The 144,179-nt window shown below is 44.4% G+C and overlaps 2 protein-coding genes across 2 annotated transcripts; both read right to left on the minus strand.

Moving 5' to 3' along the window:
* Window positions 1-35,303: 35,303 nt before the first annotated feature.
* On the minus strand, window positions 35,304-52,432 carry MPL (MPL proto-oncogene, thrombopoietin receptor). Its single transcript, XM_075832070.1, has 12 exons — window positions 52,348-52,432; window positions 45,868-46,021; window positions 43,738-43,922; window positions 42,279-42,424; window positions 42,051-42,195; window positions 41,218-41,332; window positions 40,556-40,713; window positions 39,517-39,659; window positions 38,913-39,072; window positions 38,025-38,112; window positions 36,469-36,556; window positions 35,304-35,697 (listed from the first exon to the last, which is right to left on the minus strand). The coding sequence occupies exons 1-12, from the start codon at window positions 52,430-52,432 to the stop codon at window positions 35,431-35,433; spliced, it is 1,734 nt and encodes a 577-aa protein (XP_075688185.1). The 3' UTR covers window positions 35,304-35,430.
* Window positions 52,433-55,437: 3,005 nt separating this feature from the next.
* TIE1 (tyrosine kinase with immunoglobulin like and EGF like domains 1) lies at window positions 55,438-104,984 on the minus strand. The gene is made up of 23 exons (XM_075832668.1): window positions 104,552-104,984; window positions 101,563-101,853; window positions 92,846-92,956; window positions 92,380-92,535; window positions 92,156-92,287; window positions 90,714-90,854; window positions 90,049-90,177; window positions 89,017-89,162; window positions 88,179-88,323; window positions 86,734-86,892; window positions 86,103-86,240; window positions 85,171-85,461; window positions 77,197-77,490; window positions 73,301-73,494; window positions 64,475-64,685; window positions 62,528-62,638; window positions 61,511-61,701; window positions 60,207-60,320; window positions 58,609-58,679; window positions 57,996-58,036; window positions 56,971-57,067; window positions 56,769-56,868; window positions 55,438-55,853 (listed from the first exon to the last, which is right to left on the minus strand). Exons 1-23 carry the CDS (start codon window positions 104,610-104,612, stop codon window positions 55,782-55,784), a joined length of 3,396 nt encoding a protein of 1,131 aa, XP_075688783.1. The 5' UTR covers window positions 104,613-104,984; the 3' UTR covers window positions 55,438-55,781.
* Between the last annotated feature and the right edge of the window lie 39,195 nt (window positions 104,985-144,179).

The raw sequence follows: 144,179 nt of genomic DNA on the forward strand, positions 1-144,179 counted from the left end.
GGGTAACAAGTGTCAAGTGTGCGGGTGACAAGTGTCAAGAGTGCGGGTAACAAGTGTCAAGTGTGCGGGTAACAAGTGTCAAGTGTGCGGGTAACAAGTGTCAAGTGTGCAGGTAACAAGTGTCAAGTGTGCGGGTAACAAGTGTCAAGTGTGCGGGTAACAAGTGTCAAGTGTGCGGGTGAAAGGGGCAAGTGTGTGGGTAACAAGTGTCAAGTGTGCGGGTAAAAAGTGTCAAGTGTGCGGGTAACAAGTGTCAAGTGTGCGGGTGACAAGTGTCAAGTGTGCGGGTAACAAGTGTTAAGTGTGCGGGTGACAAGTGTCAAGTGTGCGGGTAAAAAGTGTCAAGTGTGCGGTTAACAAGTGTCAAGTGTGCGGGTAACAAGTGTCAAGTGTGCGGGTAACAAGTGTCAAGTGTGCGGGTAACAAGTGTCAAGTGTGCAGGTAACAAGTGTCAAGTGTGCGGGTAACAAGTGTCAAGTGTGTGGGTAACAAGTGTCAAGTGTGCGGGTAACAAGTGTCAAGTGTGCGGTTAACAAGTGTCAAGTGTGTGGGTAAAAAGTGTCAAGTGTGCGGGTAACAAGTGTCAAGTGTGCGGGTAACAAGTGTCAAGTGTGAGGGTAACAAGTGTCAAGTGTGCAGGTAACAGGTGTCAATTGTGCGGGTAACAAGTGTCAAGTGTGAGGGTAACAAGTATCAAGTGTGCGGGTAACAGGTGTAAAGTGTGCAGGTAAGAGGTGTCAAGTGTGTGGGTAACAAGTGTCAAGTGTGCGGGTAACTAGTGTCAAGTGTGCGGTTAACAAGTGTAAAGTGCGCAGATAATAAGTGTAAAGTATGTGGGTAACAAGTGTCAAGTGTGCAGGTAACAAGTGTCAAGTGTGCGGGTAACAAGTGTCAAGTGTGTGGGTAACAAGTGTCAAGTGTGCGGGTAACAAGTGTAAAGTGCGCAGATAATAAGTGTAAAGTATGTGGGTAACAAGTGTCAAGTGTGCAGGTAACAAGTGTCAAGTGTGCGGTTAACAAGTGTCAAGTGTGCGGTTAACAAGTGTCAAGTGTGCGGTTAACAAGTGTCAAGTGTGCGGTTAACAAGTGTCAAGTGTGTGGGTAACAAGTGTCAAGTCTGCGGGTAACTAGTGTCAATTGTGCGGGTAACATGTGTCAAGCATGCGGGTAAGAAGGGGTTCAGGACGGTGCAGGCACCAGACTCTGAGATATGTTCTGGCGGATCTCTGCTCTCATATTTACGTGTCGCCTGGAGAAACCTAGTGATGTTACACATAGTGCGTGGCACGACGAATGAGGCAAACCGTTCTGCTGTTACAGCTAGAGACACGAGGGGCGTCTGGTTTTACAAATCTGGGTTGGATGGATGAGGTGGGAGTCCTGCTGCCGGGAGCCCCCAAGCTCTGCAGATGCTGGTTGTGTCTTAGTATAGGATGTTTGTGGTGGACATGACTAATGTGGGAACTCAAAATTTCATTGATCTGTTTGACTTAAAGGAGACATCTTATCATATTAAAAAAATTATATTAATAAAGGGGTCCCCCTTTCAGGTCTCTCATCTATTAGCCAGAATGGAGACCTGCTACAAAGTCACTCTGGAGGACTCAGCACTTCCATGCAATACACAGACAGCCCATTGATTATAATAAAAACTTTGTAATTCTTCATTTTTCCTCTGGTGGCGCTGCAGAGGAATTGTACACTTGCTTTTGGCTTCCACCACAGATTACAGCTGATAGCTGCGGGGCTCAGCAACGGTTAACCCTGTGGTCAGCCAGTCATTGGGGGACCCTTCAAAAAAAAAAAAAAAAAAAAGAAGTGACCAAAGCAGACATCCCGTTTAAAGGGGATGGCCACTTTGTAAATATTAATACTATCAAAGAAAGTTACATGACTTACTCATAGGATGTCTGCAGAAATAGTGTGTCCCAGCCTGATCTGTGGGACAAGAACCACATACGCAGGACTCAGCGGTCACGTAGCCACTGCGTCCTTAGCATCACCTGCCTGCCCATATACAATATATTACTTATACGGGCTTACACTATTTCTGTAGATATCCTATGGGTAAGTTATGTAACTTTTCATGTTGGGGCATATAAAATCTAGATTTAGAAAGTGGCTAACTACTTTAAAGTATAATTATGGAGATTTGAAAAAACTTTTAAAAAAATGGGGGTGAAAACTCTGTTGTGTATGACACGCCGTGGATCAACAGTTAAACATTTGGTCATTGATATCAGATCAGCATCACACTTTAAAGTGAATGTGTATCAGAAAATGTCCTTTTGTTTTTAACAATTTTTTATAATGTTGAACATATTTCTTAAGAATTTTTGGTAATTTTTTTCTATTTTAATATGTCATTATCTATATCAAAAGATAAACCTAAAATTCTGCAGTTTTCACTCTGGACACTGAGACATACAATAATCTGACCCTTCCTGTTCTGTAGAGATCACTTCTCAGAATTATCTCATTATAATCACAGGCAGGATTACACTGACAGGTATTACCTATATACATATTTATATAGACAGCATAGGATCCACCATTCATAATAGACTGACCCTTCCTGTTCTGTAGAGATCACTTCTCAATAGTAATCTCATTATTATCACAGGCAGGATTACACTGACAGGTAACACCTATATATAGATAACACGGGATCCACCATTGACAATAGGTGTTGTACACTGCTCCCCTCCTCCCCCTTCCTGCACAATGACCTCCGCACAGGTCACAGAGAATATCTAGAAAACTCTCCTATTGAAGTCAATGGGTGAGCTCCATACTATTATTTCCTATGGTCCATGTGTCTACTGTAAAGCATATCTCTAAGGCCTCATTTACACGAGCGTGTGCGTTTTGCGCGCGCAAAAAAACGCTGCGTTTTGCATGCGCAAAAGGCAATTGACAGCTCCGTGTGTCATCCGTGTATGATGCGCGGCTGCGTGATTTTCGCGCAGCCGCCATCATAGAGATGAGGTAGTCGACGCCCGTCACTGTCCAAGGTGCTGAAAGAGCTAACTGATCGGCAGTAACTCTTTCAGCACCCTCGACAGTGAATGCCGATCACAATATACACCAACCTGTGAATAAAAAAAGACGTTCACACTTACCATGAACTGCCTGCTTCCTCCAGTCCGGTCTCCCGGCCGTTGCCTTGGTGACGCGTCCCTCTCTTGTCATCCGGCCCCACCTCCCAGGATGACGCGGCAGTCCATGAGACCGCTGCAGCCTGTGATTGGCTGCAGCCTGTGCTTGGCCTGTGATTGGCTGCAGCTGTCACTTGGCCTGAATTGTCATCCCGGGAGGTCGGACTGGAGGAAGGAGCCGGGACTTATCGGTAAGTCCTAACTTCTGTTTTTTTTTACACGTATATGTATATTGTGATCGAAAGTCACTGTCCATGGTGCTGAAACAGTTTAAGTCTTTGAGCACCGTGGGCAGTGACTGTCTCCTGACGTCGCGTACCCGAACATTTTTTGCCGGGTTCGGTGAAAACGAGTTCGGCCGAACCCGGTGAAGTTCGGTGCGCTCATCTCTAATTTGACACTCCGTTTGGATGTTTGTAACCAGAAAAGCACGTGGTGCTTTTCTGTTTACATTCATCCTTTTGACAGCTCTTGCGTGATTTTCGCGCATGCAACGCAGGACCGTCAGTGTGGCATGCGTTGTTTTCACGCACCCATTGAAGTCAATGGGTGCGTGTTGCGTGAAAAACGCAAGAATATAGAACATGTCGTGAGTTTTACGCAACGCACTCACGCAGCGCAAAATTCACGCATCGTCTAAACAGCCCCATAGACTATTATAGGTGCGTACGACACGCGTGAAAAGCACGCGCGTCGCACGTGCGTATAATACGCTCGTGTAAATGAGGCCTAAATGTTGTTTACAGCAGATAACTGCCCCATAATAATGTACAAAAAATAAAATAAAAATCTACAATAAAAAAAAGATTAGAAAAAAAAATGTTACCCAAACTGATTTTAAGTATTAGAAACGTCGGTAGAATTATCTTTAAGCAAGGATTTCTCTACATAATGAATGGGTGGGAGGGGGAGGGTTCTTTTACTGTAAATGCCTGCCAAGCAGAGCTGAGAGAGGGAGGGGAGGAGAATCTGGGTGACCAGGTGACAGATAAAAAAGCTTTATAGGAGCTAATATGGCTGACAATCATAAATGTCAGACAGCTACTCCCTATCCCAACAAACAACTAAAGGCAGGAGAAGTCTGGAGCATAAACAATTGATCTTACAGGAGGAAGAGACTGCACACACAGTGACTGCACAGGGGGAAGAGACGGCACAGAAACAAGAGACAGCACACAGTGACTGCACAGGGGGAAGAGACGGCACAGAAACAAGAGAGGGCACACAGTGACTGCACAGGAGGAAGAGACTGCACACAGTGACTGCACAGGAGGAAGAGACGGCACACAGTGACTGCATAGGAGGAAGAGACTGCACACACAGTGACTGCCCAGGAGGAAGACACTGCACACAGTGACTGCATAGGAGGAAGAGACTGCACACACAGTGACTGCCCAGGAGGAAGAGACTGCACACAGTGACTGCATAGGAGGAAGAGACTGCACACACAGTGACTGCCCAGGAGGAAGAGACGGCACACACAGTGACTGCATAGGAGGAAGAGACGGCACACACAGTGACTGCATAGTGTAGTGTCCCACAGGAGCACTACTATGAAAACTATGTTTGTCTTCATGTGTTGTGTTATGCTGCCATCTACAGGTTCAGAAATGTTATGACATTGTGTTTCAGCCTATGCGGAGTGTTTTTCTATAATGTAACAGAAGCTGGGAGGAGTTAATTAGGGAGTGGTTAGAGTGGTGAGCTAGGAGTGGATGCAGCAGGAAGCACAGTGAAGGTGCTCCTGAGTTCAGCCATTTGCGGATTACAGAGAAAGACAGGCCTAAAGAGATTCATTGGAATAACAGCTCAAGGAGCCAGAAGAGTCCAGAAAGAGAGACTGTGAGTAGAGAGATAATAGCACTCCTGCATCTAGCATTGGGCTACACTGATTGAGCTGAATTTGGATGACATATTTGTATTGTACTATCTCCATCCTGAAAAGTAAAAGTGTGCTGCAAGCTCTCCTGATTAACTGCCACCACCGTCTCCTGTCTTCTGTTTGCACTCTACACCAAGGGCACCCCAAATAACACCAGACAGGAGTCAGCCACCAAGGGAGTGCCCCGGGGGAAACAACAGTCATCATCATCATCTTGTGCAACCCCCTCATCACTGTGTGTGTGTGTCCCTGGGAGGTGGGAAGGCCTGCAAGGCAAAATACCACCGTGACACAAGACAGAGAGCCCAGTATCCACCATTTTGGGTTCCTGCATTCCCCGCCACCCACGGGCCACCACATATAATTTTGGCGTCACGAACAGGATATCTATGGCCTCTGTGCCTTATGAACTAAGTCAGCGCTGATGCGCCACAGCCGAAGCCAGATTATCGCAGCCGGAGCAGAGTTACAGACATTTCGCTACAGCCGGAATAAAAGTTTCCCGCCAAGTCGCCGCCATATTGGAAGTGGCAAGGAGCTGCGCAAGAGAACCCGCGAAAACAGCGGAGCAGCTAAGAGAAAGCTGGTGAGTGCCTGAATAGGCCAGTAAATGAGATTTAAAGTAAAAAGTGGCAGTTAACAGTGTAGAGACACCGGAAAAGATATCCGGAAAAGAGGCTTAGTGCATAGCCTGAAATTGAACACCCGTTGCTAGGGGTTACTGTAGGACTTATTGCAGAAAATGTCTGACGACGGAGATAACGGCTCTCCAAGCCCCAGTGGGTCACCTCCAACAGCGCAAGTGATGCCACTCACTATGCCCTATTACTTTGGAGCACCATGGCTTCCTCGCTACAAAGGCGAAGTTCATTCCCTGAGGGAATTCAAAGAGAAGATGCTGTCCATGTTCCGTTTGTATCCTGTCTCAACAGACCAGAGGGTTGAGATATTGATAGGACAACTAGAGGGCGCAGCATTAAGAGAAGTGAAATCCTGGCCCAGAACAGAGAAAAAACAGTGGAACAGATACTGGACCGATTGCGTGCCACATTTGAAGTAAGGACTGTGGCAGAGCTCAAGATGAGATTCTTTGGAAAGAAGCAGCAGCCCGGTGAGTCATTGAGAGACTTTGCTTTATCCCTGCAGGAGGCCCAGCGGGCAATTTTGCAAGTAGAACCCTTAGAGGCTGCAGAGGCTGACAAGGCCTTAAGGTAGCAGTTTGTTGAAGGAGCTGCATCTGAAGCTCTTAAAAGTCAGCTCAGAATGTTGGCCTCCCAGAACCCAAGCTGTATCTTCTTGGACTTTAAAGAGCTCGCAATTAGAATCCTGGGGACTGAAGCCGCAGCGGTTCAAGCCAAAGTTTTCCCCTATTCCATAGAGACTCCTACGGAGTCGCAAGTAGATCATCCTACAGCAGCGGGAAGTCAAGTTGCACTAGCTCAGTGTGCTCACATGCAAGCTCAAGATCCAGTTGGTGAACTGAGGGACCAAATTGCTGTCCTCACCAAGAGCCTCAGTAAAATGTGCCAGAAAATGGAAGATATGGAGCAACGCCAGAAAGAAAGCCGCCGCTACTCCAGTAACAGGTTCAGTAACCGATCAGAAGGGGGAAGTTACCGGAATTGGGGTAGACGCTCTTCTGACAGATTTGATACCACCGGAAGACCCATTTGTCATAGGTGTCAAAGAGCTGGCCATATTGAAAGAGAATGTCGTCAGTTAAACGACAATCCCCCGAGGCAGAGGACCGCCCCTCGGGAGGAAGACCAATAGGTCCCACAACACCAGAATGGATTCCCCGGTACATTGGGCAGTGTCCAGTGATTACGATCCACCTAAATGGGATCCCACTGTCGGCCTTACTGGACACTGGCTCTCAAGTCACCACTCTGCAGAGAAGTTGGTTTGAGAAGTACTGGGACCTCGACCAGCTGATACAACCCCCAGACACGTGGCTTAACATTGTAGCCAGTAATGGACAATCGATACCCCATCGGGGCTACTGGGAACCCACGATCCAGATGGGAGAAACTGAACTGCCCCAGCAAGGCGTAATTGTAGTGAACGTCTGGGATGATGACTTTCCACCAGTGGTGCTGGGCATGAATGTTCTTAGGAATTGCTATGAAGAGATGCTAGATGCCCTACACCGAGCACTTTCTACAGTCCCTGTCTCCAATCAAAATGCAATTCAGCATGCTATCCGTCTCTTGAATGCCCAACAGAGGTTCACGAATGAAAAGGGTGAGATCTGCCGTGCCCGCATCATGGACTCACAACCAGTGACTCTGGAACCAGAGACGGAAACCATTCTGTGGTGTCGAGCTCGTCCAGGTTTGCAAGGTCAAGATTACCAGGCCCTTGTGGAACCTCTTCTTCTGGAAGATCATCCGACCGTGCTAGCAGCCAGAAGTCTAGTGACTGTTTCTAATGGGAGGGTACCTATTCACCTCCTGAACATTGGTGATACGGGTGTGGTACTGAGTAAATACCGTCCAGTTGCTAAGCTCTCACAGGTCTTCTTCCAAGATGTCTGGAGCCCTGAGACTACAGTGTTCCAGCAAGCTACCCAGAATCAAGTTACCCCTGAGATGACAACAAAACCCTGGTGGACCGAGATCCATGTTGGCGATGCTAATACTACCGAAGAGGAGATCGAAGGAGCCCTGATGGTGGCCAAAGACAATCAACAAGCCTTCAGTAAACATCCTATGGATTTTGGGAAGGCTACTATCATTGAGCACACCATCCCTACAGGCGTCCATCCACCCATCAAAGAAAGGTACCGTCCCCTTCCACCAGCCATGTACCAGCCAGTGAAGAAAATGATTCGGGAGATGAAGGACGCAGATGTGATTCGGGAGAGCTACAGTCCATGGGCTGCACCCCTAGTCCTGGTGAAAAAGAAGGATGGCAACATTAGATTCTGCGTGGACTACCGCAAAATCAATAATATCACTCACAAGGATGCGTATCCCCTGCCACGCATTGAAGAATCCCTGACTGCTTTGGGGTCTGCTGCCTACTTCTCAACTCTGGATTTGACCAGCGGGTATTGGCAGGTACCTATGGCTCCCGAAGATAGGGAAAAGACTGCTTTCACTACTCCCATGGGGTTGTTCGAGTTTAATTGTATGCCCTTTGGGCTATGCAATGCCCCGGGAACCTTCCAGAGGCTGATGGAACGCTGCCTGGGTCACCAAAACTTCGAGACCGTCCTCTTGTACCTGGACGACGTAATCATCTACTCAAAGACTTATGAGGAACACCTACAGCACCTGGCAGAAGTCCTCAAAACCCTCATCAAATATGGCCTGAAAGTGAAACCCTCCAAGTGTCATCTCCTGAAGCCGGAAGTCCATTACTTAGGCCATGTCGTGAGTGCAGAAGGAGTGGTTCCTGATCCAGGCAAAGTAGCAGCAGTAAAGAGCTGGCCAGCCCCTACCACAGTCAAGGAGGTGAGAAGTTTCTTGGGATTTGCAGGGTATTATAGACGGTTCATCCCACACTTTGCCCAGATTGCAGAACCCCTCCAGGGATTGTTAAGAGGTCACTCCAAGGAAGCTATGAAGAGAAGGATCCCGATTGGGCTGAAGCCCATGAAGCCGCTTTCCAGAAGCTGAAGCAGCTGTTAACCGAACCACCTATCCTGGGATATCCTGACTACAACCAACCCTTTAGGCTGTATACTGATGCCAGCCAGAAGGGATTGGGGGCCGTCCTGTCGCAGGTACAGGACCAGAAAGAGAGAGTCATCGCTTATGCCAGCAGAGGTCTTCGAGGCGCTGAACGCAACGACCAGAATTATAGTTCCTTTAAGCTGGAATTCCTGGCCCTTGTGTGGGCAGTGACCGAAAAATTTAAAGATTACCTGGCTGCAACACCCTTCATCGTCTTCACGGATAATAATCCGCTGGCCCACTTGGATACAGCGCGACTGGGAGCTCTTGAACAGCGATGGGCATCCAGACTGGCGAATTATCAGTTTGTGATCAAGTACCGGACTGGTGCGTCCAACGTGAATGCCGATGCCTTATCCCGTTTGCCTGTGGGTGAAGAACTGGTCCGATGTAATGATGAATGGGAAGAGGTAGAGATGCCTACATTCTATGCTCAGTTTGCAACCCAGAATTCGGTGATCGCTCAGAGGAAGCGAAACGAACATCCGCAACCAAATGTTCCTGACTGCTCCCAAGATTCCAGACAGTGGGCTAGATTCCAACGGGAGAGTAGAAACCTACAGGAATTGCAGACTTCCCTTCTTCAGAAGAGGACTCCGGACCGAATACGTAGAGGTCAAGCTGATCAGGAATTAATTTGTCTATGGAGACTGAGGAATCGACTTTTCGTGTCCAGAGGTCTACTACAGAGGACTGCCCTGGATCCAGTAACGGGTGAGCGTCTACATCAAATTGTGGTACCCCGGTGAGATTCCAAATCCATCTTGGAAGCCTACCATGACAGATCGGGACACTTTGGGGTTCATAAAACGGAAGATACCATACGCCGACGATTTTACTGGATTGGCATGAGAGACGACATAGAGAAGTGGTGCCGAGAATGTCCCACCTGTGCTCAGAGCCGAGGAGAGCGTCATGACCAGAGAGCCCCACTTCACCCCATCATCAGTCATAGACCGCTGGAACTGGTAGCCATTGACCATGTCAAGTTTGAACCAAGCCGCACTGGGTATACTTATGCTATAACTATAATTGACCACTATACGAAGTTCGTGGTAGCTATGCCAGTGAAAGACCTGACTGCCAAGACCACCGCTGCCATCTTTTGGAAGAATTTCGTACTCCCCTATGGCTGTCCGGACAAGATCCTGACTGATCGTGGTTCCGCATTTGAGTCTCAACTGTTCCACGAGTTGTGTTCCCTCTATGGCTGTCAGAAGCTGAGAACTACCGCTTATCATCCACAAGGTAATGGCTTATGTGAAAAGATGAACCAGACTCTTATTGGGATGTTAAGAACTGTTCCGTCCCAGAAGAGGGCTGATTGGCCGACTCTCCTGCCAGAATTGGTGTACCTGTATAACAACACTGTGCACTGCTCCACAGGGTACACTCCTTACTATCTCCTGTTTGGCCGTCAGGGCAAAAATTGCCTTCGGACTTGGCCATGGATGTCGAAGTTCCAGATACTATCAACCCCCTGCCAAACACAGAGTGGGTGAGTGATCACCAGCGTCGCCTGGCTGAAGCCAACGAGATTGTGGAAAGACGGATGGAAGATGCTCGTCAAAGGCAACAAGCAGGTTTTGATCAAAAGGCCGAAGCAGAACCCTTCCAAATTGGAGACCGTGTGTGGCTGAAAAACAACCATCGTTCAAGTAAGTTGGACAGCAAGTGGCAGAAAGAACCATACACAATTAAGTCCATCCCGCACCCTGGGACTGATGTCTATGAGATTGTGCGCAAAGGCCGAGATTCCCAAGTCGTCCACCGTAATCGTCTCAAGCTCTGCCTAAAGGAAGAGGTACCAGCAGAACCACAGACAACTGAGAAATCTCCTGCAGCTGAACCGCTACCGCCAACAACTAGTATGTCCCCTCTTGATTGGCTGTTCCAACCTTGGCTGTCTATTTTTGTTCCAAGAACTGTTCTTGATCCCGGCGAAGACCAAGTGACCTCGTCATCCGAGTTCCGGCCTGGTCCAGAGGAATCCAGGGACCCTGAAATTGTTATAGAGGAGCCCCTGAGGAGATCTGATAGAGCTACCCGAGGTAAGATGCCAGCTCGATATCAAGATTGAACTGTTGAATCTGAGACTTCATTTTTGGATTATCCTTCACCAGAGACATTGTATTGTTTGCATCCCAATTGGGTAACAAGCCCTTCATTTTCCACAGTTCATATGACAAGGACTCTTGGACATTTTCCCTGTTCAGCATTATATCCTCATATTCCTCAGAGACTGTATGGACTCTTAGTTTATTATTGCAATTGTGATTAACCTTTGTTTTAGGTTAACCTGCCGCCTGGAGAGTCGGACGCCGAGGACGGCTTTATTTAAAGAGGGGGTGTATGTAGTGTCCCACAGGAGCACTACTATGAAAACTATGTTTGTCTTCATGTGTTGTGTTATGCTGCCATCTACAGGTTCAGAAATGTTATGACATTGTGTTTCAGCCTATGCGGAGTGTTTTTCTATAATGTAACAGAAGCTGGGAGGAGTTAATTAGGGAGTGGTTAGAGTGAGTGAGGGCTGTGGTGAGCTAGGAGTGGATGCAGCAGGAAGCACAGTGAAGGTGCTCCTGAGTTCAGCCATTTGCGGATTACAGAGAAAGACAGGCCTAAAGAGATTCATTGGAATAACAGCTCAAGGAGCCAGAAGAGTCCAGAAAGAGAGACTGTGAGTAGAGAGATAATAGCACTCCTGCATCTAGCATTGGGCTACACTGATTGAGCTGAATTTGGATGACATATTTGTATTGTACTATCTCCATCTTGAAAAGTAAAAGTGTGCTGCAAGCTCTCCTGATTAACTGCCACCACCGTCTCCTGTCTTCTATTTGCACTCTACACCAAGGGCACCCCAAATAACACCAGACAGGAGTCAGCCACCAAGGGAGTGCCCCGGGGGAAACAACAGTCATCATCATCATCTTGTGCAACCCCCTCATCACTGTGTGTGTGTGTCCCTGGGAGGTGGGAAGGCCTGCAAGGCAAAATACCACCGTGACACAAGACAGAGAGCCCAGTATCCACCATTTTGGGTTCCTGCATTCCCCGCCACCCACGGGCCACCACAATAGGAGGAAGAGACTGCACACTCAGTGACTGCCCAGGAGGAAGAGACTGCACACAGCGACTGCCCAGGAGGAAGAGACTACACACAGTGACTGCCCAGGATGAAGAGACTGCACACAGTGACTGCACAGGAGGAAAGAGACTGCACACAGTGACTGCCCAGGAAGAAGAGACTGCACACAGTGACTGCCCAGGAGGACGAGACTGCACACAGTGACTGCCCAGGAGGAAGAGACTGCACACAGTGACTCTTTATAGAGATCCAGCAACACAGAAAATACTTTCTTTTTAGCTTGTAATATATGTTAAATTAGATTGACATGTTTCAGCCTGTAGATAAATGTCTTATCCAGAGTTGGCAAATCATCAATCCATTTCTAAAAAAAAATAAAAATAAAACAAGCCTGTACTGTCATTAATACATATTTAGCACTAATCGTGAGCAGCAAGAAACTTGTTTCTTAATTACATGTTTCTTCTATCTGTTATAATCAACTCTTAGGGCACATTGAGACGAGGTGGACGGTCCGCAGTGGAATTCTGCAGCAGACGTTTTTTACATTTGTTTCTATACATTTTTAGGAAAGTTAGTTCAGAAGTTGCAGAAAATAACTGTGCGGAATTCAGGCTGCCGTGCAGAATTTTCCCTCCACAGCTCATGACGTTGCAGAGAAGAAGCGGAATTTCACTGCGGATTTCAGCCTTTGCAATGCAAAAACTGAAATCTATGGCAAGTCCGCTGTGATATCCGCAACGTCTGAATTACCTGTCAAATATGCAAATGTTGCTGCAGATTCGTTGCGTAATTGCCCCAAATCTGCACCAACATTTGCAGCGGAAAAATTCCGCCACGTCAGAACATGACCTCTCTGATCATCAGATTTGTTTAATATTCTGTTCAGATGTTACTTGCTGCAAATGTTGCTAGAACTGTAATTCAGAAAAATGTAACCAGTAAAAGAAATGTAACCAGTGATGGAAATGTTACCAGTGATGGAAATGTAACCAGTGATAGAAATGTAACCAGTGATAGAAATGTTACCAGTGATGGAAATGTAACCAGTGATAGAAATGTAACCAGTGATAGAAATGTAACTAGTAATAGAAATGTAACTAGTAATAGAAATGTAACCAGTAATAGAAATGTAACCAGTGATAGAAATGTAACCAGTAATAGAAATATAACTAGTAATAGAAATATAACCAGTAATAGAAATATAACCAGTAATAGAAATATAACCAGTAATAGAAATGTAACCAGTAATAGAAATATAACCAGTGATAGAAATATAACTAGTGATAGAAATATAACCAGTGATAGAAATATAACCAGTAATAGAAATATAACCAGTGATAGAAATGTAACCAGTGATAGAAATATAACCAGTGATAGAAATATAACCAGTAATAGAAATATAACCAGTAATAGAAATGTAACCAGTAATAGAAATATAACCAGTGATAGAAATATAACCAGTGATAGAAATGTAACTATGTAACTAGTAATAGAAATATAACCAGTGATAGAAATGTAACCAGTGATAGAAATATAACCAGTGATAGAAATGTAACCAGTGATAGAAATGTAACTAGTAATAGAAATGTAACCAGTGATAGAAATGTAACTAGTGATAGAAATATAACCAGTGATAGAAATATAACCAGTGATAGAAATGTAACCAGTGATAGAAATGTAACCAGTGATGGAAATGTAACCAGTGATAGAAATGTAACCAGTGATAGAAATGTAACCAGTAATAGAAATGTAACTAGTAATAGAAATATAACCAGTGATAGAAATATAACCAGTAATAGAAATATAACCAGTAATAGAAATATAACCAGTAATATAAATATAACCAGTGATAGAAATGTAACTAGTAATAGAAATATAACCAGTGATAGAAATATAACCAGTAATAGAAATATAACCAGTAATAGAAATATAACCAGTAATAGAAATATAACCAGTAATATAAATATAACCAGTGATAGAAATGTAACCAGTGATAGAAATATAACCAGTGATAGAAATATAACCAGTAATAGAAATATAAACAGTGATAGAAATGTAACCAGTGATAGAAATATAACCAGTGATAGAAATATAACCAGTAATAGAAATATAACCAGTGATAGAAATGTAACCAGTGATAGAAATATAACCAGTGATAGAAATATAACCAGTGATAGAAATGTAACCAGTGATAGAAATATAACCAGTGATAGAAATATAACCAGTAATAGAAATATAACCAGTAATAGAAATGTAACCAGTAATAGAAATATAACCAGTGATAGAAATATAACCAGTGATAGAAATGTAACTATGTAACTAGTAATAGAAATATAACCAGTGATAGAAATGTAACCAGTGATAGAAATATAACCAGTGATAGAAATGTAACCAGTGATAGAAATGTAACTAGTAATAGAAATGTAACCAGTGATAGAAATGTAACTAGTGATAGAAATATAACCAGTGATAGAAATATAACCAGTGATAGAAATATAACCAGTGATAGAAATGTAACCAGTGATAGAAATGTAACCAGTGATAGAAATGTAACCAGTAATAGAAATGTAACTAGTAATAGAAATATAACCAGTGATAGAAATATAACCAGTAATAGAAATGTAACCAGTAATAGAAATATAACCAGTAATATAAATATAACCAGTGATAGAAATGTAACTAGTAATAGAAATATAACCAGTGATAGAAATATAACCAGTAATAGAAATATAACCAGTAATAGAAATATAACCAGTAATATAAATATAACCAGTGATAGAAATGTAACCAGTGATAGAAATATAACCAGTGATAGAAATATAACCAGTAATAGAAATATAAACAGTGATAGAAATGTAACCAGTGATAGAAATATAACCAGTGATAGAAATATAACCAGTAATAGAAATATAACCAGTGATAGAAATGTAACCAGTGATAGAAATATAACCAGTGATAGAAATATAACCAGTGATAGAAATGTAACCAGTGATAGAAATATAACCAGTAATAGAAATATAACCAGTAATATAAATATAACCAGTGATAGAAATGTAACTAGTAATAGAAATATAACCAGTGATAGAAATATAACCAGTAATAGAAATATAACCAGTAATAGAAATATAACCAGTAATATAAATATAACCAGTGATAGAAATGTAACCAGTGATAGAAATATAACCAGTGATAGAAATATAACCAGTAATAGAAATATAAACAGTGATAGAAATGTAACCAGTGATAGAAATATAACCAGTGATAGAAATATAACCAGTAATAGAAATATAACCAGTGATAGAAATGTAACCAGTGATAGAAATATAACCAGTGATAGAAATATAACCAGTGATAGAAATGTAACCAGTGATAGAAATGTAACCAGTGGTAGAAATGTAACTAGTAATAGAAATATAACCAGTTATAGTAATCAGTGACAAAATTGTAACTAGTGATAGAAATATAACCAGCGATAGAAATGTCAGGGGCATAGCTAGGGGCGGCAGGCGGGTCATGTGTCTCAGGCGCAACTCTGAGGTAGAGAAGGAGGGGTCCGCATGGCAGCCATACAAAACAGCTGATCGGTGCCGGCTCGGGAGTGGACCAGTCCAGTCACCTGACCTGTGACCTGACCTCACGTCAGTGACATGAGGCCACGTGACTCAGGTCAGGTGACAGGACTTGTCCACTCCCAGGCCGGCAACGAATCCAGTCAGAGAGCCGCCGCAAGACCTCCTGCCTCCTCCTAACGGTGAGTCACGTCAGGCAGAGTGGAGAGTGGTAGCGGTAGCTTACCGCTTTCCGCTCTGGTGGTAGGGGAGGGTGGTTCAGTGGCACTAAGTATAAGGGAGGCACGGGGGTTGTCTAGTGCTAAGTACAACGGGGGAGCGGTTTGTATGGCACTAAGTACAAGAGGGAGGGGGGTTGTGTGGCACTAAGTAAAAGGGGGGTTTGTGTGGCACTAAGTACAAGAGGGGAGCGAGGTTGTGTGGCACTAAGTACAAGGTGGGTGGGGGGTTGTGTGGCACTAAGTACAAGGGGATGGTGGTCATGTGGCACTATGTACAAGGAGGATGGGGGTTGTGTGGCACTAAGTACAAAGGGGGCAGTATGGCACTAAGTACGGGGGGCAGTGAGACACTGAGTACAAGGGGAGTGTGGCACTAAGTACAATGGGGGGCTGTACACAATATCTACAAGAGGGGACTGTGTGTGGAGCTATCTACAGGGGGCTGTGTGTGGCACTATCTACAGGGGGCTGTGTGTGGAGCTATCTACAGGGGGCTGTGTGTGGCGCTATCTACAAGAGGGGGCTGTGTGTGGCACTATCTAGAGGGGGCTGTGTGTGGCACTATGTACGGGGGGGCTGTGTGTGGAGCTATTTACAGGGGGCTGTGTGTGGCGCTATCTACAGGGGGCTGTGTGTGACGCTATCTACAGGGGGCTGTGTGTGGAGCTATCTACAGGGGGGCTGTGTGTGGCACTATCTACAAGAGGGGGCTGTGTGTGGAGCTATCTACAGGGGGGCTGTGTGTGGCACTATCTACGGGGGGCTGTGTGTGGAGCCATCTACAGGGGGCTGTGTGTGGCGCTATCTACAAGAGGGGGCTGAGTGTGGCAGTACCTACAGGGGGGCTGTGTGTGGAGCTATCTACAGGGGCTGTGTGGCATTATATACAAGAGAGGTGCTGTGTGTGGAGCTATCTACAGGGGGGGGTGTGGTGCTATCTACAGGGGGGTGTGTGTGGCGCTATCTACAGGTGGCTGTGTGGCGCTATTTACAGTGGGTGTGTGTGGCGCTATTTACAGGGGGTGTGTGTGGCGCTATCTACAGGGGGCTGTGCGTGGCGCCATCTACAGGGAGCAGTGTGTGGCATTATCTACAGGGGGTGTGTGTGGCACTACCAACAGGGTGCAGTGTGTGGCGCTATCTACAGGGGGCTGTGTGTGGCGCTATCTACAAGAGGGGGCTGTGTGTGGAGCTATCTACAGGGGGCTGTGTGTGGCACTATCTACGGGGGGGCTGTGTGTGGAGCTATCTACAGGGGGCTGTGTTTGGCGCTATCTACAGGGGGCTGTGTGTGACGCTATCTACAGGGGGCTGTGTGTGGAGCTATCTACAGGGGGCTGTGTGTGGCGCTATCTACAAGAGGGGGCTGTGTGTGGCGCTATCTACAAGAGGGGGCTTAGTGTGGCGGTACCTACAGGGGGGCTGTGTGTGGAGCTATCTACAGGGGCTGTGTGGCATTTTATACAAGAGTGGGGCTGTGTGTGGAGCTATCTACAGGGGGGTGTGGCGCTATCTACAGGGGGGTGTGTGTAGCGCTATCTACAGGTGGCTGTGTGGCGCTATTTACAGTGGGTGTGTGTGGCGCTATTTACAGGGGGTGTGTGTGGCGCTATCTACAGGGGGCTGTGTGTGGCGCCATCTACAGGGAGCAGTGTGTGGCGTTATCTACAGGGGGTGTGTGTGGTGCTACCAACAGGGTGCAGTGTGTGGCGCTATCTACAGGGGGCTGTGTGTGGCGCTATCTACAAGAGGGGGCTGTGTGTGGAGCTATCTACAGGGGGCTGTGTGTGGCACTATCTACGGGGGGGCTGTGTGTGGAGCTATCTACAGGGGGCTGTGTGTGGCGCTATCTACAGGGGGCTGTGTGTGACGCTATCTACAGGGGGCTGTGTGTGGAGCTATCTACAGGGGGCTGTGTGTGGCACTATCTACAAGAGGGGGCTGTGTGTGGAACTATCTACAGGGGGGCTGTGTGTGGCACTATCTACGGGGGGCTGTGTGTGGAGCCATCTACAGGGGGCTGTGTGTGGCGCTATCTACAAGAGGGGGCTGAGTGTGGCGGTACCTACAGGGGGGCTGTGTGTGGAGATATCTACAGGGGCTGTGTGGCATTATATACAAGAGAGGAGTTGTGTGTGGAGCTATCTACAGGGGGTGTGTGGCGCTATCTACAGGGGTGTGTGTGTGGCGCTATCTACAGGTGGCTGTGTGGCGCTATTTACAGTGGGTGTGTGTGGCGCTATTTACAGGGGGTGTGTGTGGCGCTATCTACAGGGGGCTGTGTGTGGCGCCATCTACAGGGAGCAGTGTGTGGCGTTATCTACAGGGGGTGTGTGTGGCGCTACCAACAGGGTGCAGTGTGTGGCGCTATCTACAGTGGGTGTGTGTGGCGCTATATACAGGGGATATGTGGCGCTATCTACAGGGGTTGTGTGTGGCGCTATCTACAGTGGTTGTGTGTGGCGCTATCTACAGTGGTTGTGTGTGGCGCTATCTACAGGGGGTGTGTGGCGCTATCTACAGGGGTTGTGTGTGGCGCTATCTACAGGGGTTGTGTGTGGCACTATCTACAGGGGTTGTGTATGGCGCTATCTACAGAGGTTGTGTGTGGCGCTATCTACAGGGGTTGTGTGTGGCCTCTTTAATTTATTTTCTTTTAATTTATTGTTATGTTAAACTCCCTTATATAACTATGTCGCTTGTAAAATGTAGAAATGCTTTTATGCTCGAGTTACATAAAAAAAAATAGTGAAAAAACTTACACCTCATTGATTGGAAGTGAAAGCAATCATGTCTAGGGGGAAGGGGATGTTGGGAAATAAATTGGGGGGGGGGGGGCGCCAATCTGAATCTGTGCCCTGGGTGCTGGAGAACCTAGCTACGCCTTTGGAAATGTAACCAGTGATGGAAATGTTACCAGTGATAGAAATGTAATAGAAATATAACCAGTGATGAAAATGTAACCAGTGAACAAACTCACTAATCAAACTTATAATGCTAACCCAAACCCTAATGAAGACCACTAATCCTAATAAACCTCACTAATCTTAACCCTACTAACTCTATACCTAACCATAATACTAACCTTACTATAACCCTAATGTACTAACCCTCAGCCTAAACCAATAACCCTCTACCAACTTTAACCCCATTAACACTAACCTTTCTTCTACTAAACCTATACTAACCATAATCCATTAACCCTAACCCTCTGCTAACCCCAAAATCGTGTTTAACCCTACTAACCTTCTACTAACCCTTTACTAACCCTACTAACCATTCTACTAACCCTTTACTAACCCTACTAACCTTCTACTAACCCTATACTAACCCTTTACTAACCCTACTAACCTTCTACTAATCGTTACTAACCCTACTAACCTTCTACTAACCCTTTACTAACCCTACTAACCTTCTACTAATCCTTTACTAACCCTACTAACCTTCTACTAACCTTCTACTAACCCTTTACTAACCCTACTAACCTTCTACTAACCCTTTACTAACCCTACTAACCTTCTACTAACCTTCTACTAACCCTTTACTAACCCTACTAACCTTCTACTAACCTTCTACTAACCCTTTACTAACCCTACTAACCTTCTACTAACCCTTTACTAACCCTACTAACCCTTTACTAACCCTACTAACCTTCTACTAACCCTACTAACCTTCTACTAACCCTTTACTAACCTTCTACTAACCCTTTACTAACCCTACTAACCTTCTACTAACCCTTTACTAACCCTACTAACACTTTACTAACTCTACTAACCTTCTACTAACCCTTTACTAACCCTACTAACACTTTACTAACTCTACTAACCTTCTACTAACCCTTTACTAACGCTACTAACCTTCTACTAACCCTTTACTAACTCTACCTCTACTACGCACTATCCCTACCAGTCCTGCAATGCAGAGGAGGCCATGTCAGGTAATCTCCATTGAAAATACTGGGAGTTATGAGTTGCTGGACCCCCAGGGATCTGACCTGAGAAGTGATATAAGTCTATTCTATGTCGTGTCGTCTTTACTGCTTTTCATTAGTGCCAGCAGTGCCACCCTTCACAGCTAATTTATCAGAGTTGGCTTATTGAGATTTCTTTTAGCACCAGTAATGCCTTGTGCCCGCAGGGTATCGCCTTCATACAATTGTCGCACAGTGCGCTCTCCGTGTAATACCAGGGGTGTTACCTGTATACAGCAGTGTATGAGTGATACCGGGTACATGCCCTTCTTTATCCCGCTGGTTGGGTTCTTATGCCTCAGAATATGTTACTCTACCAGCTCCACATGACGGATTTCATTAATTACTTTGATTAAAATGATTCTTCGGATAATTACAAGGCGTTCCAGGTATATACATTGTATAATGTCATAAAGATCAAAGGCTCTGAATATGCAGATGTGTCGCAGTGCAGGGGAGTGGGGACCACCAGACGGCACAACGTCCCTTCCTGCAGCTATTTCACAACACTACAATGTAATGTCATGTGTGATTCAGCAAGCGCCCGCATTCCCAACATTTCTCCTATTTCATTGTGCTGCAAATCGCCTGAAAATGAGATCGAGTCAGGATCCAAAATGATCTCCGCACATCTTCTTTATTAAAGACATTGACCCAGGAATAGACTGACTCTTCGGGCAATCGGGCACTACTCAAGGGCTCAGGGCAGTAGGGTCTATGAGGCTATGTTCACACGGCTTAACAAAATACGGCTGTAATACGGAGCTGGTTTCAAGGAAAACAGCTCCTGATTTTCAGCCGTTTTTTAAGCCACTCGCGTTTTTCGCTGCGTTTTTTATGCCCGTTTTTGGAGCTGTTTTTCTATTGTGTCAATGAAAAACGGCTCCAACAACGGCTAAAGAAGTGTCCTGCACTACTTTTTACAGGGCGTCTTCTTACGCGCTGTTATTTGAACACCCACATTGAAATTAATGGGCAGATGTTTGTAGGCGTTCCGCTTCCGATTTTTCAGCCATTTTCCGGGACGGCTGAAAAACGGCTGAAAATAACCCGTGTGAACACACCCTTAAGCTTTAGAGGGGCTGGAGTGCCGGTGATTGGCCAAGTGGGGTTATTTTCTACTGGATCTCTGGAAACGATCCTCTCATCTAACCCTGGGCAGCGACAGCAGATGGATGAGTATAAACATGACTGCAGGATCAGACTACACAGGGTTTGCTTGTAGTCTGTAGCCATGGAGACACATAGTTCCGCAAAGGAGCTGTATACACAAAACAGTAGGAGAATTTTAACCAAGGCTATTGACCTAATTTTTTATATTTTATTTTGGAGCAAAAAAAAAAAAGTGGCGGCAAAGGTAGACAAACTTTTTAGGGAAATGGACAATTTTGGCTTCAGAGACTGGAAGGATTTTTAACCCCTTCCCTTCCTCATTTTGCGACAGCGGTAACTTTTTTTATTTCTACATTGACGATATAATTTTTATCATGAGGAACAAGCAGAAAAATAGGAATATTTGAAAGCGTAAAACCCGGATCCTCTTGAATGCTTTGTAGAAGAGGGAAGAAGAGACCAGGTTTTTCCGCTCGGTGTTGGGGGGGGGGGGATTCATTTCAGCCCTGATTTTGCAACCTCTGATGATGTCAGCCATGATGCTATAGTATCACCTGTGACTCCCGACACGTGAGATATTTCCCCAGACACTTCTTACCCTATATAGCAACCTAGTAACACAACACGGCGGAGTTCAGACTGCCCAGTGACTATGATCCACAAAAATGTCAGTAAATGCAACACAGGGAAGGCGTCTGCCACCTCCACGTCATGTGCTGCAGCCTCCCAGGTGTGGCTGACTGTGGTCGGGGCACAGATGTATTCATTTGGATACAAGGGATGAAAAATGGGGGAATTGGCATACAGATGTAGCCAAGTTTATCTTGACTCTGATAACTTGCTGGAGCGTGACATCACACAACAAAAGCCACTGAAAATGTCAAGTTATATTTTCTTGCCGCTGTGTATTTAATGCGTTAAAAGTCAAGATGAAGAGGGCTACATCTGTACATAGAGAAACATTAGCCCCATAGAAGACATCAATAAATGGGGTGGTAGTTCATGCCATCGTATCCCATCATACCGGGCTCGGTAAGGCTCGGCTGTTGCTGCACCTCCCCCCCCCCCCCTCTTTCCATCCTGTGTAGAGAGAAGGGGGACACGACCTTCAGGCTGTTTCCTTAGTTGCTGGTATTGTGGTCAGGGTGTCCCATAGGGTCTGACTGAGCCCCCCTTTGCCAAAGACCCCATGTACCCATGGGTATAGATTATTTCAACTCCTTCATCTCTTGGCAAGGCAGCTATGCCAACTGGGTGATTGAGTATTTGAAACGTTATGGTCATCCCATGTGTCCAGGAATAGAAAACATAGAGGATTTCTTCTAGAAACAGCGCCACACCTGTCCTTGGGCTGTGTCTGGTATTGCAGCTCAGCTCCAATGAAGTGAAAGAGGCTGAACTGCAAAACCACACACAACCTGTAGCAGGTGTGGCACTGTTTTTGGTAGAAAGCCGCCATGTTTCTCTAACCCTGTACAATCCCATGAGACCTTTCACCTCTCCTGACATGTCTAGTTTGAGTAAAAACGTGTCTTCTCCCTGGAATAATAATACTTAAACATATTTTACTAAATTAACTCTGTGTTGTGTCAGTCCTCTGTTATTCCTCCTAGAAATTTATGAAAAAATTTACAACTGGGTGTTACCAGTTGGGGGTGTGGCCATACACTGTCTGACAATGTCCAATCAGAGCTGACAGAGTGAGACTGTGTAGGGACACGCCCCTTTGACAAGAGGAATGGTAACACCCAGATGTCAATTTATTCATACATTTCTAGGAGGAATAACAGAGGAACGGCACAACATAGTTCTAAAAAAAAGATGTTCCAGAATTGTTATTTCATGGGGAATACAAGTGTTTAGTAACATAGACATGTCAGGAGAGGCGACCGGGTGCCAATTCCCTATGAATTCTCCAGTCTGCTCTGTTTTTCTTAGGGTATGTTCACACGGCTTATTTTCGTAAATGGCCGAAAAATGTCCGAAAAATTGGAATCAGAACACCTCCAAACATCTGCCTATTGATTTCAGTGGGAAAAACTGCGTCTTTTTCAAAATGGACGCGTAAAAAACGCCCACGAAAAAGTGCAGGTCACTACTTGTCACGTTTTTGGAGCCGTTTTTCATTGACTCCATCTAAAAACAGCTCCAAAAACGGCCGTAAAAAACGCAGTGAAAAACGCAAAAAAAGTCTGAAAATCAGGAGCTGTTTTCCCTTGAAAACAGCCCCGTACTTTCAGACGCTTTTTATTAAGCGTGTGAACATACCCTTAGGCTATGTTTGTCAGGTCCGTATATCAGGGAAGCTCCTTTCTCCCTGTCATTTCACACCGAATAACCACCTCTGTAAATTGAAAGCTGAAGGCATGCCTGGAAAGAAGTGAACGAGTCAGAAATGTTCGCTACACAACTTTCCCTTCATCAGAAAAGAGGAGAACTGAACATTATTCAGAACAAAGAAACAGACAGAGGAGACACATGCCCCTCCCTAGAGATGTGGGACTTGCTTAAGTCCCATTGGCTCCTCAGCTGTAAGTTCTCCTGTACATTCTTCTGCACACTCCTTTTTGCATTCCAGGGGGCGGTGTCTTCCAGAGGCGTGTTATGCAGGCTCTTTGTGCTCCATGAATCCAATCTATTTGTGTAATATACTGAATATATATATATGTAAGGATAATATTTTTCAAACAATATACATGGTAATGATCCCTGACATGTTTACACAGTTAACAAAATACGTCTGAAAATACTGAGCTGTTTTCAAGGGAAAACAGCTCCTGATTTTCAGACTTTTTTTAGCAACTCACGTTTTTCGTGGCGTTTTTTACGGCCGTTGAGTCAATGGAAAACGGCTCCAAAAATGGTTTAAGATGTGACATGCACTTCTTTTTATGCAGCGTTTTTTTACATGGCCGTTTTTTAAAACGGGCGTGTAAAAAACGCCCGTCGGAACAGAACACCGTATTTCCCATTGAAATCAATGGGCAGATGTTTGGAGGCGTTCTGCTTCCGATTTTTCAGCGGTTTTTCGGGCCGTTTACGGACAGAAAAACGTCCGAAAATAGGTTGTGTGAACATACCCTAGCTATCTGGGAGTCAGCCCTGTGTATTTTGTCTTTGTAGACAAGGGGAGGATAACTCCTATTTCTTGCCCCCGGCAGATGGGAGTAGCCTCCTAACCTGCTGCTGCATAGGGTTAAAGGTTTTCTCAGGTCTTTGAATAAATCTAAATCATTATATAATGAAAAGTTCTGCAACTTACTAATAGACGTTGCGTTTCAATTACTCACCTTTATGAAGATCTTTGCTTGCTGTCAGTGAATGGGTACATGATTATATCCTAAAGCTGAAAACCTGTCATAACCTTCATTGACAGTCCCAGCAGATTTGACAGGAAGAATAGCGCTGCATGTGGCACTAAAAGAAACCACGATGGAACCTGACAGTCCCCATTGTAGGACAGTGGGGTCCGTCAGGTGTTGATGACATCCGGCAGAGCGCTGGGGCTTCCGCTATAAATGGAAGCCACAAAATGAATTTTACACAGGTGCAGTGCTTGTTACAATGTATCAGATCTTAGTGTTCTGAGAAGCCCTCGGTTGTGTAAGCAGGACGTTTTCTGGGCAGGGTCTCAGCCTCCGGGTGACAATGAATAATTACATTCACTGACAGCAAGTCAAGATCTTGAAAATGTTGAGGAATTCAAACGCAAAGTATTTTTAGAAATTTGAACAGGTTTTGCAACAAAGATAAAACTTTATTTCCATACGACTGGACAAACCCTTTAATTCTTTACAGATGCTTTTAGAGTTCTCTGGGAAGGGGGACAAGTTATCTGACATTCAGAGTCAGTGGAAAGCTGGGTGACAACCCCTATAGCCATACATGTTAGTATAGAATACATGTAGAAGCAGCAGATAGTGGATCACACCTCATACATTGGTCCGTGGGCTCCTCATGTTCCTCCCATAATCACTGGTGACCCCATTATGATCAGCTCCGGGGGTCTCTTTGCTCTTGTTGGGGCATCCGAGACGCGTTGTCCTGTAATAACTGGTGGATAATATATTAGCACAATGGACGGCAGATATAATAATATTACAGGCACCGTAACATTATAAAGACGCTTCAGAACAAACGGTTTTCACTTTCCTCAAATGGTTTTACAACCAGCAATTACTTCAGCCCTACAATTATCTCATGGCCGTCATAAAACGTTATTGTGCATAATTAGGGCGCGGCGATGATTAGTGACTACTGCTCCGCTGCCGTTTGTACTTGAGTCTAAGGCGCGCAAAAGGCACTTGACAGCTGCGTGTGTCATCCCCGTATGATGCGTGGCTGTGTGCTTTTCGTGCAGCCGCCATCATTATGACACTCCGTTTGGATGTTTGTAGCACGTGGTGCTTTTCTGTTTACATTCATAGTTTGACAGCTGTTGCGCGAATCACGCGCGTCACACGTAAGTGCTTCCGTGTGGTGCGCGTGATTTTCACGCACCCGTTGACTTCAATTGTTGCGTGATGCGCGAAATACGCCCAAAGAACGGACATGTCGTGATTTTTTCGCAGCGGACTCACGCAGCGTAAAAATCACGCAACTGTCTGCACTGCTACATAGACTGATTTAGGTCCGTGCGACGCGCGTGAAAATCACGCGCGTTGCACGGACGTATATCCCGTTCGTCTGAATAAGCCCTAAGGCTTTGTTCACATCTGCGTCAGGGCTTGGGTCATGGGAACATCTGATCTTTCCGTTAGGGGAACCCATGAACGGCACCCTGACTGAAACTAACGGAAACCATAGGTTCGCATCACCATTGATTTAAATTGTGACGGATCCGCTGCCAATGGTTTCCGTTTGTCTCTGTTGTGCAAGGGTTCTGTTCCGACGGGCCATTTGGGTTTTTTTAATTTTTTTTTTAAACGGCCGCTTAAAAAAAAAACCGGCCTCGAAGAAGAAGTGCATGTCTTTTTTTAGGACGTTTTTTTCATTGACTCTATAGAAAAACAGCTCCAAAAACGGCTGTAAAAAACGCTGTAAAAATCGTGAGTGGCTTAAAAAACGTCTGAAAATCAGGAGCCGTTTTCCCTTGAAAGCAGCTCCGTATTTTCAGACGTTTTTGAGTTTGTGTGTGCACGTAGCCTTAGGGCTCCGTTCACGGGTTCCCCTGACGCAGATGTGAACAAAGCCTTAGGTAATCTGAAATCCACTGCTTGTCTGTTTAGAGGAACAGTGTAGCGCCCATGGCCGCGGACCGTCAGGATTACTCACCCCCCCCCCCCGGATGGCCGCTCCGTTCGGCTATGTCCCGTAGGTTGTGCCCGCACGCTTGTGCCTGGCCTTAAAGGGCCAGCGCGCACACATGAAAATTATTACCAATTAACCCATGACCACCCTGGACTATAAGTAGGGCCCTGCCCCTTCACTCATTGCCTGAGCGTTGTTGTGTTTATCCGTGCTAGTTTTGCAAATGGTCCCTCAGTGTTCCCGTACCTGCTACCTGTATCCTGTATCCCGTGCTACCGTTGTTCCTGTGCCTTAGAGGTTGGAGTCATGTTGTGCCTCTGGTCACGCCTGCTGTTTTACACCATGCCTGGTGTTATCTTCCACGCTTTGCATCATCTGCCGTCTGAAGTACCATCTGTGCCTCGCCACTGCGACTGTCTGGACTATTCAGGTCCCCTTGTGCTGGACTTTGTATTATTGGATGCTCTGTTGTTTGGCCATCTGCCATCTCGCTACGGCGGTGCGGCCTAGTGGGTCCACATACCCACAGATCGTGACACAGGCTGCTGCTCTGCCCCCATACTTTATACTGAAGCTCTGCTTTTTCAGATTGGCTGCTGTGTATAAACACAAGTTCAGAGATGATCACAATAAGAACAGAATGATTATAAACTACAAGAAACAAAATCATCAGTGAGAAAAACAAAGATTATTAGAGAACTGCTGCATATCGACTGAGGGGAGGAGCTTCAGTAACGGGGAGGGGCCTGTAGAGTAGCTTTAATGTATTTAAACTTGAGATTGATGGAGGGCAGACAGAGTATTGAAGTCCGATTCAGAGGTTGTACACTGGGCGCTCCATAGGGTAACCCGTTATGGGGTCAGAGTAGTTGCCCATCCTCCTCTAACTAAACATGATAATAAAGTTTCTTCTGAGTACTATTCACATCCAACATTTTATAATGACAGGAGTTGTAGTTTTGTGATGACAGGAGCTGTAGTTATGTGATGATAGGAGAAGTAGTGCTTTTAGGGCCACTACTACACTTGTAATGTCCAGGATTAAAAAAAAAAAGGTCTGTTATTTTTCCAGGAACAGCGCCACTCTTGGTTGTGTCTGGTATTGCAGCTCTGCCCCATTCTAGTGAATGCTAGACACATTTCATGGACGAGAGTGTTGCAGCTTCTGGAAAAATAACAGACCATTTTGTCTAATAACTTAACAGGATTAGAAAAAACATGGCAGCATTCTTCCAGAAACAGCACCACACCTGTCCACAGGTTATGCGTGGTATTGCAGCTCAGTTCCATTCCCTTCAATTGAGCTGAGCTGCAATACCAGATACAACCTGTGGACAGGGGTGGCACTGTTTATTGAAGAAAGTAGCCATGTTTTTCTAACACTGTACAATCCCTTTAATGCAAACATTTTCCGCTTTATGCGCGTCACAAGGTTGTCATGGAAACTGGTGACCACAAGCGTAAATTGAGATCCAAGCTTAGAAAGTGACGTGCGGTTATGAATTGCACCCATCGCTGTTTTACAACGCTCCATGGATGTTCATGATCTCTATGTAAGATATCAAATGTATCATTATTCCTACGAAGGTCAATGTTCTGAAATGCTGCAGGTTTCTTAAAGAGACAGTGCCATGTAAATCTAATAATAGCATTTTGTACTGTCATCCTGCCGCACATTGTTGATTTTTTTTTTTTATCAAATTAGGACCAAAATGCCTAAACAGGTTTGTCTGCCTTTGACAAACCATTTCCACATTCTGATTTAGGACGTATGGAGGTCATGAAAGGTGGCGCTCTAATCATTACCTCCTTTTTAACCAAAGCGGAAAACCATTACAAAGAGTGGCCCTTGCTCTGGAAATTTTAATGTCTGCAATGTAATTCTTCATTTTCCCATTACCGTTAATCAGGTAGACCGTGCGGGACGCGGCCGAAAAAAAGGGGTGGCCCAAACTAGACAACTCATTTATAGCCCCACCAAGCCTGCAATATAATTTATCTTATGTAGAAGAGATAAAAATGTGTCGAATTCATATGGATATTTCTTTAATCAATAGTAGAGAATCAATTTCAGGATTCAATAACCATGGTAAAAGTTTATAACAGTGTAGAGTCAAAGAGTATCTGATATCAAGCACACATGGATGTAAATGTCTCTGGAGGTTCACAGCCGTGGACATAGGTGAGATAAAGTAGCATGCTGGGGGAGGGGATGTTTCTGAACTTTCTCTAACTCATCCCATTGAAGAATACACCTTATATTCATCAATGAAGTTGATTGACCAACTAGCAAAGACATAAGAATATTAACTAATTCATCATTTTATTCCCTATTTATACTCCTGAAATTATACACTTGGTTGATATTTAAACAACTTATAATACAATTTTGTTGATGTCATTTTATTTTTATTGGAATCATTGACATAAAAAACCACAATGAATTATTTTCAACATGGTAGACACTTGCATGATAATCTTAAGGGCACCGCCATGGGTACTTACCGTGCCCCAAAAATGCCATTTTAAGCCAATTCTAGTAGAGAGACAATAATTTTGTCTCAAACTCCATGGATAACTTCATGCCAAATGTTTCCCAATGTACAAGATATATACACTAGATTATATATCGATTTTTTTGTACAGATGCTAGTGTTGGAATGTCACTTTCATGTACAAGAACAATACACATGCAGTGCATTCATCCCCCACATTGAACTCTTATAAAGGATGACATTTTCTCACTGTATTGTTATTTTCTGGGGAGATTGTAGTTCAATTAATTCATTTTAAATATAAAGAGTAACTTTATTATATATTAGCTATTACATATTCTGCATAGGTATACTTATAGTGTGTTTTATAACTATATATATAAATATGTATATATATATATATATGTGTGTGTGTGTGTGTGTGTGTGTGTGTGTGTGTGTGTGTGTGTGTGTGTGTGTGTGTGTGTGTGTGTGTGTGTGTGTCTGTGTATTGCCTCCATGGATTACATTTTTTTTAACAATTTCTCTTATCAATATATTTCATTAAGCCGGCAATGCTCGTAGAATGGATTTTAATATTCTGTCACGTAACTTTGACGTAGACATGCTTGCACACTGACACACAACGCTGGGCACAGTACATGAAGGGATGCCAGGATTCCAGAATAAACACAATCACCTCTATCCAGTTTATCTGCCGGTAGTTGCTTCAGTAGAAATAATCCATTTTACATTTATAGCATTTAGCTGAGGGCGTTTTACAACAATCAGCTTTACCTTTCTGGAAGAAAATGAGTAAACCTGAAAATATTTTAGGTTTTATTGGAAATTCTCTTTAATCTTTACATTTGTAACCTTTAGTTAATCACATCATTGACGTTTGTATATTCAGATATAAGATATAAAATAGAATGTTCTAGACAGAATTGGGAATTGAATTATTTGTAGGTAACTGAAACATTGTTGCAGCACTTTAAGGGTATGTGCACACACACTAATTACGTCCGTAATTTACGGACGTATTTCGGCCGCAAGTTCCGGACCGAACTCAGTGCAGGGAGCCGGGCTCCTAGCATCATACTTATGTACGACGCTAGGAGTCCCTGCCTCGCTGCCGGACAACTGTCCCGTACTGTAATCATGTTTTCAGTACGTGACAGTTGTCCTGCAGCGATGCAGGGACTCCTAGCGTCGTACATAAGTATGATGCTAGGAGCCCGGCTCCCTGCACTGTGTTCGGTCCGGTACTTGCGGCCGAAATACGTCCGTAAATTACGGACGTAATTAGTGTGTGTGCACATACCCTAACATGTTACATTATTCTCAGGGGCCAGCACTAATGAGGTGGGTTGAAAGAGCTTTTGTTATTTGTAATTAGTATTTTGAGCAATAAATAACATAAAGATAAAATACTAGTGTTGTAGCTGAATTCATATACATCAGATGGTTCAAGATATCTATAGCAAATGCTCATTTAATATTTTAAAGGCTATGTACATCTTTGATAGCAATTATATATATATATCAGTGTGATTGGTGCATCTTTCAAATTTATTTTATAAAAAATTATTTTTACATTTTGAGATACAGCTGCTTTGTATCCTGTATATAGAGCAGCTGTATCTCAGAAAGTTAAAATAATTTTTAATAAAAACTAATTATACAGTTGCACAAAACACAATGATTGACCTTTTTTTTAAAAAAAATAATGCTTTCGAAGGTTTACATGGCCTTTAAAGTAGCAAGTTAAATAATCATTGTGACCTGATCCTAACACTACCCCCTAAGCATACCACAAACCATAAATCTACCCGACTCTAATCCAAAATACTGCTTCTAAGCCTTCCCTTATCATAACCAAAATAATTCCTAACTCTACACCTCACCCTTCCCATCACACATCACACACCCCCTAACTATAATCACAATCCATCATTTTACCTCTATCCCTTCCCATCACACATCTCACAACCCCTAACTATAATCACAATCCATAATTCTAACCCCGTTTTATTCCATCACTCATTAATCAGACACTAACCCATATACCGAAACATTACCACAATCCATATCCCTACCCTTTATCCTATCCCGTCCCATCACACATTACTCTATCATACTCTTCAGATAGCTGGTGACCTAACACATTTATCTTTATGTATGAAATATGTTTAATCAATCCGGCAGTTTGGATAGTTGGCAAATTCCACCAAATTTGTTGTGTTCGGCTGATCAATGTGGCCAGTTTAACCCTTTCCCTTCTCATCACATATTTCTCTACTAGTCCTTCTCAATTAATTAGAATATCATCAAAAAGTTCATTTATTTCAGTAATTTAATTCAAAAAGCTCGTCAGCCGAGGGAAGCCTGAAGTGCTGGGAAATGTCCTGCTAGACGCTGCGCTGACCCTGGACCTGATATAACACAGTGGAACAACACTGCTGCTCAGTGTCCAAAGTCCTGATTCCAGATGAAAGTAAATTTTGCGTTTCATTGGGAAACCTCGGTCCCGGAGTCTGGAGGAAGAGTGGAGAGGCGTCAATCCAAGTGTCTGTGCTCCAGTGTGAAGTGTCCACAGTCAGTGATGGTTTGGGGGCCGTGTCATTTGCTGGTGTTTGGTCCACTGTGTTATATCAGGTCCAGAGTCAGCGCAGCGTCTAGCAGGACATCTCCCAGCACCTCATGCTTCCCAACGCTGACAGCTTTATGGAGACGCTGATTTCATTTTCCAGTAGGACTTGGCACCTGCCCACACTGCCAAAAGTGCCAATACCTGGTGTAATAACCTCAAGATTACTGTGCCTGATTGGCCAGCAAACTCACCCGACCTAAACCCCATAAAGAATCTATAGGGTATTGTCAAGAGGAAGATGAGACCCCAGACCCAACAATGCAGACGAGCTGAAGGCCGATATCAAAGCAACCTGGGCTTCCATAACACCTCAGCAGTGCCACAGGCTGATCGTCTCCATGCCGCGCCGCATTGATGCAGTAATTCATGCAGAGTTGGAGCCCTGGGCAAGTATTGAGGGCAGATACTGGACAGACTTCTCAGTAGGATGACATTTCGGTATTAAAAATAATTTTTGAAATTGGGTTTATATAATATTCCAATTTTCTAAGACACAAAATTTTGGGTTTTCATTAAGGGTATGTTCACACGCCCTATTTACGGACGTAATTCAGGCATTTTTCGCCTGGAATTACGGCCGAAAAAACGGCTCCAAACTGTCGGCAAACATCTGCCCATCCAATTCAATGGGTCTTACGATCTTCTGTAAGACGGGCTTTATTTTTTATGCTACACTGTCAAAAGACGGCGCGTAAAAAGACGCCCGCCTCAAAGAAGTGCATGTCACTTCTTGGGACGTAATTGGAGCCATTTTTCATTGACTCCATTGAAAAACAGCTCCAATTACATCCGTAATGGAGGCAGCGAAAAGCGCCTGCACATTCATGAGGGAGGGGTCACCGGGGAACGATTCCGGAGGGAGGGGTCACCGGGGAGCGATTCCGGAGGGAGGGGTCACCGGGGAACGATTCAGGTGGGAGGGGTCACCGGGGAACGATTCCGGAGGGAGGGGTCACCGGGGAGGGATTCCGGAGGGAGGGGTCACCGGGGAACGATTCAGGTGGGAGGGGTCACCGGGGAACGATTCAGGTGGGAGGGGTCACCGGGGAACGATTCAGGTGGGAGGGGTCATCGGGGAACGATTCAGGTGGGAGGGGTCACCGGGGAACGATTCAGGTGGGAGGGGTCACCGGGGAACGATTCAGGAGGGAGGGGTCACCGGGGAACGATTCCGGAGGGAGGGGTCACCGGGGAGCGATCACGGAGGGAGGCGTCACCGGGGAACGATTCAGGTGGGAGGGGTCACCGGGGTACGATTCAGGTGGGAGGGGTCACCGGGGAACGATTCAGGTGGGAGGGGTCACCGGGGAACGATTCAGGAGGGAGGGGTCACCGGGGAACGATTCAGGTGGGAGGGGTCACCGGGGAACGATTCAGGAGGGAGGGGTCACCGGGGAACGATTCAGGTGGGAGGGGTCACCGGGGAACGATTCAGGTGGGAGGGGTCACCGGGGAACGATTCAGGTGGGAGGGGTCACCGGGGAACGATTCAGGTGGGAGGGGTCACCGGGGAACAATTCAGGAGGGAGGGGTCACCGGGGAACGATTCCGGAGGGAGGGGTCACCGGGGAGCGATCTCGGAGGGAAGGGTCACCGGGGAACGATTCAGGTGGGAGGGGTCACCGGTGTACGATTCAGGTGGGAGGGGTCACCTGGGAACTATTCAGGTGGGAGGGGTCACCGGGGAACGATTCAGGAGGGAGGGGTCACCGGGGAACGATTTGCCTTTGTCCTAATTACCCGCTGATCGTCTTATCTCATGTTTAGAATTCCTGATTTTGACGAATTTCCTCACAGTTTTTGACTATTTGTCAGATGGTAAAAGTCCTCATTTTTATCATCGCTCATAAACGTCCCCACACTCCTCCCTGTCCTGCAGCGAGGAAGCGAAGATTTCACGATTCTCATTTTTTCTTTTATTGTTCATAAAAAGTTCTGAGTTTCAAAAATGAACTTTTTAACAACCAATAAAGAGTTTTATCTTTCAATTATTCAGGTTGTGAGATGGAGCAACAGACATGATGGAAGATCGACTGTAACTTGGTAACAAAACTTGGCTTAAAGGGGCACTCCATGTACAGCCGCTCCTCATATAGATACAGCCGTGCCTCCATTATAGGGTGACTTATAGTATGAGGGGAGGGGGCAGATCCCTTCAGCCTTCAACGCACTTTGCCACATGATGCCGTCTACTCCAAACTTCCTCTTATATCAAGGTGATGGTTGTGGTATTTTTGGGCACTGTGTGGCACTAGTATATGGGTATTATATGGCATATCCTGTGGGCCTTGTGTCTGTCGCACTTTTTCTGGCACTGAATGGTGGCCGTGTGAGATACAAAGTTTGGGGAAGTTTCCAAGTTTCCTGGCTCAACTAATTCAACATGAAAACCAGAGAGAACTGGAAAACAAAGCAGAATTTGATCTGCAAATTTTAAATTCTGGGGTGCAGTAAAGTCATTTTATGCTGCTTTTATATTGAGGAAGGCAAGTGCAAACAACCGAAAAAATAAAATAAAAAATATATATATATGTAGCAGAGCTGAATGCATAACTGAGATGTTTCTGCGCCTCACCACGATGACTCACTTACTGGAGAATTAATACTACAGGTTATACTATAATACTATGTAGAAGTTCAGAATATAATAAACAGTTCAAGGACAAACTCAGCTCTGCTATACGTGTGCATAAATATGAATGTCCTGTAATAACCTATGATGCAGGGTTGTTGCACATTTTAAAATTGAAGATAGGACATAAAATCTTAATGTAGGAAGAAATTTGGGGAAAGAATGTGATGAAACGAGATGATACATTCCAGTCTGTCTAGGATGACACTGCCATCTCCTGGACACAGATAGGTATTACACATTACTCCAACTTGCAACATTGTGTCCATCTAAATATGTATCTGCTACATTTGTCTCCATGTTTATTGTTTCCTCTGTTTATTTTCTTGCAATAAATATTTCATCGTCATCACAGGGGACCAGAGTTTTCTTCCAAAGAGGATCATTGGCATAAGATCGAAAGCAATTGTCAGAATGGCTGCGCCTTTTATGTCTTCCCTGCAGAAACTTCACAAACGTATTAGTCGTGTTTGTATTTCATGGTCAGTAGCCTGAGTTTCGATATTCCCTGGAAGATCCAACACCGTGTAAATATCACCCATGGTATCCACCTGGAGGTAATAGAGGGGGTCGCACTACCAAAAAGAGCTCTTAAATTTGATGAACCCAGAGGATCAGTGTCTTACATGAATCCCTATTGACTTCAATGTATAATACTTCATTTCTCCTGAAGTATCAAATTGCCAAAAGAACTGTACGTGCACCATTAAAGGGACTCTGCACCTTTTACAACCCCTGTCCGGCAGCTGCTTCGCCCGATATGGATCTGATTGAGGAGGGTCCTGTGGCTTAGGTCTCCAGCAGGCAGTGATGCCCCACACATAATCAGCTCATCATTGGAGGAATCAACCTTTGGATAGGGGTTGTCCAAAGCAGAAAGCCCCTTTAAGGAGTTATGTTCCTCTGCCAATCCCACCATAAAATGTAACACTTGATCTTCCATATACCAGGTATTAGTATAACCCAGCCTACAAATATCCCTGTCACTCTGGTATCCCCATTGAATAATTCCCCATATTGTCTTATAAGGATATCCACATAATGGGGCACACTTTTCTATATGTTCGAATGGGCAAATTTTAAGGGGCTGCGCTGGAAATTCACAAAGTGGTGAATGTAAAAGTAAATTTGGCAAATTCAAACCACAAAACTGAGAAAATGTATCTACAATTTCTGGTCTGAGCTGCTTTATGAGCGTGGCGATCATTTATAACAAACTGAGCCAAACCTCCAACCTGAGGACTGTGGGACCAGAGGTTGTATTAATGTCCTGCAGGCGCAGTCCCCATTCTCTACTCTAGTCGTCTCCAGCTGATACAAAACGACAAAGTGCAGCATGCTGGGAAGTGGAGTTTTGCACCGGTTGAGGAGCCGTAGGTTGGAGATGTGGAATACATTTATCTGGAGTGTCTCATGACGTTATCTCTATCCTGTCTTTGAGTCGCTGCTTTCATACAGAATTTCATCATTATTTCTACAATGTCAGATTTAACCAGTTTGTTATTGAATATACATATATTACTCTCACAGAGACCATTGCTCTACTTCACACCTCCTCAAAAAATACTGCACCCATGATATAAATGTGCCCCATTGTGTCCTGGGGATGGATACATAGTAATATACATTCATATACAGCGTTTCTGGGATTGCTACATTCTTCTCATACAATCATCGTGTCAATGTTCCTTATATTTACATAATAGTTTTCTTTCTTTTAGGCCAATAGCATTTTTACTGCAAACTCCACCCGGTGGGCAGATACGTCTGATTGGTGAGGCTACAGGGCAGTTGATTATTGGCACTGAGATGGTCCGGGTTCCGCTCCAGAGGTTCCAGATTTGGCCAGTAGTCCTCGTTCTGGTAGCTCGGTGGAGCAAGCTGAACATAATCCCGAGATACTTGTTGACCTTCGTTGGTTAGTGTCAGTTCACCGAGGATTTCTAAACATGAGGACTGCGGAGCTTCCTCCAGGGTCTTCTCATACAGGGTAGAATCAGGCTGATATGGAGAGACAACACATTGGTCACCAAGGGCATAATTAGAAAACGGTCGGCCCCATGCCAAACTTTTTAGCGCTTTGCACTCCTGTCTTCAGTTTCGGTCTGAGAGCCACCATTGTTACCTATATTAGCTACCATTTTTCTGTCACCCGGTCACCCAGTGGATCCTACCATCTCCTTGCTCTTCTAATCGATCAGTCACAGTGAGCAAACTCTACTCTTCTATCCCTTTCTCTGAGCAGATACATATCGGATTGATTCTCTGCCGGTAGATTGTGATACATGATCTGATATCAGTGACCAAATATTTATCAGGGATGTATGAGACAGAGCAGAGCCCTAACCCTAATCTCTAGCCAATAAGGTTACAAGGTTTCTTATTAGCTAGTTGAATTACTAGGAATTCTGGGAAATGTAGTGGAATAGTGACAAAGGGGAAGTAGCTAACTTCCCCTCCAGCTTGGATTTTAAATGAAATGAATAAAGCTGCAGCATGGGACATACAGTAACTGCAGGAATAATATGATATGTGGCATGTTCTATTGGAGCAGTAATGGCGGCCACATTGTTTGTCACCCAGTTTTTCCAGAAACAGCTAAATGATAATTCAAACAACCTTTCAGAAGACGACTCCAGGACTGAATTATTTATGTATTTTTACTGTGGGGGGGGGGGGGGTCTTGTAAGGAGCTTTAATTAGGAAAATATGGATTTTGTCTCTCTACTAATGACTTTGTATTTATTATAATGAAATCTTATTAGAAGTTACCTGATACTGTTTCTGGATCTCAACCAGAAATGTGTCCAGCACGCTGTGCAGGTTCGGTAACGGAGGCCACAACTTGTTCTTTAGCTTCCTAAAGCAAAAAAAATCATATACTATTATATACTATCATATACCATTATATACCATCATATACCATCATACACCATTATATACCATCATATATCATCATATACCATCATATACCATCATATACCTTACACCATTATATACCATCATATACCATCATATACCATCATATACCATCATACACCATCATATACCATCATACACCATCATATACCATCATATAACATCATATAACATCATATACCATACACCATGATATACCATCATATATCATCATATACCATCATATACCATCATATACCTTACACCATTATATACCATCATATACCATCATATACCATCATACACCATCATATACCATCATACACCATCATATACCATCATATAACATCATATAACATCATATACCATACACCATGATATACCATGATATACCATCATATACCATCATATACCATCATATACCATCATATACCATTATATACCATCATATACCATCATATACCATCATATACCATCATATACCATCATACACCATCATATACCATCATATAACATCATATAACATCATATACCATACACCATGATATACCATCATATACCATCATATACCATTATATACCATCATATACCATCATATACCATACACCATTATATACCGTGATATACCATCATATACCATTATATACCATCATATACCATACACCATCATATACCATCATATACCATCATACACCATTATACACCATCATATACCATTATACACCATTATATACCATCATATACCATTATATACCATCATATACCATTATACACCATTATATACCATCATATACCATTATGTACCATCATATACCATTATATACCATCATATACCATTATATACCATTACATACACCCTATACCATCATACCGCACCTATCCCTAGAACAGGGCCCCCTAAATTCAGTTTTAGCTTACTGAGGTCCCGCCGCCTCCCGGGCCATTTCCTGATTTGGATGGTCGAGAGTTACAAAAACAGCATAGCACAGCGAGATACGCTGTTTTCATAATTCCCGACCATATAATCAAGAAGTGGCCCAGGAGGCGGCAGGAGCTGAGAAAGCTAGAACGGAGTTTAGGGGGCCCCATTCTAGAGATAGGTGCGGGTCCCAGGGGTGGGACTCGCATCTATCTGACATTTATGGCATATACTGTGTATATGTCATAAATGTCCCTGATGGGAAAACCCCTTTTAAGATAAGGGAGAGAGAGAGAGAGAGGGGGAGAGAGAGAGGGGGAGAGAGAGAGCAGTCACAGAGAACACCCACTGAGCTCTGAACCTGCAGCTGCACAAGTAACAAGTCAGAGAAGACAGAAATCAGTCAACAGCATAAAGTCTCCTGAACCTCTCCAGTTACACTGATACATGTCTGGTGTCAGGAGGACTCACGGGGATATCACCAGGGTTTGGGCTGTTTTTTCGTTTTTACCTGTAATATGAGGGGAAGATACAAGGCAGACAAAGCCCACCAGCAAGAATCAGCAGAAAGAACACAATGCTCACCGGAGTCACCCAACCTGCGGAGAGGGAACACACAGGAATATTTCATTTATCACCTTCTTGTGTTACCCCATAAAATTAAACAGAAAATCCCAAGTTTTAGTTATATCTGTTTCGGGGAAAGCTGAGTCACAACCAAAATCACAGCATTCACAAGAAGTTGTCACCCAGCTTTCCTAGAGCACTAAATGGCAAACCTACCTAGTTATGTAGTCATAAATCATCTGCGTAACTATCAGTGCATAACTATTCCGATTTACCCTTCAGTACTCCGGATTATAACCCGCTGTAGTAGTGGCAATATTGGCTGACACTCTGCTTTCCCAGAAGCAGATAGTACTAAGAATAAAATTTTTATGAAGGGGTTGTCCAGGATTAGAAAAACATATCTGCTTTCTTCCAAAAACAGCGCCATACCTGTCCACAGGTTGTGTGTGGTATTGCAGCTCAGTCCCATTTACTTCAATGTATAGTGCAATACTAGACACAACCATGGACAGGTGTGGCGCTATTTTTGGAAGAATGCAGCCATGTTTTTCTAGACAAGCCCTTTAAGGGCTTATGTTGCCTGACAATTGTCTTGATTTCAGAGGCTCATTTGGCTGTCCCCTTATCTCCCAGTCACTGTTCACACCTGTTATGTGGATCAGTGGTGATCCCAGGGGCTGAACCGTCACTGATCAGACATTTAGGCCACATCCAATCAAAATACCACATGATGGGAGACCCTCTTTAGTAATCGACAAGGTGGGTGCACTCTTCATGTGGTGCCCCATATACCGGGAAGAACCTACAACCGTCCTGTAATGTTCCTCACCGGTGCTAGAAGGAGATTTGGTGGTGACTCTTGCAGACCAGTCGCTCCAGAACCCCTTGATTTCCTCAGAGTTGGGACTTGCCCGGATTTGCAGGACGTAGCTGGTATCAGAGACCATGGAGATCACCGTGCTGTGAACACCGGACGAGACCTGCAAAGTCTGAACAGAGGCGCAACTTGAAGCTCCTGGACCCCAAAGCAAAATCTTTAACATCCCCCAACTACCATGTGCCATTTATAATAGTGGTGTCTTCTTATGTGACAGAAGGACTGCACCCCCTATAGCTACACCCCAGAGTCATCCTATGAGGCCAGGTTCACACTGCGTCTGGATCCTTAATGGTGATGGCAAAGACTAACGTTGCACCCACCTATCCATAGATGGCCACTGTCCTCTATTGACCTTAACCCCCCATCCCCCCTCTGTACAACCCCCGTCTACATGACCTTCCCAGCTGCATTGCCCCCATAGAACAGGGATAACGTGACCTTATAATAAATCTTCCCCATAGTCTTGCCTGCCCTATAGATCCTCATCCCATTACATTTCCCGAGCTTGTCTTGCCCCCTCACCCTCTGCGCTGACGGGTTTTTTATACTTTACCGTCCATGACTTCTCATTGTCCGTTGAAAAGCGGATTTGATACATCAGATGTTTTTGGAGATTTGGGATTGGACTTGTCCAGTTAAGAGCCAGTTTGATGCCCGGCAGCTGCTGGACGTGTAGATCGGGGGCTGGTGGGAGCACTGCGTTCAGGGAGAACTGAGTTAGTGAGGGAGGAAGTAGCTAACTTACCCAAGCAACTTTTATTAGAATATAGACAGAACTTACAATTTTTGTTAAATTTGCCTTCACATCTTAAGGGCTCTTGCACACGACTAAGTGTCACTCGGGACGTTTTTCACGGCATCCAAGTGGCACCTGATAGTTTTCAACGACCCATTCACTTCAGTGGGTGAATCAGGTCCGTGAAAATGGACCCGATTCTCCGATCCGTGGAAAGATAGAACATGTCTGATCTTTCCATGGATCACGGACGGGACTCGGGCGGCGCACGCGATCGTATGCAAGAGCCAAAGGATGGAGTCAACCATCATTAATAGATGGAGCCCTGACCACCATCCAGAACCCAGCAGTAATACTTCGAGGTTAGAAAAGGGTCATATGGGACCTAAGCGGTAAATTCTGTTGGCCTGTCTCACCATCATCTGCTAATATTTTTCAATTTAGAAGGTTTAGGACCTCAACCCCAGTATTCCCTGACTCTTGGGTACGGCTGACAACATGGGTATGACGGCTCCCCATGGATAGTGGCATTTAGGGCAGCGGTTTAGTGTATTGGTCTGAAATCTATGTCATGGCTAGGTGAAAGGGTAGCAGAGTGGGCAGCTGCCTAGGGCGCTATTACCAGGCTTAAGGATAAGTATAACACCCTACCTCAGGTGCCCACCATAGGATATAATATGGAGGTTGATGGACATAATAGGCTGCCCTGGGACCGGCCGTTTGCATGCATGGAGCCCAGGTATTTCTGATGGCGGCCATGATTATGGAAGTCGGCTGCCACCACCCACCTCCATCCCAGAGTCGCATATTGCCCATTGTGTTGTAGTCTGGTAGCCATGTCCTGAGGAGCACTTACCTACGTAGCTGATCAAGAAGGGTTTATTATAGTACAAGCCCCACTCTCCATCCACAAAGGTTACGTTCAGTTTCACAGACATGGGGCCGTTGTTTTTTGCTGGGAACGCACAATGACATTCTTTCGCAGAATCCTCGCAGGGCCGCCATGTTGATTTCCTGCGTACGGGAAGAGAGTATCCTAAGATTAAACATTACATGGCGGCATCTGAGCAGGTCTTGGGGTGAATTGTGGGTCTTTTCCATGCTACATAACATGATACATCCGCAAAGCAGCCATCTACCATTATATCAGGTGAGAGAAGCCAATGCCCATATGTACAAGGCGCCATATATACAATGTAGATATCTGTATGGTATGCAAGACCACTGGCCTTGTAATTGGTTGGGATGGCACTAAAGATTGCCCCCCTAGTGTGACTACATCGCCCAACAGCTCCAATGGCATCATAGAGTTTCCAACCCTACTTCCCGGAGAAGCCATATGATACCATTGGATCTTTTCGGGATGCTGTGGTCTGTATTGGGCTCCTTGGTTCTGTATTGTCCTCTCTTGGGGCAGTACGTCTGGCTGCTCCAGGTCTCTATGGTCTCGCTGCCTCTAGCTGTGTTGGGTTATCGTCATTGTGGTGTGGGGGTCACTAGGGACCATCTTGTAATTACCTCTCTTGTCCATATCTATAGTACACCTGGAGGAATGACGCCTCCGAGATCTTTTCATCCCATTTGCAGCAGACCTGAGACAGGTCCGAGGTGAAGCACTGGAGCCCTATGGTATCTGGAAGCACAAGACATCTCAGAATGAGTTTCATTGGTCATTGCAAAACTTTTCTTAATTGCATTATAATCATTTTATATCTATGGCAACAAGCAGAGCTGCAGTGTAAAGCATGGTTGAATTGGCAGTTCCCAAACAAGCCATCACGATACAGCTTGGAGTCTTACTCTTACCTCCCCGATGGCTGGAGACCATAAGACGAGATGAATAGATAAACGACTGCTCTCAAAACCTACAAATTCAGGTGTCACTGCAATAAGTCCCAATATCCTACTCCCCTTATGTCCCCCTCACAGGGGTCCAAGAAGCTGAGATACGGGGTGCTGTTTGATGAGCTCCTCACAATGTTGAGCTGTTTTCATTTATTTGAAGGGTCAAGAAAGGATTTTGACTCCCTGACCCCACATACCCACCGACATTTAAATTCCCAATTATGGGACATTTTTGACCCTCTTCCGACCCACCAAGGAACGCCCACAGCTCATTTGCATAAGCCCCACCCCTTTCCATGTTTACTTTGCAGGGGCAGCTCTAGCGGCTCTACAGTGTGAGGACCCCCCAAACAGCTCCTCATATCTCAGCTTCTAGGATCCTTGTGAAGGTGTGAAATGGATGGAAAATGGGATACTGGGATTGGCTGCAGATTGGGAAACGCTAAACGCACTTTCTTGCACTTGCAAAATTCAGATTTCTGTTTGAGTGTCTTATATCCATCTACCTGCAGACCTCGGACTAGCGAATGTAAGAGCCTCGGACCAAGGACCCCAAATAACCTCCTTCCATGATGTGCGTATTCGGACATGGTAGAGAAGTCCGGGCTCCAGCTGGGGGAGCAGAGCTTCTTTTCCCTCCTTGATCAAAGGCTGTTGAGAAACACAACAGCGGATGTATAGCGGGTTATAGCAGTGGGGGAGGGGTCGCCGCAGGCGCAGGAGGTGTCACTCACCGTTCGCTGGTCCCCAATAGACCAAAACTGAACCTCATATTTGAATTCGAAATTGAAATCTATTTTCGGAGGTTCCCAGGTGACGCGGAACTGTTCGTAACTTTCCTCCCACAAGACCTTTATGTCACAGGGATGCGGCAATATCACTGAAAGCCAAAGGAAAAAATTATACAGAAGAGTTACTGGTCCCCCTGCTGCACCCTGTCCCCCGATACAATGTAAATATTAATTGTCCATATATTGCAGTATTACGATAGCTCCTGTTGGAACGTTCGTTACGGAATGCAGGCTGCCATAAATGGTGCCTGTATCCCGCCAGTGGCTCTAGCAGGAAAGCACTGGTAATGTAAAGAAGTAAAGGACATGACTGCAGGATCAGACTATACAGGGTTTGCTTGTAGTCTGTAATTATGGTGACACATAGATCTGCATAGGAGCTGTATACACAAAATGGTAGGACCTTTTTTGATGATCAATACTATGTATAAGGTTGCGGCATTTTTTATTTACAAAATTGCGAATGTGAACATTGACGATAATACAATTCCCTGACATAATAATTGAAGTGACTGGAGTTATGTCCCATGCTGCAGCTGTATTGATTTATGTTGAAATCAAAGGAGGAGAAGTTAGCTACTTCCTCCCTCACTAATGTCACCATAAGCCATGACTAAGGACCTAGAGAAGGTCTGAAACGCGTAGGCTACCGCCTTTCCTCTCTGTCCCTCTGTACTCTGGACTATACCTACCTGTCACTTATTTTTCTCGCAGCCCCTGGGCTTCGTTTTTAACCGAGACCAATTAAACTTGGAAATTTGATTTCCGTTTTACCTAACTAACTACACTCTCAGCGCTGGTTCCAACCCCCCTGGTTCTGTCACCATTCAACCACACATTTCCCAGCATTCCTTGTTTTGTAACCAGTTAAAAAATATACAATAACTTTGTAGGTGTTAGGGCTGGAAATGAGAGTGAAGGCTCTGCTCTGCCTGACATATCCCTAGTCTATATATAAACATTTGGGCGCTAAGAGCCGATCATATCCCACACTCTGAGAGAGGGGGGTTCAGGTTCACTCACTGTGATTGACTGCCCAGAAGAAAGGGAGGGGGAGGGGCTTGTGGGTGACCAGGGGACAGAAAAAGTAGTCCTATCAGAGCTAACATGGCTGACAATGGTAGGTGTCAGCCAGCTACTTCCTGTCCCAACTGTACAACTGAGCTTACCAGAGAAAGACGGCACACAGTGACTGCACATAGGGAGTCAGCAGCACACGCAAGGCTTCAGATTTGGCTGGCTGAAAACATTAATTCATTAGATCTTGTGAAATTCTATAATTCATTCATTGGCTGTTTTATGACAGTCTGTACCCTGCACCTGTTATGCACATTATAGACTGCTGTAGTAATAATACAAATCAAACTAAGCAATAAAAGATGTAAAAGTTCCGCGCTCTCACCATAACGCTCTAATTCGATTTTGCGGCTGCACAGGGTCCGGTTTGTCATTTTGTCCCTCACAAGTACATGAAGCTCATTGAACAAGATGATCTCATCATGCTCACAGACGTAGAGAGTGCGGCTGCCAGTCTGGACGGAGATGTCACATTCCAACTCTGGTCCCCTGTGGGGAATGAAAACCAATCTGATCCATTTAATGTCAGAGAACATTCAGCGATCTTTGAATTTCCTTTTTCGGGGTTAATATTATATGTTGATTAGGCAAAGACGTAACTTGAAAGTCCTGGACCCCAAAGCAAAGTCTGTAATAATCCCCCTCCCCACCTACCGTGTGTCATTTATAATACTTATGTGGCAAAGGGTCCTTTGAACGCCCTCAGTGCCCAGGTGTGACAGCTACCTCTGCACCCCTATAGCTACACCCCCTATAGATCAGATATATAGTCTGCTGTATTGTCAGGGTATAACGTAACGAAAAGTTCTGCAACATTCTAATATACTTTGTATTTAAAATCATCACATTGTCAAGATCTCTGCTTGTTGTTAGTAAATGGGAACATTCTTGTTTATATCCCTTAAGGGAGTGTGTCACAAATGAAAAAAATAATTTTAAGTAAGTTACTTATTTTTATTATATTTTTTGAGTTTTTATGCTGTATTTTTTTTTTCCACAAGGTGGGAAGTATTAAAAATTAAATAATAATTTGACATGTTTTTCTATGTTGGCCACCAGAGGGAGCACTTCCAAGAATTACAGAAAGGTAAATACGGGAAAGCACCCTGACTCACAGCTGCTGTAAATGTGGGAGGGAGACTTACGCCCCTTCCCTATATTTGGCTACAAGCCAGGAAAAGGTGTCTTCAGATTGCTAAGCATTGTCCGGCTCCCATTTTGGGAGTGATTTTACAATGGCAGCTGGTAGAAGCTCTAGGACACACCAAATGGCTAAGAACGATGAAAGTCAAGAGGGAAACCCCAGTGGTGAATAACTTTTCAGTTGACAGGTTCACACGGCGTATATTTGACGTGGTTTTTTGGCGCATTTTATGTGCCAAAAACCGCATAAAAAAATGCTCGATTACGCTTTTCATTTACATAATTGGTAAAGCGCACTGTTAGGACATGCAATACACTTTTTTACACACGCGTTTTTAAAAAAATGCGTTGTGTAAATAAAGAAGTGTCTATGCACGTAAAACACGCCAAATGTTCCCATAGTCCTAATTTTGCACCAAAAAATTAGCAAAAAGCGCACACAAAAATGCGAAAAAAGCATCAAACGCTTGATTAAGCTTCCCCTTTACATTAATGGGAAAGCGAGCTGTCCGTTTTTTACGCAAGCGTTTTTAAAAAACGTGTTGGGTAAAAAATAAGCGTTGGATCAAATCTTTGGTGCATAAAATTCGCCAAATACCCAGAGTAAGTGGGAGACCTAACTACATGCCCAAAAACTTGCAAAAAGCGCACACAAAAACTGCAAAAAAAGACCTGCAAATAAAAAGGAAATGTTCATGGCCCCATAGAAATGAATGGGTATGTGTGCTATCCGTTAAAAAACAACAGATCTAGTACTTCTCACAGCTGAGGGTTTGTTACTATTGTATCCAGTCTAGACAATCCTCTGTGAGCTAAATACATCTGCAGCACAAATCTCTCTCATGTCCTGATAGTTTGTTACAATGTATCAGTGCAGGTAAAATGTATCGGTCTGGAGTCCTGATTATACGGCTCCCAGAGGATTGTTTAGACTGGATACAATTGTAACACACTCTCAGCGGTGAGTATTATAAGTTTTATGATGGTTTTCAGCCTCTGGTGTAAACAAGAATGTTTACAATCACTGACAGCAAGCAGAGAACTGGAAAATGGATAGTATATTAGAAAGGCACAGAAGAGTGACTGTGAGAGTAACACACACATAATTGAGAAAGGTGAAGAGCATATAGGAGTTCAGGGATGAAACAACAGGGAAGAGTCTGTGTATCTTTGCAAACAACTTGGTGACTGGGTGACTAAAGTACTCCACATCTCCAAAATGGCGGTCAATGTCTCCAGTGTCAGTAAGAAGAATATGAAATGAAAACATCTTGGTGACTTCTCTATGATTCTATCATTACCAGGTACGTACTTATCAAAGAAGTAATAGAAGCCATAGGTGACGTCTTCCCCTCCTGCATCATCGCCGGTCAGCAGCTCCTCGGCCTCCCAGTAACATACAACCGTCTCCAGGCTCCTGGAGAAACAATGAGGGACGTCGTGGTCTTCAGATAAGAGGAGGAGGTCTGCAAAACATGAAATGCGTCCACAGCGTGAGCGAGAATTTCCTGCCCCAATAAATTATTGACGATATGTACAATGTGAGGACACAAAGGGCCAAAACAGTAAAATGTTCCTTTTTGTTTTAGATCTGCCATATGAAATTAGTCGGGGGCCCATTACTGACATGTTATGGAGTCTTATGAATTCAAGTCATACCCCTGATTTTAATCATAACGATAATGATTATTCAGTGTCTGCACAAATCTTACTCTGATTATTTGCATTTATAAAAGTGACATCTTTATATCAAGCTCTGTACAGTTATCTGATGTAGAAAAAGCAATGTGTAGAATAGTGAGTGCAGCTCTGGAGTATAATACAGGATGTAACTCAGGATCAGTACAGGATAAGTAATGTAATGTATGTACACAGTGACTCCACCAGCAGAATAGTGAGTGCAGCTCTGGGGTATAATATAGGATATAACTCAGGATCACTACAGGATAAGTAATGTAATGTATGTACACAGTGACTCCACCAGCAGAATAGTGAGTACAGCTCTGGAGTATAATACAGGATGTAACTCAGTGTCAGTACAGGATAAGTAATGTAATGTATGTACACAGTGACTCCACCAGCAGAATAGTGAATGCAGCTCTGGAGTATAACACAGGGTGTAACTCAGGATCAGTACAGGATAAGTAATGTAATGTATGTACACAGTGACTCCACCAGCAGAATAGTGAGTGCAGCTCTGGAGTATAATACAGGATGTAACTCAGGATCAGTACAGGATAAGTAATGTAATGTATGTACACAGTGACTCCACCAGCAGAATAGTGAGTGCAGCTCTGGAGTATAATACAGGATGTAACTCAGAATCAGTACAGGATAAGTAATGTAATGTATGTACACAGTGACTCCACCAGCAGAATAGTGAGTGCAGCTCTGGAGTATAATACAGGATGTAACTCAGAATCAGTACAGGATAAGTAATGTAATGTATGTACACAGTGACTCCACCAGCAGAATAGTGAGTGCAGCTCTGGAGTATAATATAGTCTGTGGAAACGCTGCAGAAAATCTGCTGCATTTTCGTCCTATGTGAATCCAGTTAGGGGTATGGAGACAGAAGATGAGCTGCAGGAGTTGGGGAACCTTTGTACAGTTACATCGTAGGGGCAATTAAATGAATGATTGTTTATTCGACTGCTATCATGCTGAACTTCATGGATGGGGGCTGCATTCTGAATCCCTCGTTCTGTCCCACCCATGCTTGTCCTGGTCACACAGATGTTGGGCGTTTTATTATATATTAGTTAAGGTAAGGTCCATTAACTTGGGGACCAGGGATGGGGGACTTTGTGCTGCTGCTGCTGTATTAAGCTGACAGAGGATTTCCTGGTCTGATACATTGTTACGAGCTCATCATCTGTGAGACTTATTGGGTGAAGACAGGACAATGTAAACAAAGAACATTGCAATTCACTGACGGGAAGTAGAGATCTTAGAAACGGAAGCACAAAGTATATTGTGAAGTTGCAGAACGTTACTTTATACAATGATTACATTGTCCCTCCTGTTGTACTTTCCAGACTGAACTGTTGTTGGGCGTATAGAGACGCTCCTGCCCGCTGGGCGGTACAATTGCCTTGGTAACCGTACGACGCACAAAGAGTATCGTGGATGGGTCAAATTCTAAGTAATAGGACCTGTGCAGTGGCGTAGCTATAGGGGTCGCAGCGGTTGCAGTTGCGACCGGGCCCCTAAGGCCCCATGCACACGAATGTAAAAACGGCCGTAATTACGGGCCCATAGACTTCTATTGGCCACGCGTACCTCCCTGTTTGCTTATGGGAACCTGCCCGTGCCATTGAAAAATATAGAACATGTCCTATTCCAGGCCGTAATAACGGCACGGGCAGGCCCATAGACGTTTATGGGGCTCCCGTAATCACGGGTGGCTACGTGTGTGCGCCCATCATTACGGGAGCATTGCTAGGCGACGTCAGGGGATAGTCACTGTCCAGGGTGCTGAAAGAGGCTTCCTTTTAACATTTGAACATTACCATCTTTATATACTCTGCTTTACTATCTATTACCCTTTCTCCTAGTCACTATTCCGCATTACCGGTACTTTATGGTATGGTCCTGAGGGGTATTTTGCCAATACCTCTCCTATAGGTTCTAATATGTATTTTTGACATTACCTCATGTATATCTACATTGTGCTCTTCATACCCTAATGAGTTTGCTATAGATTCCCAAATAGAAATTGTTCTAATATAAGAGTCATACACATGTTACTTGTTTGCATTTGTTACAAAATGTGCATATCATACACTATAGACTAGGTCTATGGTCCTTTATTTATAGTGTCAGGGATCATTACCATGTATATTGTTTGAAAAATATTATCCTTACATATATATATATATATATATATATATATATATATATATATATATTCAGTATATTACACAAAGAGATTGGATTCATGGAGCACAAAGAGCCTGCATAACACGCCTATGGAAGACACCGCCCCCTGGAATGCAAAGAGGAGTGTGCAGAAGAATGTACAGGAGAACTTACAGCTGAGGAGCCAATGGGACTTAAGCAAGTCCCACATCTCTAGGGAGGGGCATGTGTCTTTTCTCTGTGTGTTTCTTTGTTCTGAATAAAGGGCAGTCTTCCTCCTGCTGACTGAGGGAAAGATGTCTACCGACATTTGTCTGTGTGGTGTACTTCTTTCCAGGCATGCCTTCAGCTTTCAATTTACAGAGGTGGTTATTCGGTGTGAAATAACAGGGGACGGAAGCCACCCTGAAATACGGACCTGACAATAGTAGCTATGTTCATTTACTATTAAATTATATTGTGTTTTTCTTTTTTTCAGTATGTAATTGGTATATATATGTTTATTGTCTTTGAATCTCTAAACTTGATCTATGTACAGATTCTATAATCCAATTTTTATGTATTCTTCATTGTTTATTTTATTTTTTATTTTTTATTTCTTTTGAGATATATATTATATTCTTGTTTTTTCTTATTCTCCCACAGCGATTGTGAGAAAGGCCTTGGTTGGGCAGTAACTCTTTCAGCACCCGGGACAGTGACTACCGCTGGAGTTAATAGTATTACAAGTTAACTTACCCAGAACTCCCTGCTTCTTCCACCAGTCCGGCCTCCCAGGATGACGTTTCATCCTATGTGACCGCTGCAGCCAATCACAGGCCAATCACAGGCTGCAGCCAATCACAGGCCAATCACAGGCTGCAGCCAATCACAGGCCAATCACAGGCTGCAGCCAATCACAGGCCAATCACAGGCTGCAGTGGTCACATGGACTGCCACGTCATCCAGGGAGGTTGGACTGGATGTCAAAAGAGGGATGCGTCACCAAGACAACGGTACGTATGAACTTCTTTTACTTTCAATCGTTGCGGAAACTCTGCCCGAAAGGGCTGCCCCTTCTCTCTATCCAGCACTGATAGAGAGAAGGGGCTGCTGTTTAGTGCAGAGAAAACGGGTCCGTAATTACGGGTGGAATATGGGTCGAATACGTGTGACAAAGGACCCGTATTTACGCCAGTATTTACGGGAGGAAAAATATATGTTTGTGTGCATGGGGCCTAAGCCTGAAGGGGCCCACGGGGCCCTCGTTGCTATACAGCATGCTGATAAAATAAATTTTCTGTGCCATTAAGTCGGCACTTCCTGGTTACGGTCACATGGTACTTACTGTACCATGTGACCATGACGTCACGTGAGGGGCGTTCCAGCCATCGTGGAAGAGCCGGTGCGGAAGACTCCAGGTGAGCTGCAGAGTCTGTATTGTATTGTGTTGTCTGTGTTTGCGGTGGAGAGGGGGCCCGTTAAATTACAGCCCCCCCGTCCTCTCTCCACCGCAAACTGCAAAATACAACACAATACATTACACACTGTGGGTCGCGTCCCCCTGAGGCCATTATACTGAATGGGGGGCTAATATGGTGGGGGGGCATTACACTGTATGGGGGGCTGATATGGCGGGGGGACATTATACTGTATGGGGGGCTGATATGACGGGCGGGCATTATACTGTATGTGGGGCTGATATGGTGGGGGGGCATTATCCTCTATGGGGGGCTGATATGGCGGGGGGGCATTATACTGAATGGGGGCTGATATGGTGGGGGGCATTATACTGTATGGGGGGCTGATATGGCGGGGGCATTATACTGTATGGGGGGATGATATGGCGGGGGCATTATACTGAATGGGGGCTGATATGGTGGGGGGCATTATACTGAATTGGGGGCTGATATGGCGGGGGGGTATTACACTGTATGGGGGGCTGATATGGCGGGGGTAATTATACTGAATGGGGGCTGATATGGCGGGGGGTATTACACTGTATGGGGGGGCTGATATGGCGGGGGGCATTATGCTGTATGGGGGGCTGATATGGCGGGGGGCATTATACTGTATGGGGGGCTGATATGGCGTGGGGCATTATACTGTATGGGGGGCTGATATGGCGGGGGCATTATACTGTATGGGGGGCTGATATGGCGGGGGCATTATACTGAATGGGGGCTGATATGGTGGGGGGCATTATACTGAATTGGGGGCTGATATGGCGGGGGGGTATTACACTGTATGGGGGGCTGATATGGCGGGGGGAATTATACTGAATGGGGGCTGATATGGCGGGGGGTATTACACTGTATGGGGGGGCTGATATGGCGGGGGGCATTATGCTGTATGGGGGGCTGATATGGCGGGGGGCATTATACTGTATGGGGGCTGATATGGTGGGGGCATTATACTGAATGGGGGGCTGATATGGCGGGGGGTATTACACTCTATGGGGGCTGATATGGCGGGGGCATTATACTGTATGGGGGGCTGATATGGCGGGGGCATTATACTGAATGGGGGCTGATATGGTGGGGGGCATTATACTGAATTGGGGGCTGATATGGCGGGGGGGTATTACACTGTATGGGGGGCTGATATGGCGGGGGTAATTATACTGAATGGGGGCTGATATGGCGGGGGGTATTACACTGTATGGGGGGGCTGATATGGCGGGGGGCATTATGCTGTATGGGGGGCTGATATGGCGGGGGGCATTATACTGTATGGGGGGGCTGATATGGCGTGGGGCATTATACTGTATGGGGGGCTGATATGGCGGGGGCATTATACTGTATGGGGGGCTGATATGGCGGGGGCATTATACTGAATGGGGGCTGATATGGTGGGGGGCATTATACTGAATTGGGGGCTGATATGGCGGGGGGGTATTACACTGTATGGGGGGCTGATATGGCGGGGGGAATTATACTGAATGGGGGCTGATATGGCGGGGGGTATTACACTGTATGGGGGGGCTGATATGGCGGGGGGCATTATGCTGTATGGGGGGCTGATATGGCGGGGGGCATTATACTGTATGGGGGCTGATATGGTGGGGGCATTATACTGAATGGGGGGCTGATATGGCGGGGGGTATTACACTCTATGGGGGCTGATATGGCGGGGGCATTATACTGTATGGGGGGCTGATATGGCGAGGGGGCATTATACTGTATGGGGGCTGATATGGTGGGGGGCATTATACTGAATGGGGGGCTGATATGGCGGGGGGCTTTATACTGAATAGGGGGCTGATATGGTGGGGGGCATTATATTGAATGGGGGGTTGATATGGCGGGGGGGCATTACACTGTATGGGGGCTGATATGGCGAGGGGGCATTATACTGTATGGGGGCTGATATGGCAGGGGGGCATTATACTGTATGGGGGCTGATATGGGGGGCATTATACTGTATGGGGGCTCATATGGCAGGGGGGCATTATACTGTATGGGGGCTGATATGGGGGACATTATACTGTATGGGGGCTGATATGGGGGCATTATACTGTATGGGGAGCTGATATCGGGGGCATTATACTGTATGGGGCATCTATGGGAGCATTATATTGTGTGGGGGCTGCTATGGGGGCATTATACTATGGTGGCTGCTGGTATAGGCGCGTGCAGGTGTCTGGTGATGGTGGTGTTTGAGGGGGGTAGGGGGGCCAAGCTGAATTCTTGCACCCGGGCCCATGAGCCTTTAGCTACGCCCCTGGACCCGTGCATGATATTGCCTGGGCATCAATTGTTTGCTATGGCAACTGTACCGCCCAGTGTGCGTGAGCGTCTCCCGACGTCCGATGTCAGTTCAGTCGGGAGAGTACAACTGGAGGGACATAAGATGGGACAATTCCTTCTAGTGACACTCAGGTCCCTGTCACTTTCTGATGGTGCCGGTCAAGGCCAATGGAAATGCAGAGAATATCGGCTCCAGGACTTACCTTCTTCTGTAACTTTAGGGTTCACGACAGCGCCGAGCAGGGTGAGGAGCGTGCACATGGTGACAGGTGGAAGTCTTCTCCTCATGTCTCCAGACGTGGTTTAGTCTCAGAAGTCGCCACGTATAATGTTCTCTACTCTTATCTAACATGATGGCTTGGAGCTTCAGGAAACCCCTTTCTGGAGGGGTGAGGGGTGGCCCCATGAACCAGCACTGTGTGGTAACCGCTGTGACAGTGACGTGGCCCCCGGCCCTCAGTGCATCCTGTTGGTGGCTGGTGCAGGAGGGTGAAGCCTGAACAGACGGAACCAGAGAAGGAAATTGGAGAGAAGATAAGACGTTCACTCCAAGGACTGAGAGCGCGGACTTCACTGCCGCACCTTGTAAGGGACCGCTGGGGACCAGACGAGAAAGAGTTGCTATACAGCAATGATCTCCAACCTGCGGCTCTCCAGCTGTCGCGACACTACAACTCCCAGCATGTCCTGAAAGCCTGTGGCTCTTAGAGCATGTTGAAAGTTGTAGTTTTGCCCCAACTGGAGAGCCGCACCACTGTTGTGTAGTTTGGGATATTGTGCCTGTAGTTGTCAGGGCATGCTGGGAGTTATAGTTCCACATTAGCTGGAGTACCACAGATAGCAGACTCTGTCCACACTGGTATCATGGCTGCCGTTTTAAAGGATCCGCAACAGATATAACAGGGTTTGCTACAATTGTATCCAGTCTGTGAGCTAAACAGCCTGGACTTCATTGTACATTGTAACAAACCGTCAGGACAGGAGAGAGATTTGTCCAGACTGGATACAATTGTAACAAGCCATCAACTGTGTGAGCAGGACTAGGCAATCACGACAGTTATCTGCCGCTATTTGCTTTGAAAAGTACGACGGCTCAGTGAATGCGCTCAGATGACCACGACAAAGTTGAACGTCACACACTTCATTTTACAAACACTGACAACTCCTGTTCTGATCTCATGACTCATAAATGATTAATAATCCTGCAAACCACAGACAGTAATAGACGATCACATTGACCCTCTAACCGGATGACATTGATCCTCTAACCTGATCACATTGACCCTCTAACCCGATCACATTGACCCTCTAACCCGATCACATTGATCCTCTAACCCGATCACATTGATCCTCTAACCCGATCACATTGACCCTCTAACCCGATCACATTGACCCTCTAACCCGATCACATTGATCCTCTAACCCGATCACATTGATCCTCTAACCCGATCACATTGATCCTCTAACCCGATCACATTGACCCTCTAACCCGATCACATTGATCCTTTAATCCTAGGAGCCTCGAAGGATTTAGTGGTGTTAAGTCTTTAAGAGCATTTTCTATGGCAAAAAAATGCTTATTGATTGGACATTGTGGATTTTTTGCCACCGTCGCCACATCATTTTTTTTTGCTATAGGAAACCATTTTGATTGTGGTTTAGGTAGCACCAGGTCGAAATCTGTTTCTGGGAAAGCTGTGCGATGGTCATTGCCATGTCTCCCAACATGTTTCTGCTCTGAATATTTACGCAGCGTGTGGATGACATATGTTAAATATCATCCTCTTTGCTGCTACTCTATTCTGCTGCGTATTTTCCGCAATTCCGCTACGTGTGGACGAGCCCTTACACGTACAGTCCATGCTCCATGTTATATATAAAAGTGCTCTGTAGCAATTGGGTTCCTGAAAGATTTTGGAGAAGTGTTTGCAGGCAGGTTACTGTTTGTTTTATATGGAGCCACGTTCCTGAATCCTCATACATGTCCATAGGGTCTTATATACTGTATCTATAGGGTTGTATGCATACATTCCCATTCATAGGAAAGAAACAGTAACGAGTTGATGCATCTCTTTCAGGGACTGAATTGTTACGTGGTATCATACAGCAGTGGTTCCCAACCTGTGACTTACAAGCTTTTGTAAAACTACAACTCCCAGCATGCATTGACAGCCTCGGGCTATAAAGGCATGCTGGGAGTCGTAAATTCACAACAACTGGAGCACAAGTTTGGAGATCAATGTTTTGTAATGTGAGCTTAAAATATTAGTTTTCCTTAAACCTGTTTACCTTAAAGGAATTGTCCAGTTTACAAAACCCCTCTCCATACCCCCTATTAGTGAATTCTGAGTTAATAGAGGGGTGTCCGCTGTTCAGGATCCTCATCTCCTGGTCAGAGTGGAGAGCGGTTACATAGAGGGTCTCTCTCTCTGGAGGACCGGTCCTGTATTACACAGACAACACATTGATATGAATGGACACTGTGTAATACTTCGTTTCTCCTGTGGTGGTGCTGCAGGGAAATAAAACACTTACTGCCAGGAGTCCCCACAGATCACAGCTGATCGTTGGGGCCCAGAACGGGGACACTTTTTTATATGCTTATTGTCAAGAGACCTAACAAGTATGGATTTTCCTAAGCAGAGACCCCCTCTAAAGGCAGACCTTTTCTAAATGACCTTTGGGGTATAGGGCAGTAATGGGTGGGAAATTCCCTCTAGATCACCCAAAATAAGCCAGTGTTTAGAGCTGCTACAAAAAAAAGAACAAAAAAACAGCTCATGTTCTAGAGAACCACTAGTGTCCGTGTATTAAGTGGGCGGCCATTGATTTCAATATCACCACATGGAAAATGAGCATTTACCAACCAGTCCCCCCCCCCCCCAAACACATCAGCTAATTAGAGGGGCCTCCCAGCAGTAGGGTTCACAAAAGTCGACAATCAACTAAATGGCTTTTCCCATCACAGACCCTGGATATGGCTTTTAAGTCTGATGATTATTGGGACCCTAGTGATCCCTCGTCAGTGGTTGCCTGGACCTCATTCCAGGAGGAGAGTTGCGCGGTCGCTCTCCTTTAAATTCAATGGGAGACTCAGTTTTGAGACAAGCACCTGTATATTTGGAGACCCAGTGGTTGGAGCTCCATCCATCAGACGTATCCAATCGATAAACCACAAAAGTCTGTAATAGGGGCCCCTTTAAGTCTCTCCAGACTTTTCGATGACTTGTAGCTGAGGATTTTGATGACACCAAAGAAAAAGTAACAAAAAGTAACAAAAAAGTAACAAAAGCTACAAATAATAATGAGGTTTATTGTGACACTATAAGTCCGATAACTGTACAGGGGACGGGGGGCACTTTACATATAAGTCATGGCAGTGTAGAGCTGTGTCGGGGGAGGGGACGCTTTCTTATCACACTCCTCCAGCCGTACTCATTGACATCTTCACGCTACCCACTCATGTGGTTTGTGGACATGGCCGGGGATAATTGACAGCAGCCTGGGATCCGGCCATGGGCTTTGCTGCTCTCTGCAGTCCATCTCTCCGGAGGGATGGCAGGAACATTAGTCCTTACATACTGAGTCCTTATCTCCAACCACCAATGAGTCCATAAAATTCTCATTCATCTTCTTCTTACGCCTCTTCAGCTGTCGCATCAATTCCGGCATAAGTGAAATTCTCAAACAACGCCATGTTGACATACGCCTGGAAGACACAAATACGAGATGTGATACGGTCACCAAGTTCCCACTATATCGTGTAACTGTTCTGCTCCCCCCACGATTGGCACTACATTGTCCAGCACCACACGAGACGATGGCGCCATATAAAGTGAGATAATAGAGTCACGATGGGTCCAGGACACTTCTACCCATCACACAGACGGCGACGGACTCAAAAATTAACTATTTTTTATACTTACTACAAATAATTCTAAATGTGATCAGTGTAGGTGCAATGTACTAAATATCCAGCGATGAACCAGCCAAAGGGGCCACTGCTAGAATTCTCAGGAGTGGGGAAGACCAACAGTAAAGGGGGGTCTTCGCTTTGGACAATCCCTACTTGCTAGAGGGGTCCCTTGACAATAAACAGATCACAATGTGTCCCCCTGCTCGAACCCCAGTGATCAGCTGTGATCTGTGGGGACTCCTGGTAGTAAGTGTTTAAGTTCCCTGCAGCGCCACCACAGGAGAAATGAAGTATTACACAGTGTCCATTCATATCAATGTGTTGTGTGTGTAATACAGGACGCTCTATGTAACCGCTTTCCACTCTGCCCAAGAGATGAGGGTCCTAAACAGAGGACCCCCCCCCCCCCTATTAACTCACAATTCACTAATAGGGGGTAGGGAAACAGTTTTTTTTATCTAGACACCCCCTTTAAATTTCCAATTTCCAGAAGATGATCTTTTTAATGCACCCCTGGTTCTTGTCTCTGTAGATTTGCAGTAAAGGGCAGGGGGTGGCATCTATCTGCTGCCCCATTACCCGCTCTATAATATCTTGCTATGAGGAGCTTCGATCTGATTTCTATGGAGGGGATTCCTGATAATGCCCCCTCCCGGCCCTGGTATTATTACTCTGGTAGGTTCAGTATTATACTTAGAGAATTCGTACCTTCCTGGCCTCCAGCATGCGGATGAGCTGCAGGGATATCTGGGTAAATGGAGGCCGCTCATAGGGACGATCCCTCCAGCACTGCCGCATCAGCTCATACCTGAAACAAACACAAATCATCAGTCTGAACCAGGGCAGGAAGAGGAAATGTGATGAACGCTGCTACTGACTGCCCCAAACAGCGCACGTTGTCTTCACTTACACCTCATCGTCACAGTTCCGGGGTTTCTCCATCCTGTAACCCTGCGGTAATTGTTCATAGAGCTCCGCACAGGTCATGCCGCAATATGGCGTCCCACCTGGAAACAGATATGATGAGGCCGGTTAGGCAGACGCTGGTCCTGATAATAATGATTCTGCTGAGCTGGCTGACCCCATTATGTGTCCCATAATCTAATAGTGGGGGTCCAGCATGGAAGCTAGAGCCCCCAAATATTCTACGAAGGACCCGCCATCTGGAATGGGTTTCCCTGAACTTGACATCACATTTCATTCTCTACAATAATTTGCAAAATAATACAGTTAAAGGGGGTTTCCGGGACTATAATATTGATGTCCTATCCTTAAGTCATTAATATTAGATTGGTGGCGGTCCACTGATCAGCTGACTGAAGGGCAGATAACTGCAGCTAGGTCCCACTGAACATGTACCGCCACAACCAAAAGTAAGGCGCTGTGCCTGGTAAACAGTGAAGGGGACACAGCGCTCTTCAGTCATCTGATCGGAGGGGGGCCAGGAGTCAGACCACTACTTATCGGCTATAAAAACAAATCAATATTATACTCCTGGAAAACTAGTTTAATATAATAATTTCTTTTTAAGGAATTCATTTTATCTTTATTAGATTTCAGTCTGTTTAAGAGACATAATAGTGTGTAGTGTCACTATCCCGTCTTATCTAGGCGTCCAGCATTTCAATAGAGTGGTCATTAAGACGCCCCCTTCTAATGATAATGAGATGACTCTGCTCATTCTATCCCAGTCTAAACAGAAAAGCTGACAAGTGAGCTGCAAAAAGCAGGAAGTGTCAGACTATTGTGTATGCTCTAGTGGCCAGAGTGAGAACTGCACTATCCAAGATTTTTTATGCAGATAGTTACATGAAAATATAAAAAAATGTGTATAATAAAAACCTGATTTATATAATCTGTCATTTCCTGATGATACTTTCCCTTTAAATAGGGGTCATTCAAAAGAATAAAAAAGTCAAAAAATGTTTTACTTACCTAAACTAACAATCTCCCAGAGAAGGACCCCAAAGGACCAGCTGAGGAAAAGCAAGAAAAGGATAAATAGGTTATGAACCTGTTGAAATAAACATTTTCCAGCTGTAAGAATGGCGCAGCTTTTACCATCCCTGACAAATTCACGACATGGCTCAGGAATGTAGATGAATGTGGTGAAAGAACAGCTAAAAACATAAATAATGCAAAATAAGTCTAACTCTCCACCGCGGAGGAAAAAAAATGGCGGCTAGACGTTATATGAATTTGAAGCCGCCATTTTTGTCTCAATTTTTTTTTAATTCACCCCTCGGACTCATTCACTGCACGGATCTCATTACTGGTTCCCAGTATAAATAGCAGCTGGGTCCATATGTGTGGGGTCGGCGGGTTCTTTTCCAGCAAACCTTTTTTAGCAGGGGGGGGGGGGGGAGATTGCGCAGCTCGTTAACCCTTGGTGATCCAGAAAAATAATGACAAAAAAAACAACTTAATAAGGGGGTGTGCTCTTAAATGGAATTTCCCACCAATAGCATATTGATTAGTTTTCCTAATCAATATCTGATCCTGGTCCCTCCGTTCCCACCAGGGTATTAATACCACAAGTAACACTTACACATCGCTCTTCGTAGTATAGACGCTATAATTGAGGGACTCGATGGCCATCCAGCGCACCGGGAGACGACCCTGGGTAATGGAAACCATAATTAATACAAGCAGCAAAAGAAATAACCCAAAAACGTGTCGAACTTTCTAAAGATTCCCATCCTGGGTGGAGCTTAGTTATCACATGACTGTGTGCAGCTGCAAAGGGGGTGGAGTCTGACCCCTAGTTAGTAGTGTGGGAAAATTTGTGTCAAAAGCCACGACGAGTTGCTACAATGTAGAAACCGGGCTGTAACAATGAATACACGGAGAACAAAGCTTATTGTTTGTGTGAGGAGCACGGACGAACCCCGAGGAACCAGTACCCATGTTTGACTGGAGAGTCCCTCTAAATATTATGTGCGCTCCTCCATGTGCAGCTTTCATTAGTACTCCCATCCTCTTAGGTTAAGTCCAGACGTAGCGTGAAAACTGCGGATTTCCTAAAAAGATTTCATTGCAGAAAAGCGGCAGCAGAATACAGTAGCAGCAGCGTGGATAAGATTTGCACAAACCTCATCCGCACGCTGCGTAAATGACATGCGGTGCGTTTTTTTTAATCCGCAGCATGTCAATTGTATTTGCATTTTCTGTTGTGGGTTCTCTCCATTGATTTAGTTGGGGAGTTAAAACCCACAACAAATAGCAGATGTTGCGATTTTTGCGGCGGAAAAGCTGCAATTCTCAATCGCAACACTCAAAAAAAAAATCTTATACTTACCTAAATCTCTCTGCTCCTTCGTCCCGGCCGGCCTCCTGGGATGAGGTTCCATCCCATGTGACTGCTGCAGCCAATCACAGACTGCAGCGGTCACATGGGATAAAATGTCATTCCAGGAGGCCAGGCTGCAGGACGGCAGAGGGATGCGTCGCCATGGCTACAGGTAAGTATAAGGTTTTTTTCTTCTGTGCAGTTTTCCGCAGCGGACATTCTGGCCGAAAAACTGCACCACAATTTGGTGCGGTTTTTTGACCGAAATTCCCTGCGGGATCCAGGGCGGATACGCAGTGTGCTTTTATGCAGCATATCCGCCCTGTGTGAATGCTCCTGCTTGTTCAGTATCTGTACATAAGTTGTTCCCGAACGAGGCCGGCGGGGGGCAGGAGTAAACAGCAACCGGAGGATTCGGGGGGGGGGGGAGTTAAGGAGATCTAGTCAGAGCCTCATCAATGTGGCCCCTGCAACCCCCGGATACTAAAGGAAGCCGCAAGGACCCCCCATGTCAGATGAAAGTTGTGACAGCAAAATCGGTCCTTCTGGGGCCACAGCAAAATGTGTTGCACTAGCGGGTGTGACCCAGACCTGCCGGAAGCGGCATGGGGAGCGCAGAGGGACCAGGAGTCTCCTACCAACTATAATGGATCACCTCTGCGAGTATGCTGGGGGCAGCTGCGGTAACCACGGTAGCTCTGTTGCCGCTGATCACTCATTTGAGCAGCGGTGTCGGTGATAAGTAGTATATTGTATTTACAGCTATATTTCCAGTATAACAGATGGTGTCAGTACGCTGCAGTAGCTCATAGTCTTGCTTTATCTTCATACATCAGTAGACTATACACATGACTAACCATCGTCTTTTTCACATAAACTTCTTCTCCTCTTGAAAGCCCAAAATCTGCAATCTTAGCAGCCAAATGTTCCCCGACAAGAACGTTTCTGGCGGCAAGATCCCTGTGAATAAACTAAGGAGACAACAAAGGTGAAGTTTAGATACAATCATCTTTGGCGCTGTTCATCCTGGTCTTCCTGGTTCATGAATATCATGTCAGAAGTACAGGACTGGGGCGCTCACACAAGCAGGACATCCCCTATTGGCAGTGTCATGGCTGCCATCAGTGGTGGTCACCCAGGATCTGTTACCATCGCTGGAGATCGAAAAATTCACACAAGGAGGATGACAATAGTACAAAAATGCATCATCATCATCACCATCATCATCATCATCACCACCACCATCACCACGACCACCACCACCATCATCATCACCACCATCATCATCACCATCACCACCATCATCATCACCCACCATCATCATCATCACCATCATCATCATCACCACCATCACCACGACCACCACCACCACCATCATCATCACCACCACCATCATCACCATCACCACCATCATCATCACCCACCATCATCACCCCCATCATCATCATCACCATCACCATCATCATCACCACCACTACCACCACCATCATCATCACCAACATCATCATCATCACCATCATCATCATCATCACCACCACCACCACCATCATCATCACCACCATCATCATCATCACCATCATCATCACCATCATCATCACCACCATCATCATCATCACCCCCATCATCATCATCATCACCACCACCATCATTATCACCACCATCATCACCACCACCATCATCATCACCATCATCATCATCACCATCACCACCATCATCATCACCACCATCATCATCACCATAATCATCATCATCATCATCATCACCACCACCATCATTACCACCACCATCATCATCATCACCACCATCATTATCATCACCATCATCATCACCACCATCATCATCACCATCATCATCATCACCATCATCATCATCACCACCATCATCATCACCCCCATCATCATCATCACCACCACCATAATTATCACCACCATCATCACCACCACCACCACCATCATCATCATCACCATCATCATCACCACCATCATTATCATCACCATCATCATCATCACCACCATCATCATCATCACCACCATCATCATCACCATCATCATCACCATCATCATCACCACCATCATTATCACCACCATCATCATCATCACCACCACCATCATCATCATCACCACCATCATTATCATCACCATCACGACCACCATCATCTCACCTGCTTCTCGCTGAGGTATTGCATTCCTTTCGCTACATCTGAGGCAAACTGCAGGAGCTGCTGTGAGGTCAGTGTGGACGCCGTCCCGTGCTCCTTGGCGAACACCGGGTCCGTCTCCAGGACTCGGCTTTTTCGTAAGAAGTCCAGCAGGTTCCCAAAGGGGGCATATTCAGTGGCGATATAGAGATATCCTGCAAGAAACTATTCTTATCAACACTTTTCTACTGAAACCGGCCATAGGTATAAAAATAACTGCTGGGAGAGTTCTCGGAGCCATCTCTCACCTTGCTGTCAGTGAATGGGAACATTCTGGTTTCAATCCTGAGGCTCAAACCTATGTAGGGGATTCCGCATGCTGCGCTATTGTTTCTGGTAAATCCAAGGACCCCCTGACAGAAACCCAACAGAACCTATTAAAGTCAATGGGGTCCGTCGGGCACGGGTTGTCTCCGTTGTTCAATGGAGCCGGAGCTTACGGCAATTTCGTTGTTGTCCTCTGACAGAGCAGAACAGCAGAATGCCAAGCGTCAATGTGAACAGGGTCTTAGCCAAACCTATCATCCCCACAAATCTCTCTCTCTCCGGTCCTGATAGTTTGCTACAATGTATCAGTCTAGAGTCCAGACTGTTTACCTCACAGAGGATTGTGTAGACTGGATACAATTGTAACAAACCCTGAGCTGTGACATCTACTAGGTCAGGACTAATATTCAGTCTCTGGATGTAAACAATGAATGTTTCTATTCACTGACAGATTTGACACCTCCAGACTGAAACTGACAAATAAAAAATGCAAAAAATGGCGACCAGATACTTTATAAATGCGACACACGTGCTTGCGCCATTTTCAACTTCATCTCTACCCCACAAAACTTCAACAAAACCTTTTCCAATTATGCCCTATGGGGCTCAACTACAGATTTTACTTTGTATAAGTTTGCATGGCGTGCGACAATCTGCGATCAAAGTCGCGGCGCAGCCCGGGAATAACGGCGGACACTGTGGTGTATATGTTACCTCTGTTCTCACAGGCTCCCAGCAGATTGACGATATTTGGGTGATGACCGAGTTTACACAGAACCTCCAGCTCCCCGGCAAAGTCTCTGTGGTCGTTCTCCGACGCAAATTCTGGGGGAAAAAAATACAGTAAAGTTTAAAGGGGGGTCCAGTTTCGAAAACCCAATTCCATGCACCCTATTAGTGAATTGTGAGTTAATAGAGGGGGGTCCTCTGTTCCTCATCTCTTGGTCAGAGTGGAGAGCGGTTACATAGAGCGTCTCTGGAGGACCTGTCCTGTATTACACAGACAACACATTGATATGAATGGGCTCTGTGTAATACTTCATTTCTCCTGTGGTGGCGCTGCAGGGAAACTGAACACTTACTGACAGGTTTTCCCGCAGTTTACAACTGATCGCTGGGGGTCCAAGCAGGAGGACACTTTGTGGAGGTGTGTCTGTCAACATAATACTGACTGATTCCAAAGAGCAACCAGCAGATTTGTGAATACAGCTCTGGATGTAACTTGAGTATTAGATATAATGTAACATCAAAATAGTGAATGCAGCTCTGGATGTGACTGGTGTATAAGACTCAGGCTCAGAAGATAAAAGTAAAGCAAAGTATTGACTGAACAATATTTGTTGGTGTAAATTGTAAAATAGTTTTTAAAGGGGAATGTACACATTAAGGCTCGGGGCTACATGGGTGTGTCTGTCAACACAATGCTGACTGATTCCAAAGAGCAACCAGTTGAATTGCGAATGCAGCTTTGGATGTGACTTGAGTATAAGGGCAAAGCCACACGTGGCGGAATTGCTCTTGAATTCCGCTGCGGACACTCCGCAGCGTTAATCCGCAGCGGAGCCGTTTCTCCATTGACTTCCACTTCTATTTAGTAGGGTTCGTTTAGACGAGGCTGAAAATTCCGCTGCGGAGCATAGGCTGCGGTGCGGAATTTGGTGTCCGCAGCATGCTCTGTCTGTTGCGGAGCAGTGGCGGACTGGTTGCGGACTCATTGCGGAATTTCTCCATTGACTTCAATGGAGATTCTAAATTCCGCAATGAAGTCCGCAGCTGTCATGCACATGTTATGTGTGCTGCGGAGCGTATTGGTTTTTTGACATGACATTTCTTCATTCTGGCTGGACCCATGTATTTCTAGGCCTACAGCCAGACTGAGGAAGTCAATGGGGCTCCCGTAATAACGGGAGCGTTGCTAGGAGACGTCAGTAAATAGTCACTGTCCAGGGTGCTGAAAGAGTTAAGCGATCGGCAGTAACTGTTTCTGCACCCTGGACAGTGACTACCGATCCCAATATACAGCTACCTGTAAAAAAATAGAAGTTCATACTTACCGAGAACTCCCTGCTTCTGTCTCCAGTCCGGCCTCCCAGGATGACGTTTCAGTCTAAGTGACGGCTGCAGCCAATCACAGGCCAATCACAGGCTGCAGCCAATCACAGGCTGCAGCGGTCACATGGACTACCGCGTCATCCAGGGAAGTCGGGCTGGATGCCGAAAGCGGGACGCATCACCAAGACAACGGCCGGTAAGTATGAATTTCTTTGACTTTCACTAGGGAAAGTGCTGGCCCTTCTCTCTATCCTGCACTGATAGGGAGAAGGGAAGCACTTTTACCGCAGTCCGCAGCAGCTAGTCCGCATCAATTTACTGCACATTTTGGGCAGATCCGCCGCAGAATCTACAACGCAGATTCTGTGCGGCATTGATGCGGACAGTTGCGGAGGAAAACCGCCACGTGGGGCCATGCCCTAAGACCTGATGTAACTCTGACTCAGTAAAGCAAAATATTTACTGAACAATATTTGTTGGTGTAAATTGTAAAATAGTTTTTTAAAGGGGAATGTACACATTAAGGCTGGGGCTGCAGGATTCCGGTCCATACAATCTCCCTTCACTTTGCAGATCCCCGGTCGGTATTTACGATAATCGCGTCCTCACCTTTTAACATTTTGACAGCAGCGTTCATCCGCACCCCGTCTTTTTTTATCATGGCCTTAATGACCTGACCAAAGTTCCCTTCTCCGATCACATCTTCAAACTTGATGTCTGCCCAGTCCAGGATGGGATATGAGAAGGGCTCAGTCTGGGGTCTTGGCCGCCGGGTGAGGGTCAGTGTCCCCGTACTGAACTGCAGGATGGTCTCTTCTCCCTATGAAGTAAATATTTCAATTAGTAACATCAAAAACATCAAACACATCGTCCCCAATCTATGACGAGACCGCGACGTCGCAGCTCCAGAAAAAACACTACAGGGCAGAGCAAGACTTATATAAGACTAATGTCTGGCTATTGTCCTCTGTTATCAGCTGCTTATACTGGCTGACATCCATAGTGACATATTCTTATATAGATATCTATTCATGTTTGTTGTGAAGCATCATATGTGTGACTGATATCAGCCGCTCCTCTTATAACACTCCAGCACTATTATATCCTCCAGAGACATTACATCATGTGTGACTGATATCAGCCGCTCCTCTTATATCACTCCAGTACTATTATATCCTCCAGAGACATTACATCATATGTGACTGATATCAGCCGCTCCTCTTATATCACTCCAGTACTATTATATCCTCCAGAGACATTACATCATATGTGTGACTGATATCAGCCGCTCCTCTTATATCACTCCAGTACTATTATATCCTCCAGAGACATTACATCATATGTGTGACTGATATCAGACGCTCCTCTTATAACACTCCAGTACTATTATATCCTCCAGAGACATTACATCATATGTGACTGATATCAGCCGCTCCTCTTATAACACTCCAGTACTATTATATCCTCCAGAGACATTACATCATATGTGTGACTGATATCAGCCGCTCCTCTTATAACACTCCAGTACTATTATATCCTCCAGAGACATTACATCATATGTGACTGATATCAGCCGCTCCTATTATAACACTCCAGTACTATTATATCCTCCAGAGACATTACATCATATGTGTGACTGATATCAGCCGCTCCCCTTATATCACTCCAGTACTATTATATCCTCCAGAGACATTACATCATATGTGACTGATATCAGCCGCTCCTCTTATAACACTCCAGCACTAGTATATCCTCCAGAGACATTACATCATATGTGACTGATATCAGCCGCTCCTCTTATAACACTCCAGTACTATTATATCCTCCAGAGACATTACATCATATGTGTGACTGATATCAGCCGCTCCTCTTATATAACACTCCAGTACTATTATATCCTCCAGAGACATTACATCATATGTGACTGATATCAGCCGCTCCTCTTATAACACTCCAGTACTATTATATCCTCCAGAGACATTACATCATATGTGACTGATATCAGCCGCTCCTCTTATATAACACTCCAGTACTATTATATCCTCCAGAGACATTACATCATATGTGTGACTGATATCAGCCGCTCCTCTTATATCACTCCAGTACTATTATATCCTCCAGAGACATTACATTATATATGTGACTGATATCAGCCGCTCCTCTTATATAACACTCCAGTACTATTATATCCTCCAGAGACATTACATCATATGTGACTGATATCAGCCGCTCCTCTTATATCACTCCAGTACTATTATATCCTCCAGACACATTACATCATATGTGTGACTGATATCAGCCACTCCTCTTATAACACTCCAGCACTATTATATCCTCCAGAGACATTACATCATATGTGTGACTGATATCAGCCACTCCTCTTATTACACTCCAGCACTATTATATCCTCCAGAGACATTATATCATATGTGTGACTGATATCAGCCGCTCCTCATATAACACTCCAGCACTATTATATCCTCCAGAGACATTACATCATATGTGTGACTGATATCAGCCGCTCCTCTTATTACACTCCAGCACTATTATATCCTCCAGAGACATTACATCATATGTGTGACTGATATCAGCCGCTCCTCTTATAACACTCCAGCACTATTATATCCTCCAGAGACATTACATCATATGTGTGACTGATATCAGCCGCTCCTCTTACAACACTCCAGCACTATTATATCCTCCAGAGACATTACATCATATGTGTGACTGATATCAGCCGCTCCTCTTATAACACTCCAGTACTATTATATCCTCCAGAGACATTACATCATATGTGACTGATATCAGCCGCTCCTCTTATATCACTCCAGCACTATTATATCCTCCAGAGACATTACATCATGTGTGACTGATATCAGCCGCTCCTCTTATATCACTCCAGTACTATTATATCCTCCAGAGACATTACATCATATGTGACTGATATCAGTCGCTCCTCTTATATCACTCCAGTACTATTATATCCTCCAGAGACATTACATCATATGTGACTGATATCAGCCGCTCCTCTTATATCACTCCAGTACTATTATATCCTCCAGAGACATTACATCATATGTGTGACTGATATCAGCCGCTCCTCTTATATCACTCCAGTACTATTATATCCTCCAGAGACATTACATCATATATGTGACTGATATCAGCCGCTCCTCTTATAACACTCCAGTACTATTATATCCTCCAGAGACATTACATCATATGTGACTGATATCAGCCGCTCCTCTTATATAACACTCCAGCACTATTATATCCTCCAGAGACATGACATCATATGTGTGACTGATATCAGCCGCTCCTCTTATATCACTCCAGTACTATTATATCCTCCAGAGACATTACATCATATGTGACTGATATCAGCCGCTCCTCTTATACCACTCCAGTACTATTATATCCTCCAGAGACATTACATCATATGTGTGACTGATATCAGCCGCTCCTCTTATAAGACTCCAGCACTATTATATCCTCCAGAGACATGACATCATATGTGACTGATATCAGCTGCTCCTCTTATATCACTCCAGTACTATTATATCCTCCAGAGACATTACATCATATGTGTGACTGATATCAGCCGCTCCTCTTATATCACTCCAGCACTATTATATCCCCCAGAGACACTACATCATATGTGTGACTGATATCAGCCGCTCCTCTTATATCACTCCAGTACTATTATATCCTCCAGAGACATTACATCATATGTGTGACTGATATCAGCCACTCCTCTTATAACACTCCAGCACTATTATATCCTCCAGAGACATTACATCATATATGTGACTGATATCAGCCGCTCCTCTTATATCACTCCAGTACTATTATATCCTCCAGAGACATTACATCATATGTGACTGATATCAGCCGCTCCTCTTATAACACTCCAGTACTATTATATCCTCCAGAGACATTACATCATATATGTGACTGATATCAGCCGCTCCTCTTATATCACTCCAGTACTATTATATCCTCCAGAGACATTACATCATATGTGACTGATATCAGCCGCTCCTCTTATAACACTCCAGTACTATTATATCCTCCAGAGACATTACATCATATGTGTGACTGATATCAGCTGCTCCTCTTATATCACTCCAGCACTATTATATCCTCCAGAGACATTACATCATATGTGACTGATATCAGCCGCTCCTCTTATAACACTCCAGTACTATTATATCCTCCAGAGACATTACATCATATATGTGACTGATATCAGCCGCTCCTCTTATAACACTCCAGAACTATTATATCCTCCAGAGACACTACATCATATGTGTGACTGATATCAGCCGCTTCTCTTATAACACTCCAGTACTATTATATCCTCCAGAGACAATACATCATATGTGACTGATATCAGCCGCTCCTCTTATAACACTCCAGTACTATTATATCCTCCAGAGACATTACATCATATGTGACTGATATCAGCCGCTCCTCTTATATCACTCCAGTACTATTATATCCTCCAGACACATTACATCATATGTGTGACTGATATCAGCCACTCCTCTTATAACACTCCAGCACTATTATATCCTCCAGAGACATTACATCATATGTGTGACTGATATCAGCCACTCCTCTTATTACACTCCAGCACTATTATATCCTCCAGAGACATTACATCATATGTGTGACTGATATCAGCCGCTCCTCTTATTACACTCCAGCACTATTATATCCTCCAGAGACATTACATCATATGTGTGACTGATATCAGCCGCTCCTCTTATAACACTCCAGTACTATTATATCCTCCAGAGACATTACATCATATGTGACTGATATCAGTGGCTCCTCTTATATCACTCCAGCACTATTATATCCTCCAGAGACATTACATCATGTGTGACTGATATCAGCCGCTCCTCTTATATCACTCCAGTACTATTATATCCTCCAGAGACATTACATCATATGTGACTGATATCAGTCGCTCCTCTTATATCACTCCAGTACTATTATATCCTCCAGACACATTACATCATATGTGTGACTGATATCAGCCACTCCTCTTATTACACTCCAGCACTATTATATCCTCCAGAGACATTACATCATATGTGTGACTGATATCAGCCGCTCCTCTTATTACACTCCAGCACTATTATATCCTCCAGAGACATTACATCATATGTGTGACTGATATCAGCCGCTCCTCTTATAACACTCCAGCACTATTATATCCTCCAGAGACATTACATCATATGTGTGACTGATATCAGCCGCTCCTCTTATAACACTCCAGTACTATTATATCCTCCAGAGACATTACATCATATGTGACTGATATCAGCCGCTCCTCTTATATCACTCCAGCACTATTATATCCTCCAGAGACATTACATCATGTGTGACTGATATCAGCCGCTCCTCTTATATCACTCCAGTACTATTATATCCTCCAGAGACATTACATCATATGTGACTGATATCAGTCGCTCCTCTTATATCACTCCAGTACTATTATATCCTCCAGAGACATTACATCATATGTGACTGATATCAGCCGCTTCTCTTATATCACTCCAGCACTATTATATCCTCCAGAGACATTACATCATATGTGTGACTGATATCAGCCGCTCCTCTTATATCACTCCAGCACTATTATATCCTCCAGAGACATTACATCATATGTGTGACTGATATCAGCCGCCCCTCTTATATCACTCCAGCACTATTATATCCTCCAGAGACATTACATCATATGTGTGACTGATATCAGCCGCCCCTCTTATATCACTCCAGTACTATTATATCCTCCAGAGACATTACATCATATGTGACTGATATCAGCCGCTCCTCTTATATCACTCCAGTACTATTATATCCTCCAGAGACATTACATCATATGTGACTGATATCAGCCGCTCCTCTTATATCACTCCAGTACTATTATATCCTCCAGAGTCATTACATCATATGTGACTGATATCAGCCGCTCCTCTTATAACACTCCAGTACTATTATATCCTCCAGACATGACATCATATGTGACTGATATCAGCCGCTCCTCTTATATCACTCCAGTACTATTATATCCCCCAGAGACATTACATCATATGTGACTGATATCAGCCGCCCCTCTTATATCACTCCAGTACTATTATATCCTCCAGAGACATTACATCATATGTGTGACTGATATCAGCCGCTCCTCTTATAACACTCCAGTACTATTATATCCTCCAGAGACATTACATCATATGTGTGACTGATATCAGCCGCTCCTCTTATATCACTCCAGCACTATTATATCCTCCAGAGACATTACATCATATGTGACTGATATCAGCCGCTCCTCTTATATCACTCCAGTACTATTATATCCTCCAGAGACATTACATCATGTGTGACTGATATCAGCCGCTCCTCTTATAACACTCCAGCACTATTATATCCTCCAGAGACATGACATCATATGTGTGACTGATATCAGCCGCTCCTCTTATATCACTCCAGTACTATTATATCCTCCAGAGACATTACATCATATGTGACTGATATCAGCCGCTCCTCTTATACCACTCCAGTACTATTATATCCTCCAGAGACATTACATCATATGTGTGACTGATATCAGCCGCTCCTCTTATAACACTCCAGCACTATTATATCCTCCAGAGACATGACATCATATGTGACTGATATCAGCTGCTCCTCTTATATCACTCCAGTACTATTATATCCTCCAGAGACATTACATCATATGTGTGACTGATATCAGCCGCTCCTCTTATATCACTCCAGCACTATTATATCCCCCAGAGACACTACATCATATGTGTGACTGATATCAGCCGCTCCTCTTATATCACTCCAGTACTATTATATCCTCCAGAGACATTACATCATATGTGTGACTGATATCAGCCACTCCTCTTATAACACTCCAGCACTATTATATCCTCCAGAGACATTACATCATATATGTGACTGATATCAGCCGCTCCTCTTATATCACTCCAGTACTATTATATCCTCCAGAGACATTACATCATATGTGACTGATATCAGCCGCTCCTCTTATAACACTCCAGTACTATTATATCCTCCAGAGACATTACATCATATATGTGACTGATATCAGCCGCTCCTCTTATAACACTCCAGAACTATTATATCCTCCAGAGACACTACATCATATGTGTGACTGATATCAGCCGCTTCTCTTATAACACTCCAGTACTATTATATCCTCCAGAGACAATACATCATATGTGACTGATATCAGCCGCTCCTCTTATAACACTCCAGTACTATTATATCCTCCAGAGACATTACATCATATGTGTGACTGATATCAGCCGCTCCTCTTATAACACTCCAGTACTATTATATCCTCCAGAGACATTACATCATGTGTGACTGATATCAGCCGCTCCTCTTATAACACTCCAGTACTATTATATCCTCCAGAGAAATTACATCATATGTGTGACTGATATCAGCCGCTCCTCTTATAACACTCCAGCACTATTATATCCTCCAGAGACATTACATCATATGTGATTGATATCAGCCGCTCCTCTTATAACACTCCAGTACTATTATATCCTCCAGAGACATTACATCATATGTGACTGATATCAGCCGCTCCTCTTATATAACACTCCAGTACTATTATATCCTCCAGAGACATTTACATCATATATGTGACTGATATCAGCCGCTCCTCTTATAACACTCCAGTACTATTATATACTCCAGAGACATTACATCATATGTGACTGATATCAGCCGCTCCTCTTATATAACACTCCAGTACTATTATATCCTCCAGAGACATTACATCATATGTGTGACTGATATCAGCCGCTCCTCTTATAACACTCAAGTACTATTATATCCTCCAGAGACATTACATCATATGTGACTGATATCAGCCGCTCCTCTTATATCACTCCAGTACTATTATATCCTCCAGAGACATTACATCATATGTGACTGATATCAGCCGCTCCTCTTATAACACTCCAGTACTATTATATCCTCCAGAGTCATTACATCATTTGTGACTGATATCAGCCGCTCCTCTTATAACACTCCAGCACTATTATATCCTCCAGAGACATTACATCATATATGTGACTGATATCAGCAGCTCCTCTTATAACACTCCAGTACTATTATATCCTCCAGAGACATTACATCATATGTGACTGATATCAGCCGCTCCTCTTATAACACTCCAGTACTATTATATCCTCCAAACATTACATCATATGTGTAACTGATATAAGCCGCTCCTCTTATAACACTCCAGCACTATTATATCCTCCAGAGACATTACATCATATGTGACTGATATCAGCCACTCCTCTTATAACACTCCAGTACTATTATATCCTCCAGAGTCATTACATCATATATGACTGATATCAGCCGCTCCTCTTATATCACTCCAGTACTATTATATCCTCCAGAGACATTACATCATATGTGTGACTGATATCAGCCGCTCCTCTTATATCACTCCAGCACTATTATATCCTCCAGAGACATTACATCATGTGTGACTGATATCAGCCGCTCCTCTTATATCACTCCAGTACTATTATATCCTCCAGAGACATTACATCATATGTGTGACTGATATCAGCAGCTCCTCTTATATCACTCCAGTACTATTATATCCTCCAGAGACATTACATCATATGTGTGACTGATATCAGCCGCTCCTCTTATATCACTCCAGTACTATTATATCCTCCAGAGACATTACATCATATATGTGACTGATATTAGCCGCTCCTCTTATAATGCTCCAGCACTATTATAAACCACAGATGGTATATAAGCCCTAAAGTGGAATAATATAGTAGCAGATATGCTTCCCCCTGGTGGACAGATCAGGTGATATGTTTATTTGTTTGTTTGTTTGTTTGTTTGTTTGTTTGTTTGTTTGTTTGTTTGTTTGTTTGTTTGTTTGTTTGGGAAAAGACTCCTCTCTTTCCACAGGTATAACTTGAAGCTTCAGGGCCCCAATGCAATATCTGTTTGGACATGTTCACACATTCAGGATTTTCTGGAAAAAATCTGTGCGGAATAATGAACGCGCTGCAGTTTTTAGAATCCTCAGCATGTTGATTAGTTGCGTGGATTCTGCACAGAACAGGGTTAATCATCAAGTGGATCCACTCGCACATCCGCAGCATAAATCTGAGTTTCAGCCTCGGGTTTCTGGATCAGTTTCATTGAAAAATCTACGTCATAGGCAAATTGGACACATGAGAATATGAACAGTCCCCCAAGCAATCAGGTGTAATTTATAGAACTTCTTATATGGGGCAGAGGGTCCATACACTACTGCCCCCCTTATAGCCCCACCATACCCCCTCTATTTTTTTGTTAAGTCATTGTAATTATGCATTATATGATCTGATTACTTACAGATCCGGACTGATACGTGAACATTCTCCTGCGATGAAATAAATTATTTTTAATGCAAAATAGAGCGAGAAGCGCGACAATGATGGTAAAACACGTAACGGATACGGAGCCGATGATCGCTAAAATAAGCTGCTGGCCCGAACTGGAGGCTTGGAAACTTCGGACCTCCTCGCTGGTGGCCATAATGGGCGACTCTGCGGAGAAAAACTGTATTTACTGCAAAGAACAAGGCAACAAAGAGGAGACAAACAGAAACAAGCGAAGTAGAACAATATAACAAAATCCTCATCATAACGTGTAAGAAGCTGATGCGAAAAAGGGAGAGGGGGTATTTAGGCCAGTAGTACATGAGCGTCATACTGGTGCATAGTAGTAATATTATTAGAAGTAGTAGTATTAGGAGTGGTAGTATTAATATTTAGAGTTAGTAGTTTCACTGTTTGTAGCAATATTATTATCATTAGTTTTAGTAGTAATATTATATGTAGTATTAGTAGCATTAATGTTAATAGCAGTATTATTATCAGTAGTATTCACAGTAGTAACAGTATTATTATTATTATCATTAGTATTAGTAGTAGTAGTATTATCATTAGTATTTTTATCATTAGTATTAGTATTATTATTAGTAGTAGTATTCGTATTATTATCAGTAGTATTAGTAGTAGTATTATTGGTAGTATTAGTATCAGTAGTTTTAGTAGTAGTATTATCAGTAGTATTAGTAGCAGTATTATTGGTAGTATTAGTATCAGTAGTTTTAGTAGTAGTATCCATCGTAGTAGTAGTAGTAGTAGTAGTAGTAGTAGTAGCAGCAGTATTATCAGTAGTATTAGTATCAGTATTATTGGTAGTATTAGTAGTAGTATCAGTAGTATTAGCAGCAGTATTATTGGTAGTATTAGTAGTATTATCAGTAGTATCAGTAGTAGTATTAGTAGTAGTATTATCAGTAGTATTAGTAGCAGTATTATTGGTACTATTAGTAGTATTATTATTATTCTAAGTAGTATTAGTAGTATTATTATCTGTTGTATTAGTAGTAGTAGTAGTATTATCAGTAGTATAAGTACCAGTATTATTGGTAGTATTATTAGTATTAGTAATACAGTAGTATTACCAGTAGTAGTGATTTTGGTAGTATTAGTATCGGTAGTATTAGTAGTAGTAGCAGCATTACTAGTAGTAGTATTAGTAGTAGTAGCAGTAGTAGTAGTAGCAGTATTAGTAGTATTATTAGTAGTATTATCTTTAGTATTAGTAGTAGTATTATTGGTAGTATTATCAGTAGTAATAGTAGTATTATCAGTAGTATTAGTATTATTGTCAGTAGTATTAGTAGTAGTATTATCAGTAGTATTAGTAGCAGTATTATTGGTAGTATTAGTAGTATCAGTGGTATTAGTAGTAGTATTATCAGTAGTATTAGTAGCAGTATTATTGGTAGTATTAGTAGTAGTATTATCAGTAGTATTAGCAGCAGTATTATTGGTAGTATCAGTAGTATTAGTAGTGGTATTATCAGTAGTATCAGTATTAGTAGTTGTCATTTTGGTAGTATTGGTATTAGTAGTAGTATTATCAGTAGTATTAGTACCAGTATTATTGGTAGTATTAGTAGTATTAATAGCATTAGTAGTATTATTAGCTGTCATATTAGTATTATCAGTAGTATTAGTACCAGTATTATTGGTAGTATTATTAGTAGTAGTATTATCAGTAGTATCAGTAGAAGTATTAGTATCAGTAGTATTAGTAATAGTAGCAGCATTAGTAGTAGTAGTAGTAGTAGTAGTATCAGTAGTATTAGTATCAGTATTAGTAGTATTATCTGTAGTATTAGTAGTAGTATTATTGGTAGTATTATCAGTAGTATTAGTAATAGTAGTATTATCAGTAGTATTAGTAGCAGTAATATTGGTAGTATTAGTAGTAGTATTATCAGTAGTATTAGCAGCAGTATTATTGGTAGTATTAGCAGTGGTATTAACAGTAGTATTAGTAGTAGTATTAGTAGTTGTCATTTTGGTAGTATTGGTATTAGTAGTAGTATTATCAGTAGTATTAGTAGCAGTATTATTGGTAGTATTAGTAGTATTATCAGTAGTATTAGTAGCAGTATTATCAGTAGTATTAGTAGTATTATCAGTAGTATTAGTAGTAGTATCAGTAGTATTAGTAGTATTATTAGTAGTATTAGTAGTAGTATTATCAGTAGTATTAGTAGTATTATCAGTAGTATTAGTAGTATTATCAGTAGTATTAGTAGTAGTATTAGTAGTAGTATTATCGGTAGTATTAGTAGTAGTATTATCAGTAGTATTAGTAGTAGTATTATCAGTAGTATTAGTAGTAGTATTATCAGTAGTATTAGCAGTAGTATTATCAGTAGTATTAGTAGTAGTATTATCAGTAGTATTAGTAGTAGTATTAGTAGTAGTAGTATTATCAGTAGTATTAGTAGTAGTATTATCAGTAGTATTAGCAGTAGTATTATCAGTAGTATTAGTAGTAGTATTATCAGTAGTATCAGTAGTATTATTAGTAGTAGTATTAGTAGTAGTATTATCAGTAGTAGTAGTAGTAGTAGTAGTATCAGTAGTATTAGTAGTAGTATTATCAGTAGTAGTAGTAGTATTATCAGTAGTAGTAGTAGTAGTAGTATTATCAGTAGTATTAGTAGTAGTATTATCAGTAGTAGTATTATCAGTATTATTAGTAGTAGTATTATCAGTAGTATCAGTAGAAGTATTAGTATCAGTAGTATTAGTAATAGTAGCAGTAGTAGTAGTAGTAGTATCAGTAGTATTAGTATCAGTATTAGTAGTAGTAGTAGTATTATCTGTAGTATTAGTAGTAGTATTATTGGTAGTATTATCAGTAGTATTAGTAATAGTAGTATTATCAGTAGTATTAGTAGCAGTATTATTGGTAGTATTAGTAGTATTATCAGTAGTATTAGTAGTATTATCAGTAGTATTAGTAGCAGTATTATCAGTAGTATTAGTAGTATTATCAGTAGTATTAGTAGTAGTATTATCAGTAGTATTAGTAGTATTATCAGTAGTATTAGTAGTAGTATTATCAGTAGTATTAGTAGTATTATCAGTAGTATTAGTAGTAGTATTATCAGTAGTATTAGTAGTAGTATTATCGGTAGTATTAGTAGTAGTATTATCAGTAGTATTAGTAGTAGTATTATCAGTAGTATTAGTAGTAGTATTATCAGTAGTATTAGCAGTAGTATTATCAGTAGTATTAGTAGTAGTATTATCAGTAGTATTAGTAGTAGTATTAGTAGTAGTATTATCAGTAGTAGTATTATCAGTATTATTAGTAGTAGTATTATCAGTAGTATCAGTAGAAGTATTAGTATCAGTAGTATTAGTAATAGTAGCAGTAGTAGTAGTAGTAGTAGTATCAGTAGTATAAGTATCAGTATTAGTAGTAGTAGTAGTATTATCTGTAGTATTAGTAGTAGTATTATTGGTAGTATTATCAGTAGTAATAGTAGTATTATCAGTAGTATTAGTAGCAGTAATATTGGTAGTATTAGTAGTAGTATTATCAGTAGTATTAGCAGCAGTATTATTGGTAGTATTAGTAGTGGTATTAACAGTAGTATCAGTAGTATTAGTAGCAGTATTATTGGTAGTATTAGTAGTATTATCAGTAGTATTAGTAGTATTATCAGTAGTATTAGTAGCAGTATTATCAGTAGTATTAGTAGTAGTATTATCAGTAGTATTAGTAGTAGTATTAGTAGTAGTATTATCGGTAGTAGTAGTAGTAGTATTATCAGTAGTAGTAGTAGTAGTAGTAGTAGTATTATCAGTAGTATTATCAGTAGTATTAGTATTCATTTTCACAGTAGTAGAAGTGGAGAGGACATTTACCGTCGTCGCTGTACGTGGCTGCGGTCACGCTGTGACTCCATTCTCCTGGGACTCTGGAGTTTGCCCGGACTCTGAACTGGTACACTGTGCTGGTGTTCAGGCCGCTGATGATGTACCAGGTCTGGTTGTGGTTCTCTGTGTCTGCCCACTGCTGCTCCCCGGGAGCTCCCAGCCTCCGGCTCTCCACCGTGTATTTAATGATCCCCCCATTGGGGTCATCAGGGGGAGACCAGAGCAGCTTCACACTCTCCCTGGACAGGGGGTCGGCGTGGACGTCTTTGGGAGGTGACGGACCTGTGAACACAAGTGTTTTAGGCTCCTGAAAACACTGAAGATTTTTTTGCAGAAATTTCTGTGACTGAAAATCAATTCCAATTATTTGACTGGGAATAAATCTGCAGCAAACACAAAATCTGAACCAAAACCTGTCGCGTGTGCATGGGGTCCCAGGCTGGATTCACAAAATGTGCGCCAAAGATTTTACTGCAGCAAATCCAGCACAAATTCTGCATGTTTTCCATTCGGATTTGCTGCGGACTACTAAAGATTTAACCCTTTGCAATCCACGTAGAATAGATAATGTCTGTAGAGATTCTAATATTTTACCATAGACTTTAAAGTAACATTTGGCCGCAGGTTCTGGTCTGGGGTCTGTATTAGATTAGGGGGTCTGGGTCTGTATTAGTTTAGAGGTCTGGTCTGGGAGCTGTATTAGTTCAGAGGTCTGGTCTGGGGTCTGTATTAGATTAGAGGTCTGGTCTGGGGTCTGTATTAGTTTAGGGGTCTGGTCTGGGGTCTGTATTAGTTTAGGGGTCTGGTCTGGGGTCTGTATGAGTTTAGAGGTCTGGTCTGGGGTCTGTATTAGATTAGGGGTCTGGTCTGGGGTCTGTATTAGTTTAGGGGTCTGGTCTAGGTCTGTATTAGTTTAGGGGTCTGGTCTGGGGTCTGTATTAGTTTAGGGGTCTGTTCTGGGGTCTGTATTAGTTTAGGGGTCTGGTCTGGGGTCTGTATTAGATTAGGGGTCTGGTCTGGGGTCTGTATTAGTTTAGAGGTCTGGTCTGGGGTCTGTATTAGATTAGGGGTCTGGTCTGGGGTCTGTATTAGTTTAGGGGTCTGGTCTAGGTCTGTATTAGTTTAGGGGTCTGGTCTGGGGTCTGTATTAGTTTAGGGGTCTGTTCTGGGGTCTGTATTAGTTTAGGGGTCTGGTCTGGGGTCTGTATTAGATTAGGGGTCTGGTCTGGGGTCTGTATTAGTTTAGAGGTCTGGTCTGGGGTCTGTATTAGATTAGGGGTCTGGTCTGGGGTCTGTATTAGTTTAGGGGTCTGGTCTTGGGTCTGTATTAGATTATGGGTCTGGTCTGGGGTCTGTATTAGTTTAGGGGTCTGGTCTGGGGGCTGTATTAGTTTAGAGGTCTGGTCTGGGGGCTGTATTAGATTATGGGTTTGGTCTGGGGTCTGTATTAGTTTAGGGGTCTGGTCTGGGGGCTGTATTGGTTTAGAGGTCTGGTCTGGGGGCTGTATTAGATTAGGGTTCTGGTCTGGGGGCTGTATATGATTAGGGGTCTGGTCTGGGGTCTGTATTAGTTTAGAGGTCTGGTCTGGGGTCTGTATTAGTTTAGAAGTCTGGTCTGGGGGCTATATTAGTTTAGAGGTCTGGTCTGGGGTCTATTAGATTAGGGGTCTTGTCTGGGGTCTGTATTAGATTAGAGGTCTGGTCGGGTCTGTATTAGATTAGGGGTCTGGTCTGGGGTCTGTATTAGATTAGAGGTCTGGTCTGGGGTCTGTATTAGTTTAGAGGTCTGGTCTGGAGGCTGTATTAGATTAGAGGTCTGGTCTGGGGTCTGTATTAGTTTAGAGGTCTGGTCTGGGGTCTGTATTAGTTTAAAGGTTACATAGTTACATAGTTACATAGTTAGTACGGCTGAAAAAAGACACATGTCCATCAAGTTCAACCAAGGGAAGGGAAAAGGGAAGGAAAAATTTCTACACATAGGAGCTAATATTTTTGGTGTCTTTATTAGTTTAGAGGTCTGGTCTGGGGGCTGTATTAGATTAGAGGTCTGGTCTGGGGTCTGTCTTAGATTAGGGGTCTGGTCTGGGGTCTGTATTAGTTTTGAGTTCTGGTCTGGGGTCTGTATTAGTTTAGAGGTCTGGTCTGGGGTCTGTATTAGATTAGAGGTCTGGTCTGGGGTCTGTATTAGATTAGGGGTCTGGTCTGGGGTCTGTATTAGATTAGAGGTCTGGTGTCTGTATTAGATTAGGGGTCTGGTCTGGGGTCTGTATTAGATTATGGGTCTGGTCTGGGATCTGTATTAGTTTAGGGGTCTGGTCTGGGGGCTGTATTAGTTTAGAGGTCTGGTCTGGGGGCTGTATTAGATTAGGGTTCTGGTCTGGGGGCTGTATATGATTAGGGGTCTGGTCTGGGGTCTGTATTAGTTTAGAGGTCTGGTCTGGGGCCTATATTAGATTAGAGGTCTGGTCTGGGGTCTGTATTAGATTAGAGGTCTGGTCTGGGGTCTGTATTAGATTAGGGGTCTGGTCTGGGGTCTGTATTAGTTTAGAGGTCTGGTCTGGGGGCTATATTAGATTAGAGGTCTGGTCTGGGGGCTGTATTAGATTAGAGGTCTGGTCTGGGGACTGTATTAGATTAGGGGTCTGGTCTGGGGTCTGTATTAGTTTTGAGGTCTGGTCTGGGGTCTGTATTAGATTAGAGGTCTGGTCTGGGGCTGTATTAGATTAGGGGTCTGGTCTGGGGTCTGTATTAGATTAGGGGTCTGGTCTGGGGGCTGTATTAGATTAGAGGTCTGGTCTGGGGTCTGTATTCGTTTAGAGGTCTGGTCTGGGGTTTGTATTAGTTTAGAGGTCTGGGGTCTGTATTCGTTTAGAGGTCTGGTCTGGGGTCTGTATTAGTTTAGAGGTCTGGTCTGGGGACTGTATTAGTTTAGAGGTCTGGTCTGGGGTCTGTATTAGTTTAGAGGTCTGGGGGCTGTATTAGTTTAGGGGTCTGGTCTGGGGTCTGTATTAGATTAGAGGTCTGGTCTGGGATCTGTATTCGTTTAGGGGTCTGGTCTGGGGTCTGTATTAGATTAGGGGTCTGGTCTGGAGTCTGTATTAGTTTTGGGGGTCTGGTCTGGGGACTGCATTCGTTTAGGGGGTCTGGATCTGTATTAGTTTAGGGGTCTAGTCTGGGGTCTGTATTAGTTTAGGGGTCTGGTCTGGGGTCTGTATTAGTTTTGGGGGTCTGGTCTGGGGGCTGTATTAGTTTCTGGGTCTGATCTGGAGTCTGTATTCGTTTTGGGGGTCTAGGTCTGTATTAGTTTAGAGGGTCTGGGAGCGGTATTAGTTTCGGGGTCTGGTCTGGAGTCTGTATTCGTTTTGGGGTCTGGTCTGGAGTCTGTATTAGTTTAGAGGGTCTGGTCTGGGATCTGTATTAGTTTAGGGGTCTGGTCTGGGGGCTGTATTAGTTTAGAGGTCTGGTCTGGGGTCTGTATTAGTTTAGAGGTCTGGTGTCTTTATTAGTTTAGAGGTCTGGTCTGGGGGCTGTATTAGATTAGAGGTCTGGTCTGGGGTCTGTATTAGATTAGAGGTCTGGTCTGGGGTCTGTATTAGATTAGGGGTCTGGTCTGGGGTCTGTATTAGATTAGAGGTCTGGTGTCTGTATTAGATTAGGGGTCTGGTCTGGGGTCTGTATTAGATTATGGGTCTGGTCTGGGATCTGTATTAGTTTAGGGGTCTGGTCTGGGGGCTGTATTAGTTTAGAGGTCTGGTCTGGGGGCTGTATTAGATTAGGGTTCTGGTCTGGGGGCTGTATATGATTAGGGGTCTGGTCTGGGGTCTGTATTAGTTTAGAGGTCTGGTCTGGGGCCTATATTAGATTAGAGGTCTGGTCTGGGGTCTGTATTAGATTAGAGGTCTGGTCTGGGGTCTGTATTAGATTAGGGGTCTGGTCTGGGGTCTGTATTAGTTTAGAGGTCTGGTCTGGGGGCTATATTAGATTAGAGGTCTGGTCTGGGGGCTGTATTAGATTAGAGGTCTGGTCTGGGGTCTGTATTAGATTAGGGGTCTGGTCTGGGGTCTGTATTAGTTTTGAGGTCTGGTCTGGGGTCTGTATTAGATTAGAGGTCTGGTCTGGGGCTGTATTAGATTAGGGGTCTGGTCTGGGGTCTGTATTAGATTAGGGGTCTGGTCTGGGGGCTGTATTAGATTAGAGGTCTGGTCTGGGGTCTGTATTCGTTTAGAGGTCTGGTCTGGGGTTTGTATTAGTTTAGAGGTCTGGGGTCTGTATTCGTTTAGAGGTCTGGTCTGGGGTCTGTATTAGTTTAGAGGTCTGGTCTGGGGACTGTATTAGTTTAGAGGTCTGGTCTGGGGTCTGTATTAGTTTAGAGGTCTGGGGGCTGTATTAGTTTAGGGGTCTGGTCTGGGGTCTGTATTAGATTAGAGGTCTGGTCTGGGATCTGTATTCGTTTAGGGGTCTGGTCTGTGGTCTGTATTAGATTAGGGGTCTGGTCTGGAGTCTGTATTAGTTTTGGGGGTCTGGTCTGGGGACTGCATTCGTTTAGGGGGTCTGGATCTGTATTAGTTTAGGGGTCTAGTCTGGGGTCTGTATTAGTTTAGGGGTCTGGTCTGGGGTCTGTATTAGTTTTGGGGGTCTGGTCTGGGGGCTGTATTAGTTTCTGGGTCTGATCTGGAGTCTGTATTCGTTTTGGGGGTCTAGGTCTGTATTAGTTTAGAGGGTCTGGGAGCGGTATTAGTTTCGGGGTCTGGTCTGGAGTCTGTATTCGTTTTGGGGTCTGGTCTGGAGTCTGTATTAGTTTAGAGGGTCTGGTCTGGGATCTGTATTAGTTTAGGGGTCTGGTCTGGGGGCTGTATTAGTTTAGAGGTCTGGTCTGGGGTCTGTATTAGTTTAGAGGTCTGGTGTCTTTATTAGTTTAGAGGTCTGGTCTGGGGGCTGTATTAGATTAGAGGTCTGGTCTGGGGTCTGTATTAGATTAGAGGTCTGGTCTGGGGTCTGTATTAGATTAGGGGTCTGGTCTGGGGTCTGTATTAGATTAGAGGTCTGGTGTCTGTATTAGATTAGGGGTCTGGTCTGGGGTCTGTATTAGATTATGGGTCTGGTCTGGGATCTGTATTAGTTTAGGGGTCTGGTCTGGGGGCTGTATTAGTTTAGAGGTCTGGTCTGGGGGCTGTATTAGATTAGGGTTCTGGTCTGGGGGCTGTATATGATTAGGGGTCTGGTCTGGGGTCTGTATTAGTTTAGAGGTCTGGTCTGGGGCCTATATTAGATTAGAGGTCTGGTCTGGGGTCTGTATTAGATTAGAGGTCTGGTCTGGGGTCTGTATTAGATTAGGGGTCTGGTCTGGGGTCTGTATTAGTTTAGAGGTCTGGTCTGGGGGCTATATTAGATTAGAGGTCTGGTCTGGGGGCTGTATTAGATTAGAGGTCTGGTCTGGGGTCTGTATTAGATTAGGGGTCTGGTCTGGGGTCTGTATTAGTTTTGAGGTCTGGTCTGGGGTCTGTATTAGATTAGAGGTCTGGTCTGGGGCTGTATTAGATTAGGGGTCTGGTCTGGGGTCTGTATTAGATTAGGGGTCTGGTCTGGGGGCTGTATTAGATTAGAGGTCTGGTCTGGGGTCTGTATTCGTTTAGAGGTCTGGTCTGGGGTTTGTATTAGTTTAGAGGTCTGGGGTCTGTATTCGTTTAGAGGTCTGGTCTGGGGTCTGTATTAGTTTAGAGGTCTGGTCTGGGGACTGTATTAGTTTAGAGGTCTGGTCTGGGGTCTGTATTAGTTTAGAGGTCTGGGGGCTGTATTAGTTTAGGGGTCTGGTCTGGGGTCTGTATTAGATTAGAGGTCTGGTCTGGGATCTGTATTCGTTTAGGGGTCTGGTCTGGGGTCTGTATTAGATTAGGGGTCTGGTCTGGAGTCTGTATTAGTTTTGGGGGTCTTGTCTGGGGACTGCATTCGTTTAGGGGGTCTGGATCTGTATTAGTTTAGGGGTCTAGTCTGGGGTCTGTATTAGTTTAGGGGTCTGGTCTGGGGTCTGTATTAGTTTTGGGGGTCTGGTCTGGGGGCTGTATTAGTTTCTGGGTCTGATCTGGAGTCTGTATTCGTTTTGGGGGTCTAGGTCTGTATTAGTTTAGAGGGTCTGGGAGCGGTATTAGTTTCGGGGTCTGGTCTGGAGTCTGTATTAGTTTTGGGGTCTGGTCTGGAGTCTGTATTAGTTTAGAGGGTCTGGTCTGGGATCTGTATTAGTTTAGGGGTCTGGTCTGGGGGCTGTATTAGTTTAGAGGTCTGGTCTGGGGTCTGTATTAGTTTAGAGGTCTGGTGTCTTTATTAGTTTAGAGGTCTGGTCTGGGGGCTGTATTAGATTAGAGGTCTGGTCTGGGGTCTGTATTAGATTAGGGGTCTGGTCTGGGGTCTGTATTAGTTTAGAGGTCTGGTCTGGGGTCTGTATTAGATTAGAGGTCTGGTCTGGGGTCTGTATTAGTTTAGAGGTCTGGTCTGGGGTCTGTATTAGATTATGGGTCTGGTCTGGGATCTGTATTAGTTTAGGGGTCTGGTCTGGGGGCTGTATTAGATTAGAGGTCTGGTCTGGGGGCTGTATTAGATTAGGGTTCTGGTCTGGGGGCTGTATATGATTAGGGGTCTGGTCTGGGGTCTGTATTAGTTTAGAGGTCTGGTCTGGAGCCTATATTAGATTAGAGGTCTGGTCTGGGGTCTGTATTAGATTAGAGGTCTGGTCTGGGGTCTGTATTAGATTAGGGGTCTGGTCTGGGGTCTGTATTAGTTTAGAGGTCTGGTCTGGGGGCTATATTAGATTAGAGGTCTGGTCTGGGGGCTGTATTAGATTAGAGGTCTGGTCTGGGGTCTGTATTAGATTAGGGGTCTGGTCTGGGGTCTGTATTAGTTTTGAGGTCTGGTCTGGGGTCTGTATTAGATTAGAGGTCTGGTCTGGGGCTGTATTAGATTAGGGGTCTGTATTAGATTAGGGGTCTGGTCTGGGGGCTGTATTAGATTAGAGGTCTGGTCTGGGGTCTGTATTCGTTTAGAGGTCTGGTCTGGGGTTTGTATTAGTTTAGAGGTCTGGGGTCTGTATTCGTTTAGAGGTCTGGTCTGGGGTCTGTATTAGTTTAGAGGTCTGGTCTGGGGACTGTATTAGTTTAGAGGTCTGGTCTGGGGTCTGTATTAGTTTAGAGGTCTGGGGGCTGTATTAGTTTAGGGGTCTGGTCTGGGGTCTGTATTAGATTAGAGGTCTGGTCTGGGATCTGTATTCGTTTAGGGGTCTGGTCTGGGGTCTGTATTAGATTAGGGGTCTGGTCTGGAGTCTGTATTAGTTTTGGGGGTCTGGTCTGGGGACTGCATTCGTTTAGGGGGTCTGGATCTGTATTAGTTTAGGGGTCTAGTCTGGGGTCTGTACTAGTTTAGGGGTCTGGTCTGGGGTCTGTATTAGTTTTGGGGGTCTGGTCTGGGGGCTGTATTAGTTTCTGGGTCTGATCTGGAGTCTGTATTCGTTTTGGGGGTCTAGGTCTGTATTAGTTTAGAGGGTCTGGGAGCGGTATTAGTTTCGGGGTCTGGTCTGGAGTCTGTATTAGTTTTGGGGTCTGGTCTGGAGTCTGTATTAGTTTAGAGGGTCTGGTCTGGGGGGCTGTATTAGTTTAGAGTGTATGATCTAAGGGCTGTATTTAGGGGGTCCTGTCTGGGATCTGTATTAGTTTAGGGGTCTGGACTGCAGTCTGTATAAGTTTAGGGGTCTTGGGTCTATATTTAGAGGGTCTGGTCAGGGGTCTTTATTTCGGGGGTCTGGTTTGGGGTCAGTAGGATTAGGGTTTTTCAGACCTGATGTCCCTTTTCATAAGTTGGAAACTATGGCATGGACCCGAAGACACATGAACTTTTTTCACAATTTTTTCAGCTTATTGAAAAGTCTTGATCAGAAGAATCCAACATGAGACAGAGACGGGACGGAGCTGCTCCCACCTTTGCTGTTGAGTATGATGATGTAGGGCTCGGACGGGGGTCCCAGGCTTGTGCAGTGATAGATGAGGACTCGGAAGGTGTATTCTGTCTTGGAGCTGAGGCCATAAATCCGGGCAGACAGGACGTCTATGGAGGTTATGTTCTCCTGGCGGAAAAGACGGTTGGCGGGGTGGTAAATCCTGACCAGGTAACCGCCCCCGACAGCGCTGTAGGAGGGGAGCTGCCAGTTTATGTATAACGTGTTGCGGTCTTCTATGGAGTAGCCCTTGATCTCGGGCTTCACTGCGGGTTCTATAGAAAAAACAGCAACAAACTAAACATTACCGGCACGTCCGGAGTAATTCAGATCATACAGTATCTTTTCTGGAGGTCTGAAGTTTGATGGTGGAGACAATTAAGGGGTATGTGGACTTTTGCAACCAAGTTTTTATCACTCCAATGCATAAAAAAAATTGAAGCAGCCTTGTAAATAGTGTTAATCTCCAATCGTTTTTTGTATACAGCTCCTGTGCAGATCTATGTGTTACCATGGTTACAGACTACACATAAACCCTTTGTACTCTGATTTTGCATTCCTATCTTACTCCACCGATACATGACTGCAGGTTTGTTTGTATACTGTAACCCATGGAGACACATTGGTATGCATAGAAGCTGTATACAGAAAACGGTAGGAGATTTGTGGAACTAAAAAGGGAACCAGGGAGAACGTTTTATGATGAGCAAAAATTAATGTAAATTAAATTTGAATTAAAAATAAAGTCATATAGGTGCGATTTGTGTCCAGCTGGTGGTCATAGCTGGTACTGCATGTTTTATCTGCATATTTGAGACATTCTGGGTCTTGGAGACTGTTCTGTGGACAGTCCGGGCCACATACAGACAAACTGAAGTAAGCTGATGACGTAAAAGCCGTATGTCCACATATTTACCTGTACAGTCTGTATGCAGCACGGCCACGGGTCCCAGGGGTCCCTCTCCTCCAGCTCCGGGTCGACTCAGCTGAAACTGCACCAGGTAAGAAGTGACGGGTTTCAGGTTCGGCAGAGTTATATTATCTTTTGGATCCACTGGAAAATAGAGAAAATGAACTTGTGATCAATTTGGGACTGATTTAATCTTCCCGCCGGTCCCTGCCGGTCCTATGTAATCCGTATGAAGATATAGGTTCCAGTAGTTTCCTATATAATTTACATAAACGAATGACATTACTTATCTGGGTATTCCCATCTTACATGATCGCTAGGATATACCGTCACCGACCCCTGGGACCCTCACTGATCCTAATTTAGCTCTGCGTCCCCTGCACCGTTTCTCCTGCACAGTGGCGCCCCCCAATCACCCGCGCTGCCGAGCGCTGCAGTACAGACTTCCATACAAGTGAATGGAGTCGGCTGCAATTCCCAGAACATCCAGTTGGTCGGGGGCGCCGCTGCGCTGGGAAAACTTAGAAGGGAAAATCAAAAGCAGATTGTGTGATGCAAATATCTGACAAAAAGGTAGAAATAAAGGAGCCCCTGCTGTAGAACACATCGAAATAAGATTTCAGGAAAGATCCCATACCTACAATATTGGACCAGTCGCTTGTACTTTCCTTGGGTCGATACAGTAATTTAATGGAGGAAATCGGCCCGTCTCCAGTAAAATGACGGAGCGGAGCGAGGATCAGATGTCTGCTCCCCCGGACGAGCAAGCGTGGAGGCTCCAGAGGTTTAGGCGGCACTGCCCAGAGAGAACAGGGTGATGATTAAAGCATCAATGGGGGGGCAACAGATTCATTATGTTTCTTTGCTACAATTTTACTGTGGTGGGATATGGTGGGAAAGTAGATTATAGGTGCCTAAATATTTCTAAAAACTAAAAATATCTCACAAAATACTAAACAGTTCTAAAGCATGCAGTACCAGCTATGACCACCAGGTGGCCGATGAGTCAACTGATTGCACTTTATGGCAAGTTGTAATTTGTACTTCTTAGGGTATGTTCACACGGCCTATTTACGGACGTAATTCGGGCGTTTTTGCCCCGAATTACGTCCGAAAATAGCGCCTCAATAGCGCTGACAAACATCTGCCCATTGAAAGCAATGGGCAGACGTTTGTCTGTTCACACGAGGCGTAATTTACGCGCCGCTGTCAAAAGACGGCGCGTAAATAGATGCCCGCGTCAAAGAAGTGACCTGTCACTTCTTTGGCCGTAATTGGAGCCGTTATTCATTGACTCCAATGAATAGCAGCGCCAATTACGCCCGTAATGGACGCGGCGTTCAAGCGCCTGCACATGCCGTTACGGCTGATATTACGGGGATGTTTTCAGGCTGAAACATCCCCGTAATTTCAGCTGTTACGGACGCTGCCGTGTGAACATACCCTTATTGTCCACTTACTGCATCCTGTGTGCCAAACTGTTGGGTATTTTCACACATTGCGGTCAAATTGCATCTATTGCTGCAAATTTTACCAATTTTTGCAAAACCACAGCGTTTTCACAGAAATCGTGGCAAAACTGCAACATGTGAATACAGACTTACTGATTTATACATGATATGAGAAGAAAATTATCCAGTCTAATTGTTAAAAAGTTCTGCAACTTTCTTATATACTTTGTGATTCAATTCCTCATCATTTTCAAGATCTCTGCTTGCTGGACTCCAAGGTGATAGCTCTTACCAACAGTGATACATTGTAAAAAAAAAAAATCTGCAGCTGTGTGAGCAGGATTAGGTCAGGGCAGGTTTTTTAGGCTCTAGATGTAAACAGGAATGTTTCTACCCACTGACAGCAAATAGAGATCTTGAAATTATAATAATATAAGTCGCACTGTGTTTTATGAAGTAATTAATGAATTGGTTTTGTTTTAGGATTGACGCATGGGGGCGTCTGTGTTCACTTTGCCTCTGGCCTCAAATTTATTTGCATCCCCCAGGTTATAAGGAAGACTAAAGAAGCAGAATACAGACAGTTGTAGATTGCAGGCTGCATCCCAGACCAATGATCAGAATAATTTACCTTTGACCAGGACTTGAAATTTGCGACTGTCCTGCCCCCCGCTGGTCGAGACGCTACATTCCCAGAAGCCACGGTCGGACAGCGTTAGTGCGAGGACACTGAACTTACATGTGCTACGTTCGGAGTCCAGCACAGCCTGACTGGCCTGATGGGGAGAAGACAGAAGAAAAATCATCAACAGGCCACAGCTGTACCAGCCGCCCACATAACGGCCCACAACATCACATGTCGCTCTATATAATGATAACCGGTTGTATAGCCCACGGGGGCACTTAGGGGGGATTCCCAGTACCTGGGGACCCCCCACTGAGCCATTCATGAGATTTAAAGGATAAAATTCTTTCTGCTGCCACTAGGGGGAGCTACTGCTTACAGATTTATTATAGAAGTCAATGAGAGCTGTATAAATCCCTGTGCAGTGAGCTCCCTCTAGTGGTGGCTGCAGGTAGACAGAATATTATCATGTATCTGTGGATGTTTGAAGCAGGAGATTTGGGGCTTTGTATCAGAAAAACAGATCTCTGACCCCTGTACAGAATTCCTGACCTATTTATAGTAAATATAATTACATTCTAGGCGCATTCTCCCGCCATAAAACATCTCCGTTAACCCTTGCACCATCCAAAGCACCAGAAATATGATGTGTTAATCAGGGTTACCAATCGTCAGTAAATTCCCGGACATTCGGTATAATGGGGGAAGGGGCATTTAAAACTTAAAAACCGTTCCTGAGGTATGTGGGGGTCCCAGCTGAGGGACACTCACTGATCTTATATAAAGTCTGATTGTTCTGTCTATTGTCCGTGGAGTCAATCATTATAAACCTTCCGCTACTTACGCTTAGGACAGAACCGTCCGGTCGGCGCAGCACGATACTCTCCCGCACGGGCTGTGGCTTCCCAGCGGCGGCGCAAATCAGGATCGCTGTGGAATTCAGATTAAACTCAACCTGGGATGGAAGATCAATGATCTGAGGGAGATGATCTGCATGGAGTGAGAACAACAAGGTCAAAAAATACGGAACAATACGGTGAGATCGTCTACACCCCCCGACCCCCCAATACTGTAACTCACTGGTGGGTATAAATTTCAGGTACAGTTATTAATACTCTGTGCTGCTGGGGACTCTCCTTACACTATGCAGTCTATTACAAGATCAGCACACTCTTCTGCTGAAATACTATGTGCTGCTGGGGACCTTGCCCATTCCACTATGCAATCTCCCACAAGATCAGCACACAGCTTTACTGAAATACTTTGTGCTGCTGGGGACTCCCATTCCACTATGTAAGTCTCTACTGTGTGACCTCCCATAAAAATCCCACTCCTAGACTAGAATACTCTGTGCTGCTGGGGAGGCCACTTCCACTATACAATCTCTCACATGATCAGCACACGCCTCTACTGAAATACTCTGTGCTGCTGGTGACCATGATCCTTGCACTATGTAAGTGATCAGCATACACCTCTCCTAAAATACTCTGTTCTGCTGTGGAAACCTTCCAGTATGTAACTTACAGTCTGTGACCTCTCATTTGTCTCCATCCCCCTCCTCACATGATGACACGGCCCCCTTCCCCACTAACATCATCACAGGAGTAGACAGGTCACTGCTCCCCACAAGATCAACACGCTCCTATCTTAAAATACTCTGCGCTGCTGGGGAACCCTGCTCCTCCTCCCACTATGTAACTCTTAGTCTATGACCTCTCACAAAATCAGCACACTCCGCCCTTGAAATACTCTGTGCTGCTGTGGTCCATATCCTGATCTGATTGGCTAAAGCTTGTTCTACGCTCACCCGCTCCACACCTGGTACATCCAGAAGTGAATAGAATCCTGTAATGAGATAAATTACAATCAACCTCACCCGACTTCTCGCAGTGCTGCCCATGCCAGCCGTTGGGGCACACACAGCCGCTGAACCTATTACAGGAGCCCCCGTTCTTGCACTCGCACTTCAGGGCACAGTTTGCTCCATACATTCCTGGAGGACACCCTGTAAAAACACAATTCAGGTAACAGGTGTAAATAAGACGGGTGTGGAGAGCCAGGGCGATGCCAACACGTCCTCAGGGCAAGGAAAAGCCTAAACCAGTTTATCAGTTTCTAGAATAAATCAGAGCAGCGTCCACAGAATACCTGGAGTCTAATCACAACGGGGATATTACAGGTCTCTATATAAAGCCAGATTCATCTTCCATCAGTTCAATGCACTGGAGCACAGTGTACACAATTCCATGCACAGGGGTCAGGAAGCTATAGAATTGCTCATCCTGACCTTCCTGGTTCATGAACGGAATGCCAGAACTGCAGTGAAGACTGCCACTAACACATGCAGGGCAGTAGGAAGGAAGGAGCAATGGAAGATGTAAGTCTATAAAACTGCAAAATTATACACTGAAGATCATGGATCCATTTGTCATCATGGACCCTGGGGATCTTCTGATGGACCCGTCCGATTCTCTGGTGGACCCGTCCGATGTGAGCCCATGTGACAGACCATGTGGGTTGGGATGTCCAATGATTTGGTACCTGTTTGGCAATGTGTTCCGGTCCAGCCACTTCCACAAGAACATCCATAGGGGTCGGGGAGACAGAAGGTCAGGCCCTTGCAGCCATGTTCTCGCTTACACGTCTCCTGGCAGTTTCTGCCGAAGTTCCCTTCTCTGCAAGCTGGAGAGCACAAAGGAAAGAAACGGCGACCTTATTATATGGCGGACGCAATCCGGCCTTCTACTGGACTAAAGCCGCCCATAAACACTAGGTAGAAATCATCCAATATGTCCGATTTCAATCATATTGGCCGATTGTATGATTGTAATACACAGAGGATCGTTCATTGACGCCTGATGTCTGCTGAAACGGTGATCGGCAATGTTGCCCCACCAGAGACATGAGATTGTCTACCAATCCCACCAACAGCGGTTGCAGCTGCCAACAAATATCTCATGTCTTTGGCCACGTTATCTTCTCCTCTTTGGAGAATCCCTAGTTTTTAGAAGGGTCCCTTGACAATAAGCTGATTACACAGTCTCCCCCTCTTGGACCCCCAGCGATCAGCTGTGATCTGTGGGGAAACCTGGCAGTAAGTGTTCAGTTTCCCTGCAGCGCCACCACAGGAGAAATGAAGTATTACACAGTGTCCATTCATATCAATGTGTTGTGTGTGTAACACTGGACAGGACGGGTCCTCCAGAGAGAGAGACGCTCTATGTAACCGCTCTCCACCCTGACCAAGAGATGAGGATCCTGAACATAAATTTGGCGCGCGACATGTACAACAGTTTTTTGGCGCAATTATCTGTGTAAATCTCCCTCATTGTTGACTTGATGGTGACCAAGAATAATAAGGCTATGTACACACAGGGCGGATATGCTGCGTTAAAGCGCACAGCGTATCGGCCCTGGTCGCCGCAGGCAATTCCGGCTGAAAAACCGCACCAAATTGTGGTGCAGTTTTTCGGCCGGAATGTCCACAACGGAAAACTGAACATAAAAAAGAAAGTTTGATACGTACATAGCCATTGCGACGCGTCCCACTTCCGTCCTGCAGTCCGCCTCCTCGGATGATGTTTCATCCCATGTGACCTGTGATTGGCTGCAGCGATCACATGAGATGAAGCGTCAACCCAGGAGGCCGGCCTGGACGAAGAAACACACAATTCTGGGTAAGTATAAGAAAAAAAAATTCTGCAATTTGTTGCGGGTTTTACGTCCCCATTGAATTCGATAGAGAAAATCCACAACAAAAACAAGAGAAATGATGTAAATACAATTGACATTCCGCGGATTAAAAAAACCGCACCGCATGTCAATTTCTGGGCGTTTTTTCCGCTCATCATTTGCGCAGCGCGTGGAGGACATTAATTCTAGTCAAAACTCTGCTGCCACTGTATTATGCTGCCGATTTTCCGCTACGAAATCCTACTTTCTACTGCACTAAGCTCAGCAATTAACCATAAAATGTCGCTCACCCTTTTCACAGCGAGTTCCCATGAACCCCGGCGCACAGACGCACTCTCCGCTGCTGTCGTGACACACTCCACCGTTCAAGCAGTCCAGGCAATCCTTCTGACACGATGGACCCCACTTATCGGCCGCACACCCTGTAGAAGGGGACACATGGGGCAATTATGATGGCAATACCACAAAACCTCCGGGGCTTAGTTTGCCCCTATGAGCAGATCACGTGTCTGACCTCGCACGATGAGCCTGAAGAAGGCGTTGACGAGAGGACTCGCCCCCATGAAGCCAGCGCTGTAAACGCCAGCCTGATCGTGCTGCACCGACAGGAAGCTGAGCAGCGCTATCCCGCTATTTACGTCGTTCTTGTATGTCGTCTGCAAGAAGGTCCCTGGAATGTAAGAGTTAATGTATTACAGCTAAAAAAAAAAAATTAAAAAATTATATTTCAAAAAGTTTTCCAGGATTAAAAAAAACATGGCTACTTTCCTCCAAAAACAGCCCCACACCTGGCCACAGGTTGTGTGTGGTATTGCAGTTCAAATCCATTCACCTCAGGTACTAGCAGCGACTACTTAATCTGCACCCCTATGATGACACTGCCTGGCTGGAGGAGATATCCCCTTTTGCCTGGATCATTTTTGTTCTCTTCTCCAATTTAGAAGCATAGAAATATGAAACTATCAGACACCATCACCCACCATTGTACTTCCAGAAGATGTCTGGGTGCCCGAACTTTAGGACTTTGGCTTGCAGTTCTGCATCTTGGTTCACACTCACGGTCACCGTCACTTTAACTGGAACTAGATCGGCTGCAAAGCAAAACACAAGAGAGGTTATTATGCGACCGGTGATTTATCGACCTGACGATTATCAAGGAGGACAAACATTGTGCCGGTGACCTTTTATCTATAGCCAGTGCTGGACAGAGACGATACATGCTTGCTGATGGTTTCCACCAACCGATTTTTTTTTCCTCTGAGATAAAAGGTGCCAAAGATGCCTGGTCGCCGCTTATTTACCTCTCACTATACAAATAGCATGCAAGATTTACAGGTAATTGCTGTTGACCAAATTATTTTATCGGTCTCTCATTTCAGTCCGTGTGGAGGAGGAGAGGGGGCAGAGGGGCATGTGCTAGCAGCCTGCAGGGAGAGGAGGAGAAGCTGTGATTCTCCTCCTGTCCCTATATGGCTGTAGATTACTCCAGGGAAACGTTTATTCATGATATCACTACCTCTTTCTTATCAGAGAGCATACTTTTTGTTTTTACTCCACGAAGCGGCTGTTTAACCCCTCAGATGCCGCGGCCAATGCTGACTACGGCATCAAAGTAGTTTCACAGGAAAAAAATGATAAAAATACTTTTTTCCCCTTACACAAAATACACATAATAGAGAAAAACATAATCAGACACATAAAGAATAAAAAAAACACAAATAATTTATTATATTTTTCCACACGAAAAAGCCATAAAAAAAACAAATCACAGAAAAACTGTTTTCTGTTCATCTCGCCTCCCAAAAATAGGAATAAAACGTATAAAAAGTTATATGCACCCCAAAATGGTACCAATCAGTTAGAAGTCGTTCTGCAAAAAACAAGCCCCCATCCAAAAAAAATAATTTAAGAAAAAATAAGTGTTTTTATTGCGCCATAGCAGTAAAACATACCCAAGACTTAATAAATTAGGCGCATCTTATTCCAGCGCTGTTTAGATTAAGACTGGTGCATGAAACCCCGATCTTAATGAGTACCCCAATGGCTTTTCTGAAGAAGCAATGGGGAGTTTAAAACCGGTGCAAAAGAAAGGAGGAGCGATCGCCCAGAGCAACCAATCAGATTCCAACTCTCATTTTTCAGTGGTCGTGTGGCAAATAAAAGCAGCGACCTGACTAGTGGCTCTGGGTGACTGCTCCACCTTTCCTTTGCACCAGTTATGATACATCTCCCCCAATATGTTGTAGATTCCTTATTATGGAAATTCCAGAGTTCATGCGCGTGAGCCGGGAGTACGGCCTTATATCCGGGGGCTCCAGCTCTCCCCACTAATGTTACATTTCCACACATCTCAGTGGCATGTCCGAAAATAAATTAAGGTTGAATTCTACCTTAAAAATGTACGTTCCCTCTTCAACTCCTTTTTGTTTTTTGGGTATTTTTTTTAAATATCTTATTAGGTTCAAAATTTTGTTCAGATTAATTTCTCTATATATATATTCATAGTGGTTGAAGCTTTGTTTTTTTTGTATACAGAGCTACAAATCTTCTGCATAGACATAGAGTTAAATAATACAATTCTGTCTTCCTGCAGCCACCACTAGGGGGAGTGTATGAGCTCACAGCATACTGTTATACACTGTCACCACATTATAAGTCCCCTGTCTCCTACATGATGTGATCGGCGCTGTAATGTAGATTACAGTAGTGGGTTTTATTTAGAAAAACGATCATATTTGATGGAGTTATGACCTATTTTATCTTTATGCTAATTAGTTTCTTAATGACCAACTGGGCGTGTTTTACTTTTTGACCAAGTGGGCGTTGTGGAGGGAAGTGTATGACGCTGACCAATCAGTGACCAATCAGCGTCATACACTTCTCTCCATTCATTTACTCTGCACATAGCGATCTTACTAGATCACTATTTGCAGTCACTTACTCACATATTAACATTACTGAAGTGTCCTGACAGTGAATATACATCACCTCCAGCCAGGACGTGATGTCTATTCACAATCCTGACACCTCGGTAGCGTTTGTGTGAGATTTACAGCATAGCAAGGGTAATCTAGCGAGATTGCGCTGTAAACTGTCATTTACAGCGAGATCATGCTTGCTGTGCTGTAAGTCTCACACAAACGTTACCGAAGTGTCGGGTTTGTGAATAAACATTGCGTCCTGGCTGGAACTGATGTCTATTCACTGTCAGGACACTTCAGTAACGTTAATGTGTGTGTATGTGACTGCAAATAGTGATCTAGTAAGATCGGTATGTGCAGAGTAAATGAATGGAGAGAAGTGTATGACGCTGATTGGTCACTGATTGGTCACTGATTGGTCAGCATCATACACTCCTCTGTACAACGCCCACTTGGTCATATAGTAAAACCAGCCCAGTTGGTCATTAAGAAACTCATTAACATAAAGCAAATATAGGTCATAACGCCGTCAAAAATTATCGTTTTTCTAAATAAAAAACACTGCTGTAATCTATATTACAGCGCCGATCACATCATGTACAATATAGGGCACTTATAATGTGGTGACAGAGCCGCTTTAATAAAAACACAGTATGCAGTAAGCTCCTCAGCTCCCCCTAGTGGTGGCTTTAGGATGACAGAATTTTGTCCTATAACTCTATGCAGGGGATTTGGAGCTCCGACCGCTATAAATGAATATTATGACATTAATCAGCACTGAATACTGGACCTAAAATTCACATTAAATGTCTCTATTAATTGTAAAATCAAGTAATCTGGCAGTTCCAGACGTCTCATTCTCAGGACACTTCCCTTGTTTTCTTGCTTTCAGTCGGAGGATTCTTATCTCACGTTCCTTCTCCTTCCTGCTTTTAACAACTATCAGAGAATTTCTCCTAAAAAGTGAAAGTTGTTTCCTTGTAAATGAATCGTCGTCAAGTATAAGTCTCACTTCTTGGGAACTCGGGTGTTTAGTGTATTTACTGTGTTTATCAGAGCAGCGATAAGATCACTGCTACCGTACAGAGCAGGAGGAAGGAAACACAATCAGTGACTGGAGGAATACAGATCTGGAAGAAGCAAACGCTCCATGTAAACTCTAAACTAAAGCCAAAAAATAAATAAATAGGACACGAGACGCAACAAGAGCGGAGAAGTCGTAAAATTACATTAAAGGGATTTTCCGGTTTTATGTAAATAAAACGTAATCACTATATAATAAAACATGCTACAACTTTTTCACATACCCTGTGTTTCCATTTGGCACAATTTCAAGATCTCTGCTTGCTGTCAGTGAGGGAAAACATTATTGTTTATATCCAGAAGCTTAAAACCTGCACAGACCTAATACTTCACACAGCTGGGGGTTTGCTATAATTGTTACCAGTCTAGACAATCCTCTGTGAGATAAAGAGTCTGGTCTGCAGACTGATACATTTTTCCTGCACTGATACATTGTAACAAACTATCGGGACAGGAGAGAGATTTATGCTGCTGAGAGAGAAATGTCTAGACTGGATACAATTGTTACAAATCCTCAGCTGTGAGAATTATTAGGTCTGTAGGGGTTTTCAGTCTCTGGATGTAAAGTAGAATGTTCCAATTCAATAAAAGCAAGTAGAGATGTTGAAAATGGTAAGGAATTGAAGCACAAAGTTTTTTAGAAATTTGCAGAACTTTTCATGATAGGACAAAACAGCAGAAACTACGACTTTTAGCAAATTAATGTAAAACAGGTTAAAGGGTTTGTCCACTACCGGATAGCTTATTTGTACATAATCTGTGGGGGTCCGACACCCGGACCTACGCACCTATCAGCCGCTCCCGTGCACCGGACGTCCATGTCAGAAGCAGATGGCTCCAGTCACGGAATAGCGGCCGAGATGCAGTACTGTTCAAGTGAATAGGAGCAGAGCTGCAGCACGACCGCTATGCAATCTACGGAGCCAACTGCTTCCAGCTCTGTACATGGCATACTGTGCAATGACATCCGGTGCCCGCTGGCAGCCGTAACCGCTGATCGGTGCGGGGTCCAGGTGTCTGACCCGCACCGATCATATACGGACGGCCTATCCGGTGGATAGGTCATCAGCTGTCCGGTAGCGGACAACCCCTTTAAACTGACATGAAAAGTTGAGACATTTTTGGAATACTTTCATTGACTTTTTTTTTTTTACTGTTTTTATGTTACATTGCATCTTTTTTACATTCACTTCCAGAGCTGATTTCATAATTCTGCTGGTTGCTCCACCCTGCTGTCAGATATGAGCTTTGACTAGGTAGTGGTCATTTAAGCTCCCACAATGCACTGCTCACGTAGCTCAAATACAGTACAAAATAAGTAAAGCAAAGGATTTCAACATTATATGGGGGTCCTCTCATCTTATAAAGTGATGGCATATCCCTAGGATCGAGCTGTTACCGATCACATCTAAGTTCATAACTTATATGTGATCGTCTACAGGTAGATCCTGCGTGTCAGAGACACACAGGACCCGCTGACACTGAACCCGTCAGATCCACGGGACTGACAGATACAGATGCAAAAAGTCAAAATATTTTTTAATAAAAGATATTTACAAAGTTGCAGAAAACACATTGAAAAAACAAAAACTAATTCAAAGTACACAGTCTTTAACCCCTTAATGACAAGGCCATTTTGCACGTTAATGACCAAGGATTATTTTTTGTTTTCTCACGGTCGCATTCCAACAGTTGTAACTTTTTTTTATTCCGTCGACATAGTCGTATAAGGGCTTGTTTTTTGCGGGACGAGTTGTATTTTGTAATTGTAAAATTTTTAGATGCTTATAATATATCGTAAAACTGACAGGCAATCTATTAGGCCATGCCTCTGGCACGACATAATAGGCATTTGCTCAAGACAGACCTGGGGGCCTTTGTTAGGCCCCCGACTGCCATGGAAACCCGACGGCGCCCCACGATTTCTTTGCGGGGGCGCCGATGGGGTGATAGAGGGAGCTCCCTTCCTCTGTCAAACACATTAGATGCCGCTGTCACTATTGACAGCGGCATCTAATGGGTTAACCTGCCGGAATCGAAGCGCGCTTCTATTCCGGCAGTTGGGGCAGTAGCCAGGGTGTGTATAACAGCCATGCTACTGCCGCTGATCGCGTGGGTACAGTGGCAGTACCCGCGCGATCAGAGGACGTATATATCTGTCCTTCTTCGGGAACTAGCTCATGCATAGGACGGATATATCCGTCCTTCGTCGTTAAGGTGTTAAAGGGGTTGTCCAGTTTAGAAAACCCATTTTCATACACCCATTTAGGAAATTCCGAGTTGAAGTGGTTTTCCAGTCATAAGCAATTGATGGTCTATCCTTAGGATAGGCCATCAATATCTGATCGGTGGGGGTCCAACTCCCGGCACCCCCACTGATCAGTTATTTTGAAAGTGGCCGCGGCACTCAGGGCCGCCATCAGGGGGGTATTAGGGGTACTGGTGTGAGGGGCCAGGCCAAACCTAATTGAAAGGGGGGCCCGGCAACTGCCGCGACATACTTTTGGTAGGAAAAAACGGGCCCCTGCAATGGGGCCCGTTTTTTTCACCAAAAGAATGTCGTGATCTGCTGCTCCTGCGGGCCCCCTCCCCTCCCCTCGTCATGGGGGGCCGTCAAACCGTCCGCTCGCGCGCGCGCACCCGTTCGCGCGCACAAGGAAACTCCCGCGCGTGCGTACAAGCGAGCGCGCACCCACGAACGCCCACACTCGAGACCGCCCGCGCCCGCGAACGCCCGCACGCGTGCGCGACCGCCCGCGACCGCCCGCCCGCGAACCCTCGGACACACATGGACAAAACTTACCTGGAGCCTGGCTGGAGTTGAAAGACTGGACGTCTGGACCGAAGACCTCGCCTGGAAGACATCGCCGGAAGAGGACTGGAGTGGGAGCAGCTCTTCTGACACAGTGAGTAAATTATCTCAAAGTGCTGATCATGTATGGCCCTGTTCACACAGTATTTTGCAGGCAAAAAAAAATGTGCATCAAAATTCCTTAAAGAATTTTGAGGCAGATTTTGACCTGCCCACACTATCTTGCCGCGTTTTTTTGCTGCGTTTTTTGCCCGCGGCGATTCAGGACAGCAGACAGAAAACGCAGCGAAAAATGCATTTTCTGCCCCCCATTGATTTCGATGGGAGGTCAGAGGCGGAACCGCGGCAAGAAAGGACGTGCTGCTTTTTCTTTTTTCCGCGACTGGCTCCCATTGATTTCAGATTAAATCAATGGGAGGCGGTTTTGGAAGTTTTTTGGTGCTGATTCTGACGCAGTGTCCGAGTCAATATCAAGGCCCAAAAACTCTGTGAACTGGGCCTTATTGTTAGGGCTTATTCAGACGAATGTGTAATACGTCCGTGCAACGTGCGTGATTTTCACGCGCCTCGCATGGACCTATGTTACTCTATGGGGTCGTGCAGACTGTCAGTGATTTTCACGCAGCGTGTGTCCGTGTGTCCGCTGCGTAAAACTCACGACATGTCCGATATTTGTGTGTTGTTCGCGCATCACGCACCCATTGAAGTCAATGGGTGCGTGAAAATCCCGCCCAGCACTTCCGCAGCCGTATAAACTATGAATGAAAACAGAAAAGCACCACATGCTACAAACATACAAACAGAGTGTCATAATGATGGCGGCTGCGGGAAAATCACACAGCCACGCATCATACGCTGCTGCCACACGGAGCTGTTATGGACCTTTTGCATGCGCAAAATGCCACGTTTTTGCGCGTTGCAAAAAGCACACACTCGTGTAAATCCGGCCTTAGGGTAGGAACACACTAGGCATGAACACTGCGGATTTTATGCAACACATTTTATTGTGGAAAATCCGCAGCGTATCACAGTCGCAGCAGAGTGGATGAGATATGAACAAATCTCATCCACACGCTGCAAAAAAAATGGTGCGGGTGTGCGCGATCGGTCGCACGGGCGGCGGTGTTTGACGGCCCCCATGCCACCCAGGGCCGCTATCAGGGGGGGTATTAGGGGTACTGATGTGAGAGGCCCGGCCAAACCTAATTGAAAGGGGGGCCCGCAGCTCATGACATTCTTTTGGTGAAAAAAACGGGCCCCATTGCAGGGGCCTGTTTTTTTTCTACCAAAGGCAAGTCGCGGCAGTTGCCGGGCCCCCCTTTTAATTCGGTTTGGCCGGGCCTCTCACATCAGTACCCCTAATACCCCCCCTGATGGCGGCCCTGGGTAACATGATATAGTGCTGGACGGAGTACCGTTAACAGGCGGTGCCACAGTAGGGGGGCCCAGAAAATTTAGCTGTAGGGGGCCCTGAAATTCCTGATGGCGGCCCTGGCTGCACTCATGCGAGCACCGCTACCCCTTCATTCCTTACTTTCTCCATACTGTGAATTGCTGACACACATGTACCTGTCGTTCATAGTATTTCAGCCTTCCCCCCTTCACTTGAATAGGAGAAGGCTGTAATACTGGGAACCGCCGCTACAAGTGTGTCAGCGATTCACAGTACAAGCAGTGACAGTAATGAAGGGGAAGCAACACTCGAATGAGCGCCACGGCCCCTTCAAAACAGCTGATCGGTGAGGGTGCCGGGAGTCAGACCCTCATCGATCAGACATTAATGGCCTATCCTGAGGATAGACCATCAATTTCATATGACTAAAAACCTCTTTAATAGAGGGGGGTCCTCTGTTCGGGATCCTCATATCTTGGTCAGAGTGGAGAGCGGTTACATAGAGTGTGTCTCTCTCTGGAGGACCCGTCCTGTATTACACAGACAACACATTGATATGAATGGACACTGTGTAATACTTCATATCTCCTGTGGTGGTGCTGCAGGGAAATAGAACATTTACTGCCAGGTTTCCCCACAGATCACAGCTGATCGCTGGGGGTCCCAGCAGGAGGAGACTTTGTGATCAGTAGTCAAGGGGATACTTCTAAGGGTATGTTCACACGGCAGCGTCCGTAACGGACGAAATTACGGGGCTGTTTCCAGGAGAAAACAGCCCCGTCATTTCAGCCGTAACGGCATGTGCAGGCGCTTGAACGCCGCGTCCTTTACGGACGTAACTGGAGCTGGTTTTCCATGGAGTCCATGGAAAACGGCTCCATTTACATCTGAAGAAGTGACATGGCACTTCTTTGGCGCGGGCGTCTATTTACGAGCCGTCTTTTGACAGTGACGCGTAAATATACGCCTCGTGTGAACAGACAAACGTCAGCCCATTGCTTTCAATGGGCAGATGTGTTTGCCAACGCTATCGAGGCGCATTTTTGGACGTAATTCAAGGCGTAAAACGCCCGAATTACGTCCGTAAATAGGGCGTGTGAACATACCCTAATAAGTAGGGATTGTCCAAAGCGGAAAATGTATTTGAAAATTGTAACTGCTCTACCTGATCCCTACATCTCCCTGTAAACTACTTTAGAAAGCAAGCAATGTATTGAGAGCGGTTGTCACTTCCCTTCCCCCACTCCTGGCTCATACACACTACATTACTCAGCAGGGGCGGCATTAAGGACAGGTCAGGAAATCTGTGCTCTATCCTGAGAAATGATGGGAGTGATGTTCAGAGTAAATAAAATGGCTTGGAATGTAACTTATTGCATGCAATGTATTTACCATGTAACTGAGGAATGGTCCCTGCAGTATTGCTGTTAATATCAGTTGTGACTGGACCGGCCCTTTAATTGCTTTCTTTGCCGATCCCGCACTTACCATATGGGCTGTTATATGGGTAGAGTATTTTGATTTGCTCAGACGGCCCCTTGGCAGTGCAGTAAAAGACGCCCACTAGTGCCTGGTTAGAAAATCCACTGACTTGTAGCTCCTTGTCCAGTGTTTTGGTCTTAAATGGCGGCACAGGAGGGATGAGCACAATCTTGTTATCTCGCTCAATGCGTAAATCCGAGCTCTTCATCTCCCGCTCCCCGGTGACACATGATAACGATAAATCCCCTTTACGATGATCAGATGTAAACGATACCAATGTGACATCTAATACAGCTCCTGAAATGTACAAGATACAGGGTCAGAGAGGGCCAAAGGCCGGACGCAGTATAGACCAGAGGTAGTGACCGGACTGCATCACCGCAAAGATCGTGACACTAGACCTATAGGAAAAATTAGGGACGAACAAGAAAAGGACTTTCCTAAACTCTGTAAATCTGTGCACTCAACACGTGTAACCCCATAATACAGCTTTATAGAATGAATAGAAATATATAGGGTGGAGTCGCTCTGTAAATACATTACTTATCCTCCACTGATCCTGAGTAACATCCTGTATTATACTCCAGAGCTGCACTCACTATTCTGCTGGTGGAGTTACTGTGTACATACATTACATTACTTATCCTGTACTGATCCTGAGTTACATCCTGTATTATACTCCAGAGCTGCACTCACTATTCTGCTGGTGGAGTCACTGTGTATATACATTACATTACTTATCCTGTACTGATCCTGAGTTACATCCTGTATTATACTCCAGAACTGCACTCCCTATTCTGCTGGTGGAGTCACTGTGTACATACATTACATTACTTATCCTGTACTGATCCTGAGTTACACCCTGTATTATACTCCAGAGCTGCGCTCACTATTCTGCTGTTGGAGTCACTGTGTACATACATTACATTACTTATCCTGTACTGATCCTGAGTTACATCCTGTATTATACTCCAGAGCTGCACTCACTATTCTGCTGGTGGAGTCACTGTGTACATACATTACATTACTCATCCTGTACTGATCCTGAGTTACATCCTGTATTATACTCCAGAGCTGCACTCACTATTCTGCTGGTGGACTCACTGTGTACATACATTACATTACTTATCCTGTACTGATCCTGAGTTATATCCTGTATTATACTCCAGAGCTGCACTCACTATTCTGCTGGTGGACTCACTGTGTACATACATTACATTACTTATCCTGTACTGATCCTGAGTTACATCCTGTATTATACTCCAGAACTGCACTCACTATTCTGCTGGTGGAGTCACTGTACATACATTACATTACTTATCCTGTACTGATCCTGAGTTACATCCTGTATTATACTCCAGAGCTGCACTCACTATTCTGCTGGTGGAGTCACTGTGTACATACATTACATTACTTATCCTGTACTGATCCTGAGTTACATCCTGTATTATACTCCAGAGCTGCACTCACTATTCTGCTGGTGGAGTCACTGTGTACATACATTACATTACTTATCCTGTACTGATCCTGAGTTATATCCTGTATTATACTCCAGAGCTGCACTCACTATTCTGCTGGTGCAGTCACTGTGTACATACATTACACTACTTATCTTGTACTGATCCTTAATTTTGTCCTGTATTATATTCCAGAGCTGCACTCACTATTCTGCTGGTGGAGTCACTGTGTACATACATTACATTACTTATCCTGTACTGATCCTGAGTTATATCCTGTATTATACTCCAGAGCTGCACTCACTATTCTGCTGGTGCAGTCACTGTGTACATACATTACACTACTTATCTTGTACTGATCCTTAATTTTGTCCTGTATTATACTCCAGAGCTGCACTCACTATTCTGCTGGTGGAGTCACTGTGTACATACATTACATTACTTATCCTGTACTGATCCTTAATTTTGTCCTGTATTATATTCCAGAGCTGCTATGAACTTCAGAAAATCCAGAATGTTTGATAATCTGGCATCTGTCAGATGATGCTGGATTAAAGGAATTTTACTTATTTACACCAGTAGGTATATGTTTTCTTTTCATTATGTGTATATACAGTAGATCATTCTCGCATACACAATACTTACATATATATCTCCATACTTGATCATATAATAACACATTTTGCAACTTTCTCATCTATTTTTCAATTCCTGATTCTTTTCAAGATCTCTGCTTGCTGCTATTGAAGGAAACATTTTCATTTACATCTAGAGACTAAAAACTCTCCCTGCTCCCACTGCCAGTGATTGTTACAGTGTATTGTAGATAAGAGCTGTAGTCCTGAACAGGAGATACATTCCTGCTTGTGTTCATCTCACAGAGGATTGCCTACACTGATACATTGTAACCAGACCATCAGTTGTATGAGCAGGGCAGGTTAATCAGACTCTTAATGCAAACAATGATTCTATTCACTCACAACAAGCAGAGATCTTGTTGAGGAATTTAAACAAAGTATGTTAGAAAGTTACAGAACTATTCCTTATACTTCACTATTTTCAAGGTCTCTGCTTGTTGTTTGTGGATGCATTTTGTTTATATCCAGGAGCTGAAAATCCATCCTGCTCACATAGCTGGGGGTTATAACAGTGTATCCATAAAAGTAAGAGCTGAAGCCCAGGACAGGAGAAAGATCTCTGCTTGCGTGCAGCTTACAGATAAATGTCTAGACTGATACACTGTAACAAATCCATCAGCTGTGTAAGCAAGAATCGGTCAGGATGAGGGTTTTAAGCTTCTGAATGCAAACAATGAATGCTTCCATTCACTGACAGCAAGCTGAGATCTTAAAACTGACGCAAAATTGAAACACAACGTATATTAGAAAAGTTCAGACCTCCCCCAAGACAATTGTGACGACTCTAGTATTGTCCTATTAAACACGGTCATCGGTTTAATAAGTGACCCCTGCGGTCACATGATATCTGATTATTCTACCTGTAATTAACTCTTACTGGGAACAGAAAGTCGTTGTTACCTATTTCCGTGGAAAGCAAAGATCCGATCACAAGAATCAGGGAATGGAGCAGCCTAAGCATTGTCCTTAATCCGATCCAGAGGTGAGAATTTCCCGCCGTGGTCCACGTGTCCAGGAATCACGGCCACGTCCACAACTTCTCTTCTCCAGACAGTAAAGGAGAAAACAGATCCACGAAAAATGATTCCAAAAACATCAATCCAAAAATTACATCCAACAATGAAGTTCGTGATATTCCAATGACACAACGTCAATAATCGGTGGAAGTCGTTACAATGTATCCAGCCTTGGATGACCCTTCTCACATGATTGCCCACTGTGCCATAGATCGTCAGCTCTCAGGACAAATCCCAAATTTGTAAGGAAAAAATTTTTAGTAGCTAAATTGTGAGCCTTCCTCCCAGTGACTTTCTCACGTTCGCCCACCTCTGACTGCTCAGATTTCTGGGATTTGGACATGGAAAGAGGAAAAGGCGTAACAGAGGAGCGAGGCACAGGAAACGCTGGAGCTCAACACTCAGCAAAGCCCTCAGAGTTTAGGAAATCACAATGGGAGTGAGTCTGGGAAAAGAAGATGACAATGGCTGCCCCCCCCCCCCCCCCCGACCTCCCCGAGACACAACTATATTGTTATATTTTACACTACAGACAATGATGACCCATCAGACAAGCCGCAGGTGCCCCCTCCCCCAATGGCAGATTATCCAATATTGATTGAACATATGAATACATGACAGTAGCCGCTGCAGGTCATTGTGGTCATTCTCTTATCACGCAGCCAACACATCAACTTCCTGCGGTTCTGGCACAAACTATTCATGAAACATTGTTCTGGAAAATAAAGTCTTGTGTTTGTAGAAGGGAAGTAGTCAGATCTTATAATGAGAGATACATAGTCATAAGATACAACACCATATAAACCTTTACAGATTAGATTGTTATATACTAATATAATATGTCCTATAGTCAGTGGAGTCACTGTGTACATACGTGATATTTCTTATCCTGTATTATACTCCAGAGCTGCACTCACTATTCCGCTGGTGGAGTCACTGTGTACATACATTATTTATCCTGTACTGATCCTCAGTTACATCCTGTATTATACTCCAGAGCTGCACTCCCTATTCTGCTGGTGGAGTCACTGTGTACATACATTACTTATCCTGTACTGATCCTGATTTATATCCTGTATTATACTCCAGAGCTGCACTCACTATTCTGCTGGTGGAGTCACTGTGTACATACATTACATTACATTACTTATCCTGTACTGATCCTGAGTTACATCCTGTATTATACTCCAGAGCTGCACTCCCTATTCTGCTGGTGGAGTCACTGTGTACATACATTACATTACTTATCCTGTACTGATCCTGATTTATATCCTGTATTATACTCAACAGCTACACTCACTATTCTGCTGGTGGAGTCAATGTGTACATACATTACATTACTTATCCTGTACTGGTTCTGAGTTACATCCTGTATTGTACTCCAGAGCTGCACTCACTATTCTGCTAGTGGAGTCACTGTGTACATATATTACATTACTTATCCTGTACTGATCCTGAGTTATAACCTATATTATACCCCAGAGCTGCACTCACTATTCTGCTAGTGGAGTCACTGTGTACATACATACATTACTTATCCTGTACTGATCCTGAGTTATATCCTGTATTATACTCCAGAGCTGCACTCACTATTCTGCTGGTGGAGTCACTGTGTACATACATTACATTACTTATCCTGTACTGATCCTGAGTTACATCCTGTATTATACTCCAGAGCTGCACTCACTATTCTGCTTGTGGAGTCACTGTGTACATATATTACATAACTTATCTTGTACTGATCCTGAGTAACATCCTGTATTATACTCCAGAGCTGCACTCACTATTCTGCTGGTGCAGTCACTGTGTACATACATTACATTACTTATCCTGTTCTGATCCTGAGTTACATCCTGTATTATACTCCAGAGCTGCACTCACTATTCTGTTGGTGGAGTAATTTTGTTCTTACATAACATTACCTATAATGTGCCTATCCTTAGTTTCAGCCTGTATTATACTTCAGAGTTGAACTCACAATTCTGCAGGCTACAGAGCTGAAATCTTCCAGCATTCCTTGAGTGTTCAATTCTTTTTCAGAACTTGCTCTGGTGATTTGCATAGTAGGAAGTGAGGTTTTTACACCAGACACTGTACAGTCATATTATGTAGGACAAACTAACTGCCCCCTGCATTATAGGAGCTCAGCAAAGCTGTTGGGCTTGTGTCTAGCAATAACAACTAGCAGAATTGTGAATGCAGCTCTGGAGTATAATACTCAAGATCAGCACAAAAAAGTTAATGTATGTACACAGTGACTCTTTATGTGGATTCATTCTATATACACCATGTTCCAAATTATTATGCACATTGGATTTAAGTGTCATAAACATTTAATTATTAGTTTTTCAATGAAACTCATGGATGGTATTGTGTCTTAGGGCTCTTTGGATCATTGTAATCAATCTCAGACACCTGTGATAATTAGTTTGCCAGGTGTGCCCAATCAGAGGAAAACTACTTAAGAAGGACGTTCCACATTATTAAGCAGGCCACAGGTCTCAAGCAATATGGGAAAGAAAAAGGATCTCTCTGCTGCCGAAAAGCGTGAAATAGTGCAATACCTTGGACAAGGTATGAAAGCATTGGATATTTCAAGAAAACTTAAGCGTGATCATCGTACTGTGAAAAGATTTGTGGCTGATTCAGAGCACAGACGGGTTCATTCTGATAAAGGCATAATAAGGAAGGTTTCTGCCAGACAAATTAATAGGATTAGGAGAGCAGCTGCTAAAATGCCATTGCAAAGCAGCAAACAGGTATTTGACGCTGCTGGTGCCTCTGGAGTCCCCCGAACCTCAAGGTGTAGGATCCTCCAGAGGTTTGCAAGTGTGCATAAAGCTATTATTCGGCCACCCCTAAAAAATGCTCACAAGCAGAAACGGTTGCAGTGGGCTCAGAAATACATGAAGACTAATTTTCAAACCGTGTTGTTTACTGATGAGTGCCGTGCAACTCTGGATGGTCCAGATGGATGGAGTAGTGGAGGGTTGGTGAATGGCCACCATGTCCCAACAAGGCTGCGACGTCAGCAAGAAGGTGGTGGAGTCATGTTTTGGGCTGGAATCATGGGGAGAGAGCTGGTAGGCCCCTTTAGAGTCCCTGTGAAAATGACCTCTGCAAAGTACATAGAGTTTATGACTGACCACTTTCTTCCGTGGTACAAAAAGAAGAACCGTGCCCTCCATAGCAAAATTATCTTCATGCATGACAATGCACCATCTCATGCTGCAAAGAATACCTCTGTGTCATTGGCTGCTATGGCCATAAAAGGAGAGAAACTCATGGTGTGGCCCCCATGTTCCCCTGACCTCAACCCTATTGAGAACCTTTGGAGCATCCTCAAGCAAAATATCTATGAGGGTGGGAGGCCGTTCACATCAAAACAGAAGCTCTGGGAGGCGATTCTGACATCCTGCAAAGATATTCAAGCAGAAACTGTCCAAATACTCACAAATTCAATGGATGCAAGAATTGTGAAGGTGATATCAGTGAAGGGTCCTATGTTAACATGTAACTTGTCCTGTGCAGGTGATATCAGAGAAGGGTCCTGTGTAACATGTAACTTGTGCTGTGCAGGTGATATCAGAGAAGGGTCCTGTGTAACATGTAACTTGTCCTGTGCAGGTGATATCAGAGAAGGGTCCTGTGTAACATGTAACTTGTCCTGTGCAGGTGATATCAGAGAAGGGTCCTGTGTAACATGTAACTTGTGCTGTGCAGGTGATATCAGAGAAGGGTCCTGTGTAACATGTAACTTGTCCTGTGCAGGTGATATCAGAGAAGGGTCCTGTGTAACATGTAACTTGTCCTGTGCAGGTGATATCAGAGAAGGGTCCTGTGTAACATGTAACTTGTGCTGTGCAGGTGATATCAGAGAAGGGTCCTGTGTAACATGTAACTTGTGCTGTGCAGGTGATATCAGAGAAGGGTCCTGTGTAACATGTAACTTGTCCTGTGCAGGTGATATCAGAGAAGGGTCCTGTGTAACATGTAACTTGTGCTGTGCAGGTGATATCAGAGAAGGGTCCTGTGTAACATATAGCTTGTGCTGTGCCGGTGATATCAGAGGAGGGGTCCTGTGTAACATGTAACTTGTGCTGTGCAGGTGATATCAGAGGAGGGTCCTGTGTAACATGTAACTTGTGCTGTGCCGGTGATATCAGAGGAGGGGTCCTGTGTAACATGTAACTTGTGCTGTGCAGGTGATATCAGAGGAGGGTCCTGTGTAACATGTAACTTGTCCTGTGCAGGTGATATCAGAGGAGGGTCCTGTGTAACATGTAACTTGTCCTGTGCAGGTGATATCAGTGAAGGGTCCTATGTTAACATGTAACTTGTCCTGTGCAGGTGATATCAGAGAAGGGTCCTGTGTAACATGTAACTTGTGCTGTGCAGGTGATATCAGAGAAGGGTCCTGTGTAACATGTAACTTGTCCTGTGCAGGTGATATCAGAGAAGGGTCCTGTGTAACATGTAACTTGTCCTGTGCAGGTGATATCAGAGAAGGGTCCTGTGTAACATGTAACTTGTGCTGTGCAGGTGATATCAGAGAAGGGTCCTGTGTAACATGTAACTTGTCCTGTGCAGGTGATATCAGAGAAGGGTCCTGTGTAACATGTAACTTGTCCTGTGCAGGTGATATCAGAGAAGGGTCCTGTGTAACATGTAACTTGTGCTGTGCAGGTGATATCAGAGAAGGGTCCTGTGTAACATGTAACTTGTGCTGTGCAGGTGATATCAGAGAAGGGTCCTGTGTAACATGTAACTTGTCCTGTGCAGGTGATATCAGAGAAGGGTCCTGTGTAACATGTAACTTGTGCTGTGCAGGTGATATCAGAGAAGGGTCCTGTGTAACATATAGCTTGTGCTGTGCCGGTGATATCAGAGGAGGGGTCCTGTGTAACATGTAACTTGTGCTGTGCAGGTGATATCAGAGGAGGGTCCTGTGTAACATGTAACTTGTGCTGTGCCGGTGATATCAGAGGAGGGGTCCTGTGTAACATGTAACTTGTGCTGTGCAGGTGATATCAGAGGAGGGTCCTGTGTAACATGTAACTTGTCCTGTGCAGGTGATATCAGAGAAGGGTCCTGTGTAACATGTAACTTGTCCTGTGCAGGTGATATCAGAGAAGGGTCCTGTGTAACATGTAACTTGTGCTGTGCAGGTGATATCAGAGGAGGGTCCTGTGTAACATGTAACTTGTGCTGTGCAGGTGATATCAGAGGAGGGTCCTGTGTAACATGTAACTTGTCCTGTGCAGGTGATATCAGAGAAGGGTCCTGTGTAACATGTAACTTGTCCTGTGCAGGTGATATCAGAGAAGGGTCCTGTGTAACATGTAACTTGTGCTGTGCAGGTGATATCAGAGAAGGGTCCTGTGTAACATGTAACTTGTGCTGTGCAGGTGATATCAGAGGAGGGTCCTGTGTAACATGTAACTTGTGCTGTGCAGGTGATATAAGAGGAGGGTCCTGTGTAACATGTAACTTGTCCTGTGCAGGTGATATCAGAGAAGGGTCCTGTGTAACATGTAACTTGTATTGTGCAGGTGATATCAGAGAAGGGTCCTGTGTAACATGTAACTTGTCCTGTGCAGGTGATATCAGAGAAGGGTCCTGTGTAACATGTAACTTGTGCTGTGCCGGTGATATCAGAGGAGGGTCCTGTGTAACATGTAACTTGTGCTGTGCAGGTGATATCAGAGGAGGGTCCTGTGTAACATGTAACTTGTGCTGTGCAGGTGATATCAGAGAAGGGTCCTGTGTAACATGTAACTTGTGCTGTGCCAGTGATATCAGAGAAGGGTCCTGTGTAACATGTAACTTGTCCTGTGCAGGTGATATCAGAGGAGGGTCCTGTGTAACATGTAACTTGTCCTGTGCAGGTGATATCAGAGAAGGGTCCTGTGTAACATGTAACTTGTGCTGTGTCGGTGATATCAGAGGAGGGTCCTGTGTAACATGTAACTTGTGCTGTGCAGGTGATATCAGAGAAGGGTCCTGTGTAACATGTAACTTGTGCTGTGCAGGTGATATCAGAGAAGGGTCCTGTGTAACATGTAACTTGTGCTGTGCAGGTGATATCAGAGAAGGGTCCTGTGTAACATGTAACTTGTGGTGTGCAGGTGATATCAGAGGAAGGTCCTGTGTAACATGTAACTTGTGCTGTGCAGGTGATATCAGAGGAGGGTCCTGTGTAACATGTAACTTGTGCTGTGCAGGTGATATCAGAGGAGGGTCCTGTGTAACATGTAACTTGTGCTGTGCAGTTGATATCAGAGGAGGGTCCTGTGTAACATGTAACTTGTGCTGTGCAGGTGATATCAGAGGAGGGTCCTGTGTAACATGTAACTTGTGCTGTGCAGGTGATATCAGAGGAGGGTCCTGTGTAACATGTAACTTGTGCTGTGCAGGTGATATCAGAGAAGGGTCCTGTGTAACATGTAACTTGTGCTGTGCAGGTGATATCAGAGAAGGGTCCTGTGTAACATGTAACTTGTGCTGTGCAGGTGATATCAGAGGAGGGTCCTGTGTAACATGTAACTTGTGCTGTGCAGGTGATAGCAGAGAAGGGTCCTGTGTAACATGTAACTTGTGCTGTGCAGGTGATATCAGAGAAGGGTCCTGTGTAACATGTAACTTGTGCTGTGCAGGTGATATCAGAGAAGGGTCCTGTGTAACATGTAACTTGTCCTGTGCAGGTGATATCAGAGAAGGGTCCTGTGTAACATGTAACTTGTGCTGTGCAGGTGATATCAGAGAAGGGTCCTGTGTAACATGTAACTTGTGCTGTGCAGGTGATATCAGAGAAGGGTCCTGTGTAACATGTAACTTGTGCTGTGCAGGTGATATCAGAGAAGGGTCCTGTGTAACATGTAACTTGTGCTGTGCAGGTGATATCAGAAGAGGGTCCTGTGTAACATGTAACTTGTGCTGTGCAGGTGATAGCAGAGAAGGGTCCTGTGTAACATGTAACTTGTGCTGTGCAGGTGATATCAGAGAAGGGTCCTGTGTAACATGTAACTTGTCCTGTGCAGGTGATATCAGAGGAGGGTCCTGTGTAACATGTAACTTGTGCTGTGCAGGTGATATCAGAGAAGGGTCCTGTGTAACATGTAACTTGTGCTGTGCAGGTGATATCAGAGGAGGGTCCTGTGTAACATGTAACTTGTGCTGTGCAGGTGATATCAGAGGAGGGTCCTGTGTAACATGTAACTTGTCCTGTGCAGGTGATATCAGAGAAGGGTCCTGTGTAACATGTAACTTGTCCTGTGCAGGTGATATCAGAGAAGGGTCCTGTGTAACATGTAACTTGTCCTGTGCAGGTGATATCAGAGAAGGGTCCTGTGTAACATGTAACTTGTCCTGTGCAGGTGATATCAGAGAAGGGTCCTGTGTAACATGTAACTTGTGCTGTGCCGGTGATATCAGAGGAGGGTCCTGTGTAACATGTAACTTGTGCTGTGCAGGTGATATCAGAGGAGGGTCCTGTGTAACATGTAACTTGTGCTGTGCAGGTGATATCAGAGAAGGGTCCTGTGTAACATGTAACTTGTGCTGTGCCAGTGATATCAGAGAAGGGTCCTGTGTAACATGTAACTTGTCCTGTGCAGGTGATATCAGAGGAGGGTCCTGTGTAACATGTAACTTGTCCTGTGCAGGTGATATCAGAGAAGGGTCCTGTGTAACATGTAACTTGTGCTGTGCCGGTGATATCAGAGGAGGGTCCTGTGTAACATGTAACTTGTGCTGTGCAGGTGATATCAGAGAAGGGTCCTGTGTAACATGTAACTTGTGCTGTGCAGGTGATATCAGAGAAGGGTCCTGTGTAACATGTAACTTGTGCTGTGCAGGTGATATCAGAGAAGGGTCCTGTGTAACATGTAACTTGTGGTGTGCAGGTGATATCAGAGGAGGGTCCTGTGTAACATGTAACTTGTCCTGTGCAGGTGATATCAGAGAAGGGTCCTGTGTAACATGTAACTTGTGCTGTGCAGGTGATATCAGAGAAGGGTCCTGTGTAACATGTAACTTGTCCTGTGCAGGTGATATCAGAGAAGGGTCCTGTGTAACATGTAACTTGTGCTGTGCAGGTGATATCAGAGAAGGGTCCTGTGTAACATGTAACTTGTGCTGTGCAGGTGATATCAGAAGAGGGTCCTGTGTAACATGTAATTTGTGCTGTGCAGGTGATATCAGAGGAGGGTCCTGTGTAACATGTAACTTGTGCTGTGCAGGTGATATCAGAGGAGGGTCCTGTGTAACATGTAACTTGTGCTGTGCAGGTGATATCAGAGAAGGGTCCTGTGTAACATGTAACTTGTCCTGTGCAGGTGATATCAGAGAAGGGTCCTGTGTAACATGTAACTTGTGCTGTGCAGGTGATATCAGAGAAGGGTCCTGTGTAACATGTAACTTGTGCTTTGCAGGTGATATCAGAAGAGGGTCCTGTGTAACATGTAACTTGTGCTGTGCAGGTGATAGCAGAGAAGGGTCCTGTGTAACATGTAACTTGTGCTGTGCAGGTGATATCAGAGAAGGGTCCTGTGTAACATGTAACTTGTCCTGTGCAGGTGATATCAGAGAAGGGTCCTGTGTAACATGTAACTTGTGCTGTGCAGGTGATATCAGAGAAGGGTCCTGTGTAACATGTAACTTGTGCTGTGCAGGTGATATCAGAGAAGGGTCCTGTGTAACATGTAACTTGTGCTGTGCAGGTGATATCAGAGGAGGGTCCTGTGTAACATGTAACTTGTGCTGTGCAGGTGATATCAGAGAAGGGTCCTGTGTAACATGTAACTTGTGCTGTGCAGGTGATATCAGAGAAGGGTCCTGTGTAACATGTAACTTGTGCTGTGCAGGTGATATCAGAGAAGGGTCCTGTGTAACATGTAACTTGTGCTGTGCAGGTGATATCAGAGAAGGGTCCTGTGTAACATGTAACTTGTGCTGTGCAGGTGATATCAGAGGAGGGTCCTGTGTAACATGTAACTTGTGCTGTGCAGGTGATATCAGAGGAGGGTCCTGTGTAACATGTAACTTGTGCTGTGCAGGTGATATCAGAGAAGGGTCCTGTGTAACATGTAACTTGTGCTGTGCAGGTGATATCAGAGGAGGGTCCTGTGTAACATGTAACTTGTGCTGTGCAGGTGATATCAGAGAAGGGTCCTGTGTGACATGTAACTTGTGCTGTGCAGGTGATATCAGAGAAGGGTCCTGTGTAACATGTAACTTGTGCTGTGCAGGTGATATCAGAGAAGGGTCCTGTGTAACATGTAACTTGTCCTGTGCAGGTGATATCAGAGAAGGGTCCTGTGTAACATGTAACTTGTGCTGTGCAGGTGATATCAGAGGAGGGTCCTGTGTAACATGTAACTTGTGCTGTGCAGGTGATATCAGAGAAGGGTCCTGTGTAACATGTAACTTGTGCTGTGCAGGTGATATCAGAGAAGGGTCCTGTGTAACATGTAACTTGTGCTGTGCAGGTGATATCAGAGAAGGGTCCTGTGTAACATGTAACTTGTGCTGTGCAGGTGATATCAGAGGAGGGTCCTGTGTAACATGTAACTTGTCCTGTGCAGGTGATATCAGAGGAGGGTCCTGTGTGACATGTAACTTGTCCTGTGCAGGTGATATCAGAGAAGGGTCCTGTGTAACATGTAACTTGTGCTGTGCAGGTGATATCAGAGAAGGGTCCTGTGTAACATGTAACTTGTGCTGTGCAGGTGATATCAGAGGAGGGTCCTGTGTAACATGTAACTTGTGCTGTGCAGGTGATATCAGAGGAGGGTCCTGTGTAACATGTAACTTGTGCTGTGCAGGTGATATCAGAGAAGGGTCCTGTGTAACATGTAACTTGTGCTGTGCAGGTGATATCAGAGAAGGGTCCTGTGTAACATGTAACTTGTGCTGTGCAGGTGATATCAGAGGAGGGTCCTGTGTAACATGTAACTTGTCCTGTACAGGTGATATAAGAGGAGGGTCCTGTGTGACATGTAACTTCTCCTGTGCAGGTGATATCAGAGAAGGGTCCTGTGTAACATGTAACTTGTGCTGTGCAGGTGATATCAGAGGAGGGTCCTGTGTAACATGTAACTTGTGCTGTGCAGGTGATATCAGAGGAGGGTCCTGTGTAACATGTAACTTGTGCTGTGCAGGTGATATCAGAGAAGGGTCCTGTGTAACATGTAACTTGTGCTGTGCAGGTGATATCAGAGAAGGGTCCTGTGTAACATGTAACTTGTGCTGTGCAGGTGATATCAGAGAAGGGTCCTGTGTAACATGTAACTTGTGCTGTGCAGGTGATATCAGAGAAGGGTCCTGTGTAACATGTAACTTGTGCTGTGCAGGTGATATCAGAGGAGGGTCCTGTGTAACATGTAACTTGTGCTGTGCAGGTGATATCAGAGAAGGGTCCTGTGTAACATGTAACTTGTGCTGTGCAGGTGATATCAGAGAAGGGTCCTGTGTAACATGTAACTTGTCCTGTGCAGGTGATATCAGAGAAGGGTCCTGTGTAACATGTAACTTGTGCTGTGCAGGTGATATCAGAGAAGGGTCCTGTGTAACATGTAACTTGTCCTGTGCAGGTGATATCAGAGAAGGGTCCTGTGTAACATGTAACTTGTCCTGTGCAGGTGATATCAGAGAAGGGTCCTGTGTAACATGTAACTTGTGCTGTGAAGGTGATATCAGAGGAGGGTCCTGTGTAACATGTAACTTGTGCTGTGCCAGTGATATCAGAGAAGGGTCCTGTGTAACATGTAACTTGTGCTGTGCAGGTGATATCAGAGAAGGGTCCTGTGTAACATGTAACTTGTGCTGTGCAGGTGATATCAGAGAAGGGTCCTGTGTAACATGTAACTTGTGCTGTGCAGGTGATATCAGAGAAGGGTCCTGTGTAACATGTAACTTGTGCTGTGCAGGTGATATCAGAGGAGGGTCCTGTGTAACATGTAACTTGTGCTGTGCAGGTGATATCAGAGAAGGGTCCTGTGTAACATGTAACTTGTGCTGTGCAGGTGATATCAGAGAAGGGTCCTGTGTAACATGTAACTTGTCCTGTGCAGGTGATATCAGAGGAGGGTCCTGTGTAACATGTAACTTGTGCTGTGCAGGTGATATCAGAGAAGGGTCCTGTGTAACATGTAACTTGTGCTGTGCAGGTGATATCAGAGAAGGGTCCTGTGTAACATGTAACTTGTGCTGTGCAGGTGATATCAGAGAAGGGTCCTGTGTAACATGTAACTTGTGCTGTGCAGGTGATATCAGAGAAGGGTCCTGTGTAACATGTAACTTGTGCTGTGCAGGTGATATCAGAGGAGGGTCCTGTGTAACATGTAACTTGTGCTGTGCAGGTGATATCAGAGAAGGGTCCTGTGTAACATGTAACTTGTGCTGTGCAGGTGATATCAGAGAAGGGTCCTGTGTAACATGTAACTTGTGCTGTGCCGGTGATATCAGAGAAGGGTCCTGTGTAACATGTAACTTGTGCTGTGCAGGTGATATCAGAGGAGGGTCCTGTGTAACATGTAACTTGTGCTGTGCAGGTGATATCAGAGAAGGGTCCTGTGTAACATGTAACTTGTGCTGTGCAGGTGATATCAGAGAAGGGTCCTGTGTAACATGTAACTTGTCCTGTGCAGGTGATATCAGAGGAGGGTCCTGTGTAACATGTAACTTGTCCTGTGCAGGTGATATCAGAGGAGGGTCCTGTGTAACATGTAACTTGTGCTGTGCAGGTGATATCAGAGAAGGGTCCTGTGTAACATGTAACTTGTGCTGTGCAGGTGATATCAGAGGAGGGTCCTGTGTAACATGTAACTTGTCCTGTGCAGGTGATATCAGAGAAGGGTCCTGTGTAACATGTAACTTGTCCTGTGCAGGTGATATCAGAGAAGGGTCCTGTGTAACATGTAACTTGTGCTGTGCAGGTGATATCAGAGGAGGGTCCTGTGTAACATGTAACTTGTGCTGTGCAGGTGATATCAGAGGAGGGTCCTGTGTAACATGTAACTTGTGGTGTGCAGGTGATATCAGAGAAGGGTCCTGTGTAACATGTAACTTGTGCTGTGCAGGTGATATCAGAGAAGGGTCCTGTGTAACATGTAACTTGTGCTGTGCAGGTGATATCAGAGAAGGGTCCTGTGTAACATGTAACTTGTGCTGTGCAGGTGATATCAGAGGAGGGTCCTGTGTAACATGTAACTTGTCCTGTACAGGTGATATCAGAGGAGGGTCCTGTGTGACATGTAACTTCTCCTGTGCAGGTGATATCAGAGAAGGGTCCTGTGTAACATGTAACTTGTGCTGTGCAGGTGATATCAGAGGAGGGTCCTGTGTAACATGTAACTTGTGCTGTGCAGGTGATATCAGAGGAGGGTCCTGTGTAACATGTAACTTGTGCTGTGCAGGTGATATCAGAGGAGGGTCCTGTGTAACATGTAACTTGTCCTGTGCAGGTGATATCAGAGGAGGGTCCTGTGTAACATGTAACTTGTGCTGTGCAGGTGATATCAGAGGAGGGTCCTGTGTAACATGTAACTTGTGCTGTGCAGGTGATATCAGAGAAGGGTCCTGTGTAACATGTAACTTGTGCTGTGCAGGTGATATCAGAGGAGGGTCCTGTGTAACATGTAACTTGTGCTGTGCAGGTGATATCAGAGAAGGGTCCTGTGTAACATGTAACTTGTGCTGTGCAGGTGATATCAGAGGAGGGTCCTGTGTAACATGTAACTTGTCCTGTGCAGGTGATATCAGAGAAGGGTCCTGTGTAACATGTAACTTGTGCTGTGCAGGTGATATCAGAGAAGGGTCCTGTGTAACATGTAACTTGTGCTGTGCAGGTGATATCAGAGAAGGGTCCTGTGTAACATGTAACTTGTTCTGTGCAGGTGATATCAGAGAAGGGTCCTGTGTAACATGTAACTTGTGCTGTGCAGGTGATATCAGAGAAGGGTCCTGTGTAACATGTAACTTGTGCTGTGCAGGTGATATCAGAGAAGGGTCCTGTGTAACATGTAACTTGTGCTGTGCAGGTGATATCAGAGAAGGGTCCTGTGTAACATGTAACTTGTGCTGTGCAGGTGATATCAGAGAAGGGTCCTGTGTAACATGTAACTTGTGCTGTGCCGGTGATATCAGAGAAGGGTCCTGTGTAACATGTAACTTGTGCTGTGCAGGTGATATCAGAGGAGGGTCCTGTGTAACATGTAACTTGTGCTGTGCAGGTGATATCAGAGGAGGGTCCTGTGTAACATGTAACTTGTGCTGTGCAGGTGATATCAGAGGAGGGTCCTGTGTAACATGTAACTTGTGCTGTGCAGGTGATATCAGAGAAGGGTCCTGTGTAACATGTAACTTGTGCTGTGCAGGTGATATCAGAGGAGGGTCCTGTGTAACATGTAACTTGTCCTGTGCAGGTGATATCAGAGAAGGGTCCTGTGTAACATGTAACTTGTCCTGTGCAGGTGATATCAGAGAAGGGTCCTGTGTAACATGTAACTTGTGCTGTGCAGGTGATATCAGAGGAGGGTCCTGTGTAACATGTAACTTGTGCTGTGCAGGTGATATCAGAGGAGGGTCCTGTGTAACATGTAACTTGTGGTGTGCAGGTGATATCAGAGAAGGGTCCTGTGTGACATGTAACTTGTGGTGTGCAGGTGATATCAGAGAAGGGTCCTGTGTAACATGTAACTTGTGCTGTGCAGGTGATATCAGAGGAGGGTCCTGTGTAACATGTAACTTGTCCTGTACAGGTGATATCAGAGGAGGGTCCTGTGTGACATGTAACTTCTCCTGTGCAGGTGATATCAGAGAAGGGTCCTGTGTAACATGTAACTTGTGCTGTGCAGGTGATATCAGAGGAGGGTCCTGTGTAACATGTAACTTGTGCTGTGCAGGTGATATCAGAGGAGGGTCCTGTGTAACATGTAACTTGTGCTGTGCAGGTGATATCAGAGGAGGGTCCTGTGTAACATGTAACTTGTCCTGTGCAGGTGATATCAGAGGAGGGTCCTGTGTAACATGTAACTTGTGCTGTGCAGGTGATATCAGAGGAGGGTCCTGTGTAACATGTAACTTGTGCTGTGCAGGTGATATCAGAGAAGGGTCCTGTGTAACATGTAACTTGTGCTGTGCAGGTGATATCAGAGGAGGGTCCTGTGTAACATGTAACTTGTGCTGTGCAGGTGATATCAGAGAAGGGTCCTGTGTAACATGTAACTTGTGCTGTGCAGGTGATATCAGAGGAGGGTCCTGTGTAACATGTAACTTGTCCTGTGCAGGTGATATCAGAGAAGGGTCCTGTGTAACATGTAACTTGTGCTGTGCAGGTGATATCAGAGAAGGGTCCTGTGTAACATGTAACTTGTGCTGTGCAGGTGATATCAGAGAAGGGTCCTGTGTAACATGTAACTTGTCCTGTGCAGGTGATATCAGAGAAGGGTCCTGTGTAACATGTAACTTGTGCTGTGCCAGTGATATCAGAGAAGGGTCCTGTGTAACATGTAACTTGTGCTGTGCAGGTGATATCAGAGAAGGGTCCTGTGTAACATGTAACTTGTGCTGTGCAGGTGATATCAGAGAAGGGTCCTGTGTAACATGTAACTTGTGCTGTGCAGGTGATATCAGAGAAGGGTCCTGTGTAACATGTAACTTGTGCTGTGCAGGTGATATCAGAGAAGGGTCCTGTGTAACATGTAACTTGTGCTGTGCCGGTGATATCAGAGAAGGGTCCTGTGTAACATGTAACTTGTGCTGTGCAGGTGATATCAGAGGAGGGTCCTGTGTAACATGTAACTTGTGCTGTGCAGGTGATATCAGAGAAGGGTCCTGTGTAACATGTAACTTGTGCTGTGCAGGTGATATCAGAGAAGGGTCCTGTGTAACATGTAACTTGTGCTGTGCAGGTGATATCAGAGGAGGGTCCTGTGTAACATGTAACTTGTGCTGTGCAGGTGATAGCAGAGAAGGGTCCTGTGTAACATGTAACTTGTGCTGTGCAGGTGATATCAGAGAAGGGTCCTGTGTAACATGTAACTTGTGCTGTGCAGGTGATATCAGAGAAGGGTCCTGTGTAACATGTAACTTGTCCTGTGCAGGTGATATCAGAGAAGGGTCCTGTGTAACATGTAACTTGTGCTGTGCAGGTGATATCAGAGAAGGGTCCTGTGTAACATGTAACTTGTGCTGTGCAGGTGATATCAGAGAAGGGTCCTGTGTAACATGTAACTTGTCCTGTGCAGGTGATATCAGAGGAGGGTCCTGTGTAACATGTAACTTGTGCTGTGCAGGTGATATCAGAGAAGGGTCCTGTGTAACATGTAACTTGTGCTGTGCAGGTGATATCAGAGGAGGGTCCTGTGTAACATGTAACTTGTCCTGTGCAGGTGATATCAGAGAAGGGTCCTGTGTAACATGTAACTTGTCCTGTGCAGGTGATATCAGAGAAGGGTCCTGTGTAACATGTAACTTGTGCTGTGCAGGTGATATCAGAGGAGGGTCCTGTGTAACATGTAACTTGTGCTGTGCAGGTGATATCAGAGAAGGGTCCTGTGTAACATGTAACTTGTGGTGTGCAGGTGATATCAGAGAAGGGTCCTGTGTAACATGTAACTTGTGCTGTGCAGGTGATATCAGAGGAGGGTCCTGTGTAACATGTAACTTGTGCTGTGCAGGTGATAGCAGAGAAGGGTCCTGTGTAACATGTAACTTGTGCTGTGCAGGTGATATCAGAGAAGGGTCCTGTGTAACATGTAACTTGTGCTGTGCAGGTGATATCAGAGTAGGGTCCTGTGTAACATGTAACTTGTGCTGTGCAGGTGATATCAGAGAAGGGTCCTGTGTAACATGTAACTTGTCCTGTGCAGGTGATATCAGAGAAGGGTCCTGTGTAACATGTAACTTGTGCTGTGCAGGTGATATCAGAGGAGGGTCCTGTGTAACATGTAACTTGTGCTGTGCAGGTGATATCAGAGAAGGGTCCTGTGTAACATGTAACTTGTGCTGTGCAGGTGATATCAGAGTAGGGTCCTGTGTAACATGTAACTTGTGCTGTGCAGGTGATATCAGAGAAGGGTCCTGTGTAACATGTAACTTGTGCTGTGCAGGTGATATCAGAGGAGGGTCCTGTGTAACATGTAACTTGTGCTGTGCAGGTGATATCAGAGGAGGGTCCTGTGTAACATGTAACTTGTCCTGTGCAGGTGATATCGGAGAAGGGTCCTGTGTAACATGTAACTTGTGCTGTGCCGGTGATATCGGAGAAGGGTCCTGTGTAACATGTAACTTGTCCTGTGAAGGTGATATCAGAGAAGGGTCCTGTGTAACATGTAACTTGTGCTGTGCAGGTGATATCAGAGAAGGGTCCTGTGTAACATGTAACTTGTGCTGTGCAGGTGATATCAGAGAAGGGTCCTGTGTAACATGTAACTTGTCCTGTGCAGGTGATATCAGAGAAGGGTCCTGTGTAACATGTAACTTGTGCTGTGCAGGTGATATCAGAGAAGGGTCCTGTGTAACATGTAACTTGTGCTGTGCAGGTGATATCAGAGGAGGGTCCTGTGTAACATGTAACTTGTGCTGTGCAGGTGATATCAGAGAAGGGTCCTGTGTAACATGTAACTTGTGCTGTGCAGGTGATATCAGAGAAGGGTCCTGTGTAACATGTAACTTGTCCTGTGAAGGTGATATCAGAGAAGGGTCCTGTGTAACATGTAACTTGTGCTGTGCAGGTGATATCAGAGGAGGGTCCTGTGTAACATGTAACTTGTCCTGTGCAGGTGATATCAGAGAAGGGTCCTGTGTAACATGTAACTTGTGCTGTGCAGGTGATATCAGAGGAGGGTCCTGTGTAACATGTAACTTGTGCTGTGCAGGTGATATCAGATAAGGGTCCTTTGTAACATGTAACTTGTGCTGTGCCGGTGATATCAGAGAAGGGTCCTGTGTAACATGTAACTTGTCCTGTGCAGGTGATATCAGAGAAGGGTCCTGTGTAACATGTAACTTGTGCTGTGCAGGTGATATAAGAGAAGGGTCCTGTGTAACATGTAACTTGTCCTGTGCAGGTGATATCAGAGAAGGGTCCTGTGTAACATGTAACTTGTGCTGTGCAGGTGATATCAGAGGAGGGTCCTGTGTAACATGTAACTTGTGCTGTGCAGGTGATATCAGATAAGGGTCCTTTGTAACATGTAACTTGTGCTGTGCCGGTGATATCAGAGAAGGGTCCTGTGTAACATGTAACTTGTCCTGTGCAGGTGATATCAGAGAAGGGTCCTGTGTAACATGTAACTTGTGCTGTGCAGGTGATATCAGAGAAGGGTCCTGTGTAACATGTAACTTGTGCTGTGCAGGTGATATCAGAGAAGGGTCCTGTGTAACATGTAACTTGTGCTGTGCAGGTGATATCAGAGGAGGGTCCTGTGTAACATGTAACTTGTGCTGTGCAGGTGATATCAGAGGAGGGTCCTGTGTAACATGTAACTTGTGCTGTGCAGGTGATATCAGAGAAGGGTCCTGTGTAACATGTAACTTGTGCTGTGCAGGTGATATCAGAGGAGGGTCCTGTGTAACATGTAACTTGTGCTGTGCAGGTGATATCAGAGAAGGGTCCTGTGTAACATGTAACTTGTGCTGTGCAGGTGATATCAGAGAAGGGTCCTGTGTAACATGTAACTTGTCCTGTGCAGGTGATATCAGAGAAGGGTCCTGTGTAACATGTAACTTGTCCTGTGCAGGTGATATCAGAGAAGGGTCCTGTGTAACATGTAACTTGTCCTGTGCAGGTGATATCAGAGAAGGGTCCTGTGTAACATGTAACTTGTGCTGTGCAGGTGATATCAGAGAAGGGTCCTGTGTAACATGTAACTTGTGCTGTGCAGGTGATATCAGAGAAGGGTCCTGTGTAACATGTAACTTGTGCTGTGCAGGTGATATCAGAGGAGGGTCCTGTGTAACATGTAACTTGTGCTGTGCAGGTGATATCAGAGAAGGGTCCTGTGTAACATGTAACTTGTGCTGTGCCAGTGATATCAGAGAAGGGTCCTGTGTAACATGTAACTTGTGCTGTGCCAGTGATATCAGAGAAGGGTCCTGTGTAACATGTAACTTGTGCTGTGCAGGTGATATCAGAGGAGGGTCCTGTGTAACATGTAACTTGTGCTGTGCAGGTGATATCAGAGAAGGGTCCTGTGTAACATGTAACTTGTGCTGTGCAGGTGATATCAGAGAAGGGTCCTGTGTAACATGTAACTTGTGCTGTGCAGGTCATATATCAGAGGAGGGTCCTGTGTAACATGTAACTTGTGCTGTGCAGGTGATATCAGAGGAGGGTCCTGTGTAACATGTAACTTGTGCTGTGCAGGTGATATCAGAGAAGGGTCCTGTGTAACATGTAACTTGTGCTGTGCAGGTGATATCAGAGAAGGGTCCTGTGTAACATGTAACTTGTGCTGTGCAGGTGATATCAGAGGAGGGTCCTGTGTAACATGTAACTTGTGCTGTGCAGGTGATATCAGAGAAGGGTCCTATATAACATGTAACTTGTGCTGTGCAGGTGATATCAGAGAAGGGTCCTGTGTAACATGTAACTTGTCCTGTGCAGGTGATATCAGAGAAGGGTCCTGTGTAACATGTAACTTGTCCTGTGCAGGTGATATCAGAGGAGGGTCCTGTGTAACATGTAACTTGTGCTGTGCAGGTGATATCAGAGGAGGGTCCTGTGTAACATGTAACTTGTGCTGTGCAGGTGATATCAGAGGAGGGTCCTGTGTAACATGTAACTTGTGCTGTGCAGGTGATATCAGAGGAGGGTCCTGTGTAACATGTAACTTGTCCTGTGCAGGTGATATCAGAGAAGGGTCCTGTGTAACATGTAACTTGTGCTGTGCAGGTGATATCAGAGAAGGGTCCTGTGTAACATGTAACTTGTGCTGTGCAGGTGATATCAGAGAAGGGTCCTGTGTAACATGTAACTTGTCCTGTGCAGGTGATATCAGAGGAGGGTCCTGTGTAACATGTAACTTGTGCTGTGCAGGTGATATCAGAGGAGGGTCCTGTGTAACATGTAACTTGTGCTGTGCAGGTGATATCAGAGGAGGGTCCTGTGTAACATGTAACTTGTGCTGTGCAGGTGATATCAGAGGAGGGTCCTGTGTAACATGTAACTTGTCCTGTGCAGGTGATATCAGAGAAGGGTCCTGTGTAACATGTAACTTGTGCTGTGCAGGTGATATCAGAGAAGGGTCCTGTGTAACATGTAACTTGTGCTGTGCAGGTGATATCAGAGGAGGGTCCTGTGTAACATGTAACTTGTCCTGTGCAGGTGATAGCAGAGGAGGGTCCTGTGTAACATGTAACTTGTGCTGTGCAGGTGATATCAGAGAAGGGTCCTGTGTAACATGTAACTTGTCCTGTGCAGGTGATAGCAGAGGAGGGTCCTGTGTAACATGTAACTTGTGCTGTGCAGGTGATATCAGAGAAGGGTCCTGTGTAACATGTAACTTGTGCTGTGCAGGTGATATCAGAGAAGGGTCCTGTGTAACATGTAACTTGTCCTGTGCAGGTGATATCAGAGGAGGGTCCTGTGTAACATGTAACTTGTGCTGTGCAGGTGATATCAGAGGAGGGTCCTGTGTAACATGTAACTTGTGCTGTGCAGGTGATATCAGAGAAGGGTCCTGTGTAACATGTAACTTGTCCTGTGCAGGTGATATCAGAGGAGGGTCCTGTGTAACATGTAACTTGTGCTGTGCAGGTGATATCAGAGGAGGGTCCTGTGTAACATGTAACTTGTGCTGTGCAGGTGATATCAGAGGAGGGTCCTGTGTAACATGTAACTTGTGCTGTGCAGGTGATATCAGAGGAGGGTCCTGTGTAACATGTAACTTGTCCTGTGCAGGTGATATCAGAGAAGGGTCCTGTGTAACATGTAACTTGTCCTGTGCAGGTGATATCAGAGAAGGGTCCTGTGTAACATGTAACTTGTGCTGTGCAGGTGATATCAGAGGAGGGTCCTGTGTAACATGTAACTTGTCCTGTGCAGGTGATAGCAGAGGAGGGTCCTGTGTAACATGTAACTTGTGCTGTGCAGGTGATATCAGAGAAGGGTCCTGTGTAACATGTAACTTGTCCTGTGCAGGTGATAGCAGAGGAGGGTCCTGTGTAACATGTAACTTGTGCTGTGCAGGTGATATCAGAGAAGGGTCCTGTGTAACATGTAACTTGTGCTGTGCAGGTGATATCAGAGAAGGGTCCTGTGTAACATGTAACTTGTCCTGTGCAGGTGATATCAGAGGAGGGTCCTGTGTAACATGTAACTTGTGCTGTGCAGGTGATATCAGAGGAGGGTCCTGTGTAACATGTAACTTGTGCTGTGCAGGTGATATCAGAGGAGGGTCCTGTGTAACATGTAACTTGTGCTGTGCAGGTGATATCAGAGGAGGGTCCTGTGTAACATGTAACTTGTGCTGTGCAGGTGACATCAGAGAAGGGTCCTGTGTAACATGTAACTTGTGCTGTGCAGGTGATATCAGAGAAGGGTCCTGTGTAACATGTAACTTGTGCTGTGCAGGTGATATCAGAGGAGGGTCCTGTGTAACATGTAACTTGTGCTGTGCAGGTGATATCAGAGGAGGGGTCCTGTGTAACATGTAACTTGTGCTGTGCAGGTGATATCAGAGAAGGGTCCTGTGTAACATGTAACTTGTGCTGTGCAGGTGATATCAGAGAAGGGTCCTGTGTAACATGTAACTTGTGCTGTGCAGGTGATATCAGAGAAGGGTCCTGTGTAACATGTAACTTGTCCTGTGCAGGTGATATCAGAGAAGGGTCCTGTGTAACATGTAACTTGTGCTGTGCAGGTGATATCAGAGAAGGGTCCTGTGTAACATGTAACTTGTGCTGTGCAGGTGATATCAGAGGAGGGTCCTGTGTAACATGTAACTTGTCCTGTGCAGGTGATATCAGAGGAGGGTCCTGTGTAACATGTAACTTGTGCTGTGCAGGTGATATCAGAGAAGGGTCCTGTGTAACATGTAACTTGTGCTGTGCAGGTGATATCAGAGGAGGGTCCTGTGTAACATGTAACTTGTGCTGTGCAGGTGATATCAGAGAAGGGTCCTGTGTAACATGTAACTTGTCCTGTGCAGGTGATATCAGAGAAGGGTCCTGTGTAACATGTAACTTGTGCTGTGCAGGTGATATCAGAGAAGGGTCCTGTGTAACATGTAACTTGTGCTGTGCAGGTGATATCAGAGGAGGGTCCTATGTAACATGTAACTTGTCCTATGCAGGTGATATCAGAGAAGGGTCCTGTGTAACATGTAACTTGTCCTGTGCAGGTGATAGCAGAGGAGGGTCCTGTGTAACATGTAACTTGTGCTGTGCAGGTGATATCAGAGAAGGGTCCTGTGTAACATGTAACTTGTCCTGTAAGTTTTTTTTGATTGAAAGAGCTTGTGATGTCTGTAAATATGACCTCCTGATGCTGCAAATTCAACAAATTACCATTTTACTTCTCTTTACAACCTGTAAAATGTTTTGATCTCTGTTGTGCATAATAATGTGAAGCATTTTGAGTTTTTTACTTCTAAAAAAAATATCTGTTATCATTAGGAGATTTGTTCAATAAAATTTGCATTATACTCCAACGGTTGATGCTGAAGATTATACTGACTGTCATTTGCATCGATTATTTAGGAAAATCAGCGAAAAATAACATCTGCATAATAATTTGGAACGCGGTGTAAATACTCTATCATGAGGTTACGCTATACTTGGCTTCTATAGATTGAATACAAGTATAGATCATTTATTTTTGCAATTTTCTACAAAAAATTGCCTACAATCTTAGGCGTGTGTACGGTCCGTGATTACGGCAGGGATGGACCGCGGACTGTCACCCGCATTTGTGGTCTGTGCTGCCATTATAAAGTAATGGGAGCACGGTCCGTAAATGAAAAAAATAGAACATGTCCCATTTTTTTGGAGTCATTTCTACGGCCCGGACACTTACCCGTAAATATAAGGGACGGTGTCTGTGGGCCATAGAAATGAATGAATCCGTATTTTTACAAAAATGATAAAAATGACGGTCATGGGCATGGGGCCAAAATCTGGCCATAGAAATGTTTTATATATATATACAGTATATATATCTGTGTGATGGATGACGGATAACGGAAGACGGATGACAGGTGACGGGTGACAGATGACGGGTGACGGAAGACGGATGACGGGTGACAGATGACAGATGACGGGGGACAGATGACAGGTGACGGGTGACAGATGACAGATGACAGGTGACGGGTGACAGATGACAGGTGACGGGTGACGGGTGACAGATGACGGGTGACGGGTGACGGGTGACAGATGACAGGTGACGGGTGACAGATGACAGATGACGGGTGACAGATGACAGGTGACGGGTGACGGGTGACAGATGACAGATGACAGGTGACGGGTGACAGATGACAGGTGACGGGTGACGGATGACAGATGACAGGTGACGGGTGACAGATGACAGGTGACGGGTGACGGGTGACAGATGACAGATGACAGGTGACGGGTGACGGGTGACGGGTGACGGGTGACAGATGACAGGTGACGGGTGACAGATGACAGGTGATGGATGACGGGTGACGGAGGACAGATGACGGGTGACGGAAGATGGATGACAGGTGACGGGTGACAGGTGACAGATGACAGGTGACGGGTGACGGGTGACAGATGACAGGTGATGGATGACGGGTGACGGGTGACGGGTGACCGATGACAGGTGATGGATGACAGATGACGGGTGACGGAAGACGGATGACAGGTGACGGGTGACAGATGACAGCTGACGGGTGACGGAAGACGGATGACGGGTGACAGATGACAGATGACAGGTGACAGGTGACGGGTGACAGATGACGGGTGACGGAAGACGGATGACAGGTGACGGGTGACAGATGACAGCTGACGGGTGACGGAAGACGGATGACGGGTGACAGATGACAGATGACAGATGACAGATGACAGGTGACAGGTGACGGGTGACGGGTGACAGATGACGGGTGACGGAAGACGGGTGACGGAAGACGGGTGACGGAAGACGGGTGACGGATGACGGGTGACAGATGACAGATGACAGATGACAGGTGACGGAAGACGGGTGACGGATGACGGGTGACAGATGACAGATGACAGATGACAGGTGACGGGTGACGGGTGACGGGTGACGGGTGACAGATGACGGGTGACGGAAGACGGGTGACGGATGACAGGTGACGGGTGACGGGTGACAGATGACAGATGACGGGTGACGGGTGACGGGTGACGGGTGACGGGTGACGGGTGACAGATGACGGGTGACGGAAGACGGGTGACGGATGACAGGTGACGGGTGACGGGTGACAGATGACAGATGACGGGTGACGGGTGACGGGTGACGGGTGACGGGTGACAGGTGACGGAAGATGGATGACAGGTGACGGGTGACAGATGACGGGTGACGGATGACGGGTGACAGATGACAGGTGACGGATGACAGATGACAGATGACAGGTGACGGGTGACAGGTGACGGGTGACAGATGACGGGTGACGGAAGACGGGTGACGGATGACAGGTGACAGATGACGGATGACGGGTGACAGATAACGGGTGACGGATGACGGGTGACCGATGATGGATGATGGATGGGTAATTGGACAGGATTTTTGTCTTCAGCCGCATATAGAGATAAGGGAATTGTTTTGAATCAATTCATCAGGTGCGAGAGAATAACGTATGGCGAATAATAAAGGAATAATAGGCAAGTCATTTTCCATTATATCCTGTGCCGCGCCACATTACAGAACGCCATGAACTGCCCCGGTATCAGATCACAGTAAATATAAGGGTATACAGGGCAGTCTGTGCCGGTCTGTTGGGTCTCATCAGCACAGGGCAGGCTGCAGCACCAGAACTTCAGGTTCCACTAGGAGGGTTCTGGAGTCCTAGAAGTAGCTGGAGGGGGAGGGGTGAGGAATGGAGAATGTGTCAGGGAAATGGGGAACAATGGAGCGCGGTAAAGTCTGGGCCGCAGAGATGGCGGCGGAAATTCTACACACACGGCAGAACATTGCCCCCTCCACATTCACACACAAATCTTCCGTGGAGCACAATAGAAGGTTTATGATATGGAGACTTCTACACAATGTTTGTTTTCTGTGGTGACTCCGCGTGGAGCTCCCAGGATGTCCCAGCTTATAATGACCGACAGTCCCAACAAGTCCTGGTCCCGGATCCCACAGACAGGGACATCTTTCCCTGATCCAATCAGCGGCTCAGAATGTTTGTTCCAACCAATGGAGAAGATTTCTGAAACTCCAGAACAGCGATGATTGGGTTAATTCCAGCGTCGGCCAATAATCAGTCAGTGTTTTATTTTTACAAATTATTTGTCATTTTTCATATTGAGTGAAAAAAAAAAATATTTTTAAAATAGATGGATAAATAGGACGTCAGTTTTAACCCGTTCTGCCAGGATTTATTTTTTTATTTTTTTTTATTTTTTTTTTCGTTTTTCTATGGACTATTGATGCGGCATCGAATGCAAAAGAGAATAAATCAGTTTTCATCCCATATTCATGTGGTTAATGGCTGCCGGGCCCGATTCACACCAACGTTGTATACGTCCGTGAAAATAACGGACAGCACACGGACCTATGCAACTCAATGGGTCAATTCAGACGTGCGTGATTGTTCACGCAACGTGTTTCCGTTGCGTGAAACTCGCTCCATGTCCTATTCTGGTGCATCTGATGCTTCCTCTGAATGTATACCAGAGTGTTCTCATTCACTGACAGCAAACAAATATCTTGAAAATGAGGAATTGAAACATAAAGCTATAGAACTTCTCATTTATACAGTGATTACACATTATTTACATAAAACCAGAAATCCCCTTTAGGCTGTGTTCACACAGAGTTTTAGGCCCTGTTCACGCTGAGGTTTTGTTTTTTTTGAAACCGTGTCATAAACTGCATAAAAAAACAGCCGAAATCGCCTCCCACTGAATTCAATGGGAGGCGGAGGCGTTTATTTTCCCGCAAACGGCAAAAAAACTCTTGTGGGAAAAAGAAGCGGCATGCACTTTCTTCGAGCGTTTCCATCTCTGATCTCCCATTGACATCAATGGGAGGCAGAGAAAGCGTTTTTTGCTGCATTTTTTGCCCACGGCGCTCAATGGCTGCGGTTGAAAAACGCTGCAAAAAAAAAAACGCAGCATACAGGACTGTAAGGCCCAGTTCAGAGTATTTTTGCAGGCAGGTCAAAATCTGCCTCAAAATTCCAGACGGAATTTTTAGGCCGATTTTTCTGCCTGCAAAAAAACTGCGTGTGAACAGGGTCTTACAGTCCAGGCCAGTCCAGATATCACTCCCACAATTGCATTCATTTCAATATAAAAAAGTTTCTACCATATTTGGGGAACAGTTTGGAGAACCAAAGTTAAAAAAAATACTGCAAACATAAAACCAGTAACCTGTAACTATCACCACCGAGATCCCAAGTGCACAAGGAAACTTCTCATCATATAAGAAAATCTCTGTGTGATAATTCTAAGGCTATGTTCAAACGTAAAATACGTCTGAAATTACGGAGCTGTAAAACGCCTGAATTACGTCCGTAAATAGGGCGGGTAAACATAACCTAAGGCTGGGTTCACACGAGCATGTTACGTCCGTAAAGGACGGAACGTATTTCGGCCACAAGTCCCGGACCGAACACACTGCAGGGAGCCGGGCTCCTAGCATCTCCATGGAACTTGCTCGGACCAGGAAGTAAGGTTAGGGCGCTTCAGGGTGCGTACTATTGCACTGCTAATTAACGCTCATTTATTACTCTATATAAACAGCATTACATGCTCAATTGCTAACTAACCCCTAAGGAAGCCACCTGTTGGCGAAACGCGTGGGGCTTTTATCCCCTTCTCCCCTAAAATGGTTCTCACATAGGACATGCTGATCTCATGCTTATTTGATGCAATCATTTTTGTCCTTTTCTATGACCTCGTGCATTGAACGTCTGCTCTAGGGGTCTAGGTGAGTGAGTGGGGGCTACAATTTGTTTGCCACTTATCATGGTGGTTTCCCCCCTCCTTTTGATTCGTATATGGCATCCTTTATGCTGATTTTAAATGTTTTTAACCTCTGTGTAGCATACTGAGTTCTAATAAATAAATATATTTTGGATATTGACATGGTCATTTGATGACTGCTATATTATTGCCTTATACATACCCATTCGTTGATTCTGAGTTACTGTGGTTTACAGGGTATGTGGCAGCATATATGAAGTGCCTGCCTTAGACATATTTACCACCTTAATTCTTTCCTCATATTTTATTTTTCAGTGAAGTTATATATAAGTGGAGGATAAAACTGCTGAGGACTTAAAGAGTATTTCCCACCTATAGGGGTTCCCCACTTTGGACAACCATATTGTTAGAAAGGTTCCTTGACAATAAGCAGATCACAAAGAGTCCCCCTGACACCCAGTGATCAGCGGCGATCTGTGGGGAAACCTGGCAGTAAGTGTTCAGTTTCCCTGCAGCGCCACCACAGGAGTAATGAAGCATTACACAGTGTCCATTCATATCAATGTGTTGTGTGTGTAATACAGGACAGGACAGGTCCTCCAGAGACGCTCTACGTAACCGCTCTCCACCCTGACCAATAGATGAGGAACAGAGGACCCCCCATTATTAACACAATTCCAAAATAGGGGGTATGGAAAGGGGTTTTATAAACTGGACGAACCTTCAAATGCAAAAAAAATTCCCCTTTAACTATCAGTCTTTGAACCCTCTTCTTCAGTCAGGTTGTCAAAAATTATTTTCAGCCGTTTATTAGTTCTATCGGTTTATTGCGTGACAACCAATATGGCCGCCATTAGAGCTCCCACCGCGGGTGTCACCCATTTTTCCTGGTAACGTAATTATAAAAAGCTAAACAGAAGTGGAAAGATTTTTTAGTTCATGTTTTTTGATCTTTTCTAGAAGTTTATTTCCCGGGTCCAGCGCACGATGTGGAATATAACGATCTCTCCTCCTATCAGGACAATATTCTAGGGTTGTTTACTGGCTCGGACCTTCGGGATGTTTCGGGAGCCCATGGGTCGCTTCAAGCTCTGGAGCACAGATACTGGAACAATAGGGAGGAAGTCTGGGCAATGTCTCCCGGCTATGGCTGTCTTAAGTGCGGGGGTTCCACAGGAGCGGGGGAGGGGCCTCTGGACTCGGCTTCGGAGTTGTTTTCTTTCCTGTCATTCATCTGTTCTTGGCACAGAACCAAGTCCACTCTCCCCCAGTCCCAGTCTCCTGCCGCTGTACAGTCCACACCAACAACACATGCAGGCGTCCTATACCTATAGTCAGGATTTTCACCAGAATTGAAAAAAATTTTTATATTTTTTTGTTCTCGATATTTTTATTTCTTTGCATATTTTTAAGTTCCCCATTTTTTTTTTTATGTATTGGACCATAAAGAATTCACTTTTTCAGCTTTTTGCATTTGACCACAGCTTTAGGAGATAAAAAAGTTTTCCAATCAATATACATTTTTCCACGCTGCCCGCACCCGGGTCCCACAATGTGCCAATGCCAACGTGACCACAGCAGCCAATGGCTGGATGCAGCTGTGATGCATCATCCCTAATGAAGGGGCCCCAAATGGCGTCATTTACAGCCCTGCTGTCCTCCTCTATGGCACAGGGGCCTCTGGATCCCATCAGGAACCAGGGCCGAGGGCAGCAGCAACTTCAGCATCCCATACAGCTACACATCTGTCTATAATCCCAAGCCAATCGTCGATGTGAAAGTCTGGTCTACCTGCCCCACTACCTGTGCAGCTTTAACAGCCTCTCTAGATGCCCCCTAAATACCATCCACCACCAATACCTGTATGATTGTATTATTTGGGCACTGTATGATTGTATTATGTGGGCACTGTATGATTGTATTATGTGGGCACTGTATGGTGGTATTATTTGGGCACTGCATGGTGGTATTATTTGGGCACTGTATGATTGTATTATTCGGGCACTGTATGATTATATTATTTGGGCACTGTATGATTGTATTATGTGGGCACTGTATGATTGTATTATTCGGGCACTGAATGATTGTATTATTTGGGCACTGTATGATTGTATTATGTGGGCACTGTATGATTGTATTATTTGGGCACTGTATGATTGTATTATGTGGGCACTGTATAATTGTATTATTGGGCACTGTATGATTATATTATTTGGGCACTGTATGATTGTATTATTCGGGCACTGTATGATTGTATTATTTGGGCACTGTATGATTGTATTATGTGGGCACTGTATGATTGTATTATTTGGGCACTGTATGATTATATTATTTGGGCACTGTATGATTATATTATTTGGGCACTGTATGATTGTATTATTTGGGCACTGTATGATTGTATTATTTGGGCACTGTATGATTGTATTATTTGGGCACTGTATGATTGTATTATTCGGGCACTGTATGATTATATTATTTGGGCACTGTATGATTGTATTATGTGGGCACTGTATGATTGTATTATTCGGGCACTGAATGATTGTATTATTTGGGCACTGTATGATTGTATTATGTGGGCACTGTATGATTGTATTATTTGGGCACTGTATAATTGTGTTATTGGGCACTGTATGATTATATTATTTGGGCACTGTATGATTGTATTATTCGGGCACTGTATGATTGTATTATTTGGGCACTGTATGATTGTATTATGTGGGCACTGTATGATTGTATTATTTGGGCACTGTATGATTATATTATTTGGGCACTGTATGATTATATTATTTGGGCACTGTATGATTGTATTATTTGGGCACTGTATGATTGTATTATTTGGGCACTGTATGATTGTATTATTTGGGCACTGTATGATTGTATTATTTGGGCACTGAATGATTGTAATATTTGGGCACTGTATGATTGTATTATTTGGGCACTGTATGATTGTATTATGTGGGCACTGTATGATTGTATTATTTGGGCACTGTATGATTATATTATTTGGGCACTGTATGATTATATTATTTGGGCACTGTATGATTGTATTATTTGGGCACTGTATGATTGTATTATTTGGGCACTGTATGATTGTATTATGTGGGCACTGTATGATTGTATTATTTGGGCACTGTATGATTGTATTATGTGGGCACTGTATGATTGTATTATTTGGGCACTGTATGATTGTATTATTTGGGCACTGTATGATTATATTATTTGGGCACTGTATGATTATATTATTTGGGCACTGTATGATTGTATTATTTGGGCACTGTGATTGTATTATTTGGGCACTGAATGATTGTAATATTTGGGCACTGTATGATTGTATTATTTGGGCACTGTATGATTGTATTATGTGGGCACTGTATGATTGTATTATTTGGGCACTGTATGATTGTATTATTTGGGCACTGTATGATTGTATTATGTGGGCACTGTATGATTGTATTATGTGGGCACTGTATGATTGTATTATGTGGGCACTGTATGATTGTATTATTTGGGCACTGTATGATTGTATTATTTGGGCACTGTATGATTGTATTATGTGGGCACTGTATGATTGTATTATTTGGGCACTGTATGATTGTATTATTTGGGCACTGTATGATTGTAATATTTGGGCACTGTATGATTGTATTATGTGGGCACTGTATGATTGTATTATTTGGGCACTGTATGATTGTATTATTTGGGCACTGTATGATTGTATTATTTGGGCACTGTATGATTGTATTATTTGGGCACTGTATGATTATATTCCTGGGTTTACTACAAAAACTATCCATCCCCCATTGACCCGAGTTCCCAGACAAAAACTTTCAGAGATCCCAGATTTTGGTTTATCCTCAATGAACCAGCGGGGTCAACGGTTGATGGACGATATTGGCCCTAAAGACTGAATTTTCGGCGCCTTGATAGCATCAGAAGGAGGTTTATTACCGGCCCGGCACCTCAGGGGTTACATTTTCGGCTTCTTCTTCCACCATCTCCTTTGTCTCAAGATGTTTTCCTGTTATTGTTTGAGGACAGTAATGAAGTTTGTCTCCACATCCTGAGAGCAGCCGGGTATTCGCAGGCTACATGGACCCAGTGTTATTGAGGATGTCACCACTTTGTCTTCTGTTTTCTTGCACAGTAAATGGCGCGCCCTCCGCTTCCTGCGCCATTTCTCAGAGTGGTAATACAGAGGAGACGATGAGGCTGAAGGTCAATAGAAGAAACTATGAAGGTCAATAGAAAAAACTAATAGCAATGGTTCACCTTGGATCAGCTCTGCTCAACAGCTAACCATCATATATCATTGTCCTGTCCTGATTATTTGCTACAATGTATCAGTGCAGTTAAGAGCTACCAGTCTGCAGTACGGACTGTTTAGATTTCAGAAAATGAAAAGAGTAGATTTATTGTAGCAAATCCTCCGTTGTGAGAAATATTACATTTGTACAGGTTTTTAGCCTATTAATATAAAACTGAATGTTCCCATTCACTGACAGCAAGCATAGATCTTGACAATTGTAAGGAATTTAAATGCAAAGTATATTAGTTGCAGAATGTTTCATTTTATAGGGATAAAGGTGTGGTCCCGACAGGAGAACCCATGTGTATGTACCCTATTAGGGCATAGGGACATTATAGGGGGCTTGGGCTCCCCCTCTATTAGCCAGAGTGGTAAACCTACTGCCCTGGCAGACTCGACGTGACCCTGTAATGTCATGTATGTATTTATGCGTGTATTTGAAGAGGCACCATGTAATATAACATTTCACCCACAGCAACTGAGTTTTTTGCATCACTTGTCCAATCTGTTGTTAAAAAAAATGTGCCCCCGAAAAACACAGGTATAACCTAGCCAAGGTCTGCCGTCAGATACATACACAGAGCTTTATATGGATGGTTGCTATGGGCAGTGCCAGCCTTAGTGATATGGGACCTATGCGTTTGCACATGGTGCATCCCCTGTCCTTACTGAGGGAGGCAACACTGGCCCAGATAGCCTGGGCATGAGGTTTTGGCACCCCCGATCCAATGCTTGGTGCCCAATTCTATGTAAAGTTGCAAAGAAAGCCGCTTAATTCCCTAGATTATTGACTGGGTAGTGTTATTTGGGCACTGTGTGACTGTAATATTTGGGCACTGTATGATTATATTATTTGGGCACTGTATGATTGTATTATTTTGGCACTGTATGATTGTATTATGTGGGCACTGTATGATTGTATTATTCGGGCACTGTATGATTGTATTATGTGGGCACTGTATAATTGTATTATTTGGGCACTGTATGATTGTATTATTTGGGCACTGTATGATTGTATTATTGGGCACTGTATGATTGTATTATTTGGGCACTGTATGATTGTATTATTTGGGCACTGTATGATTGTATTATTGGGCACTGTATGATTATATTATTTGGGCACTGTATGATTGTATTATGTGGGCACTGTATGATTATATTATTTGGGCACTGTATGATTGTATTATGTGGGCACTGTATGATTGTATTATTTGGGCACTGTATGATTGTATTATTTGGGCACTGTATGATTGTATTATTTGGGCACTGTATGATTGTATTATTTGGGCACTGTATGATTGTATTATTTGGGCACTGTATAATTGTATTATTTGGGCACTGTATGATTGTATTATTTGGGCACTGTATGATTGTATTATTTGGGCACTGTATGATTGTATTATTTGGGCACTGTATGATTGTATTATTTGGGCACTGTATGATTGTATTATTTGGGCACTGTATGATTATATTATTTGGGCACTGTATGATTATATTATTTGGGCACTGTATGATTATATTATTTGGGCACTGTATGATTGTATTATTTGGGCACTGTATGATTATATTATTTGGGCACTGTATGATTATATTATTTGGGCACTGTATGATTGTATTATTTGGGCACTGTATGATTGTATTATTTGGGCACTGTATGATTGTATTATTGGGCACTGTATGATTATATTATTTGGGCACTGTATGATTGTATTATGTGGGCACTGTATGATTGTATTATTTGGGCACTGTATGATTGTATTATTTGGGCACTGTATGATTGTATTATTGGGCACTGTATGATTGTATTATGTGGGCACTGTATGATTATATTATTTGGGCACTGTATGATTGTATTATTTGGGCACTGAATGATTGTATTATTTGGGCACTGTATGATTGTATTATTTGGGCACTGTATGATTGTATTATTGGGCACTGTATGATTATATTATTTGGGCACTATAGGGTACACTATAAGGGGGGCGACAATAGAGGATACTGCACAATGCACATTTGAACGTAAGCCAGCCCTGGCAATGGAGCCCCCATTAGCATCCCCTATGCTCAGAGTTTGCTCCCCTTCCTCCTTGGTAGAGTGGAGTGACCACTCAGTCTGTCCCCCATTTCATTTTTGCTAATATAATTGGATTTGTGTAAAGGGGATTCCAGTGCAGGTCCACACGTTCCATAGGGTCGGGGGAGGTAGGTAGCCTCTGCTTGGCCCCACTTTCACTGATCCCCATAGCAGCTGCCTATATGGTCTTGTCCGTTGTAGTTTGGCTTTGTGCCCGCTCTATCATAGCTGCCATGTTATATGTGGATGACAATGTAAGGTCGGGTCTCCCTGAAGTCACATCTCTGGGATCGTGCAATAAGCTGCGGCAGGGGAATATGAATATTTGGAATATATTGCCGTTTTTTTCTCCTCCTCTCCGCTGTTGGGGTCAGGAGCGGCCGAGAGGTCTCCAGGCAGCAGAAGGGAAGATAAAACTAAAGGAAACGGGAGGTGAAGTAGACAGAAAATAAACCTAAAATAGCAAATCCATGAAGTGGCGTAATAAACATATTACAGGAGATCGTGTCGGGGATGAGCAGAGGTCGGGACGGAGCTGGCGCCGGGGTAACATGCGGAGGGGATGAAGTGGCCCATGCTATTAGAGGGGGGGCAACGGCCTGTCGGTCTATTATCTGACCCCCCCCCCCCCCCCCATAACCACGTATATTGCAAGATCAGAAACCTTTATCTCTCCCTCCACAGATGGGTTTCGGTGGTGTCCAGGACTGACTTATAAGAAATTCCCAGCACCGGCCCTAATCAATGTGCCCGCGGGTAAATCACCAACCTGCTGGCAATAACATAACTTCCCTGGCATAGATCTCACACCCTATACCACAAGGTTTCATTTCCATAGTGAACAGCCGTTCCAGTCCCATGTAAATAAATCTTGATCATTAAGTAAAAGTTCTGCGACTTTCTCATAGACTTTGTGTTTCATTTCCTTACAATTTTCAAGATCTCTGCTTGCTGGGAACATTTTTGTTTGCTTTCAGAGGATGAAACCCTGCCCTAACCTAGTCCCGCTCTCACAGCTGATGGGTTGGGTACAATGTTATACCATAGGCAATCCTCTGTGACTTAGGCTAAGATCACATCCGTGTCAGAGGCTTCGTTGGGAGCCTCAGTCGCAGATTTGGTCATAAATTCCAGAAGAAACAGCGCAGATGAAACTCAGGCGTGACCCAGCATTTTAGGATACATTTGTCTGAGTCGTTTCTTTTGCGGATTTCGTCGTTTATTTTTGCGGTGATTTTCATAATTGCTGTAAAATCATAGCAGTATCACCAAAAATTTCACAGTTCCAAAATTGCAGCAAAAACCAAGATGAAAAAAAATTCATTACATACCCTAAGATAGCACAAATCTCTCCTGAACTTCAGGCTCTAACCTATGCTGAGACACTGTAACAAGCTCCTCCGCTGTATAAGCAGGACTTTCTCTAGCAAGGATTTAAGTAATGAATATTAACATTGAATATTTAAATTTACTGACAGAAAGCAGAGCTCTTGAAATGTTGAGAAATTGTAACATAAAGTGTATGATTACTGCTGAGATGTGGTATCCCCATCATCTGCAGCATCACTCCCATCTGGGGATTATACATCAGGACGCAGTATTAGCGCTCACGCACGCTGCCATATTACGGCTCAGTTCTGCCATAGAGGTGCGCGAGCCTCTTCTGTACCTCATGCCTCCGATGTAATACGGTGGAACATACAAAATTGTAGCAAGTTCCATGAGACGCCGTGTTACAGAAGTATAAGGAAGCATTACGTACCCGTGGAGACCGGCGGAGCCTGCATGGCAGCGCACAGGGGTCGCGTCTAGCAGCGCCCTTACACGTAGCAGCCATTCCTGACAACCCACGGAGTATCTTGTAGCTCCTGGACCCCAATGTCAATTCTGCAACAGCCCATCCCCCCACCTACCATGTGCCATTTATAATACTGGTGTCTTCTTATGCAGCAGAGGGACATTTGGGCCCCTTCAGGCACTAGGGCCCCGGTGCAACTACTACTCTTGCATCCTCTATAGCTGCACCCCGGCTCCTCCACCGCAGGTTCCATCATATTCGACAGTAAAATAGCACTGAATGTAGCTTTATTTTTATTTTTAATGGACTCCCTTATAAGTCAATGTGGTCCATCGGTGCTATCCGTGTTCCGTCGGTGCTATCCGAGGTCTGTCTATGGTATCCATGGTCCGTCGGTGCTATCCGTGGTAGTCGGTGGTATCCATGGTATCCGTGGTCTGTCGGTGCTATCCGAGATCCGTCTGTGGTATCCATGGTCCGTCGGTGCTAACCAAGGTATCCGTGGTCTGTTGGTGCTATCCGAGGTCCGTTGTGGTATCCGTGGTTCATCGGTGCTATCCGAGGTATCTGTGGTCCATCGGTGCTATCCGTGTTCCGTCGGTGCTATCCGAGGTCTGTCTATGGTATCCATGGTCCGTCGGTGCTATCCGTGGTAGTCGGTGGTATCCATGGTATCCGTTGTCTGTCGGTGCTATCCGAGGTTCGTCTGTGGTATCCATGGTCCGTCGGTGCTAACCGAGGTATCCGTGGTCTGTTGGTGCTATCCGAGTTCCGTTGTGGTATCCGTGGTTCGTCGGTGCTATCCGAGGTATCTGTGGTCCGTCGGTGCTATCCGTGGTATCCGTGGTCTGTCGGTGCTATCCGAGGTCCGTCTGTGGTATCCGTGGTCCGTCGGTGGTATCCGTGGTCTGCCGGTGGTATCCGTGGTACATCGGGTCCGGCAGAGCGCTGTGACTGTTTCATGATTTGCAGGCCCTCAGGCTCATTACATCCTCTTTTATTGTATTTATACTTGGACGACTTAGTCTACTTATTTACTGTTTTTGCCTGTTTCAGTTCTTCTGTATGGCAATACCTATGTCACAGCAGGCGGTGTTTGGTAAAGGTCTGACCTACATGCCCTTCCATAGGCGGGCTGGCATTCGGGTAATAAAATACGGTTTATATCTTGCAATCGTTTATTATTAAAAAAAATAAGGAAAAAATCTAAAAAAATATATAATAAAGCTGTGGCCGACCCTCGTGTCAACCCACGTTATAAACGTCAATACAGCCTCGTTTGAGTTATTTCACTCGTGTTATGGTAATCCACCCCAGCCAAAATAGTCTCCTGTGATACAAATGTGTTACTATGTAAATATAAATACCGGCCGCAGCGCTCTACAATGCCGCCCCCTGGTGGTCAGTTCCTGCAGATCTCCGATTCTTTGCATGTGATTCCCTCATATTGATAATAAACTGTGTAAACAGGGGTGCAGCTATCGGGGTGTAGAGGTCACAGTTGTACCGGGGGCCCCGGTGCCTGAGGGGGCCCAATAGCGCCTAAGAAGACACTAATATTATAAATGGCACATGGTAGGTGGGGGCCGGTTACAGATTTTGCATTGGGGCCCAGAAGCTTCCAGTTACATGTGATAGCAGTGAGTACATTCTCATAGACACCGACCAGAGGAATACTTCTAGTATAGAGGGTCGCATAGCAAACAACAAAAAGTGCCCCCTTCACTGCATCCTAGGAGGGCCCGATACATGTGTGCCCTGCCCCCACTCCAGCTCCCAGTGTACCGGCATGAGACGGACTGTCCTGATTTTGACGGTTCTGCGCCACGTTTATGGATCTCTTCGCTACAGACAATTATCTCTGATCTTCTAGAGTCAACAAGTTACAGCGAAAATGAGGGTCATTGTGGTTGTCACTTTTTGGGACATTACCTGAAACTTATGGGAACTCTTTGGCTGGTACTTATGGGGCGCAGGCACTAGGACAATAGGACATTGACTTCTGGGGACATGACAATAATCTTTATTTATATCTAATAAAACCAATATTAATCTCCAACCTATAATCCGTACTAAACCGGTTCACTACAATATATAAAATATTATAACCTAGAAAAAATGCCATCAATATGTAGAATTAATAGTTCATCTTTACCGGGACATAATTACATGAAATATGACATTATTTAAATGCGAAAAACGGATATGAACAGACGACATGATACTGAGGATGATGGGTGATCCCAATAATAGACGGGAAACAAATCTACGAGGCCGTTATACTGAGGAATAGGCTCAAAGCAATAATACGCGCTCCTTTAATATCGTTTTTATATATATATATATATATATAAACAGTGTGTCAGTGCGATTGGTCCAACTTTCAAAATACTTTTTATTAAAAATTATTTTAACTTTTTGAGATACAGCTGCTTTGTATCCTGTATATAGAGCAGCTGAATCTTACACTGAGACCTGAATCCATCAAGTGAGCAGGACTGACGGGATCATTGTCAGTGGGTCCTGTGTCTCTGACACGCAGGATCCACCTGTAATCTATCACAACTAAGTTATGAACTGTCGGAGAAACGCAGAACCCGCTGACACTGAACCCGTCAGTTCCGCAGACCTGACGGATTCAGTGTAAGATACAGCTGCTCTATATACAGGATACAAAGCAGCTGTATCTCAAGAAGGGAAAATAATTTTGAATAAAAAGTATTTTGAAAGTAGCACCAATCACACTGATAGACATTATAAATGCCTTCATCACGGGGGGGGGGGGCACAAAAAGGGACATGTAAAAAATCTGTTGTGGCCGTTATAAATCCTGGGGGGGGCACAAATTTTTTTTTCAGAATGTTACAGAGTTTGGGGCAGCATGACCCACTGGACTCTTCCCTCTTACTTTTTAAGGGGAGCATCCCTATCTATTGGGAACAAGAATGGGGCCCCTCTTCTCTTTGGGCCCTACAGCAGCTGCCACTATGGTACTCACACCCTTGCGGCCAGTAGTAAAGCTCGGATCATTAGGAGCTCCCAGTGGGACATTTATCTCTGACTTCCTCGCCAGGTGCAGAAACCATCGTGATGTCAGCGTGTCATCGCCGCGTCCTGCTGCTGGATTCCAAAAATACTACACGAATAACTGCCCCCCCCCCCTATGACTGGGAGTAATGTATATATATATATCTGTGTTGTATGGAACCATGATACAGCGTCGATACCCTGCTACATGTCCATACTGTACCTCGCGTGCCTCTAAAAAACATGACATGCACCGTCACACGCCATTCTCCACTAGAAGCATTGTCTCATTCACTGACAGCAAGCAGAAATCTTGAAAATGGTGGGGAACTGAAATAAAAATTATATTAGAAAGTTGCAGAACTTTTCATGACACAACGATTGGGCTGGACTTACATTATAATGCAGGGGCCCTGTGACTGCACCCCCTGTAGCTACACCCCTGCCTGAACTGCGCCGCTGACTAGGACGGTGATATTATATACATTGTCCTGCCGGATCCTGGGGACGCGCTGCCTTTGCTCCTCCCCCCCCCATTGATGCACATGACCCCCCACCCTAATATCTTCATCATCATAATTATAGAACTGTTTCTGCTGCTCCGTGAAATCCTCCAGCTCAATGTCTCCCGGCGGCTCAGGATTTATTTTTATAGTTTTTCGTATTGGGAGCTGCGGACGTCCAGAAACAGGAAACATTATTGGCTGCAGTGATCGAGGCCCCCGGCACAATGACGAGAGTATTTATATATAATATGCTGGACGGAGCTTCCGAAAGATCAAAAGAATTGCATTCGGCACACATTAGTAGTGATTAACGTAGATGTATATCTTTTTCCATTTAGCAGTATATACCAGAGGCCACATGTGCAACGTTTCGGTCGTAAGACCTTCGTCAGGCACTAAGAAAATATATACAGGTATTTATAGCATGTTATATAGATTCCATACAGAAATACACAAATACAAAATTATAGGATGTTTCATACAAAGGTCGTATTGAAACAAATATATACAAAGAATGGGTAGAATTACCATAAAAAGGAAGATACGGTGTTAAAGCGTCTTGGGACTGGGCGCATACGGTGAAATGTGCTCTGTGGATAGCGAGTGTTAGAGAAATGTCGCTGTCGCTACATGTGGTTGTAAAGTGAAGAATCTAATACATCTGATCCATCTGGATATAACATTGCATGGTCGCCGGGTGAATAATGGTCGTGTCAGTGAATCAAGAGTAACAAAATATCAATTCAATTCAATACATTCCATGGGGTGGATGTCTCAGGTGCACAGTTATCTAGGAGGTAGTTCAGGCGATATCTCACAGTTATAGATGTAAGTAACTATAGGAGGCATATAGGTTATGTATGTAGGAAAACCATATACCAGGCACGGTGGGGCAAGACTTACCCCTAAGTGTGAAGCATACATAATGTAACAGAGTATTCACAGGCGCAGTAACACATTCAGTAGAACAGTGAGAGCACCAAGGTATTAAGAGGTAGAAACAGCCACATTTACATGTAGTAACACAAACCTGAGCCGTACTGGGGACTGGTTTGGCGATTATGCTGGCGCTACTGTAATAGGATATGGCGGCTCACCGCTCTCTACTGGCGCTACTAGTCCCTAGTTACTAAAGATCTTATATATCCCGCTGGAAGTAGATGATGAGCCCACGTTGAGGCGTCTCTGGCGGTGTCGGCTCTGAAACGCACGGTAAAATGGCCGTGCGTTCCACACAGCAGTCAATGGGAGGCGTGGAACGCAAGCGCATGCGCAGAGTGTCTAGTGGAGCGGTGTTGTCATGGTGACATCTGATGCGGACTCGGGCTACGCTGTATTAGTATAGAAGGGGTGTTATGAGATGAAAACCAGGTTAATACGTAGGTTATAGAGACATTTTGTATCTCTTGGAGGCTCGGACTAACTTATAGAGGATATTTTAAGGTAGGATATTCGTGGGGAATATGTTTAGAGACTATTTTAGTAGATATTAGTAGATAGGTAAATTTGGTAATAACATGCTATAGATGTAACTATAGATAAGCTAGGTAGAGTATAGTGGACAGAATGAAATAGAATGTAAATTGGTAAGCTCTAATATGCCCTATTATCTAAAGGATAACATGTCACTGATGAAGAATAGGTCAGATGGTGGTAAAAGCCGTCCCCCTTGCGGTACAGATAGACTCGTATTTTCAGCGGGTCTGAAATGGGGAAAAAAAATCAGATAGT

Source organism: Rhinoderma darwinii, chromosome 7, assembly GCF_050947455.1.
Source record: "Rhinoderma darwinii isolate aRhiDar2 chromosome 7, aRhiDar2.hap1, whole genome shotgun sequence".
In the NCBI taxonomy this organism is placed as follows: domain Eukaryota; kingdom Metazoa; phylum Chordata; class Amphibia; order Anura; family Rhinodermatidae; genus Rhinoderma; species Rhinoderma darwinii.

Excerpts from the sequence above, each read along its gene's own strand:
- MPL (XM_075832070.1), bottom strand. The coding sequence starts at position 52,432 with ATGAGGAGAAGACTTCCACCTGTCACCATGTGCACGCTCCTCACCCTG. Across the intron at positions 43,923-45,867 it reads TTCTATTACTTCTTTGATAA|ATTGGTTTTCATTCCCCACA; the intron begins GTACGTACCTGG and ends TAAATGGATCAG. Across the intron at positions 42,196-42,278 it reads CTATTGGGGACCAGCGAACG|CCTTTGATCAAGGAGGGAAA; the intron begins GTGAGTGACACC and ends GTTTCTCAACAG.
- TIE1 (XM_075832668.1), bottom strand. The coding sequence starts at position 104,612 with ATGCTTAGGCTGCTCCATTCCCTGATTCTTGTGATCGGATCTTTGCTT. Across the intron at positions 86,241-86,733 it reads CGACTGGTCCAATATTGTAG|TGGATCCAAAAGATAATATA; the intron begins GTATGGGATCTT and ends TCTATTTTCCAG. Across the intron at positions 56,869-56,970 it reads CGGAACTGTGACGATGAGGT|GTATGAGCTGATGCGGCAGT; the intron begins GTAAGTGAAGAC and ends TGTTTGTTTCAG.